Source organism: Sminthopsis crassicaudata, chromosome 2 (assembly GCF_048593235.1).
Source record: "Sminthopsis crassicaudata isolate SCR6 chromosome 2, ASM4859323v1, whole genome shotgun sequence".
In the NCBI taxonomy this organism is placed as follows: Eukaryota; Metazoa; Chordata; class Mammalia; order Dasyuromorphia; family Dasyuridae; genus Sminthopsis; species Sminthopsis crassicaudata.
Window position 1 is genome coordinate 522,526,417 of NC_133618.1, and position 128,454 is coordinate 522,654,870.

The 128,454-nt window shown below is 33.9% G+C and overlaps 1 protein-coding gene across 5 annotated transcripts; it reads left to right on the plus strand.

Annotated features, from left to right (window-relative positions):
• The first annotated feature begins 2,413 nt into the window (after window positions 1-2,413).
• AP4E1 (adaptor related protein complex 4 subunit epsilon 1) lies at window positions 2,414-95,420 on the plus strand. 5 transcript variants are annotated; one of them, XM_074294502.1, is made up of 21 exons: window positions 2,414-2,649; window positions 12,532-12,603; window positions 16,942-17,065; window positions 25,871-25,944; window positions 27,951-28,072; window positions 32,043-32,202; window positions 33,472-33,638; window positions 37,264-37,337; window positions 40,693-40,815; window positions 40,916-41,025; window positions 43,767-43,906; window positions 44,683-44,795; window positions 44,901-45,019; window positions 49,001-49,303; window positions 50,767-50,881; window positions 75,166-75,301; window positions 79,728-79,986; window positions 86,716-87,279; window positions 88,462-88,652; window positions 90,018-90,175; window positions 92,284-95,420. In XM_074294502.1, the coding sequence occupies exons 3-21, from the start codon at window positions 16,948-16,950 to the stop codon at window positions 92,442-92,444; spliced, it is 3,207 nt and encodes a 1,068-aa protein (XP_074150603.1). In that variant the 5' UTR covers window positions 2,414-2,649; window positions 12,532-12,603; window positions 16,942-16,947; the 3' UTR covers window positions 92,445-95,420. The 5 variants fall into 5 exon arrangements, with proteins under 5 accessions (XP_074150603.1, XP_074150602.1, XP_074150605.1 ...); XM_074294501.1 differs by lacking the exon at window positions 2,414-2,649 and adding an exon at window positions 3,132-3,322; XM_074294504.1 differs by lacking the exons at window positions 2,414-2,649; window positions 27,951-28,072 and adding an exon at window positions 3,134-3,322.
• Window positions 95,421-128,454: the final 33,034 nt, after the last annotated feature.

The following is a 128,454-nucleotide window of genomic DNA, read 5'->3' on the forward strand; positions in this document are numbered from 1 at the left end:
ATTGAGTTAGGAAAATCGGAGTTGGAATACTATTTTAGATACTATATGACTATAGTCAAGTCATTTAAGTTATTCATCAGTTTCCTCATCTCTGAAATAGAGATAATAATAGTACCTACCTCACAGAGTTATTGTGAAGATCAAATACATATATATATGTATATATATATATATATATGAATATATATATATATATATATATATATATATATATATATATATATATATATATACAGTTTTGCAAACTTCAAGATGTAATAAATACTAGAGTATTGTTAGATGATGATGATTAACTGGGCTCAGAGAAATTTGTTCAAGGAGAGAGTGAGGTTTTATAATAAGATAGGGGCTTTTCAATGATTTTGATTGGGCAGTTCCATCCTTCCTAGATATCAAGTTGGCACCGTAATGTAGTGAAAAAGCAGAGGTAGGACTTAGAATTGCTGTTGTTTGTTTCAGTTGTAGTCAACTTTTTGAGACCCTCATTTGAAATTTTAAAGATACTGAAGTACTTTGCCATTTCTTTCTCTAGTTCATTGATACAGATGATGAACCTGAGGGAAACAGGGTGAAGGGACTTGTCCAGAGTCACATAGTAAGTGTTTGAGGCTGGTTTTGAACTCAGGTTTTTCTTACTCTAGATCTGGCGATCTATCCACTGCCATCTAGCTGACTATCTACTGAATGGTAGACAATAAAGAGTTTGATTCCTCCCCAATTATCCTTAAGTGACCCATTAAGATCCATAGAAGCCAGAAGGATATGCTACAACTTAAATAAGAGAATTTCAAACTTTTTAGACCTAGTGACATCTCCTTATTTTACAGATCAATAAATTTAGCTTAAAGATGATTATTTGCTTAAGATCACATGGCTAGTTAGTGGAAGAATTGAAATTAAAACCTAGATTTCTGGGCTCTCATTTAATATTTTTTCTCATTTGATTAGGGGAGAAATAGCTTCTGGATGTGTGCAAGAAAAGTGGGAAAACAAACTTTAGGACAGGTACTGGTTCAGAGAAAGTGGGATCTGAGAAGCAGAAACTGGTAGCGGAGGGTGTAGAACCACGGGATGATTCCAGGGTCAGATACCTAGATTCTAGAGAATGGGCTGCAGTGGAAAGCTTTGGCTTGGAGATGAATTTCCTGGGCTCTTGAAGGTCATTCTTTGTTCACCTTGGGAATGGGGGAGGGAATATTTGTCCTAGTCAGGTGCTTAGGGACAGGTAGGAGGCTGTTAGGAAATGCTGCTGCTATTATTGCTACTTCCCTTATTAATCTTGCAAGTTGAAAACAACTTAGAAGGTATTTCACTTACTTTTTACACTTTCTCCTTCACTGATCTCTAATCAGTGTTAACATGCTCCTTTCTCATTTACAGAATCATGGTTTTAGATCTGGAAAGGATCCTAGAGTTAGAAAGGATAGTAGAGGTCATACACTCCAAGCCCTCCATTTCACAGGTGAGGAAACAGACCTCCAAAGATTAAATGGCTTTCTTAAGGTCACACAGATAATGATAGATCTGGTTTTCATACACAGGTCACTGTACTTTCATACAGCCATTCATTTCCTCCCTTCCCCACAAGCCCATGGTTTTGGGCTCACTCACTGACCTATGGATTCATTCATCTATTCCTGTGTGTCTTACAATCTATGGATGTCCTATGTGTCCTCTTAAAAGTCCATAAAGGCATATGTCCTTTGAAAAATTCTGCTACTTTTCTTGGTTCAGGAGATCACTCATGACTGCTCAGAATAGATAAGAGTACAGAGTGAGTTTAGGGAAGGGTACTCAATATAGAGGAAAAGAAATATGCTCAGCAAAAGAATGATATATCTCATCCAATGTATGGTGTCCAGGTATGGAGTCAATCAATCAACAAGCATTTATTAGGCTCCTAGTAGAAGCATTTGAGGCATTGAGTCAATCAACAAGCATTTATTAAGCACCTAGTAGAAGCATTTGAGACATCCAGTCACTCAATCAACATGCATTTATTAAGCACCTAGTAGAAGCATTTGAGGCATTGAGTCACTCAATCAACAAGCATTTATTAGGCACCTAGTAGAAGCATTTGAGGCATTGAGTCACTCAATCAACATGCATTTATTAAGCACCTAGAGGAAAGAGTAAGAAGACCTGGGATTCTCACATCCAATCTATGACACATATAGGCTACATGACCCTGGGCAGGTAATAACTTCTTAGGACTTCTTATGCAACTCTGTGGGACTCTAAATGGAGGAGAATGTGCTAACCTGAACTGGTCCGAGGGAGCCTCCCTCCTCCCTCTAGGCGCTCCCCTCCCCTTTTCTTTCCCCTTTCCCTTCCCATAACTTGGGGGAAAGAGACATTTCTACATCGGCGAGGGCCGAATCTGACGAGAGGAAGGCCCCAACAGTGCTCGCCCTTATTTCCCGCCTGATAACCGGTCTTCGGCGTGAGGAGGTTCACCCTGTTTTGCCCTCCTCTTCCTCTTCTCCCGGTACACTTTTCCCACCGAGGGGGTTTCCTGTGCCTCTGGGAATTCCTTCGCCTGCGGAATCACCGGTCCGGGCCCTGTCTCACTGGGGCTCGAGGACACAAATACAAAAACGAGTCCGTCTCTATTAAGTTTACGTTCCCGTGGGATGAAAGGTCAGATGTGTAAGTAAGTATGGCACAGAAATGTTCGCTTCCGAATTCCCCGAGGGGCGACCCCGGGTGAGTTAGTGGATTGTGTGGCTTTCGGAATGCGGAATAAGGACATGCACAATATTGAGCTCGGACTCCGGATAAATCATTTAACCCTCTGACAATCTCAATTTTCTCATCTGCAAAATGGGAATATAGTGTAGGCAAAGCACCCTTTAAGCACAAGCCACTATTCCGGGGTGTAGGAGGATTTTGTGAGGGGCTGTGGGATGGTTTTTACCGAGGTTTAAGAAGCGGCTCCTAGGGCGCGCAATATGGAGGAAAGTTTAAGTTCACGCTTTTGCACACTCGAAAATGAAGACCGCAAGGGGAGTTTTCTCTAGGTTCTAGCGCCTCCGGTGGCCGCAGCGCGGCAATGTTCATGTTCATCGCGTAGGCCCGAATAAAGTTTTCTTCTCCAAAGAAACCGGAAGTGCGTGTGAGGCCCGGGGCACTCTGGGCCTTCCGGGATGAGGAAGGAAGCCTGGTGGCTGCGATGAGCGATATAGTGGAGAAGACCCTGACGGCGCTGCCGGGGCTCTTTCTGCAGCACCAGGCAGCCGGCGGTTCCGGGGTGCCCAGGGTGTCTGTCTCCTCTCGGCTGGGCAGCCTCGTCCGCAGCATTACCGCGCTCACGTCCAAGCACGTAGGTGGCCGCGGAAGGAAGGCGGGGCGCGGGGGCGGCTCCTCGGGATCCCTCGTCCGCCGATCCCTCTCCGCCGGGCAGCATCCCCGGGCAATCTGGACCCTGCCGGGATCCCTCCCTAGTCCAGGCCCCCCGAGTCCCTTGGTGCTCACCCGGGACTCCGGCTCCTGGGGGGATCGTGCCGCAGTCTGAGCCGGAGACTGCCGGGGAGCTAGGAGGGCGGCCTGTCTGACTGGTAGAGGCGTCCCGGGACGCTCTCCTCGGACTGGGCTCTGCCGTGGGGGGCCCTGGTCTCCCGGGAACGTCTTCATCCCGGAGCTCCCGGAGGGCGAGCGTTAGATTTTTTTTTCTTTTTTGCCTTTGTTTTCATCCCCGTCGCTTAGTACTTAGTAGATATTTAATACATGCTTATTGAATTGAATTAAATGAAACTGAGGCTGAGTAAGATCTTGTGAACTCCAAAGGGGAAGGGCTGCAGGTTTGAGCCGATTGGCCCATTTCCCTCTGGAAGGAGGAGTGTCGTCGTGCGAACTGCCGGGACAGTCCGGTTGGGTCAGTGTTTATTAAAGGCTCCCAAAGCAGAAAAAATGACCGAACTCCTGCCCTGAGAGGAAGAGTGTGAGGGCTTTTGGAGGAAGGAAGAGAGGGAAAAAGAGAGAAAGGAGGGAGGAGGAGAGACTGAGACAATATTATAGACTAGTGTTGTTACTGACAGTAGTCACGTGCGCCACCCTAAGGTTCGCGAGAAATTTTACGTGTCAGCTCACTGATCCCATAACTACCCTGTAAGGTAGACTATTGTCCCCATTTTTACAGATGGGGCAGCTGAGGCTCTTGAGGCAGGTCTTGACTCCCGATTGCCATCCTCTCAGCCTCACAGCTTCCTTCACTACGCTGACTAATGATCAGATCTTAAGCTCTGAGGGCAGGACTGCCTTCAGCCCCTCTTCTTCCCATTTCTGTCCGTTTTATGGCACGATAAATTTTTATTGAGTTGAACCGACGCCGAGAAGGATCAAGCTACTTGCAAATAGTAAGAACTTAAGATTTTGAATTCAGGTCTCTTTAATTCTTAAGTCCAGTTCCCTTTATTTCTTGTACCCCTAGATATAGGCTAACCTAGGTAAGGCTAGGAGAGAAGCAAAGGCATGTAGGAATATTTGAGGAGGAAGAGATTGCTTTCATTTGGGAGGAGGCTATAGATCGGGGAAGACTTTGTAGAGCAGGTGCCATCTTAGAACGGTGTCATTAAGAGAAAAGGTGAGGGTAGTTGGAAAAGATGAGATTACAGGCGTTGTGGCACGGTGGATGAAGCTAGCTCAAGTGCTGTCTCAAATATCTCTTGTCCCTGTGACCTGGATAAGTCACAACCTCCCAAGGCTCCATGAAGCTCCAAAATTAATTAGAGAATTGTCTTGTCTGCGTTGCTGCTTGGGAGTCCCTTACATCAATGAAATCACTGGTCCAAACCAAATAATACATGCATGCATACACACATGAACACATGTCTGTGTGCCTTTTATTATAGAACAGATAATCTGTTGTCATAGACCAGATAATACATACTCTTTTAAAAACCACCTCTGCAATGGGCTAAACCAGATTGAGGGTACCCAGCAGGCTTCCCAACTGGCTGAGTTAGAGGGTGAAGACTGCTCTCTGCATAATGGGCAGAGAAGAACTATTTGTCCTGATGCTAGGAAGGCAGCTGAAGCAGGGACTGTGGAGCACTTAGAACTTGGCCAGGCATTGGAGGAGCCATCCTTAACTGTGGCCAGTTGTCTTGATTTGGTCTTGCCACTGGACTTTGATGGCTATGTAACTCTGACTCACTTAAAATCCAAATCGTGGGCATGTCAAAAACAATACTTTCCTCACATCATTGGTCCTTTTTGAAAACAGCTGACAGCAGCAACATATAACAGCCTTTAGAGAACTCTTTCAGAGTTTGCAAAGTGCTGCTTGGGCACATTCTCTCATTGGAGACTCACAGTAATCCTGTGAGGTGGATGTAATCCCCATTTTACAGAGGGGGAAAATAATTCTGAGAGAGGTTAAATTATTTGTTGAGGGTCACAGCTTGTAAGTGTCTGGGCAGAATCTGAACTCGTCTTCCCATCTCTAAGTCAGCATACTTACCCACTGCAGTACCTGGCTGCCAAATGTTCACAGAGCATTCCTGATTCTTCCAATGTTGTGAGAACCAAATGAGATAATAGATGCAAAATGCTTTGTAATTGAAAAATGCTATAAATATCAGCTACTATTATTTATTAATAACTTAGTCTCATCTCAGTTCATTAGCATTCAGCTAGAAAGACTTCTTGGGATCCTATTATTCTTTTATGTGCATTGTTCTGTGTACCATTGTGCAGTTTGAATAAAACTTTTTACCAAAAGCTCATCCTCTTTGGGCTGACTGAAAGACTCTTTGGGACAAATACAGTTATAGACAAGATAGATATCCTGGTTGGACTTGGTTATTATTTCTTTGACTAGATCTCTATATTTTGAAGGCTTTTTATTTCAGATAACTTGGAGATTATTGATATTCAGCATGGCTACATCATTTAAAATGTTGCCTTTGCATTTTTCCATATTAATGTTATATCTGGGGGATTGTAGGCAACAGCTTTGTGGTGAAATGCCAGTTCTAATAGTTTATTTGAATTCTCACAGATATTTTTAGGTCTTTAATTGTATTAACATTTGTCATCTTTAGTTTATATATATGTATATTATATATAATATGTAATTCTGGCCAGCTGGTTCTATCTTGCTAGATATTTGGTAGGTAATAAAGTATAGGATTAAGATTATTTTAGGACAAAGTTGAAGAACAGTTGATGGTTTCATTGCCCTGGAACTATAGTATAAGTAGGAAGGTGGGGAGTATTGTCAAATATGTCTGGAAGAGTAAGTTGGAACTACATTAAGGAGGACCTTAAGTGCCAGAATTATTCTGTATAAAGTAGGGAGCCAATGATGATTTTTGAACAGGAGAATACCCACGGTCAGACCTTTGTATTAGATTGGTGGTTGTCCATTGTACTTGAAGAGAACCAAAATGACATCACTACATTAGAATTGAGTGTGTCCGATTGTGGCTGATCAGACCAACATGAGTTTGGAATGTTCTAATTTTGTGCCTCATATTTCTTTTGGGCTAATTCAATTCTGCTTTTTTCATAGAGCACAGCACTTTCTCTGATAAGGGCACATCATGCTGGGATGGTCCTGTGCTAGTATCTCCCATGTCATACAATCGATTCTAAAGTTCTTAGGATATAAGTTGAGAGTGTTCTTGTATCGCTTTTTTTGGCCACCTTGTGAGCATAATAATTTTTGTTGGTAAATGTACATTTAACATTTGTGACCAGCCCAATGGAATTGTGTTTTGTGCAGCAGAGTTGGAATGCTTGGCAGTTTAGTTTGAGAAAGGACCTCAGTGTCTTGTGTCTTATCCCGCCCTGTGATCTTCAGTATCTTCCTAAGACAATATAAATGGAAGTGATTCAGTTTCTTGGTGTGATGCTAGTAGACTTTCCAGGTTTCACAGGCGTGCATCAATGAGATCAGGACAGAAGCTCTGTAGACCTTCAGTTTGGTAGTTGGGCTAATACTTCTCTCCCACATTTTTCTTTGGAGCCTTCCAAACAGGGAGCTAGTTCTGGCAGTATGTGTTTCAATCATGTCAATCATGGTCAGACTTTGTATTAGGAATGTTATTTTGAAAGAGTAATTTACCTTTTAGATCTGGAGAAGGAAGAAATTTGTGGCCAAAGAAGAGCTTGAGTACATTATTGAATGCAAAATGGATAATTTTGATTATATTAAGATAAAAAGGTTTTGTACAAACAAAACCAATGCAGATGAAATTAGGAGGGAAGAAAGAAATAAATGGGAAATTTTTATATTCAAGGATTCTGATAGAGGCCTCATTTTTAAAATATATAGAGAATTGACTCAAATTTATAAGAATTCAAGCCATTTTCCAATTGATAAATGGTCAAAGGATATGAACAAACAATTTTCAAATGAAGAAATTAAAACCATTTCTAGTCATATGAAAAGATACTCTAAATCACTATTGATTACAGAGATGCGAATTAAGACAACTCTGAGATACCATTACACACCTGTCAGATTGGCCAAAATGACAGGAAAAGATAATGACAAATGTTGGAGGGGATGTGGGAAAACTGGAACACTGATATGTTGTTGGTGGAACTGTGAATAGATCCAGCTGTTTTGGAGAGCAGTTTGGAACTATGCCCAGAAAGTTATCAAATTGTGCATGCCCTTTACTCAGCAGTATTTCTACTGGGCTTTTATCCCAAAGGGATATTAGAGGGAAAGGGACCCACATGTGCAAGAATATTTGTGGCAATCCTATTTGTAGTGGCTAGAAACTAGAAACTGAGTGAATGCCTATCAGTTGGTGAATGGCTGAGTAAATTGTGGTATATGAATGTTATAGAATGTTATTGTTCTGTAAGAAATGACCAGCTGGATGATTTCAGAAAGGTCTAGAGAGACAAGAACTGATGCTAAGTGAAGTGAGTAGAACCAATAGAACATTATACACAGTAACAGCAAGATTATACGATGATCAATTCTGATAGACGTGGGTTTCTTCAACAATAAAATGATTCAGACCAGTTCCAATGGTCTTGTGATGGAGAGAGCCATCTGCACACAGAGGGAAGATAGTGGGAACTGAATGTGGACCAAAACATAGTATTTCCTTGTTTGCTTGCATTTTGTTTTAGTTTTCATTTTTTTTTTTTTTTCCTTTTGGCTCTGATTTTTCTTGTGCAGCATGATATTTGTGGAAATATGTACAGAGGAATTGCACATGTTTAACATATATTGGCTCATTTGTTGACTGGAGGAGGGGAAGGGAAGAAAAGGAAAAAAAATAAAATAGGGTTTTGTAGGGGTGAATGTCAGAAATTATCCATGTATATATTTTGAAAATAAAAAGCTATCATCAACAAAAAAGATGAAGAATCTGAGGAGGAAAAAAAGGAATGTTGTTTGGCATGAAAGATGGGTTGGTGAGCAGAAAGACAGGAACCAAGGATGTGAATTAGATTATTAAAATGCCTCAGGTGAGAGATGATGGAGATGTAAATTGTCACACATAATAATATGTGGAGCACTCATTTGAAGGATCTTTCAGGCCTTCCAATGCTTTGTTAGGGAAATAAAATGAAGGGATTTGGGGTACATTTATAATTTGCCAAGAAATAGCCAGCTTTGAAGTTCTTAGAAAGCAGACAAGTATAATATTTTTACTAAATGCAGAAAGACTAGTAAGTGCTAAATGCATCTTGTACAGGGATAAGCCAAGTCTTCAGGCATTTTATAAGCTAAAAAATTATTTTGCTATTTCATTATTATTTTTTATATTATATATTATAATTATTTCATTATTAAAGGATTCACTATCACTGGAGGAATATTTGTAGCAATTATACAAAAGGGAGACTTAGAAAAGATACCAGTTAGGAGTTTGTTTCATACCTGAAAATCATTATTTAAGAACTTGATGTGTTGGTAAATTACTTCTTTTTACTCAAATGTTTAATAAGATGTTATTCTGCCCTTATCCTTCTTAAAGCAGAGGAAATATTATATCCTGCATTTGTTGCTAACAAAAAAGAACAGACTGAAGAAGAAAACATCATCTTAAGAGTTTCCTTCCAGCAAAGAATTTATATATTCATACATTATCCTTTATGTATGTAACTGCTGGAAACTGCTGTCTTCAGTCCTCCTGATCTATATGTGGCCACTCGACCCAGATGGCTCTGGAGGGGAAAGTGAGGCAGGTGATCTTGCACAGTCCTTAAATCTTAACTTAAATCTAACTCACCTGTATATCATGGCCCTTTTCAAGAATGAAGGACAAGCAACAACTGACTGATTAGTGAAGGAAACAAAGCACAAAATACTGGAGATAGATTCTCAACAGAAATATTTGCCATTGTTGGGGAAGAAGTGCTATCTAGTGTTTAAGTGGGGTAAGGGTTCAGTGAAGATGATGTGGTCCTCAAGATGCAGCCCTTTATGAATCATATACCGAGTGCATTACGTGCCAGAATATTACATTAGGATGATTTATTTAATGAGATCCATGTTATATATAACATATAAATATATATGATCATATTAGTATCAAAGATCTGGAAACTAAGAAAGTTCAGAAAAACCAAAGAAGACTTATATGAATCTGTAGAAAGTGAATTGAGCAGCACCGGAACAATTTATAATATAAAATGTAAAAGATCTAAGAACTCTTTTTAACCTATTTTTGGGAGGAGAGGGAAGTTGTATATGAGAGGAAAATACATGTTTGTTAATAAAAAAAAAAGTTTTAATTAAAAAAGAAAAAAGGGGGGAGAATATTGGCAGGTAGACAATGAATTGGGCCCAAAATTGAGTAGGAGGGAGAGTGTGGGCTTGATTATTTTTATAGGAAATTGCATGATACTTTTATTTGTCCCACAGAACCTCAACTCTTTGTTTTTAAATACTAGTGTCCTTCTAATGCAAATCTTAGACTATTTCAGGTTCTAAAGAATCAAAAGTTACAGGTGATCCAAAGGACAAATGGTTAGGTTGTAAGTGTCTATTTTATGGTCCATAGACAAATGGCATAAGGGATATATGAGAAATATATGACTGGCAAAGGACCATGACAACCTAACTTTAGAGCTGGAAGGAACCTTGAGTGATCAGAGTTTAATCCTTTCTTATTGCAGATGAGAAAACTGAAACCAGAGAAATTAAATGCTTTTTCTCTGGGAAAGCTTGATCATTAAAATTACATGAACTTGAAAAAAAAATTCTTCCATTACATATACATTATGTCAAGATTTAAGAAAATATTTCTCTAATTTGCAGACATAATGGATTATAGATATGGATGTATACTCATAAATACTTTATTAATCTGCTTTTATCCTCATTTAGTCTTTAAAAATTTGTTTATAAGCAGTATCTCATTGGGTAGAGTAAAAGATGAGATGGGGATTTATTTTAACAAAAGGATTTAACAAAACTTAAGATTTTTTTTAAAGTTCATATTTTGTGAAAACATTTTGTGTTGTCTGTTTACCACAAAATCATTTATATATGGAAAACATTGTAGCGATAAATCCATACATACCTTTCTCCCCAAGATCATGTTACTGAACATGTATCCAAAGGTGGTCAAAGAGAGAAAGATCTTATACATACTAGAATACTCATTACTGCCCTTTTTGTAATAACAAAAAGCTGGAAACAAAATGGGTGCCCATCAATTGGGGAATGGCTGAACAAATTTTGGAAGAGTATATGAATATTATGGAATATTATTGTGCAGAAAGGAATGATATGATATTTAGTTATTATTTATGATCAAGAATAAGCTAATCACCACTGTTGTGTACCATTAGAATTTAAACAGAAAGTGATCCTATCATTTTAAAGACCACTAGGTGGTGCTGTGGACAGAGAATTGGGAAGACCTACCTCATCATGATAACCTAAGATCCTTCTAGACACATTCACTTAATCTCTCAAACTCAGTTTTCATATGTGTAAAATGAGGATAATAATAATACTCAACTCACAGACTTATTGTAGGAAACAAGTGATAAAACTCATAAAGTGCTTTGCCAGCTTTAAATGCTATGTAAATGCTAATTTGTAAATATGAAGGATTCAGAGAATTCTCATAAAATAAGTATGGAAAAGTTTTAATGAAATGATGTGGAGTAAAGTAAGCAATACTCGGAGAATAACATAATATATTTTCAATACTATTTTATTTTCCAAATATATGTAAAGGTAGTTTTCAACATTTGGTAAGACTTTGTGTTCCAGAATTTTCTCCCTTCCTTACTTAGATCCCTCCCTTCCCAAGACCACAAAACAATCTGATATAGGTTAAATGTGTGCAATTCTTTTGCAGAACAATATATACATATATACAATATATACATACATATATATATACACACATACAGATATGTATATATATGTATATATATATATATATATATATATATACACACATACATACACACACACACATAACTACAGTAATGAAAATGAAAAAGAAAACTCAAAGGAAACAGGGCTCTGAGTAACTGTTCTAGAGGATAATTAATGGGACATGCTTCCTCCCCTCTGAGCTGAGATAGTAAATAGACTTAGAACATGCTCCACATTCTATCAGATGTGGTCAGTATATTGGTTTTTGTTTATTTGTTATAAAGCAGAACTTCAGTGCAAGAGGAGCATTTATATCTAGAAATAACTTGTAAAAACAGATGTTTGTGAAATTTACTTAAAAAACAGAAAAATTTTTAATCTCAATTTTCATTGTTTTCTCTTCTTTTTTCTTAACTCCAGCAAGACATTTCAGTATTATATACTGAATATATATCTAGGGAGACAATTAAAAGCAGGGCATTCTACATCTTTCATTCTTTTCCACTAACTTCTTTTAAGCTTAGTAACAAGTCATGAGAAGGGAATAGAGATTTGAGAGACAATGGAATGGTTTAACGGTAATGAAGCTTTTAGGCTAGTCACTACTGAGTTTGGTGGTAATAATAATATAATTAATATAATATATATAATATTATATATATATAATATATTTGGTGTAATGTAATAAGAAAGGAGAAAGATAATGCATAATCAACCCATAGGCACCTTTGATTATAAAATTATATAATTCCTAAGGTATGGAAGTTGAACACTTTGTGCCTTTAGTCATATTTGAGTCAAATAATCTGGTCAATTTTAATTCAGTAAAGCTTTAGATTTATCAGAATAACTGATTTGTAAAATTGATTTTTAGTTATTATTTATGATCAAGAATAAGCTAATCACCACTGTTGTGTACCATTAGAATTTAAACAGAAAGTGATCCTATCATTTTAAAGACCACTAGGTGTGCTGTGGACAGAGAATTGGGAAGACCTACCTCATTATGATAACCTAAGATCCTTCTGGACACATTCACTTAATCTCTCAAACTCAGTTGTCATATGTGTAAAATGAGGATAATAATAATACTCAACTCACAGAATTATTGTAGGAAACAAGTGATAAAACTCATAAAGTGCTTTGCCAGCTTTAAATGCTATGTAAATGCTAATTAAAATTGTTATTAATATTTAATAATATGTTTATAATTTTTGCAGGAGGAAGAGAAATTAATTCAGCAGGAACTGGCTAGTCTGAAGGCAACCGTTGCTGCACCCAATACCACGCTGGTAAATTTGAAAAGTTAACGCACATAGGTTTTGTATTTGAGACCGTCAATTGGTGATGTTAGGAGATTAGACCTGTATATAGCATCTAGTTCATTGATTAGATGAATGCTATATGTTTTTCTCAATATGAGATATTACAAGGATAACACTGAAGCATTCTAGATATCCACCTATCATCCCTTGTTTTTTCTATGTAACCAGCCCTTGCTTTTCTTAAATAATTCTTTGATGACATCTTTTATTCCTATTTGTTAGAGTCTCTTGATGTATATTGTAGGCTGTTCATACCCACTATATACTTTTCCATTTGGTTCACTGCCATAGCAATATAGGTAGAATGTTAGTATTCAAAAGATGGGCCTTTCCTTTTCATGAGAAACTTGGTTAATAAAAGAACTCTTCATTTTCCTGAAAGCAGTCTAGCTAATTCTCATTTTGTTCAACTCTGGGCCCAAATTGTTATTCATTTATACTGTCTGCCCAGACATACATGCTGTTGGATAAATTCCATTATTTGTCCAAATAATGCAAATCCAAATGCATCATGTAATCTAGCAAGTAGATATTCTGAGCACATATTTTCCTGTTTTATGCTTCTGTTGCTCATTATTAGAAGAATATTCAACTTGAGAGTCTAGAAAATAATGCTTTCTAGACTGACTTGATAGTGTAGAAAAGAGCCTCTAGAAAAGGAATGCTTTTTAGACTGATAGCCTAGAAAAGTGCTTTCTGGACTTGAAGTCTAGAAAAGAGGGCTTCTAGCCTGACAGTCTAAGAAAGAGAATGTTTTAAAGAAAAAGAAGGCTTTCTAGATAGTCTTGAAAACAGTGTCTAGAAGAGACACTTTCTATAGAAAGAGTTTTTTTAAAAAAAGAGTTTTCTAGAAAGAATCTAGAAAAGAATGTCTAGAAAACAGACTGACATGTGGAGAAGAGTACTTTCTAGACTGATAGTCTAGAAAACAGTATAGAACAGATGCAGAGTAAAGTGAGGAGAATCAAGAGAACAGTATACACAGTAATAGCAAATCAACTGTGACCTAGTTAACTATTCTCAGCAATATAATGATCCAAGATAGTTCCAAAAGACTTATGATGAAAAATGCTATTCATCTTCAGAGAAAAAACTGTAGGAGTCTGAATGCAGATTGAAGCATGCTTTTTTAAACTTTTTTTTTTGTTGTTAATTTTTTTGAGGGGAATCTTTTTCTTTTACAGCATGACTAATATGGAAATGTTTTATATTACTGCAAAGGTATAATCTATGTCAAATTGCTTGCCTTCTCAATGAGAAAGAGAATGAGAAAATTTGGAATTAAAAAAATTTTTGATGTTAAAAATAGTTTTTACTTGTAACTGGAAAAATATTTTAAAAATAAAAATGAAAAAAGCATCATTAACTACTGACCTATATGCCTCCTATTCCACTTATAAAATATATTTATGAGCCACTTATATATAAACTCAGAGCACCCTTGATGAAGGTTTTAGTAGAAAATAACGAAGCTTTCCTAAGTTATATTTTAACTGAAACATCTTAGAAGAGTTTTGATTCCACTGGGCTTATTTTTTATAAAAAAGCAATTGATTTAATAAAATACATTGCCCTACAAGTTCTATCGCTCTTTCCAGGTTTTTCTGAAAGTATCTTGCTCTTTATTTCTTATGTCACATTAGTATTCCATCCCAGTTATATCTTACAGCTTGTTTAGATATTCCACAATTGATGGACATCTCTTCAATTTCCAATTCCTTGCCATCACTTAAAGAGTCGCTACAAATATTTTTGTATTTTTGTTTTTTTGTTTTTTTAATCTCTTTGGGATACAGACTTAATAGTGGTATTGTTGGATCAAAGAGTATGCACAATTTGATTGCCCTTTGGGCATAATTCCAAATTGCTCTCCAGAATGGTTGGATCAGTTTACAATTCCACCAAGCATGCCTAAATGTCCCAGTTTTCCCACATCTTCTTCAACATTTATCATTTTCCTTTCTTGTCATATTAACCAATTTGATAGATGTAAAGTGGTACCTCAAATTTTTAATTTGCATTTCTTTAATAATGATTTAGAGCAATTTTTCATGACTGTAGATAGTTTAATTTCTTCATCTGAAAACTGCCTGTCTTTATCCTTTGACCATTTATTAATTGGGGAATGACGTATATTCTTAAAATTTGACTCAGTTCTATTTTTTCAAAATGAGGCCTTTGTTAGAAATAACTTGGCATAAAAATTTTTCTTAGTTACAAGCTTTCCTTGTAATTTTACCTTTCATTGCTCTATAAGATGATACTGTTTATAGTCATCTATTATCCATCTTTGTAAGTGTTTGCAAATGAACATATAATCTTATCACATGTGTCTTTGGCCACCAGATATCTCTATGTGGCAGTAAAAACATGTCTTCTGACATCTTGGACTTCTTCTTGTGGTAGTTAATTTATGTTGCTTAAATTTCTGGTTAAAATTATTATAGTTTGTGTCAATTTTATTTCTGTTGTCTATTTTCAATTTTTTTTTTTTTTAATGAGATAATTGGGGTTAAGTGACTTGCCCAGGATCACACATCTAGAATGTGTTAAGTATCTGAGGCTGGATTTGAATTCAGGTCCTCCTGAGTCTACAGCTGGTGCTCTATCCACTGCATCATCTAGCTGCTCCTTGTTTTCCATTCTTGATCTTCAATTATTTGTTTAACTAATTCAGGATTAAGTTGTTTTAGTTGTCCACTGTTATATTTTCTCTCTCTCTCTCTCTCTCTTTTTAAACTAATTTCTGATTTTCAGAAGAGTTGGTTTGGCCACAAAGAAAACTGATTACAGATAACTTCTGCAGCAATAGCAAGGCTTTTCATCCTTGTTAAAATATCATTTCTTTTATTTTTATTGGTATTATTGAGTATTTGCCATGTCTAATAAGTATATTTCTTTTTTTTTTTTTTTGAAGAAGGTATTCATGGTATGGTGACATGAGGTTGTCCCAGATATTTCTCTATCCTTACTTTTTTCCCATCTTTGCATTGAAGTCATCACATGCCAGGGTGCATGTTGATTCGATTTTAGAGACTATTATTCTTAGAATTCCTCAACCCGTTCATTCTTAGCTACTGGTGTTCTTGCTTAAGCTGCAGTTATTTTCATGGTGGTTTGTTTTTTTTTTTTTGGCAAATATTTATCATCATTACTGTAATATGTGATGACAAAGTATCCCACGAAATAATGTTTCCTGTTGTCTCTGTGCAAACAATAAAACATCCTTCATCAACTTCTTGGCCTCTAAGGAGTGCGTGGGAGCTATCCTTCCACTTAGCTGCTATGCTCTTCTGCTTTAATTTATAGTAAGAATGTCAAGATTGTTTTAGTTCCTATAATAACATGTCTATTCTTTGGCCATTGGTCAAAGATTTTACATTTAAAGTAACAACTGTCAAAATTTTATTGATACTCACAAAAGTTCTGTGATGTTTCACATTTTCTTTCTCCTTTCCTGTCCCACATCCAGCAGAAAGGGGGCTGTTCAGGCCCAAGACATTTTTCATTTTTATTTGTATTTTGGGTGGTCATTCTTAGAATTCATTACCAGGAGCTTCTCCATCATTAGCTAGTTTGAAAGTTGGAAAACAGATTCATTCTATTACAGAGACCACTCTCTAATTTCTTTCAACATTGTAGATGCTTGTGTTCTGTTGGCAGAGCCTTTTGAGACCTCAGGATCACCATGCCATCCTGAAGCATTGGAGTAGGATTTGGTGAAGGGCAAGAAGACTACCATTTTATTAATTTATAGTGAGAAATGTAGCTGTTGAATTGATTAAATGCTTGCTAGCTCTTCAGATCATTCTCTTTTCAATAGTAAAATTAACTTAAAATATTCATTAAGGGAAAGGCTGTTTGGAAGGATCCTATCTTGTAGTAGGTAAGGTATCTGGGTATAATACATTGGGGGGGGTGTGTGTGTGTGTGAGAGAGAGAGGAGACACATGTGGACTCATAACTAAGTATATTTTAATCCTTTTTTTTTTCATAAATGCATGTATGTTGATGCCAGAATAAATGCTCAGGCATTTTAAAAGTATGGTTTTGTGTAATGATAATTTTTATTCAACATTCAGCCAGTCATAGTTATAGCTGATTCACTTTAAAATAATGCCATACTTCCTTTAAAAACATTGTATTCTACAATCAAATTCTTATACATATAATATACAGGGTTAATCTGTAACATAGGTTTTGGTCCTGCATCTGACACTATTATTCTAAATGACTTTACTATAGCTTGGTCATAAAGGAACATTATCAGATCCATCATATAAATACTTAATTTTTTTTTTACAGAGACTAATGAAGGAATGTATGGTGAGACTTATATATTGTGAAATGCTTGGATATGAATCTTCCTTTGGCTATATACATGCAATCAAGTTGGCACAACAAGGAAACCTCTTAGAGAAGAGAGTTGGTATGTTTGTATAATATCTATTTTAATATTATCTTTATAGCCATCATGTCCATTGAATCAAAGACATGGTTTATTGTTTTGGTAGAGCCACTGTAATTTATAAAATGCTTAAAACAGCTCACATTCATACAGTACTTTGGAGTTTGAAAGCATGAGGTAGATGCTATTATTATGTCCATTTTATAATGGAGGAAACTGATATTTACATTGTTTAACATTTGCTTTAGTTATTCCTGTATTGTTTAAGATTTTTATAAATGAAATGTTTAGACACAGCTATTGTTGCCATGGTTATCAAAATTTCATATCATGGATTATAAAGTCAGGATCCAAAAGGTTTTGATAGTGTAGAATATTGAGCCAGATCTCCTAAGATAAAATTTAATAGAATTGAATATCTTATACTTTGTTTAAAACAAAATCGAATTCAGTATAAGAAAACTGTGGAATGGAGCCACAAAAGTTAATGTCTTTTAGGCTTTAATAAAACTGGTATAAAATGCATAACCTGGAGGTAGTAATATTGCTATTCTGTCCTGGTCTAACACCTAGTATACCGTGTTCAGTTATGGATTTTATATTTGGGAAGGACACTGATCAATGGGAGAATATCTACAAAAGAGTAGCCAGAGTGGTGAAGGGCCTCAGAATCTGACATATAGACATAGGAACTAGGATGTTTTGCTTGGAGAAGAAAAGACTTGTGAGGAAACAGTCCCTGGCTTCAGACATTTGGAGACTTAAGGTCCTAGAAAGCAGAACTAGGCCATGGAAGGTTGCAGAGAGTCAGATTTAGGCTTGATAAGGAAAAACTTCCTAGCAATTAGAATTATCCAGGGATGGCTTGGCCACGATCTCTTGAGGCTTGGGCTATTTCAAGAGGTGATGGGTTCTCCTCATTGGTGCGCTCAAGCAGAGGATGGTTAATTGTTTGTAGGTGTATTATAGGGGGGATTCTGTTTAAAGCATGAGACAGACCAAGTGACTCCTCATGGGAAGGCAACAGAAAGAGCACTAGCTTCGGTGTCAGAGATCCTGAGGTCAAATACTGACTCTGCCATTATGTAGATACCTATGTATCTTTGGGTAAATCACCAAACTTCTCTGGGCTTCAGTTTCCTTATCTGTAAAATAAGAGGGTTAGACTAGATCTGGAGTTCTTCACTTTTTTGGGACACAGATGGCTTAGCATCTTACTGAAACTTATAAACTTCTGAATAATGGTTTTCAAGACATAAATAAGATTACAGAGGAAACTAGTTATTGTAGTACACTTATGAAAACAGAACTCAAAAGAACCCAAAAACAAAATTCATGTATCCCAGTTACAATCCCTTGGACTAGATGATTTTTTAAAAGATCTTGTCCAGCTATAAATGTATAGTCCTGTGGTTGCTGAAGGCTTTTTAAACTTGATAATTCTGTGATTCTGAAGAAGGGCATTTGAATTTTTTAAAAATTCATTTTTAAAGGATGAGTAGCACACTCAAGTGACACAGGGAATAAAGGACATTTCAAGTATGGTTTTTGCCACTTATTTCCTGTGTAACTTTAGACAAAGCATTTAACTTCTCTGGACTTTCATTTCTTTGACTCTGAAATGAAAGGGTTGGGAACAACAGGGAGCACTGAGCAAAAGTACAGACATGTGAAACTGTTGGGAGAAGAGAAAGATGCAAAATCTGAAGAATGTTGAACATTGGAGAGATATGGCCATATCTGGATATTAAGAAGATGAGTCTGGGAATACAGTAGCTAGAGAGAACTGTTAGGAGATTTTTTTCAATAATTTAATTGTGTGTTTGTGAAGTTTTTACACAGTAGTGGCACTGAGATCAAAGGACAGGATGTATCTTTTACAGAATTTGGCAACTTGTTAAATATGAGTGGTGAAGGAAATGTATATGGAAGCCTGAAGTGAATAAGGGTGGTGCTATTGTTAGAAATAATGGCATAGAAGAAGGGGCAGGTTTAAGATGAAAGATAATAACATTTTATTTTAATTTTAATTATTGATTTTTTAAAAAGCTTTTTATTTTCAAAACATATACACAGATAATTTTTCAACATTGACCCTTGCATAGCCTTGTGTTTCAAATATTCCTCTCCTTCTCCCCACCCCCTCCCCTAGATGGCAAGCAATCCAATATATGTTTATACATATTAAAATATATGTTAAATCCAATATGTGTAAACATATTTATACAATTCTCTTGTTGCACAAGAAAAATCAGATCAAAAAGGAAATAAAATGAGTAAGAAAACAGAATACAAACTCACAACAACAAAAAAGAGTGAGAATGCTATGTTGTGATTTATATTCAGTTCCCACAGTCCTCTTTCTGGGTATAGATAGCTTTCTTCATTACAAGATCATTGGAACTGGCATCCATCATCTCATTGTTGCTAAGGGTCATGTTCATCAAAATTGATCCTCCTATAATATTGATGTTGTCATGTACAATGATCTCCTGGTTCTGCTCACTTCACTCAGCATCAGTTCACATAAGTCTCTCCAGGCCTCTTTAAAATCATCCTCCTGATCATATCTTATAGAACAATAATATTCCATAACATTCATATACCATAACTTATTCAGCCATTCTCCAGTTGATGGGCATCCACTCAGTTTCCAGTTTTTAGCCACTACAAAAAGGGCTGCCACAAACATTTTTGCACATATGGCTCCTTTCCCTTCTTTAAGATCTCTTTGGGACATAAACCTATTAGAAACACTGCTGGGTCAAAGGGTATGTATGCACAGTTTGATAACTTTTTGAGCATAGTTCCAAATCATTCTCCAGAATGGCTGGATCTGCTCACAGTTCTACCAATAATGTATTAGTGTCTCAGTTTTCCCACATGCCCTCCAATATTTGTCATTATCTTTTCCTGTTTTCTTAGCCAATCTGAGAGGTGTGTAGTGGTATCTCAGAGTTGTCTTAACCTGCATTTCTCTGATCCATAGTGATTTAGAGCACCTTTTCATATGATTAGAAATAGTTTTAATTTCTTCATCTGAAAATTGTTCATATCCTTTGGTCATATATCAGTTGGAGAATGGCTTGAATTCTTATAAATTTGAGTCAATTCTCTATATATTTTAGAAATGAGGTCTTTATCAGAACGCTTATAAGTAACAGTGTTTTCCCAATTTATTGCTTCCTTTCTAATCTTGTCTGCATTAGTTTTCTTTGTATAAAAACTTTATAACTTAATATAATCAAAATTATCCATTTGGTGTTTAATTATGAGTTCCAGTTCTTCTTTGGACACAAATTCCCTCCTTTTCCACAGATTTGAGAGGTAAACTATCCTATGTTCTTCTAATTTGCTTATAATATCACTCTTTATGTCTAAATCATGAACCTGTTTCAATTTTATCTTGGTATATGGTGTTAGGTGTGAGTCAATATCTAATTTCTTCCATAGTCGTTTGCAATTTTCTCAGCAGTTTTTGTCAAATAGTTCTTATCTCAAAAGCTGGGGCCTTTGGGTTTGTCAAACACTAGATTACTGTAGTTATTGACTACTTTATCCTGTGATCCTAACCTATTCCACTGATTGACTAGTCTATTTCTTAGCCAGTACCAAATGATTTTGGTGACTGCTGCTTTATAATATAGTTTTAGGTTTGGCACAGCTAGGCCGCCTTAAATGGCATTTTTTTTTCCATGAATTTCCTTGAAATTTTTGACCTTTTGTTCTTCCAGATGAACTTTGTTATTTTTTTTTTCTAGTCTGTAAAATAATTTCTTGGGAGTTTGGTATGGCATAAAATAAGTAGATTAATTTAGGTAGTATTGTCATTTTTATTATATTTGCTCAGTCTCTCCATGAACCACTTGATATTTTTCCAGCTGACTAAATCTGACTTTATTTGTGTGGAAAGTGTTTTGTAGTTGTGTTCCTTACTCTGTCTTGGCAGATAGATTATCAAATATTTTATGCTATTCAGTTATTTTGAATGGAATTTTTTTTTGTATCTCTTGCTGCTGGACTTTGCTGGTAATATATAAAAAAGCTGATTATTTATATGGATTTATTTTGTATCCTGCAACTTTGCTAAAGTTGTGAATTTTTCTAGTAGGTTTTTTAGTTGATTCTCTAGGGTTCTCTAAGTATACCACCATATCATCTGCAAAGAGTAATAATTTGGTTTTCTCATTACCTACTCTAATTCCTTTAATCTCTTTTTCTTCTCTTATTGCCAAAGCTAGCATTTCTTCCTTCCTTCCTTCCTTCCTTCCTTCCTTCCTTCCTTCCTTCCTTCCTTCCTTCCTTCCTTCCTTCCTTCCTTCCTTCCTTCCTTCCTTCCTTCCTTCCTTCCTTCCTTCCTTCCTTCCTTCCTTCCTTCCTTCCTTCCTTCCTTCCTTCCTTCCTTCCTTCCTTCCTTCCTTCCTTCCTTCCTTCCTTCCTTCCTTCCTTCCTTCCTTCCTTCCTTCCTTCCTTCCTTCCTTCCTTCCTTCCTTCCTTCCTTCCTTCCTTCCTTCCTTCCTTCCTTCCTTCCTTCCTTCCTTCCTTCCTTCCTTCCTTCCTTCCTTCCTTCCTTCCTTCCTTCCTTCCTTCCTTCCTTCCTTCCTTCCTTCCTTCCTCCCTCCCTCCCTCCCTCCCTCCCTCCCTCCCTCCCTCCCTCCCTCCCTCCCTCCCTCCCTCTCACCATTGACAATTGCCAAACCTTTTGTTCTAATTTTTCCCCTCTTTCCTCCCCCCCCTCCCAGATGGCAGGTTGACCAATACATGTTAAATATGTTAGAGTATAAATTAAATACATTATATGTATACATGTCCAAACAGTTGTTTTGCTGTACAAAAAGAATCGGACAAAGCTAGCAATTCTAATACAATATTGAATGATAATAGTGATAGTGGGCAACCTTATTTCACTCCTCATGTTATTGGGAATAGTTCTTGTTTGTTCCCATGGCATATGATGTTTGATTATGGTTTATGCTACTGATCATTTTAAAGAAAACTCCATTTATTCCTATACTCTCTAGTGTTTTTAATAGGAACGGGTGTTGGATTTTATCAAGTGCTTTTTCTGCATCTATTGAGATAATCATATGATTTTTGTTAGTTTTGTTATTGATATAGTTAATTATGCTAATAGTTTTTATAATATTGAACCGGCCCTGTGTTCCTGGTATAAATCCTACTTGATCATAGTGTATTAATGTGGGGATGACTTTCTCTAATCTTGTTGCTAATATTTTATTAGATTTTTGCATCAATATTCATTAGGGAAATTATTTATAATTTTCTTTCTTGGTTTTTACCTTAGCTAGTTTAGGTATCAGCACCATATCTGTGTCATAAAAGGAATTTGGTAGGACTCCTTCTTTCCCTATTTTTTCAAATAGTTTATATAGTATTTGAATTAATTGTTCTTCAAATGTTTGGTAGAATTCACATGTAAATTCATCTGGCCCTGTATATTTTTTCTTGGGGAGTTTATTAATAGCTTGTTCTATTTCTTTTTTTCTAAAATGGGACTATTTAAATAATTTATTTCCTCTTCTGTTAACCTGGGCAATCTATATTTTTGTAGATGTTCTTCCATTTCACTTAGAGTACCAAATTTATTGGCATTAAGTTATAAATTTTATCTATTGTTTCTATATATATACATAGATATATAAAGTTTTTTATATATATATATATAGCATGTATATGTATATATAAATAACTCCTAATTATTGCTCTAATTTCCTCTTCATTGGTAGAAAGTTCTTACTTTTTATTTTTGAGACTAAGAATTTGATTTTCTTCTTTGTTTTTTCTAATCAAATTAACTAAAGGCTTATCTATTTTGTTTTTTTATTCATAAAACCAACTCTTAATTTTATTTATTAATTTCCTTATTTTCAGTTTTGCTAATCTCCCCTTTTATTTTCAGAATTTCAAATTTGATATTTAATTGAGGGTTTTTAATTTTTTTCTTTTTCTAGCTTTTTTAGTTAACCCCAGTTCATTGATCTTCTCTTTCTCCATTTTATGCAAGTAAGCATCTAGAGATATAAAATTTCCCCTTATTTCTGCTTTGGCTGCATCCCACAAATTTTGGCATGCTGTCTCATTGTTGTCATTCTCTTGGGTGAAATTGTTGATTGTATCTATGATTTGTTGTTTCACTCATTCGTTCTTTAGGATTAGATTATTTAATTTCCAATTAATTTTTGGTTTATTTTCTCCTGGCCTTATATTACATGTGATTTTTATTGCATTGTGATCTGAAAAAAGTACATTTACTATTTCTGCCTTCCTGCATTTGATTTTGAGATTTTTATGTCCTAATACATGGTCAGTTTTTATATAGGTTCCATGAATTGCTGAGAAATAAGTAAATTCCTTTCTGTTTCCATTCAATTTTCTCCAAAGATCTATCATACCTAAGTTTTCTAACATTCTATTTACCTCCTTAACTTCTTTCTTATTTATTTTGTGGTTCGATTTATATAGTTCTGAGAGAGCAAAGTTGAGATCTCCCACTATTATAATTTTGCTGTCTATTTCTTGCATCTCTCTTAACTTCTTTAGGAATTTGGATGCTCTACCATTTTGTGCATGTATGTTTAGTATTGATATTACTTCATTATCTGGTACCATTTAGTAAAATATAGTTTCCTTCCTTATCTCTTTTAATTAGATCTATCTTTGCTTTTACTTGATTTGAGATCAGGATTGCTATCTCTGATTTTTTTCCTCACATGAAGCATAATATATTCTGCTCCAGCCCTTTACCTTTACTCTGTATGTATCACTGTCCATTAAATATGTTTCTTGTAAACAACATATTGTAGGATTCTGGCTTTTAATCCAGTCTGCTGTTCACTTCCATTTTAGAGGAGAGTCCAGTTTATTCGCATTCACAGTTAAAATAACTAATTCTGTATTTCCTGCCATCTTATTTACCCTAAGTTATGCTTTTTTCTTTCCCCTTTTCTCCTCCCCAGTATTTTTCTTCTGATGGCCACTTCCCTCAAGCATTCTTCCCCCTTTTTTACATTCAAAGATTCTGATAAAGGCCTCATTTCTAAAATATATAGAGAATTGACTCACTTATAAGAATTCAATCCATTCTCCAATTGGTCAAAGGATATGAACAGACAATTTTCAGATGAAGAAAGTAAAGCCATTTCTAGTCATATGAAAAGATGCTCTAAATCACTATTGATCAGAAAAATGCAAAATAAGACAAATGCAAAGTGTGATATCACTACACACCTGTCAGATTGACTAAAATGACAGGAAAAGACAAGGATGAATGTTGGTGGGGATGTGGAAAAATTAGGACACTGATACATTGTTGGTGGAGTTGTGAATTGATCCAACCATTCTGGAGAGCAATTTGGAACTATCCTCAGAAAGTTATCAAACTGTGCATACCCTTTGACCCAGCAGTGTTTCTACCAGGCTTATGTCCCAGAGAGATCTTAGAGTAAAAGACCCACATGTGTAAACATGTTTGTGGCAAGAAACTGGAAACTGAATGGATAGTCATCAATAGGGGAATGGCTGAATAAATTGTGATATATGAATGTTATGGAATATTATCGTTCTGTAAGAAATGACCAGCAGGATTATTTCAGAAAGGCCTGGAGAGACGTGAACTGATGCTGAGTGAAGTGAGCAGAATCAGGAGATCATTGTAAATGGCAACATGAAGACTATATGATGATCAATTCTGATGGATGTGGCTCTTTTCAACAGTGAGATGATCCAAGACAGTTCCAATGATCTTGTGGTGAAGAGAGTTATCTACACCCAGAGAGAGGATCATGGTAACTGCAAGTGTGGACTACAACATAGCATTTTCTTTTCTTTTCTTTTCCCTTTTTTTTCTCCTGAAGCAATTGGGGTTAAGACTTGCCCAGGGTCACGAAGCCAAGAAGTGTTAAGTGTCTGAGGACAGATTTGAACCCAGTCCTTCTGAATTCAGGGCTGGTGCTCTATCCACTGCACCACCTAGCTGCATATACATACATACGTACATAGCATTTTCACTCTTTTTTTGTTGTTTGCTTGCATTTTATTTTCTTTCTCATTTTTTTCCCTTTTTGATTTGATGTTTCTTGTGCAGCAAGATAATTGTATAAATATGAATTATATTTGATTATTGGATTTAACATATTTTTACCATGTTTAACATATATTGGATTAGTTGCCATCTAGGAAAGGAAGTGGGGGGAAAGAGGGAAAAATTGGAACACAAGTTCTTGAAAGAGTTAATGTTGAAAAATTATCCATGCATATGTTTTGAAAATAAAAAGCTTTAATTAAAAAAAAAGGAAAGAAAAAAAAAGAAAAATCATTACATTTTAGGTCTCCTTTTCAGACACATGCTGTACTTGTTATTGTCAAAGATAGGCCAGTTAGAATGTTGTAGTGGAAAGAATACTAGGCTTGTAATCAGAGAATCTGAGTTTGACTCCTAGCCTCAGCACTTAACTACCTTTCTGACCTACGACATATTCTTGAATCTTACTGGCTTCAGTTTCCATATATGTAAGGGTAATAATACTGTCCTACCTTAAAAAGTTGTGAAAAAGTATTTTGTAAATTTTAAAGTGTTCTGTAAATGTAAGTTATAATTATAGGAAGAATTTGTGATCACTCATCTCACTTGGACACAATATTCTATGGATCTTAGAAAGATGTATATAATCTGTTTCATATTTGATCCCTAACTTGAATCACTAATGTTTGATGTCTGGCATACAATACATTGCTTTATATAACCATTTTGATTTGTTTTTGGAAAGCAGTGATGAAGGGATTTTTTTTTCTTATTGTCTTTTGTAGGTTATTTGGCAGTTTCTTTATTTCTACATGAAAACCATGAACTGTTGCTTCTCCTTGTGAATACGGTTGTAAAGGTACTATTTACTTAGCCATTTTGGGAAATATCATTATGATTTTTGTCTCCAGAAAATACATGAGATTTCTCCTTAGGCTTTTTGATTGAAGATAATTTTAGAACAAGTGGAGCAATAAAGGACATTTCATATTTCCCAATTACTGGATTCTACTCTAATTCCCATTTACTTTTGATTGAAAAGTGAAAACATGGGCACTTGGTAGAAGGAAATATGTATTAACAATACCACTATCAACATCCCTAGTACAGAATGGATACATACTTGTGTGTTCTAGAAATTGGAAAAGAACTACTCTATTTTTTTTTTTTTAAACTAGAAAGATTTTGGAGACAACTCTGCTGTGGTAATGACTGATAGAAATGACAGGAAAATTTTTAAAATTTCATTTAATGGAGAAAAGAGAATAATTGGGTAATTGAAATCCCTATATTTTAGCACATGACTACCACTTTTCCCTCTCTAAACCTTTTTATCCCCTCCAAAACTGCTGCTGATTCATTATGGATTGTTTTGAATATTCTTTCTACATTTTTCTTGTGCATACCTTTTGATAAGTATGTTAGTGAGTAGTAGGTAGGAGAAAAAATAGAAGGCCTTAGAAATTTTTAAGCTCTTTATTTGGTCAGCTTCTGAATACTTGAGAGCTATTTTGCCATATTTTAAAAGTTTTATTAAGGTAAGCTTGATGTCCTCCAGCATATTTCTGTAATTGTATATTTGAGTTGGTTAGTAAAACCACAGAAGTAGGTGGATAGTTCTGTTTCAATTCCTCTTGCATATAGTACTGATAATCAAATATAACTTTTTTTTGTTGAAAGCTCTTTTTTTGTCCAGTCTATGGATTATCTCTATCTTACTTTTACCTGCACTTTGTCTTTTGGCTATTTCAGATTTTATTAACACATCTATCAAAAGATAGGCAAGAAAAGTATATAGATACTATTTTAAAAATTAACAATACTTTCTCTTTTTAATCCATCTCCTCCATATCACTTAAGTATGTGTGTAATATTGTTTTATGGAAAAACATTGTCTCTATGATCTCTATAATGTAAAATTATCATACATTTTAGATTTAAGATTTAGGAAAGACCAAAAAATATCAGAAAAAATAGTATTGTATTTAGTCTGGAAACTATACTTGATCAAAATATTAAAGACAGATTTATAATAATCCTAGTCTACAGCTCTGGAATCTCCATGATGTTACATCTTAACATTAATTTTAGTTTTTTTTTTTTACCTTCTAGATAATATTATGGATGAAAGACTGACTAATTAAGTTATTGAGTGAAAAAGAAAGTAATGAAATAGTTTTTGCCTTTGGTTCAGTAAATTACTTAATATAATGTCTCCTTTCCTAAATCACTGAGGGAGTCAGAGATTTATTGCAAAGGGACCTTCAAATCCAAATGCTGATAAAGTATATTTTGTTCTTTATTTGACTCCTACAAATTATAAAACCTAAAAAAAAATTAGGTTTTGTGTAAAAAGTTGCATATTATTGGTTTTTGATTATTTTCCTAGTAGGAAGTAATTTTTTCCCCCAAGCCTTTTGAATAAAAAAAAATAAGTTTTTTTTTTTTTTAAACTAGTCCCCTTCTACTTAAATTCATAGACTGAATTGCTAATTCAGGTTTCAAAAGGCACCTTTTTTTTTTTTTTTTTTTTAATCAGTGGCATACAGATTTATCTTAAAATTATTGAATATATATTAACTTTTCTTTAGTATTTATTTTCTCATTTAGCAGATGCCAATTGTACAGCTACTACTGTATGAGGGTTTGACTTTGTTAAGGCAAATAAGATGGAAACATAAGGTAAAAACTGCTGATAAACTTATATGAAATGATTGAATTTTGAATTTAACAGAACAGAATTGAATAGAAAAACACAAAAATTACAAAATTCATAGGACTTTAAACTAAAATTAGAAAACTCAACCATGGAGTGTCCTAATTTGCAACAATTGTAATTTTTTTTGTGATTAATAATGCTAATAGGACTTGCAGAGCACAAACTTGGTGGAAGTATGCATGGCACTTACTATTGTCAGTCAGATCTTTCCTCGAGAAATGATTCCTGCTGTTCTTCCACTTATAGAAGACAAGCTACAACATTCTAAGTAAGTTACTCCATTGTTTAGATAAATCGGTTTAAATGAATTTCAAAAGATTGAACTTGAACTTAACATTGATAAAAAATGCAGTGTAGTAATAAGAGCTTCATAAATTCTGTGAGTTTTGGCAGTGGATGTGATTTATGCCAAAGTCTCCAAATATAATGTAGAAATTTTCCAAAGCATAGTCCTTTATCTTAAATAAATATTTTTCCTGTAATCTATTCATCTACAAAGAGGAGGGGATAAATCCTCCTTGCCTAAAAGAATTATATAGAAGCTAAATTGAGAAAGTAGAATAGATTTTGAAAAAGTATTTTAGTCCCATAAAAAGCAAGGTGATATTATTTTGAAGCTGCCTTATTTTATAATCAAAGTTACATCCTTCTGATCTATTCCAAATAACTATGTTATGTAGTCTTTCATTATTCTTTGTTTCTTTTACTTTAACTCAAACTTTCTACTTGAATCTTTTTCATTCTGGGGCCCAAGAATGTTTTTATTTTTATTTTTATTTTTGGTGCTGGGCTAGGGTCCCTTAGCTCATTAACTTTCCCTCAGTATGGAAACACTTCTTATTCATAGTATATTTTTCTTATTTTTAGTGTTACTTTCCTCAATAGGATCTAGTTCCTTGTTCTGAGTTACTGAAACTTACTTAAGAATTTTATCTTATCACCACTTAGAATAGCAATATCTATGAGAGTGTTAAAGGATTATATTAAACTTGCCAGAATTAAGTTTGTCATTATATTAGAACATAAGAGTGAAGAAGTTCAACTAACATAAGGAGCATCTTTTACTTTTGGGGGGTAATTATAGGATTTTTTTTTTTTTTTTTTGCTGAGGCAATTAGGGTTAAGTAACTTGCCCCGGGTCACACAGCTAGAAGTGTTAATTGTCTAAGGTCGGATTTGAACTCAGGTCCTCCTGACTTCAAGGCTGCTGCTCTATCCAGTACACCATCTAGCTGCCCCTAATTACAGATTATCTTGATCATAAGAACATGTGGTTGTTCCTTTAAAGAAATTAAAATGCAGGAGGATCTGAGCAATTTTTAACCCCCATTGCCTCAACCAGAAAAAAAAAAAAAGAAGAAAAAGAAAAAAATCAAAGTGGCCATGATGATTGACTTGTATATGGTGCACCTCAAAAGGTTGAGAACTGAATGGTATGTGCATTTTAAAATGTTATTTGTCACTTTTTCCGCTGTGACTCATTCTGTTTTACCCCTATTCCCTACCTATTACTTGTTAAAGTTTGGAAATTATCATTACAACAAAAGTCATTGCTTATTTCTCTGGAGTTAGAGAATTTGGGAAGAAGGCCAAGGAAGCCAGAAGGTTACCCAAGGAAGATTTAAGACAAGGTTGGGACTGGTTGTTCTATATCCATAGCAAAGTTTCAGCAACTCAGAACAAGGATTAGAATTGAAGTCTCCTAATTCTCCATCTGGTGTTGTCACTTAGGGTTGTGCTTTTAACCTGTGGCCAGAACTTTGTTCTTTCTTCCATTCCTTATGACTACTAATGACACTAAAAGACAGAGACTAAAAGACAATGCCATCACAGGAAAACTGTGGTTCCTGGGAGGTGATGACACTTCCTTCATCTTCTGTGCCATCTAGAGTTCTTTACCTTGGCCAACAGGCTCAAATAGCAAGGCCAGTTAAAGTCTGCCAACATTTTTGCATAGCAGGAATAGGGCAATGTGTATTCTACCAGAATTGCCAATTTCTGTATTATGGGCTAGGAAACCTCATATACTCTTGGCCTTATCCTCTGACAGTGATAAGGTACTGACCCCTCTTATCACTTGACAGTGAGTGGTGACTAAGGCTCTCAGCAGGGCTCCAAACTGCTGCTAAGGCTTATCCTGATTCTCATCTACCAGCTGTTTGACTTTTAAATTCCAGCTCTCATCTGAGTAATGGGCAGGGATAAGGAAGTCAAGAAAAGAAAGCTATATTAGGTCTTGTAGAGTAAAAGAAAATAAAAGTAGAGGCAGAACTGTGAAAGAGACTGAAAAAAGAAAGACTATTTCTAAACCAAAAATTGAAGCTCAAAGTGGAAGCTCCTATTTTGAAATCAAAACTTCCTTCTGGCATATCCATTGTGACAGCTGGGTAACTAAATATTCCATTTTATTTCAGAATTTATTAAGATTTGGAAAGGAAACCAAGGATAGCCAACAGAGCAAGATTTCTTTCTAGAACTTTCTTTTCCACCCCCTGATGCCTTAAGAAATTCAATTCATCAATGTGAGAATATATTAATGCAAAAGGCACTCAATGCTGGAAATATAAGGACAAAAATGAGACAGTTCTCACCCTCAAGGCATTTACAGTCTACTGGGAAACTAGAGGTGGTGTTCTAAGCCTGGTTACTTCTTAGAGTTGAAGCCTATATATTTTTTTCTTCATTAAATTTATGAATTGGATGAATTGATTTTGTGTCTTTATCCTTTGAAAACTTTTTCCCCCCCAAAATGTGTTGGTTCTAATATCAATTTGATATAACCTCAAGTTTAGGATTGAGATTCAGATCTGTTGTTTAAGACCTATCTCTTAGTTATTGGTATAAGAAAGTTCCTCTTCATTTTCCTCATGTATATTATAGGAGAGGAAGGATTTGTGCTGCTATGATATAGTACTGTACAATAGAGAAACAGCTTGTTATGAGACAACTAGACTAAACTGTGATTTCATTACTATAGGAGACTCCCAGGGAAAGAAACATTCTATAGTGTATGTCAGCCCTTTCTCTTTGGTATAAGGTCTTAGAGATGTACCTGGAGAGAGCATGAAGTGTTAACTGACTTGACTATGGTCTTATGATCAGTATATATTAGGTGGGATTCAGACTTGGGTCTTTCTGGCCTTAAAGCCAGCTCTTAATCCACTATGCCATGCTATTAAATAGAAACCTGTCCTCAGAATCAGGAAGACCTTGGTTCAATTTCTGCTTCTAAACAATTCCTTGCTATGACTCAGTATCTTAAGCAATTCTAAGACAGTGTGGTTGCAGAACTGCTTATCTACCTTGATGGAGAGAATTTCCTTTCTGATGAAATAACTAAAATTCTAAACCTACACAGATGAAATAACTAAATGTCTAAACCAAAACAAAAATCAAAAGACTGAGAAGAGATCTAGTTTGGTGTCACTGGCTAAATAAACAGACCTGTTGTTAATTGAGTTTCATTGGCTGGACTTCACTTTTGTTCACTTTCCTATTTTATTTTATCCTTAATATCATTTTAATGTTACAATTTTTTTTCACAGTTTATTTCAGTATAGCACATCAATTTTCTTTTCATAACCACCAATTTAGTTTTCTTCTCTTTAAGCCTAGGACTTTGAGATAGCTTTGATTAGAGAGTCTGCATTCCCACTTCCTCTCAGATACTTTCTCATAGTGCACCAGCTTCCATTCTCTGAACCTGATTTTTCTTAACAAGTAGGAATAATAACGCCTTGTTCCTTCATAGGCCTATTGCAAGGATCAGATGAATGTAAAGTGCTTTGCAAGCTTAAAGCTTTATACACATGTCAGTTTTTATTTTTTATTATTCTTTTCCATTAATTTAAATGGAACTGGGATCAAAGACTCATTGATGGCAAATGCTTATCGCTAGATTTGCTCCAGAGTGATGAAATTTTTGACTGTAGAACTCTTAAAGTCCACCTAATAGGTTGTAGAAGTGTCATAAGCTTCATTGTTGGAGGGTATATCTACATTGACAATTACTGCTCTTTCAGGTACTCATCTTGAGACAATGGAAAATTAAATAGTTTTTGCTATAGTCCTATATTTGTTTGAATTATAAGCTTCCAAATGCTTGTGTCTAGGTGTTTTTTGTTCTTTGTAATTTTTCTAATTTCTAGTATAAGTGCTATGAACATATTTTATACTTGAGAGTCTTTTAATGAAATAGTTGACATTTATTTAGATAAATTTTATTTTTTCATCTTTAGAGAGATAATACGAAGAAAAGCTGTTCAGGCATTGTACAAATTCCATCTCATTGCTCCTAATCAAGTTCAGCACATTCATGTTAAATTTAGGAAAGCACTTTGTGATCGGGATGTTGGGGTCATGGCTGCTTCTCTGCACATTTACCTTCGGATGATTAAGGTAAGTTGAAAATTAGTTGTCAGTATAAACTGATTAGATTTTTGTTGTTTAGTTTAGTAAGGAATTATATAGTAAAATATAACATCAAAACCATTTAGGCAACTGAATGGTACCGTAGGTATAGAGGAATTGGATTCAGGAATTCAGGAAGTTCTGAGTTCCAGTTTCGCTTCAGACACTTAATTTAGGTGTTTTAATTTAATCTTCCTTAGCTTCCACTTCCTAATCTAAACAATGGGGAAAGCAGTAGGACTGTGGATACTATCCAGGATTGGCAAGAAATATTGCCTACTAGAATGGAATATTCAGGATGGAATGTATTTCAAATACGTTGAGAGGCAAAAGTGTGGTAGAGAAATTGCTAGTTTGAGAATAAAGAATACTTATTTTCAAATCCCATTTGTACGAACTTTCTGACAATGACAATTCATTTAACCTTTTGGTACTTCTGGTAATTTTCTAAGATCATAAAAATTAGATAGGCAAATTGCATATCTGCATTGGAACTTTCCATATCTGTACTTCTTTACTTTAATGATATTATAAATATATATTCCTTTAATTGTTTTCTAGTGGTGATGGAAGTTTTTTTTTTTTTTTTTCCAAGCTATGTCTTCCTGACTTAATGATTATTCACTGACTACAGTTTTATGTAGTAGATGTTTTCTAAACATGGCTTGTGTAAAGTGACAACTTAGTCTCTTTTCAGTGAGAGCCTGCCTAGTCCCCATCACTTGAATATTTAAGCAGCTGTATGGGTTTTTCCTTAAGAGATTAGTAGCTATTTAAACTTTACATGAAAAAGCCATATTGAATTGCTTTTTTTCAAATAAAGTTCAGAGGAACTGAGCAGTTCTGACTTAACATTCCAGATGTCAAATTATTACTGTTAATTTAAATATGCCAGTTCTCTGTCAATATTATTTTTCTATAATGACTTGATAATTAAGACTTCCAATTGAGTTTCCCCAGAACTTTTGAACTGGTGATTGAAGAGGTAGAGGGCTAACTCTGAGGTTGATTTCGGCTTTCTCTGAGGTTGATTCTTGTGAGCGTGGGAAGTCCTGGAAGCTCTTTTTATTTCCTTCTGTTCTCGAAGAAATCAAATATACAAAATTGGAGTACTGTTTTATTATATGCAAAACAATAATCCAGGTTTATGAACTTGAATTGTAAAGTTGATCAGTTTGTTTAAGGCACATGGGTTATATTCATTTTGTGTTTAACAAGGTTCTTTGCTTAAAAGAGGTTTTCCCCCCCTTGGTATAGGAGAATCCATCTGCATATAAGGACTTGACAGGAAGCTTTGTGACAATCTTGAAGCAAGTAGTGGGAGGAAAACTCCCAGTAGATTTCAATTACCACAGTGTACCAGCACCTTGGCTACAAATTCAGCTCTTGAGGATATTAGGACTTCTAGGAAAAGATGATCCAAGGTAATTTTTTCTATATTATTTTATTTTTTAAAAATCAGGAATAAGTAAAGAATGGCTTGCTGAGTAGAGGAGGTGGGAAGGATATCTTTGGAGATGAAGGTAAATAACAAAAGATATTGATGATAATTAAAAATTTAAATATAAGTGACAAGCAGAGCCACAAAACTCAAAATATTTAGTAGTTTCATGATGGCCCGTATTTTCCTGATGCCTCCCTGACTTAAGAGTATCACAAGAATTACTTTAGGAAACATAGAAATTCTTTCAATTACTTTATTATCAATTATGCTTTCTTTTTTCCTTTTCTGCTTATCCAAATTTGGTCTGCCTTCAAAAATCTATCTCAAATCTCAGTTCCACCTAAAATGATCTCTTTCTTTCTTTGATTCTATGATAACTTATTCTGTATTCCACTATCTTTTAATGTTTGTATTATTTATTTGACATATATTATTTTGTTGTAAGTTGGGTGTTTTATCTGAATATTTCAGAGTTCTCTAAGTATATAGTATTCTAAGCTGTTTGAGGGCATGGATTCTTCTGTATGAAATTTCTTTATATTTTCTACAGTACTTGCCCATATGGGGTGTCTAGTAAATAATTCTTAATTAATTTAAAGTCTTTCTTCCAAAGGTAAAAACCATTTTACTTAAGGATGCATGAATTTAGGTTCTTAGTTTTTCTGTAGTCTATTGCTTTCAAGAAAGCCTCACTAAGTACCTTGTGGGAATTCCTCTTTCCTGCTTGTGGGCTTCCATCTTGAAAGAATGCCCAGAAAAAAACCTGTCTTTGTATTACTGTATTTTGTTCCCCATGTCTGTGATGTTCATACCTAATGTTTCTTTGAACTTGAAACTGAGTTGATATGGCATATACATACATTAAATATGTCTATCATAAACTTAAGTAGCTCTGTAAAAGTGTTTCATGGTATAAATATAATGTGAAAATAGTGGTTATTTCAGTAAAGCAATGTATTCTATTGGAATGCAAGTTAACTAAACTTCTATGTTATCGAAAGAATAAATTAGGTTATTTATTGTATCAAACTTAATAAGAATTATAATAGAACCCCTTGATTCCTGAAGCATTAGCAACCTTCCTTATGAACCATGTAATATTAGAACTTTTATTTGTGCAATTATTATTTGTAGTAGGAGTCAGCAAATTAGAGTGACCAAATTCTGGTCCCTTTTTTTTTTTTTTTTTTTTTTTTTTTTGTCCTGTGAACTAAAAATGGTTTTTATATTTTAGTTTTATTTAAAAAAAACAGTGGATTGCATTTTGCTAACCCTTACTTAGAATGTCATTTGACCTATGATAATGCCAGATTATTAGATAATAAAATCACTATCTAAGTTCTGTAGTAATTAGGGAAAAATAAAAGTGGCAATTGTAATATTCTTGAATTAGACAACATTATTTGGGATATTTATATGCATTTCAAACTTAGACTTATATACTTACCTCAAATGTCATTTTGTTTTTATTTAGAAATGTGTACTTCATTTATAAGATAGAATTGAGAAAAATCCAGTTAAATATGAACTTTTTCCCACTATATGTAAAAAAAGGTTTTTCTTAAGTAGATATGGTTCTCACCAAAATAACTTATTAGACTGAGTAAATTTTCTTCCTAAATCTGAGTTGTTTAAAATGAATGAGGCCTATGAATTTTTTTTTTTTTTCAGGCTATATCTATGGATTTTTTTTTCTTTTAAAGAGAATCTTAGTAATGAAACCCCTTCTCAGTACAGTGTGACTTAATTTATTCATCCTTTGTCCATGACTGAATTTATTTAGTTGAACCATTTTTCTGTGGAGTTCTTCTTTTTATGCAAAATTATATTCGTTTGTCAGAATGCTATATTTCTAGTAAATTTCTGCATTATTAAATTAGCACAACACTAATCTTTCTGGTCTCTTGGCTAGAACAGTTTCCATTTATAGAATCTTATAGTTGAAAGGTTTCTTAGAAGTCTGCCCTTACCTGAACAAGAATCCATTCTAAGTAGTGGTTGCCAGCCTTCACTGGAAGTTTTTATTGGGGAGACCCAACTGTTTTTTGAGGAAGCGCATTTTGTTTTGAGATAGCTCTAATTGTTAGGAAATGTATCTTATCTATAAAACCTGAATTTGTTTCTTTGTAATATCTACCTGTGGCCTTGAAGAATAAGTTTAACTCTTTTTTTCAGTGACAACTTTTCAGATACTTGAAAAGCTTCTTCTCTTCACACTCTGTTTTTAATTCCTTTGGTAAATCCTTGTTTGGCATCTTCTTCAATTATTTCATCTTTCTGACTACCCTTCTCTGGAGGACAATTTGATTTCTTAGTGTCCTTCCTAAAATGCTATGGCCAGGACTGATCACAATACTTTGGATATGGTATGATCAGGTTGGAGGATAGCAGGACTTTGACCTTCCTCATTCTGGATGCTATGTTTTTCTTATTGGAGCTGCCATATCATACCACTTTCTTATATGGAGCTGAAGGAAACTCAGACTTAAGATCTTTTTTATAGGACCTGTTATCTAGCTGTGACTGCCCTATCCTGTTCTGATGCAGTTGATTTTTGTGAATTCTAGTATAGAATTTTATATTTGCTCTTAATATATTTCATCTTATTCCAGTATTCATATTATTCTAGATTGTATATTGTCATTGTATATAGTACTGTTATTAGCCAGTCTCTGCAAAGTTCATGGTTATCAGATATTGTCCATAAAGTTACAGGAGAGGTATGGTTCTTTCGATTCAATAGAAGATAATTACAGAAATTTAATAGAAACACCTCTAGGATAACCATATTTAGCTATAATACCTAGCTGCTGGTAGGGAAAAGAAGAATGGCTCAGAACTTCTCTCTAGACCATCTAAATCAGTGGTCCTCAAACTTTTTAAGTAGGGGGCCATTTCACTGTCCCCCAGACTGTTGGAGGGCCAGACTATAATTAAAAGAAAAACTCACACTCTGTCTCCGCCCGTCGGTCCATTTGCCATAACCAGACGGGCTGCATAAATGTCCTCAGCAGGCCGTTTTGGCCCGCAGGCCGTAGTTTGAGAACCCCTGATCTAAATTATTATGCATTCATACCCTGTGCAGACTGATAAACTTATAGTAAAATTTGAATATGATTTTGAATGAATATCTAGAGTGATTTTATTTTACAAAGCTACAAAGTATTAATGCCAAATAAAAAACTTGACTTAGCAGTTAAATGGAATGTTAAAGATAATTTATGCAAGTCATTTTATCCATTAATAAAACAGTAACCCCTAATTTATATAAAAAAATGAATGAAAAATACATTAAAACAAACTTACAAACACTGAGTTTTTGCTAATTGAAATAAAGCTTGCTTTTATTTTAAAAAATTAAAAAGTAACTCAAGGATTTCATTGATATGTACAATGTTAGAGTTAAAAGGACCTTTGGGCTAAAAGGTATTAGCCTAAACCTCTCAAATCTGGTCATTGGCCCTTAGTTGCAGTTTAGTTAACCTTAAACATTTTTTTTTTTTTAAGTGAATATATTTGTCAAAGATTTTGAAATACAAGTTTTAAAACTTTGTTTTATTTTAGAGCTTTTACATTCTACTGAAAATAAATTATTTTTTAAACAGGACAAGTGAATTAACATATGATGTTCTTGATGAATCTTTAAGAAGAGCTGAGTTAAGTCACAATATCACATATGGTAGGTAAATATATGTGGTAACTTTTAGTAACATAATATCATAAAAGTCAAATATTTCTCATATTATAGTTGTGCATTACATGCCATAGATTTTACTTTTGATTCAACAAAGAAGTGCCTAGAGTGTACAAAGCAATTTTGTGCTAGGTGTTCTAGAAACAAAAATGAAGAATCACAGAATTGTTGCACTTAACTTTGAGAGAAATTGGTTATTAATAACCAATGATTTGGAAAGACCTAGATTCCCCCCCCCCCCTTTTTTTTTTTCTAAAGTCTCATTTCAAGGCCCAGCCTCTGATGAACAGGTAATAGGTAGGATTAACATTATCTTCAGTCTAGTACTGCTACCTCACCCCGTCTTCCAAGAAATTTAATCTAAGGTGAAACTTTGGCTCAATGTTTAGATTTCCCTCAAGCTAGGGATGACCTGGAAGTAAATGATGTAAACATTCAGATTCCCCCTGCCCCTCATTAGAATAGGTCTACTGTTCATTATAATATTCATGCTCTCATTAATTATTAATCATTAAGGATTGATTGCTGCCCTCAGGAACATACAATTTTCCAAGAACATCTAACGTGCGGGCCCACTGCTATGATTATCTTTGATCCAAGAGATGGCCAAATGATCATCCCTTTTATTAATAATATGCTAGCATTATTAATAAAATGAATAATTACTCAAAATCATACCCCTTGACTTTTTCAGAATGATTTAGCCAGAAGCTTTTTAGGAATTCAGAATGCTGTGACAGAAGGTGGAAGGATATCAGGAAGGATATCAGGAACAGCACACTTTAAAAGATTTATGGTTTTATTAGTGTGGATCCTTTCATTGATGTAGAGTACAGGCCCCTCTTTGACCATTTACTTTGACCAATAATATAACTTTTTTGAACAATTCCTTGGTAAATATGAACATATTTAATGGAATATATGGCAGGCAATTTAGTGCAGTAAAAAGAAGACTGAATTTGAAGTGACAGGATAAGAGTTTCAATCCCCCCTTCCATTTATTTCCTGAGTGACCTTAGTAAGCAGATTACTTTTCCTCTCTGGACCTCAGTGTCCTCATTTATAAAATGTAGGGGTTGGAGTTGATCATCTCAAATGCTACTTCCAATGTTATCCATAATCCTGTGAAATCTGTTACAGTATTTGTCATCCCTTCATTGAAACACTTATTAAGCACGTAATTGGTTGTGGTACCATGTTATACAAACCAGATCTTGGCTTTTAGGAGATTCTAGGCAGACAGTAGTACTTTAATAGGTACAAAAAAAAAAAAAATCATGCCGAATTATAAATAGATAGCAAGGTATTTAAATGGATTGCTTATAAATAAATGTACTTTTTTACTGATAGTCAGTAGACTGTGAGTTGTTCATCTACTTTTAAGACCTTTCAGTTGCAGGGGAAAAGCCCATTAAAATATGTAGGAAAAATAAGCCATATAATTTTAAAATGAAATGCTACCATTCTATGGAGAAATTTTCCAATTTTTTTACGTCATTGAAGATTTCTTTCTTATTGCTTACACATCCAAAAACTTATTGAAAGGGCCATAGATTTGATTTGTTCAAGTAGATGATTAACTACAACAATTGTGACTGAAGAATTAAATTTGATAGAGAGACATACTCATTTTTTGTCTCCTCTAATTGAATTCTGAAAGGACATGAATTATGTCTTACTATTCTTTTTATCCTCTAAGTACTTTGCACATATTGGTGACTTAGTAAGTATCTCTTGAATGAATTAATTATAAAATTTGGGCATAAATCGATGTTTCTGCAAAGATTATAGCCATATATTTTGAGTGATGAATATAAACAGCAAAGTCTTATTTTGATTTTTTAAGGAAAATGAACAAAAATAGTGCATTTTTGAGATAATTTTAATTGGTAATTAAACATGAGTTTTTAATTATAGCTTTTTATTTACAAGATATTTGCGTGGGTAATTTTTCAGCATTGACAGTTGCAAAACCTTTTGTTCCAATTTTCCCCCTCCTTCCCCCTACCCTCTCCCCCAGATGACAGGTAGACCAATACATAAACATGACTTTTCTAATTTGATCTGCAAAGGTTCAAGATCTATGACCAGAAAAAAAAGTTTTACATCAGAGAGTCAAAAGTGGAGATGGTGTTAATTTGTTCATGTAGATAAAATTAATATATTTGTAAGTACTTTGCAAGTTTAAAACTTGAGGGAAGTGTCTGTTGTTATAATTGTGATTATAAATACTAATATTATTATTTCACAAGATCAAGCCATGTTTGTTATGTAGCATTCCAAAGCATTTGAGAGATTTTGTATTATATAAAAGAGTAATTATGTTGTTGGTTTTTTTCCTTTATTATGACAATGCTCCAGCTCACAGTAAACTTTTTGTGAAACAATTTGTAACCCAAAGCCTAGAAAATATTCACTGGCATAACTGAATGGCTTTTGCTTGTTTCTAAAAATTAATCCAATCTTAGATAATAGAGATTTGGTACCATGGTAAATATAAACTTTAGTTAAAGGAATGTGTTAGAACCTGGAGGTAATATAAAAGAAGAGTTACAATATATTTTGAGTACTGTCAATGTAATTACGACAACACTTTTAAGGTGACTCTTTTGAAAGCAACAATATTTAGTTGATTAAGTTTGGCATTCAGTTTTAAAAAGTTCAATTTATAGCTTAATTTTTTGTAGTAAAAATTTTTTATAGTAATTTTTGTAAACCCTTCAGACCACTCAGCAAGCATAATGTTCACCTAGTTCTAGTGATTGTATATAACTGAATGTTGATGATGGACTCTATTTTTGTTAACTTTGTGCTATTTCTCATCATTATAAGGTGTTTGGCTAAAAGGTAATGGATTTCTTGATCATCAAAATTCTCAAAGAATAACTAATAAATTATAGAGGAGTTGGTTTCTTGTATCTATGCATAGAATAACCCTAGTATGAAATTATAGCTCCTTGGACAATGAAGTTTTTTGGGAGGGAATGGTCCCTATCTTGATTTTGTTGTAGGAATCTCTGTGAGAAACCTTTCTCTAATGCAGATAGTAAAATTGCTTTGCAACTTAACAGTCTAAGAGAAAGTTACATAGGTTCCTGAGAGGTCAAGTACCTTGCCCAAGGTCATAGAAACAGTATATATTAGTTATGGGATTGAGCCCAAGTCTTGATCCTGAACATGTAACTGAAAAGAGTAATGTTGCATTTCTTTGATAATATTTTGTCAGTCACATTTTTGTTAATAGGTTAGTAGCCTTTATATTTATATGTGGACTGCATAAATATGTTCTTACATTTATTATTATTATTTTTTAATTTGCCCTTTGATTATCTCCTTCTAGCTATTCTATTTGAATGTGTACATACCATTTATACCATCTATCCTAAACCTGAATTGCTTGAGAAGGCTGCTAGATGCATTGGAAAATTTGTTTTGTCTCCTAAAATAAATCTCAAATATTTAGGTAAGACAGTTAATTACTTCAGCAGTACATTTGAAAAAGTCTGTAAAATTTTGTATATATTTGTTTCAAATCACTTTGTAGATTGTAACTTTTTTTCTAGGACTAAAGGCTCTTACCTATGTTATCCAGCAGGATCCCAATCTGGCACTTCAACACCAGATGACAATAATTGAATGCTTAGACCATCCTGATCCCATTATTAAAAGAGAGGTAAATTGGTATTTTGAGTAGTGTTTGTGAGGTGTTACCATATCTTTAGCTTTTCTCACTGTTATTCAAATGCTGGGGAAAAATTCTGACCTTTGAACATTTAATAAAGGTATTGGGCACTAATGTTTTTCCTCTTCAATCAATAAAGGAACATTTCAGAAAAAATTAATGCAACAGTTGCAACTAGAGTTTATTTAAATTATTCTTTTGAATAATAAGATGCTATTATCTGTTGGGTTAATTTAGACATGCGCCCCAGCTCCCCTTTTTTGGTAAGAGCTTTGAATGAATAATTAGGATATCCTAACTATGCCATGGATTTGTAGTATAATCTAGGTTAAATAATTTCTTTTTCCTGTAGCCCAGTTTTTTTCATTTGTAAAAGAGGTTTAATTCTTGTCTGATTTTTTTAAACAAGGAAGTTGAGAGAACAAATTAAAATATCCATAAAGTGATTTGAACTCCTTGGAAGGAAGGTGCATATTTTTATTTCCCTTTATCTATGCCCTTTGTAAAAATGCTTTAAAATATGCATGTATATATGTGTGTACATATATATGTATATATTATTTGTGTGTCTTTATATATGTGTTGTGTTTAGACCTATGTGCAGAAACTATTCAACCTGCAAATGGGCAGTTTTCTGCAGGTTAGTAGGTAGGACTAGGCCACATATAGAGAAAAACGTATTAACTTTTAAAACTAAGTTTTGATGGGGAAGAAAAAAGAGCCCAAACTTTTCATTAAATAGTGAATTCATTTAAAATGTTTTTAAAAATAACTTATATGATTAACAAAAGGCATTAGACATTTTTGAATTAAAGACTTTATTTTTGAACAAATAGATTTCTTAAAAAACAAAGTTTCCTTTTTTTAAAAAATCTTTATATTCTTATCTGCTTGACTTTTTGGGTAGCTCTTACTAGTTTTCAGATAAGGTAGTCTGTTTGCAAAGTGGTTTGGTTTCTGCATGTTGGCCATGTTTTATAGAAAGACAGATTAATAGTAATAATAATAAATGGCACTATCTGTCCCATTTACTCAAGATAAGGCAAGACTGTCTCCAAAAGAGGTAGTTAAGTTTATTTTTTAGAGTTAACTAGTTAAAAAAAATTGTTCAGTGAATTTTTATCAAATTTTCCAATGACATTTAGTTATTTGACTTCCACTTTAATAGTCAGAGGGAAAATTAGAATGCCAAATTAAAAAGGTTGATAAAACAGGGAACAAATTTGGTATGCATTAAAAATGTCTTTATATAATTTGCAGATCTTTAGATAATGTATACTGAAGCTAAGTTAATATATCAAAATGGTGGCTTAATGTGGAGTTAGTGTTCTCATAGTGTACTCACAATATTCTCATTAGACTCACAAAAATTGCACACACTAAAACATCTCACCCAATTAGAATTTTAAGATTTGTGTTCTAATAGAGATAATAGTAATGAGTATTAAAAATATTTAACCTTATTTAAAAAAATACCTAAAAAGGTTAGTTTTGACAAGATAGGCATGCGGGGTTTTTGTACAATCTGAATATATAAACAAACTGGTTACCACAGAGATTTCTGGGACTAACAATGACCTGCTAAAATAAGAGAGATATTATCCTGGAAATAATCCAATGGTATTTTGGTCTTATGCTGCTTTCTGGGAACTTTGCTAGTTTAGAAAACCTTTCCCAGAACCTGGGAACATTGCCCAGTAGTTCCTGGACTAGTGGAGACTTTTGGATCATGGGTTCATCTCCCATTATTGAATTGGATCAGGAAGATTGAACATCAATGAAGAAGTACTGTGTAGTTAGGAAACCAGTTTCTTGATACTTTTTGGCTGTGGATATAGATCTTAGAATTTACTTAGTCTGATTTTTTTAGAACAAGAGACTGTATCTTTTTTTGGGGAGGAGAAAAAGATTTGACTTTTTAATTATCTTCTTTTTCAAGTATAATTAGTTTTTATTCTCTTGGGAAGTGTAATTTTTAAGTGTCATGAGAAGGTAAGAGATAATGGGGTTTCTAATAATGATTTTATTGTTCAGTTTTCCAAACACATGTTAAAATAAAATCCAGAGGGGCCACTGGTTGGTATAGTGGATAGAGTACCAGCTCTGAAATCAGAAGGACCTGAGTTCAAATCTGGTCTCAGACACTTAACACTTCTGGCTGTGTTACCCTAGGCATGTCACTTAATCCCAATTGCCTCAGCAAAAAAAAAAAAAAAAATAATAATAATAATAATTATAATAATAAAATTAATAAATAAAATAAAATTCAAGGTAAAGCTATCTTTAAATTTCTGGAAGAATCCTAAAATTTTGCAGTTTTTTTTTAAAGAATTTGTAATGACCTCCAGCTTAGACACTTTTGCTTTTAATTATGTGTACCAATGGAGAAGTAATATGGTATAGATTATTAAAATTCAATACAATTTATGTAAACCATACGTACATTTAAATGTTTTGACAACATTATTAGCTTTCTAATTATATTTTGCTTAGACTGTTACAAGTCAGTATGCATTCATTGAATATATTATTTCAGAGTTCAGAACTTAATGGAGAATTTGCGGATGATCCAAAAAAGTAAATTATCCACACAAGGATAAAATTGATTTAAGTGTATTACAAACCAGTGTAATCTAATTAATTCTGATAGTCTAGCATGCTAAATATCTACTTGTAAATGACACAATTATGAATAGTTAGTAATAATATTTTTATTTCCGTTCTCTAAATAGACATTGGAACTTCTTTATAGAATTACTAATGCACAGAATGTAAGTGTTATTGTCCAGAAAATGCTTGAATATTTGCAGCAGAGCAAAGAAGAGTACATCATCATCAGTTTAGTTGGCAAAATAGCTGAACTTGCTGAGAAATATCCTTTTCTGGGGGTGTGAACTGCACATTACTTTAGATTAAAGTTGACTAGACATATTTCCTCTTAGAACTGAAGTACAAATACATAAAAGTGTTTGGGGACATATTTAAAGTTCTGGATGCCAATAGTAAAAGTTCTGGATGCCAATAGTAACCTTTATTTTTTGGTTTTTAAAGGTTTTTTTGCTGGCAAAGATAGCAAAGGAAGGCTTTTTTTGAATGATATACCCTCTCCTAAATCCTCTTCTGTCAGTGGAATAATTTTAGACTCAAAGATTTTCAATATGTATTTAAGCTGATCTTATTCTCTTTCTTTTTGCTTATTTTAAACTCACTGGACAAATTTCCCATCTACCAATTTGGAATATGATTTCCCCTTTACCTCCTTATATTTTCCTTCTTAAATTTCAGCAATGGGACTATTTTAAGTCTCTAGGACATTGGAGATTCTGTTAATTTCAATCTAAAAGAAAAAAAAAAAGATGAGCAAAAAGATTCTGTGGGACTGAGTAGGTGTATACTTAAATCAGTTATATATTTGAGCTGACATAGGCTGAATATTTGGCCTTTGTGGTGCCTGCAGGATTTATTCTTTAAAAATCCAGTTAATCCATTTTATTCAATTTTTCATTCAACAAATATAATTGAGTATCTTTCATGTGCAAGTACAGTTTATGTTTGAGATTGTCCTCTGAATTTAAAAAGATCCCAGAAGAAATGATAATTTCATTAAGTAGTGGCGTGAAATATACATTTCCTTAATGTTGTGGTTACATATGCTCCTGATAATGAATGGTTTATCCAGACAATGAATGCAGTATTTTCAGTGGGAGGAGATGTGATGCATCCTGATATCCCTAACAATTTTTTGAGACTCCTGGCAGAAGGTTAGTAGTTTTGTATAAAGAAGGAAATTTAAAATTAAGTATATTTAATTGCAGCATCCACATATGGTTCAGTGACAATATAAATGGCATATTGTTTCTCTATAGGTTTTGATGATGAAAATGAAGACAAACAGCTAAGACTCTATGCAGTCCAATCATATCTCAGTTTACTAGAGATAGAAAATACACTTTATCCACAGAGATTTCTGCAGGTCATGAGCTGGGTGAGCAAAGTACATTATAAAATATTTATTTAGTCTTAAAATTTTATAGCATTGGTTATTATGGTAACTATGTAGTATTAGCCCTATATGCTTGTTTTATTGACTTTGATGTTCTACTACTTTCAGGCATCATTTCATATTTTTCCTACCCTCATTTCCTGCCACTTCATTTGCTTCTTTATCTCTACTGGCAATTCTTGAACTGTCTCTCTTTGAATATATATGTATTTGTGTGTGTGTGTGTGTGTGTGTGTGTGTGTATTTTATATATGTTTTCTTTTTTAATTGTTACATGAATAGTGTCGAACTTAAATAGAAACATCCCTTTGGGCTTCATATTGACTTAGAAAACCTCAGATTAAAATGAAATATATTGCTTTTATTGTTAAACATTTCCAATTACATTTTAATCTGGTCCCAGTCTAGCACTTGGGTTTTTGAAGGCAGGCAAGTTTGACACCTCCAGTCTATGGAATTATGTATGTGGTTATCAATAGATATTTGAATTTCTGTGAACTTCAATGTATGTATCCATACATTGTAATGGAGAGGTACCTGTTTTATGGACATATAAAGGTATGTGTTTTTATGGATCATTATTATTCTTAATTTTATATGTATTACCATGAGACATGGAATTTTTGGAGATTTTGAAGCCATAGAGATAATTATGAGGGGGGGCAAAGTGAAAAATGACCATTTAAAAAAATAGAAAATATTTGATATGCATGTCTTATTAGCATTACTTACACATCTCCTCAGATCACTTCATTAGTTTTTTCTTAAACTGTTTTGTATACTAAAACTTAAAAGTGTAGCTTGCTTAGATAATTACAAATCTGTTCATTGAAGTTACTTTTAGATTTTTTTCTTATAAATGGTAACTATATAAGTTGCTGAACTTATAGAATTCTAGCATATTTTAATTTTTTTCCTGTTTATAAGAGGCAAGCAACAAATTGAATTTAATCAATAAATGTTTAGTAAGTTCCAGGCACTTTGCTAAGCACTGAAGATATAAAGACAGTTCTTGCCCTCAAGGAACTTAAAAGTACTGCTGAAAAATGAGGGACAAGGAAATGATGTTCAGAATTGAAACCAAGTGGAGTTGAAACCAAGCACACCCTCTCTGGAAAATAAAAAATTACTTTGAAAATTCTGAGTTCAGATTAAAGAAAGGCTATTGACAGGGCTACTGTTTTGTCCTTTAGTACTCCAGAGGGAGAATCCGCTGAAGGAGCTAAGATGTTGAGTATCAAAAATGAGTCAATTTGCATGTTGAAATTTCAAGTGATAAGCTTATTTTGGACGAGTAATTGACATAACTAAAATAAAAACCAATCAGATGGAAAATGAGTGGAACTTAGAAGAAAATATCAATATTATAGTAAAATATAGTTATTTTTGTGGATATAGTAAACATCCATGATATATCAAGGAGATAAGATGGAGTTAAGGAGAAAAAAAATGAACTCATGGATTGTAACTTTTGTATCTGAGTCTCATCAACTGAGATTTTTTTTTTTTCCGATCATCACGTGTGATATCTTTACAAACTTTTAAAGACCGAAGATTTGTCCTTATTAAGACAAGTTTCTTAACCTTTTTTTGTCTATTTGTTTAATTTATGATTTAATGTATGACTATGTTAGGAAATGTGGTATAGTGGTTTGAGATCTAACCTCGATGCTGAGAAGAGGGAAGACCTGGGTTCACTTCTTGCTTATGAAATATCTTGGTTAAGTCACTTCCCCTCTCAGGGAGAAGCCCAGGCAACTTTCTAACTTCTCTGTAGAGAAGCTGTTGATTTGCTTTATTAAAGAAAGATTCCCAGTGGGAACTACCTGCACTGTGAAATTATAAGCCTGAGAAAACAACTAATCTTCACTATATAAGTATTATAACATTTTATTAGTACACTTAGTTTTTCTTTAAAAAAATTTGTTGCATGATATTTATTTATTTTTAAAATTAATTTATTTGTCAATCAATGAAAAAAAGCCTTATTTCCCTTCCTATCTTCCTGCTGATAAAATCCTTGTTGCCACCATTTATAGTTGAACGAAACAAATTCCTACTTAGCCATGTTAAAAAAAAAAAGTCTCAATCTGTACTCTTGGAACCATCCCATCCCCTCTCAGGAGTTGGGTAACATTTTATCATGAGTCTTTTGAAATTGTGATTGGTCTTTTTGTTAGTCAGAGTTCCTAAGTCTTTCAAAATTTGTCTTTTTAATGTTTTTGTTGTATAAATTATTCTCCTGGTTCTATTTATCTCTTTAAGTATCAGTATCAGTTCATGTAAATCTTTTTCAGTTTTTTTTTTGTTTGTTTGTTTTGTTTTTTCTGAAACTGTATAATTCCATCACATCCATATACTGTAACTTGTTTATCCATCTTCAATTCATGGTCTCTATCTTATATACCACAAAAAAGAAATGCTATAAATAGTTTTGTGCACTTTGATTTCTTTGAGGCATAGGCCTAATAATGGAATTGCTGGGTCAGAGGGTATGTACTGTTTAATAATTTTTAGGGCATAATTCTGAATCACTTTTCAGAATGACTAGACTACTTCACAGCTCCATTAATAGTACATTAATGTTCCTATTTTCTTACAATCCCTCCAGCACTTATTATTTTCCATTTTTGTTAACTTTGCCAGTTTGATAGTTGTGTATGTGTGTAGAGGAGAGAGGTTTGATGGTTTAAATGTGCATTTTTCTGAATTCTTTATTTGAAGCATTTTTTCATGTAACTATTGATTTATTTTGTTATCTGAAAACTACCTGTTGGTATCTTTTGATTATTTATCTTTTGAGGAATTACTCTTATTTTTACAAATTTTACTCAATTTCTTGCATATCTTTATATGTGAAATTTTTATCAGAGAAGTTTATTGCAATGATTTTTCCCATTTACCTGTTTCTTTTCTAATTTTAGCAACATTTATTTTGTTTGTGCAAAACCATTTTAATTTTATGTAATCAAAATTGTCCATTTAACCTTCTGTGATTCTCGTTATCCCTCATTTTTTCAAGGACTATTCCTGCTCCTTTAAATTGTTTATGACATCATCCTTTATGTCTAAGTCATGGACCCATTTATAACTTATTTTGGTATAATGTGTGAGAGGCTGGTCTGTACTTAGTTTTTGCCAGACTCCTTTCTAATTTTTCTAATATAGTTTAAAATCTGATATTACTAGATCTTTTCAGTTATTTCCAAACTGTGCTGAGGTTGGGTAGTCAGGAAGAAATTCTTGAAGGAAAAAAGGGCATTTTTTTCTTTCTTTTTGTATTTTTCTGTCTTACCATGCCCTTCTCCTCTCCTCAGCCCTAATGGTGCTAAATTAGAAATATGCAAGTGCCCTATAATCTCTAAACCAATGAAATATCAAGTCCAAGATTGTTTGGACTCCTACTCCAGGAGGAATTCTACCTGTTGTGAATGAACTAAATAATTTATATAAATAATGTGTAGAATAACCAGAAGCCTTTTTTTTTTTTTTTTTTTTTTTTTTTTTTGTCACAGTAATTCTTAAGGAGTTGCACTCTGCAATCCTGCTGTGCCTCAGATAAATCACTGATTATTGATATATGTGTGTGTGTGTATGTATACACATTTATGTTATAGAATAATAAGGAAATTAAAAAAAATAATAAGGAAATGTAAATATGCTGATAAAATCAGTAGCCAGAACTGATTAGTTTGGAAAGAACAATCTTGTAATGATGTGCTACTAGCACATTTAAATAGTACATGATGTCTGAAAATTCTCAATACTTAAATCCATTCTTTGGTACATTTCTACATTAAACTGTGCCAGTGGAACCAGTTTTAAAAGTGCCTTCACTATTAGAGAGTGTCTAATATAAATAAAATCAATTGTAAGGAAAGGTGTATTGTTTAGTTTTCACAGAATAACTTGCTGGATGACTTAGTATATGTTTGCAATTATTTCTTTGTTTACTACTCACAGGTGTTGGGGGAGTATTCCTATCTTTTAGATAAGGGAACCCCAGAGATCATTATAACAAAGCTCTACAGGTTGCTTATGAATAAATCCACCACTTCAGAAACAAAAGCCTGGATTATGGCTGCAGTGACTAAGTTGGCATCCCAGGCACACTCTTCTAAAACCGTTGAGAAACTAATTCAGGAATTCAGTGTATCCCTGGACACTTGTATGAGACAACATGCTTTTGAATTAAAACACTTGCAGGAGAATGTGGAACTTATGAAGAGCATACTTCCAGTTGATAAAAGTTGTGAAGACTTAGTGGTAAGACATCTATACTCTTTTAAAACTACACTATTTTAAAACAGGACAAGGTTATTTCTCAAGTTTTAGTCAAGTTGTCTTTAACAGCTAAAATAAAGTATTTGGGAAATTGGGGATATAACATTAATAGATCACAACTAATGGGATACAGAACATACTGGAAAACAAACTCAATTCATTATCAAGATAATTGTTGTAGGGAGATCAGAAAAGATCAAATGTTCAAGATTATATTTCTTGATTATCTACTAGTACATTCCATGTATTTATTTGCTCTGTTGAGATGTTCTCTAAACCAGGTATTCCCCTTTAAATTCTCTTTTCAAAGTGAGCCATATTTCCTTATTTTAGTGTGAATCTAAAAATTTTCAAAGAGAAGTCAGGTTTCTTTGAATTAAACTGATCAAAAGATTTGGAAGAAGAAAGTAAAGAACTAGAGATCCCATTTTGGGTTCATTTTTCATTTATTGTTTCAATGAACTCATACAGCATTGATAACTAATAATAAGAAGTACTTTGCAGGGTAGAAAGGAAGTAAGAAGACTCAGTTCTTCTACCCCATCAGCTTATCTTGTTGATGTCAGATGACCCATGGTATAATGGGAAAACCTCTAGATTTGGAATCAGAAACCTATAGTTCAGATCTGAACTCAGGTTCCTACACTACTTTGCTTTGGGGCAGTTCATTTAACTCCTCTGGACCTTAATTCTCTTATCTATAATATGAAAGGAAGGAATTAGCTAATCCCTGTGGTCACTTCCATCTCTGAATCTCATCACTTTAAATTAAAAAATTAAGTATAAAAAGGTCAAATATAAATGATTTGGGGATTATCCAATTTTAGATAATTTAATGCTATTGTATTCATTTACTAATTTGGATCTGAGGTAAGGCATGCTGGCTACTTAGATAATCCTCTGTTACATGGTTCTTTCTCCCCCATCCTGCTTTCTTCTTTTTCACTTTTTTTTTTTTCACTATTTCTAATTCATTTTCTTTTCTCTAGCTTTTTTTCTTTTTCTTTTCCCTTCTAATCTACTTTTTTTTTTTTAACAACTAGAATTAGAAGTGAGAACTTTTTGAATTCAAATAGCATAATTAAAGTGGCATCACTTTAAATGTTCCAGTGTAAACAGTTCTATTTTTTTCCCCATTGAATTTGCTGAGATTGTCACATTCAGGGCATTGTATTAATTACTATTTTCTTTAACTAGATTTCATAAGAGGTCAGTAATTTGGACGTTGTTTTGAAATTTAGATTTTTGCTCATTTCAGGTTAATTTTTAAAATGAGAATTTGAATGTTATTCATATGGATTTTGTGTGAATATAATTTTATTAATATAAAAAGACCTTACTTTTTGTTGCTGTATCAAATTAATTATTTTAAGTTTAAGGGTAGGATTCCTGCTTGCTTATGTTTTCAAAGAGAATTACCCAATTTTATTTTCCTATTAATATAGGTAGATGCTTCTTTGTCTTTCTTGGATGGTTTTGTTGCTGAAGGACTGGATCAAGGAGCAGCACCATATAAACCTCACCATCAGCGACAAGAAGAAAAACTTTCTCAGGGAAAAGGTTTGAATAGAACCAGACCTTTGGTTTACAACATCTTTCATTTGGACAGTATCTTTAATCATGTTATTAAGCAGTTGCAAAAATTTAATATTTTAAATCCCACTTTAAGCTTACTCTATGTATTGCATTTTCTAATCATATATCCAGAAATAAGTTATGTCTCAGAAGTGGGTGCATCATAGGGCCACATGTAGAGCAGAGTATAGATAATTATTAGTATAGCATCTCATGGAGTAAGGGAGAAAAATGTGATATGGTTATATTAGTCAAATATCATAGCATATATAATAGTTGATAAATAGCTCCTCTATCAAGGAGCTTGGTATATTTTTGATACAGAGATGGCCCTGATAACCCTTCAGATTAGGGAGTTGAATTACCATACTATTTAATTAAGTTCAATTTACCTGTTTGTCTTTCAATGTTGTGGTGACCATTCATGAAACACCTACTTACTGCCCTATGATAAGCACTTATAAAAGAGGCAAAAGATAGTTCCTGTCCTCAAGGAATAGTCTGTTGAAAATTCTAGTAAGTTCCTCATTTTGATCCAAGAAAGGGATATATAAGTCATTGCAGATTGGTCCTTGAAAATATCTGCTTTGTGAAAATTGTTCTTTGAAATATTGTAACCCTAAAAATCAAAGAAATTCTAGATGCCATCAAAAAGGTTTTGGAAGCAAGATATAAAATTACTTTTGGTTACTGCATTTAAGAAAGGAATAGTGGAATTGGTGAAAGATCCAGAGAAGAGCAACTAAATTGGTCAAAGGATAAAGGAACTGCTATATGTGGACTTAGTAATAAGTGGAAGGACTTTTCAGTCAGGGAAGAAAAAAAAAAACTGAGAGGGAATTTGTTTATAGAATTCTGAAGGCCACATATAGATTAAACAGTAACTTGTTAACCTAATCATGATATACTAGAACTAGGAATTACTTCCACAACATTGAAAGACAACCGTGTAAATTGAAGATTTGAAGATAATACAAGAATTACATCATATTTCATTACATCCCCCATTATACCTAGCACATCTAGGAAAGAAAGCAGTGCTGAGTAAATTTTGTTAGATGAAACATGTTGAATGAAACAGAATGAAAGTATTCTTCCACAGTGTCTATTATACATCCTTGAGATATTTATTTAGATGTTCTGTTCATATGAATTATTGAGAGAAGGATTCTGTTCTTGGTGGCTAACAAAATGAAAACTTCAGACCCAAATTTTTGGACTGAATGGAGGAAGGATTTATATATTTCTTGCAAGAAACAGGTGCTATATTCCTTTGAGAGGATACAAATGGAGTTTGCAGAAGCCAGAAACAGCAATTATATTCCACAATTTTGCCCTGTCCCCTCATCCTCTCCTCAGAGTTTCAATTGGAGGAGACCCTTCCAAAATTTGGTATTTCATTACATTACCATTATATACATTCCTTGATTTGCTTCCATGTTTTTCCCCTCTTCTTGCCACATCATCTTATGTTAAAAAATGGTGGATGTCTCTTCCTTAAGAGAGAAGTTAATATACATGGACTGGTTATTAAATTTTATAGACTGCTCAATTAAATTTTAGCTGGCCCGGGGCATAAACCCATGTCATTTGCATTCAAAGAACATTTGCAGCTACTTCTGTTCCCTTAAGACATTCTCTTCAGCCAGGATGCACTGACCTAGGATATAAATGTGACTTATATCACATTTTTTTCTACCATGACAATGCAGAGGGAGACTCTGAGACCCTGAAACTTGTCAATTGTGGAAACAAAACCTTACAGTTTTACTTCTTACATTGGTTAGTGCCATATTTCTTATGATTGCTTTCAAAGAGACCATTAAATTGGATGAACTCTGAGTCTGACCCAGTAAAGCAGCTTTTATTTCCTTTTAATTGAAGAAATTTAAGGCCAAAGAATTTATGACTTTTCCAAAGTCTGATTTTCTGAGACAAAATAGAGCTAGCTAATAAAGCCAGAATTAAAATTCAGGTCTTCTGACTTAATAGGCCAGTATTTTTCCTCTAGAGAACGAATGATTACTCAGATTGAGTTATGTGAGCAGCTATTTGAGTTAGATAAATTAAAGTATAAAAATAACTACTACCAAAACTACTCAGAGATGTTTCATTTGCTTAGTCACTGATTGTCAAAATCCCAAATTTGACTACTGAAATTTTCAGAATATATCTGACCTTTTCTAAAAATGCATTTGTACGATAGTAGCCAACTGTTCTCATACAAGTTAGATGGAAAGCTGTGGGTTAAAGGGCTGCTAATAATCCTAGCATTTGTACCTTTTTGTTTTGTGAGCATGTAGATTTCCTCTGGATTACAACATTAAAATATAAGATAGTTCTTGGAGTCCAAATCAAATTAATTTCTTGAACCCAATCTGGTCTTGACCAATCCTGAGGAAATTCATATTTTAGATATTTATTGTCATTGTAGATTACTTAATATACAGAAATGTTTAAAAGTTTTAAAAAGTTTAAAAAACTCTTTTGAAGTTTTATTTTTTAAAAATTGCATTTGTATTTTCAATTTTTGATGAAATATTAAGATTGATTGTAGTTTCCTTATATGTCATTCCATCTATTTTGTCTCCTCTGACATTGTTTGCTGTGTGGACTTTATGTAACCTTTGATATTATTGGTTCTTATTGATCTTATTGGCTCTGTCTTATTTACTTTTTTTTCCTTCCTATTGCTTCCATCCATTCTCTGATTATCCTGGTCAAGGGCCTTCAGTTAATTAATTATAACGTGAAAGGTTTGAAGTAGTTGACATCCAAAGTATCTTCATCACTAAAACTCTTTGATATTCATGATATCAGACACATCCTTTGTCTCTCCCTTCCACTTTTTTATTGCCCATCTACTGACTATGATATTAACCCATAATCATGTTTGTTAAGTTCTACTTCATGCTGGCATGCAGAAATATTGTTTTTTTTTTTAATTGTTTTTATTTACCAGATATATATGCATGGGTAATTTTACAACATTGACAATTGCCAAACTTTTGTTCTAATTTTCCCCCTCCCCCCAAGATGGCAGGTTAACCAATACATGTTAACATGTTAAATATGTTAAAGTATAAATTAAATACAATATATGTATACATGTCCAAACAGTTGTTTTGCTGTACAAAAAGAATCGGACTTTGAATAGTGTACGATTAATCTGTAAAAGAAATCAAAAATGCAGGCGGACAAAAATAGAGGGATTGGGAATTCTATGTAGTGGTTCATAGTCATCTCCCAGAGTTCTTTCGCTGGATGTAGCTGGTTCAGTTCATTACTGCTCTATTGGAATTGATTTGGTTCATTTCATTGTTGAAGATGGCCACATCCATCAGAATTGATCATCATATAGTATTGTTGTTGAAGTATATAATGATCTCTTGGTCCATGCAGAAATATTGTAACAATTTCCAAAAAAAAAGTTAAACATGCTGATGTCGCTTAGTATCAATTTATACTTCTGTCCTGTTTGTTCCTTGAGCTTCATTTACACATTTACCTACAATCTGCATGCATCCTGACATGTTAGCTAGTTCTTCATCTCCTCTTTATTTTACTCTTTTGCCATTTGTGAAGAGCTGTTCTGTTGTGCAGGTTAAATTCAATTCTCCAGGCTTGAGCAGGTCCTTTTTCTTGGCTCTCTTCTAGACTTCCTTCAGATGCCATTCCTTATCTCTTCCTATTATTCTCCAGCCTTCCTGATTTATTATCGTTCTCCATCTACATATGATAAGTTCTTTCAACTCATAAGATTATATGATTTTTCCTTTCTTATCCTATTCTTGCCTACTCTTGATCTTTTCTAATATCTGGTTTTTAGCCTCTTTTTCTCTTTTGTCTCATACCCCATTGCTTTTAATCATGGTTCAGATCATAAATAGTAACCTATAAGAATATGAAATAAGCATATATAGATAGATAGATAGCTTTATTGCCTGGTGTTTGTCAGGTACTATACTGTGTACCTTTTCTAAATATTATTTCATTTGATCCTTACAACAAACCTGTAAGGTAACTGCTATTTATTATTTCCAATTTTTTTTTGGTGGAAACTGAGACAGAGTTCAAGTGACTTGTTGAGGTTCACAAAGGTAGTAAATGATCCTGAATCTAAACTATGGGCTTCCTGATTTTAGGCTCAGTGCTGTAGCCGCTGAGCCACCTTAGCCCCCGAAGGAAGAAAGTATGCTTTTATCCTATGTTATAGGATAAAAGAATGAATTAGATACATTCTTTGATAGTTTCTACTTCAAGGATTCCACAATTCATTTGAGGCTCCTAAACAGCACAGGATCACTAAAAATATCTTGGTTAGTTAGTCAACTCTCACTAAAATTGATATTCTTTAATATGAATGGGAATTGTTTGATTGCCTGAGGAATTAAAGTCATGCATCCCTCCCTGCTTAGAAGAAAGACTTGATGAAAGATATTGGAGCATAGCTTTAAATACTATGGCAAATGATGTAAACACATGGACTGCTATTTTGGGAAGGGATAGTACTCAGAATGTGTTCCCAAGGAGGCTCTGGGTGGCATATTAAGAAATAAGGAAATTCAAAAATTAGAGATGAAGAGGGTGGATCCTACTGAAAAAAAAACTTTGAATTAAGGATTACCTCATTCTACAAAACACATACAGTATTAGTATGTGGAAAGTATTTTCATGCTGGTCATTTATTGATTGTTTTGACTATACTTGTACACTATAGACTGGTAACTCATTAATTTTATATAATAATATAATAATATAATAATAATAATAACTGGCACTTATATAGTGCCTTAAGTTTACAAAGTGTTTAGGAATATTATCTCATTTGATCTTTACAATTGTCCTATAAGGTAGGTGCTATTATTAGCCCTGATTTACAAATGAGGACTGCGGCAAATTAAGCTATTAAGTGCCTCTGTCTGAATTTAAATGTCAGTTCTTCCTGTCTCAAAGACTAGGATTCTGTCTATTGTACTACCTCTTTATTTAATAAGGAGCTATAGCAAAACAGTGCAGACTCAGTGGGAAGAGATCAGCATAAATTGTTATGTTCACAATTTCTAACATGAAACATTTAAGAAAATATGAAACAGAATATTTTTTGGTAGAAAATAAGTTAACAAGTTTTTTATGTTTTTGGGTTTTTTTTTAATGTATTTAAAACAAATGCAAAATAAGAAAGAACAAAATAAAAAAAAAGATAGAAAAACAAAAACAAAAAAAATTGTTGTGCTCAGAAGAGCATAAGAAAGGATTCAAAACATCTAACAATAAATTTCCATTTCAAGAAAGCATATATTAAAATAGAAGACATCCATAATTGTCTATCACTTCTTTGCTTGCTTGTAGATTTTCTTTTGTTCTCTAGAATTATTGGAGGATGTTGTATTCTTCTAGATGTGTCTGTACTGTTCCCTCTTTAACCCATTCCCAATGTGAATGGCATTTCAGAAGTACAGCCATCATCCCCATCTAATTCCTTTGTGTTGGTTATTATTCGAAACCTTATTCATATAGCATAATTATTGTTTTTATTTTTTCTACATGGTTTTGCTCTTTTGGAATCACATACTGAGCCCTCCTACCACAATATTTCTTTTGGACTACACAATTATAACATCAATCTGTGGAGTTTGGGAAGGGGGACCCCAAAGTTTGGGTCCCAAACTGGTGGTATGAGGTGTCTCAAAAGAATTTACAGGCTTGAACCCATCTTCTAGTCAAGGGGAAAAGCTTTATTGCAATAGTTGTGCCTATTAAAAGTGGACTTGAATTCTATGGGAAACCAGCAGAGAAAAAGAAGCAAGGAGATACTTTTATTCAGCTTTCAGTCATAGATATGTTAATTCTATGGTTCATAGATAGGAAGAAATGGTCTCTGGAAGTAGTGGTTCTTGGTTGACCAGATTATCACTGACCATATTGAGGAGTAGTCTTATTCACTATTGTCTCAGAAGTTTGATCTGTAGGAGTTTCCTGAGGCCAGAAGCTATCTGACTATGGAGTGATCAGAATCAGACAGATTGGGAGTTTCCTGAGGCAGACTCCAAAGCGAGAAGATTTAGGACTACTGATTTATTGTTAGAACAAAAGCCCTTCAAGGTCAGGGGACCACAAAATCATATTACATCAAGTACATATATAAAATATAAGCAGTTTGTCCTTATCAATTCCCTTGAAATTAGTTTTTGATACTGACTCTTACATGTTACATTTTCTATTGAGTTCGAGACAAAATCCTGAAAATCTGACAGCTCATTGAATTTTTTTTTTTTATTCAATAATTTACCTAATTTGGCTGAATATACTGTTTTCTTGGTTCTCTTGATTATTGATATATAGCATTTCAGAATCTGTGATCTTTTACTTTAGCTGTTATAGGTACTATGTAATTCTTAATTGTAGCTCCAAAAATATTTGAATTAAGGGTTTTTTTTTTTTTATTTCTTGTAAAATTTTCTCTTTGATCCGAGGATTCCTGTCTGTTTTCCTTGTGGAATCATTTTGGTGATCAGTGAATTTTTTCTATTTCTGTTTCCCTCTCTTGTTCTATCACTTCAAGCCAATTTCTTTTAATTATTTTTTGTATTATTGTGCCAAAGTTCTTTTTTTGGTCAGTTTTCAATTTTTCTTATGTTTTCTCTTTTAATCTGTCATCTAGAGTTATCATTAAGTTTTGTATTTGACCTGAATTCTGAATTCTGTAGTCTTTTAATGCTCTCACTTATATGATTATAATCATTGTGTAAATTGTCTTCTGGTTCTACTTTCCTCACTTTTTATCAATTCATCCTAATCTTACTGTGCTTTTTTGAATATTTCATTTTCATCCTTTCTTATTATATAGTAACTTTCTCTTATGATTATATGCAGTATTTTGGTCAGCCATTCACTATTCCTATAAATACATAATCTGCAAACAAATGTTTACTTCTGTCAATTGAACTTGGGTTCTTTATTTTTAACCCCTTTGAATTATGAACATAATAGTATAATTCAGCTGTCTGAGCTCTTGATCTCATTCATACCCTTTTCTTCTGGAATCTTACTACCTTCATACTTATCACTTTTCATATATCTTTAAAATCTTCCTTTCTCTTACTGGCTTACTTACTTGTTACAGACATACTTGAATCTCCCCTTTTCTTCAAAAAGCAAAACAGAAACCCTTTTCTTGACCCTGCTTATTCCTTAATCTGTTTTTCTATAGTCTTGCTCTTTTCAGCTGCACATATCTTTAAGATCTCATCTTCTTTTAGAACTTTTCCTACTTCCTACAGACATACTCGAATCTCTCTTGTCCTAAAAACAAAAAAAATTGACTCTACCTATCTCTAACTCTATTGTCCTATAATCTTTCTTTTTCTTGCTCACCTTCTAGAAAGATAAATCTGAACTGATTGCTTCTTTCTCACTGCCCATTTTCTCTTCAGCTCCCTGTAATCTGGATTCTATTCCTGCCACTTTGCTGACATTGCTTTATCCAAAATTACTAATGACATCTTAATTATCATGTCCAATGACCTTTTCTCAGTGCACATCATCCTTAACTTTTCTGCATTGTTTGACATTGTTGACACTTCCCCTTTCCTCTTATCCTTTAAAGATAGTTTCTCCTTGACTTTAATTCTTTCTCCGTATTCTCCTTCTATGCACCTCACTATCTTTTCATCCTTCTTTGTTAGGTCTTTTCCTTTCTCTTTCTTTTAAAGTGTGAATATTCCCCAGCGCTCTATGCATTAGGATCTTTCTCTTCTCTAAATATACTCTCTTTACATTTTTTGCAAATCTCATTATTCCCATTGCTTTGATTGTCACTTTTGTACAGATTTATGTATCCGGGTTCAATTTCTCTCTTTAGCCTCAGTATGAAACATTTTTAAGTGTTTGTGGGACAGTTCCATCTAAATGTCCTGGTGGAACCTCAAACTTAATATGTCCAATATTGAACTAATTAATTCCTTTCCAAAGCTGCTCCTCTTTCTACTTTTCCTATTTTTGTTAATAGGGCCACAAATCTTATGTTTACTCAAGTTTGAAACCATGGAATTGTTTTTGGCTTTTTCCTCTTTATCATTCCTCTCATAACATCATTTAAGCTCTGTTTTCATTACTCCAGTGTTTCTTGCACCAATCTTTTCCAATTTTCTTCTACTGTTACCTAGTTTGGGCCCTTATCAACTCTTGACTGACATTATTGTAATAGGCTCACAATTGGTTTCCTTATCCCCAGTCTTAACCTCCTCTTTCATATAATTGTCAAAATAATCTTACTAATGCAGAGGTCTAAAGAGATGGTCAGGGAAAAGAAAGAAGGAAGGGAAGGGAATAAGCATTATATATTGCTTACTGTATGTTGGGCACAAGCTAAGAACTTTATAATTATATTTAATTTGATCCTCACAACAGTCCTATGAGGTAGGTGCTATTATTGTCCTCATTTTACAATAGAAGAAACTGAGGCAGATAGAGGTTAAGTGACTTGCCCAAGAACACATAACTAAAAATTGAAAGTATTTGGACCCAGGTCTTCCTGACTCCAGATGGAGTATTTTATCTTCTGTGCCATCTGATGGCCTCTAGCTGTCATGTATGATTATGATAATTCTCTTGAAAACCTTTAATGGTCTCTAATTCCTCATGGAATTAAATTCATAGTCTTAATCTGTCATTTGAGGCCTTCCATAGTCTGGTGACAACTTACTTCTGTAGCCTCTTCTTATTTTTATCCTCTTCCTATACTTGGTTTCCAGCTGAACTGGACTATAAGCTGTTTCTTGCTTTTGTTCTTCATTTGTCTGCATTCCTACAGCCTTCCCTTCCTCCTCCCCAATATATCGACATTATACTCAGTCTGGTTTTTTTGTTGAAATTATTTTCTTCCTTTGTGGATCATCTTAGGTACTACTTCTTCCATGAAGTCTTTCCTGATCCTCCTAACTGAAAATGATTTTAGCTCTGTAAGTTTCTCATAGTACTTTGTCTAGACCTTTCCATTGTTCTTACATGTTCCATTTTGTATTATACTTATTTATATACATGGCTTATCACTCCTTTGAGATAAAAGGATCTTTGAGGACATAGATTGTATTTTTTTCATCGTGTAACCACAGACCTTAGCATCAATGCCTTAGAGATATTAAACATTTAATATTTCACTGTTTTTATGATTACATTAATATCGGATACTCCTTTCATAGCTCACAATCCATTCATCCTTTGCATCCCATGTTTCCCATAAACCTTTAATATAGGATCCATCTCTCCAGTGCATTAGAGATTGTCATTTCTGTAAAACTTTTAACTTTTTCATGGGAACTAATATATCCTTTTGACTATACATCTGTTATCACTTGCTCTTGATATATAAACAACCCACCTCCTTTCTAAGCTTATATTTCCTGAATTTTATCTTTTACTTTGCTTTTGAGGCAAAAATTATTTTTCTTCATATGCCATAACCTGTTTATATCCAACCATGTTATTTCTTTAGTCATTTATAATTTAATTCTTTGGTGATTGTGGTTTTCCAAAGTTCAAGCTCATACCGCATCACTATAAGAACATGCTGTTTTTTTTAAAAAGATGGATTTTTGTATCAGGGAGCTACTTGAAATTGTTGAAAATGATATATATTTCACCAAAGGCACTCAAGCTTATTCTCTTTCCTCTTCCTTAATTCTTATTGTACATTTGCAGTGACTGTTGAAGATATGTGCTGATGGCCTGATTCATTGAGCTGCCCATCCAACTGTATGTTAATAGGAATTCTTCATCTGTGTGGATGTTAGGCTAGTCTCTTGAGTACTTATGAATCTTATTCTGAAATATCCTGAGGCTTGTTGCAATCAGTATGGTATTATTTGAAAAAGGGCTATATAGAGAGGACCTCACTATTTTATAGGGAATTTCTCTTCAACTTAAGCTTTGTAGGTTATTTCTGTGAAGGTGGTAAGCCTTCAAATATGCCTACATGATTTATGTTTTACTTGATGTTGATAATTAGAGTATCTGTGGTTATAGCTAGACATCCTACATCCTACGCTGTTCAGCACTTTCTTAGTGATTTTGATGAAAGCACAGATACATGCTTATCAGAATTGCAGATGTCACAAAGCTGGGAGGAATAACTAATGTGTTGGATGAGGGAGTTGAGATCATAAAAAATTTCTTTTGGCAAAAAGATTGTACCATATCTAATAAGTTGGATTTTAATAGGGATAAATGTAAAGCTCTACACTTGGGGCTAAAAAAAAAAAATCAGCTTCATCATTTATTAAGATAATTTCAATGAACAAGATCTGGAGGTTTCAGTGCACAGGCAGCCCTGTCACTTTGTCCAACAGTGTATCATGGCAGTCAAAAAAGTTTATGTGGTTTTATGCTACATAAGGCAAGAAAAGCCTTTCTACTGTTTTCTGCCACAATCAGACTATTCTCTTGAGTTCTGGCATCTCCTTCTTCTCATATCTCCTTCAGAGTACTCTTGGGTATTGTTGAGAATAGCAAATTCATAATCACATACCACAATTTATTCAGCCGTCCCTTAATTGATGGGCATTCTTCGGTTTCAAATTCTTTGTTCTGGGAAAAGAGCTGCTATAAATCTTTTTGTACATATAGGTGCTTTTCCGTTTTAAAAATCTCTTTTGATGCCTTTATTAGAGAAGCTTGCTTCAAAATTCTTTTCCCAATTAACTATTGTTAACGTTATTTCCCTTCTGGTAACTTTATTTTCTCTCTCTCTTTTTACCCTGATCCTCCTCACAAGTGTTTTGCTTCGGACCATCTACTTCCCCAAAATGCCCTCTCTTCTATCACCCTCCACTCTTCTCATATCCTCTTCATCTCCAATACGGGTGTAGATGGCTCTCTTCATCACTGAACAATTGGAATTGGTTTGAATCATCTCATTGTTGAAGAGAACCTCATCCATCAGAATTGGTCATTGTATAGTCTTGTTGTTGCAATGTATAATGATCTCCGGTCTTGCTCATTTCACTTAGCATTAGTTCATGTAAGTCTTTTCAGACCTCTCTGATTACAGATGTAAAAGCTTTTTTTTGCCTCATTTGTGATAGATAAGTTACACCACTGTATTTCTCCCTTTTCCTTTCTCTCAGTACATTCCTCTCCTCTTAATTTTATTTTTTTTAGATATTATCCCTTCATATTCAATTCATACTTGTGCCCTCTTCTCTATTTGTTTTTCTAATTATTGTAATAATGAGAAAATTCTTATGAGTTAAAAGTATTATCCGCCCATGTAGGGAAATGTAAACAGATAAATTTTATTAAGTTCCTTATGAGTTACCTTTCCTCATTACCTCCTGAGTCATGTATTTGAAAATCACATTTTCTATTGAGGACTGTTTTTTTTCATCACTAATACTTTAAAATCCTCTATTTCATTGAATGTTTACCATTCATTCCAGAAAGATTATACTCAATTTTGCTGGGTAGCTGATTCTTGGTTGTAATCATACCTCCATTGCTTTCAAGAATATCATATTCCAAGCCCTTCAGTCCTTTAATGTAAAAGCTGTCAAACCTTGTGTTATTCTGACAGTGACTACACTATACTTGAATTATTTCTTTCTGGATAATTGCAAAATATTGCCCTTAACTTGGGAGTTCTGGAATTTTGGCTGGAATATTCCTGGAAATTTTCATTTTGGTATTTCTTCCAGGAGATGATCTAATGATAGATTCTTTCAATTTTGGTTTTACTCCCTGGTTCTAGAATGTCAGGTTTATCTTGATAATTTCTTGAAAGATGATGTCGATTCTCTTTTTTTTATCATGGTTTTCAGGTAGACCAATAATTTTTAAAAATTATCTCTTGTGGATCTATTTTCTACCTCACTTGCTTTTTTCCCAGTAAGATCTTTCACATTTTTCCTATTTTTTCATTCTTTTGGTTTTTTTTTTTTAATTGTTTCTTTGTTTCTTAGAAAGTCAGTTATTCCATTTGCTCAATTCTAATTTTTAAGGATTTATTTTCCTCAGTGAGTTTTTGTACCTCCTTTTCCATTTGGCCAATTTTGATTTTTAAGGCATTCTTTTTGTCTTATTAGCTTTTTGTATTTCCTTTTGCATCTCTCATTTCTCTTTCCAGAGAGAAATCTTATTTTTCTTAACTTTTAAAATCCCCTTTGAGCGCTTATATGACCTGAAATTAATTCTCATTTTTCTTGGAGGCTTTAGAGTTTTGACTTTGACTTTGTTAACTTATATTGCTCTTTCTTGTCCCTATAGTAACCTTCTATGGTTAGAATCTTTTTCTATTGTTTCTTCATTTTCCCAACCTCTTTTTCAGCTTTTAACTCTTTTAGAGGACTCTGTTTCCAGGGTAGAGGGTGCAGTGTCTCAAGTTTCAGGTGCTTTGTGCAGCTGTTTTCAGAGATCTTTCTAGGGACCTGTACATTTTCAGTTCTTCTGAGATGTTACATTCCAAAAAGTCTGACACAATTATTTTTTCTATTTTGGAACTATGAGGAGGGTCTCCACTTCACTGTAATTATTATGTTCTAATATAACTTTTCCTGCTGACTTTTTAAGTTGTCTTCAGGTGGAAAATTGCTCCATTTTTTTAATATGTTGTTTTCATTTATTTAGAGTAATAGAGTTTTTGTTGTTTTTTAAAATAGTATCTTATTTTTACAAACACATGCAAAGAAAGCTTTCAACATTCATCTTTGCAAAATTTTGTGTTCCAGATTTTTCTCTTTACTTCTTCTCCCTCCCTCTTCCCCAAGACAACAGGCAATCTGTTATAGGTTAAACTTGTTCACTTCTTCTAAGCATATTTCCATATTTGTCATGCTGTGCAAGAAAAAAATTAGATCAAAAGAGAAAAAACATTGAGAAAGGAAAAAAAAAAAGCAAACTAACAACAACAAAGGTGAAAATGCTATGCCTTGATCCCCATTCAGTCTCCACAGTTCTCTCTCTCTGGATGTGGATGTCACTTTCTATCCCAAGTCTATTGGAATTCCTTTAAATCACCTCATTTTTGAAAAGAGCCAAGGCCATTACAGTTGATCATCACATAATCTTCTTGTTGCTGTGTATAGTTTTCTCTTGGTTTCACTCCCTTCACTCAGGATAAGTTCATGTAAGTCTTTCCAGGCTTTTCTGAAATCAGCCTATTCACCATTTCTTAGAGAACAATAATATTCCATTACCTTCATATACCATAACTTATTCAGTCATTCCCCAACTTATGGGCATCCACTCAATTTCCAGTTCCTTGCCACTACAAAAAGGGCTGCTACAAACATTATTGCATATGTAGATTTCCCCTCCTCTTTTATGATCTCTTTGAGATACAGACTTTATAGAGGCACTGCTGATCAAAGGTTATGCACAGTTTTATAGTCCTTTTGGCATAGTTCCATATTATTCTCTAGAATGGTTGGATAAGTTCACAACTCTACCAACAGTGTATTAGTATCCCAGTTTTCCCACATCCCCTCTAACATTCACCATTTTTTCCTGTCAGCTAATTTGAGAAGTGTGAAGAAGTACCTCAGAATTATTTTAATTTGCTTTTCTCTAATCAATAATAATTTAGACCATTTTTTCATATGATTAGAAGTGGCTTTAATTTCTTCATCTGAAAATTGTCTGTATTATTCTGTAACCATTTATCAAATGGGGAATAGATTGTATTCTTACAAATTTGAGTCAGTTCTTTATATATTTTAGAAATAAGAAAATGTCTTTATAGTCAGTATTTCTGATAAAGGTCAGAAATCTGACTATAAAGATTTTTTTTTTTTTTTTTTTACCAACTTTGCATTTCCCTTTTAATCTTGTTTCTTTTGATTTTGATTTAAATTTGATGTAATCAAAACTATCCATTTTATATTTCATAATGTTCCCTAGGTTTTTTTTGGCCATAAAGTCTTCCCTTCTCCACAGATCTGAGAGGTAGACTATCCCTTGTTCTCCTAGATTGCTTATAGTCTCACCATTTATGTCTAACTCATGCACCCATTTTGATCTTAGTATATAGTGTAAGATGTTGCTCAGTGACTTTCTAGTTTTCTTAGCAAATTTCATCAAATGGTGAATTCTTACCCCAGAAGCTAAAATCTTTAGGTTTTTCAAACAGTTATTTTACTATATTTATTGATTATTGCGTCTTGTGAACTCAACTTGTTTTACTGATCCACCACTCTATTTCTTAGCCAGTACCAAATGGTTTTGATGACCATTGCTTTATACTATAATTTTAGGTTTGGTATGGCTGGGCTATCTTCCTTTGCATTTTTTCCCCATTAATTTGCTTGATATTCTTCACCTTTTCTTCTTCAGGTGAATTTTGTTATTTTTTTCTAGCTCTATAAAATAATTTTTGGTAATTTGATTGGCATGGCACTAAATATGTAGTTTAAGTAGAATTGTCATTTTTATTATATTAGCTTGGCCTATCCACAAGGATTTGACATTTTTCCAGTTGTTTAGATCTAACTTTATTTGTGTGAAAAGTGATTTGTAATTGAGTTCATATAGTTCCTGGCTTTATCTTAGCAGGTAGACTCTCAAATATTTTATAATACAGTTATTTTAAATGGGATTTTTCTTTCTAGCTCTTGCTGCTGGCCTTTGTTGTAACATATAGAAATGCTGATTATTTATGTGGGATTATTTTATATCCTGTAACTTTGCTAAAGTTGTTGATTGTTTCTAGTAGTTTTTAGTTTATTCTCTAGGAATTCTCTAACTATTCCATCATAATATCTGCAAAGAGTGATAATTTTGTTTCCTCATTACCTGTTCTAATTCCTTCAATTTCTTTTTCTTCTCTTATTACTAAAGCTAACATTTCCAGTACAATATTGAGTAATAGTAGTGATAATGGGAAACCTTCTTTCAGCCTGATCTTATTAGGGCTTTAAGCTTATCCTCATTACATATTATATTTGCTGATGGTTTTAGATTTGTTTATCATTTTAAGGAAAACTCCACTTATTCCTATGCTCTATGGTGTTTTTATTATGAATGGGTGTTGTATTTTATCAAGTGCTTTTTCTGCATTTACTGAGATAATCATGTGATTTTTCTTAGATTTGTTATTAATAGGGTCAAATGTGTTGATAGTTTTCCTGGTATCATACCAGCCCTGCGTTCCTGGTATACTTGCTTAGTGTATTATCCTGGTGATAAATTGTTGTAATCTTTTTGTTAATATTTTATTTAAGATTGTAGCACCAATATTCATTGGGGAAATTGATCTGTAATTTTCTTTTTCTGTTTTCCTGGTTTAAGCATTATGTGTGATGTATGTGTCTCATGTATGATAGTATTATTTGTCATGAAAGGAATTTGGCAGGACTTGTTTTTTTCCCTTATTTTTCCAAATAGTTTATATAGTATTGAAATTAATTATTCTATAAATGTTTGGTAGAGTTCACTTAAATCTATCTGGCCCTGGAGATTTTTTTCTTAATTCATTGATGGCTTATTCAATTTCTTTTTCTAAAATGAGACTATTTAAGCATTATATTTCCTTATTTGTTAAGCTGGGAAATCTTTTTTTTTTTTTTTTTTTTTTTTTTTTGTAACTATTTATCCATTTCATTTAGGTTGTCAGATTTATTGGTATACAATTAGGTAAAATAACTCTAATTAATTTAGAAGCTCTAATTTCCTTTTCATTGGTGGTAAGTTCACCCTTTTCATTTTTGATACAGGTAATTTGGTTTTCTTCTTTTCTTTTTCTAGTCAAATTAGCCAAAGATTTGTCTGTTTTGTTGTTCCTCCCCTCCCCCCATAAAACCAACTTCTAGTTTTATTTATGAGTACAATAGTTTTCTTTCTGTGGCATTAATCTCTCCTTTGATTTTCAGAATGTCTAATTTGGTATTTAATTGGATGGTTTTAAATTTGTCCTTTTTTTAGCTTTTTTAGTTTCATGCCCATTTCATTGATCTTTTCCTTTTCTATTTTATTCATGTAAGCATCTAGAGATATAAAATTTCCTGTAAGAATTGCTTTGGCTATATCTCATAAGTTTTGCTATGTTATCTTATTAATGTCTGTAATGTTCTTTTTGGTTTTCTGGAGGTCTTAGGGGCAACCTTCTTTTTAGTAGAGTAATTACCACGAGAATAGCCAGATGTTAAAGTCTAAAAGTCTTTATTGTGTCCTTCACTTGGTGCTCAGCTAGCTTTCTTGTGACCTTCAGAGGGGAGTTGGTTTCAGTGGAGAAAATGAAAGAAGACAGGCCAGCCACCACAATCTCTCCTTTGCTCTGAGAGCTTGAGCTTCTGCCTCCAGTCCGCTTGTTTTCTCTGTCTCTGTCTCTGAGTCTCTCAGTCCCCTAGGAGAGCTACCAAGAGCCTGACCGAAGATGGAATGAATCTGGTCCAGTTCTTGCTGGCTGTTATATATTCCATTATCATAGGTGTGAATCCTGTGGAACTGTATTAAGTACTAAGTACATGTACTTAACTAGAAAACTATTAGTCACCATGCTAAACTAGATAACCATTGTCTCATCAGTTCCACTGACTTAACACCTTATAAGAATCCTTCGTTTCAAGTTCAGAGTTCTGGCCCATAAAACATGTTATTCTGTTGGATGAAATTATTGATGATTTCTATGATTTATTTTTTTAATCCACTCATTTTTGAGGATTAGATTTAGTTTCCAATTAATTTTTGGTCTGTTTTTTCTTGCCCTTTTATGGTATCATGGTCTGAAAAAGATACAGTTACTGTTTTTGCCTTTCAGCATTTGACTGAGGTTTTTATGCTTTAATACAGAGTCAGTGTTTGTGTAGGTGCCTGAGAAAGAGGCATATATTCCTTTATGTCCCCATTCAGTTTTCTCCAAAGGTCTATTCTATTTAATTTTCTAAAATTCTATTCACCTCCTTAACTTCTTTCTTGCTTATTTTGTGGTTAGATTTATCTAGTTTTGTTAGACAGAGGTTGAGATACCTCATTAATACAGTTTTGCTATCTATTTCTTCTTACAACTCATTTAATTTCCCCTCTAGGAATTTTGATGCTGTACCACTTGGTGCATATATGTTTAGTACTGATTTTACTTCATTATCTGTGGTATCCTTTAGCAATATGTAATTTTCTTACTTACCTCTTTTTATTAGATCTATTTTTGCTTTTACTTAACCTGAGATCAGTAGTACTGTTCCTGCTTTTTAAAAAATTTTCTTTACTGAAGCATAATATATTCTGCTCCAGCTTTTTACTGTTACTTTGTATGTATCTCTCTCCTTTAAATGTATTTCTGGTAAGCAACACTTTGGTTTTACGGCAGAGTTCATTCCATTCACATTAACAGTTAAAATTACTAATTCTGTATTTCCTGCCATGCTATTTTCCCCCATGTTATACTTTTTTCTCTCCTTTCACCTCTCCCTCCTTACAAGTGTTTTGCTTCTGACCACCCCCTTCCTCAACCTGTCCTCCCTTTTGTCAGCCCTCTCCTTTTCTTCTCCCTCTCTTTTACTTCTGCTCTTCCTTCTATTAGTCTCTCTCTTTTTCCCTTTTATTTCCCTATAGGGTGAACCAAATTTCTTCAGCAAATTTAGTATATATGATATTCCCTCTTTGATTCAAATCTGATGAGATTGAGGTTCAAATAATGGTCATCTTCTTCCCTTCTTTCCCTCTACTGTAAGTCTTTTGTGATTCTTCATGTGACATAATTTACCCTATATTACCTCCCCTTTTCTCTTCTCCCAGTACAATCCTTTTCCCACCCCAATTTCTCTTTTTTTAAAATATCATTATAATAAATCAATTAAAATCAGCTTATACTTGTACCCTCTGTTTTACTGTACCCTTTCTGACTGACTTGACAAAGATACAGTTTTCAGGAGTTATAAGTATCATCTTCCCATGTAGATAGGTAAACATTTTAACCTTTTAAAAACAGTTTTTTTTTTCTCTGCTGTTTACCATTTTATACTTCTTTTGAGTCTTGTATTTGAAGATCAGATTTTCTGTTCAATTCTGTTTTTTTTTTCATCAAAAATTATTGAAAATCCCCAATTTCATTGAATGTCCATCTTTCCCCTGAAAGATATTGCTTGATTTTTGGTTGTAGTCCAGCTCCTTTACCTTCTGAAATATATTACAGGCCCTCCAGAGTCTTTAATGTGGAAGCTGGTAGGTCTTGGGTAATGCAGATTGTGTTTCCTCTATATTTGAATTGTTTCTTTCTGGCTGCTTACAGTATTTTCTCCTTGATCTGATAATTCTGGAATTTAGCTATAATATTATTTGGAGTTTTCACTTTGGGATCTTTTCAGGAGGTGATAGGTAGATTCTTTCAATAACTTTTACTCTCTGTTTCTAGGATATCAGAGCAGTTTTCCTTGATAATTTCTTTTCTTTTTATTTCCTTCTTTATGATTTCTTGAAAGATGTTCTCCAGGCTCTTATTTTCATCATGTCTTTTAGGTATTCCAATAATTTTTAAGTTGTCTTTCCTGGATTCATTATATAAGTCAGTTGTTTTCCCAATGAGATATTTTTACATTTTCTTCTTTTTTTTCATTTAAAATTTTTTATTTGACTGATTCTTGATATTTCATTGAGTTATTCACTTCCAGTTGTCCAATTCTAAATTTTAGTAAATTGTTTTCTTCATTTAGCTTTTTAAATCTCTTTTTGCCCAGTGCAAATGTGTGTTTGGTTCTTCCACTTCCACTAACTTAAATTTCTTATATTGCATTTGTGGTATGGTTTTTGAAACTGAGAACAGGGATTGAAATATGAAGAGGAATCTATGGAGCTGAAGCCTTAAGCTATTCAAACTGAGCTTTTGGTTACTCCCCTATCTCATAGCTTTCATTTTTTAAAGGATGATTTACAGATGTATCATATTGATATCTTTACCTAGTATGCCTTTAGAAAGAGCTTATTCTAAAAGGAAGAATTCTTTGGTAATAGTATATCTTTTTAAAAGCAAAATTTTACTGATGCTGAACAAATTATAATATAACTTGTAAGTACTGAATTGGATGGAATCTCACAGGTCTCCAGTCAGTCCAAACCATATTTGAATATTACATATTTTGTAATATACCAATCTAGCCTTTGCTGGAAGAACTTCACTGAAGGAAGAGTAGCTCACTATCTCTTGAGACAGATCATCTCACTTTTGCAGGGTCTTAATCATTCAGAAGTTTTTCCTTGTAATATCAATGTATTGCATCCAGTTCTGGCCTTTGGGACCACACTGATTGTCTAATACCTCTTTAAAGTAACAATCTTTCAGATCTTTAAAGATGGCTGTCCTTTCCAGGTCATGTCTTCTTCAATTATAACATCCTTAATTCCTTCAACTAATTATCATAAAGCATAATCTTGAGGCCTTATGTCCACTGGGAGCACATGTACCACTGCCACTTTTCAGATCTCAATGGAAATAAGGCTGGGACCTGCACACAGGGATGCCTCCTAGAATACTTATCCTACTTTCAGTCTACCCCTGCCCTATAATTATCATTGAGGGGAAAAAGATATAGAAAAGGGGTCTACCTTCCTTGCCACTTCAAATAACTACTGACTAATAGGTACCACTGATAGGTTAGTAAACTCAAGTTCTGAGGATTCCAGGGTCCCCCAGATCACTTGTCCTGTTTCCACCCTGGCTCCTGTAACCATCTCTTGGGAAGAAACCTCTGTGAAGATATAATCTGTCAATAACTCCCATAGGATCTAAAGCCTTTCCCTTCTCAGCAACCATAGGTACACTAAAAAATAAAAATAAATAAATTCTTGACATCAAAGCCTTTGATACTGTCACATGGTTCAAAATCATAAAAAAATGTGGTTTTATCCATGAAAATATAATTTAAAAAGATAAATTTCTATCTGCTTAGACCTTTCCATATGACTTGCAGTTGAAATCTCCTGTTTTGTTAGCTATCCCATTAGAATCTATATTGTATTACCTACCCCATTAGAATGTTAACATCTTAGCAGAAGAAATTATTTTGGATAGTAAACACCTAATACATTTTTTTTTTTTTTTTTTCATTTCAATCATTCATTCTCATTGCTTTCCTTTGGACTGGGGTTTATTTTTTTTCCTCAGTAGTATTTTATTTTTTTCAAAATACAAATATATAAATATATATAAAGATAGTTTTCAACATTCATTTTTGTAAGACTTTGTGTTACAGATTTTTTTCCTCTCTTTCTTACCTCCCCAAAACAGCAAGCGGTCTTATGTAAGTTAAATGTATGCAATCGTTTTAAACATATTTCCATATTTCTCATGTAGTGCAAGAAAAATCGAACCAAAAGGGAAAAGAAAGGTGAGAAAGAAAAAGCAAGCAAACAAAAAAGGTGAAACTACTGTGCTTTGATCCACATTCAGTCTCCATAATTATCTCTTCCAAGTCTATTGAAATTGCCTTGAATCACTGCACTGTTGAAAAGAACCAAGTCCATCACAGTTGACCATCACATGATCTTCTTGTTACTGTGTGCAATGTTCTCTTGATTCTGCTCCCTTCTCTCAGCATCAATTCATGTAACTCTTGAAGGCTTTTCTGAAATCATCCTGTTTATCATTTCTTATAAGATAATAATATTCCATTAACTTCATACACCATAACTTATTCAACCATTCCCCAACTGATGGACATCCACTTAGTTTTCAGTTTCTTGCCTCTGTAAAAAAACAAATAAATATTTTTGCATATGTAGGTTCTTTCCCCTCTTTTATGATCTCTTTGGGATACAGACCCAGTAGAGACAGTGCTGGATCAAAGGGTAGTCACAGTTTGATAGTCCTTTTGGGTATAGTTCCAAATTGCTCTCCGGATGGTTGGATCATTTCACAATTCTACCAACAATGCATCAGATGTTTGGAGTTTCTTAACTATTTTTTCTTATCATAGAACTCTTTGGTAATCTGGTAAAGCAGATGGACCCTTTTTCAGAATATTTTTTAAATGTATAAGATAAAATGCATAAGATTATATCAAAATATTAAAATAAAACAATCCTATGCATTTTATATATGTCACAAAACTCCAGGCCTATGATCAGGAAGATTCATCTTCAGAGTTAAAAATCTCGTCTCAAATACTTACTGGTTGTGTGACTAAGATGCTTAACCCTGTTTACCTCAGTTTCCTTATCTATAAAAGGAAGTAGAGAAGGAAACGGCAAATCATTTCAGTATCTTTGCCAAGAAAACTTCAGCTCAGGTAACAGAGTAGACAAGATTGAAAAATGACTAAACAACAACAATTTGCAATGATCTAGGTAGACCCAAGGATATGTACAACTGAGTAATTTTTGGGACATAGTTCCAAGTTGCTCTCTATACTAATTGATTCATAACTCCCCTAAAAGTACATTAATGTGCCAAATGGGAAATTTTCTCAAGAATGTCTTTGTATGTCTTTCTCCAGTCGCTTTCCAGTGACTACATTTTGTGCCTCTCTCTCTTATCTTAATTAACTCTTTCTCCTTTCACCACACTTTGTTAATTTTTCTCCTCTCAAGCTGCATGCTCAGTTTGAGTTAACAAAAGCTTAAAAAAGAAGGCTCTTACACTCCTAGGCAAAGTGGATACTTGTCCTGGTCAGTTCTGAATGCCACATTTTCAGAAAAAAAAAAATCATGATGTGAAGAATGTCCAAAAAAATGTCTAGGGTCTTCTTTGGTCTACCTGGATCACTGCAAATTGTTGATGTTCAGTCATTTTTCAATCTTGTTTAGACCTTTCCCCAAACAAAGCAAAGAAAAAGGAAAAAAACACATATGTATAAAACTTTTTTTTTTTTTTATCAAAGAACTAATGCAGAGTGAAATGAGCAGAATCAAAGAAAGCGATTTATATTTTAACAATGTTGTGAAGACAAGCAAGTTTGAAATAACAAAGATCTCTTATCAGTGCCACAATTCCAGAGTCCTAGTGATGAATAATGTTAACTACCTCCTGACAGAGAGGTGATAAACTCAATATCAAGACAAACATTTCTGGATATGACTCATGTTGGACTTTTTTTTTTTTTTTTTTTTTTTTTTGCTTGACATGCATATTTGTATCGAGAGTGAAATAGGGAAAAGTTGGAGGGAGAGAAAAAAAATTGAAAAAATTTAATTAAAACAAAAAGAAAGCTACCTGTTTCTGTCCTACAGTATATGCCCAATAAATGTTTGTTTTGTTATTAATGAATGCTAGATTAAGAAATCATCAGAAGATGAGTTTTGCCCCAAATTTCTTTCTCTGGTTTTCCTCAATTCACAAAATAAACTTGAGGCCAGGGTATAAGCAAAACAATAGCAGAGATGCAGGAGATTTATGATTTGGAAAATTAACTGTGACCATGATTTTCTTTGAACAAAGCACTAAATAAAGGATTACTGGGTCTTCAAGCACACACAGATGATTATATAATGAAGGCCAGAAGTAAAGGAAATGAATCTGGCCTTGGAAGATAAACCAGTAAAACATGAAAGGATTAAAATGTTTTTCAGATCCCCAAACAGATACTATCTAGGTTGAGTTTTACTGAATGGGTTGTTTAACCTTGACTGTACTTTACCAGTATGCCTAAAAGTCTATTTTTGGTGATTAAATTATAAGATAAAGAATGATGATTTTTTTTAAAAAGTTTTTTTTGTGAGGGAGGCTGTTAGGATTAAGTGACTTGCTTGGGATCACACAACTAGTAAGTGTCTTAGGCTGCATTTGAATTGAAGTCTTCCTGACTCTAGGGCTGATGATCTATCCACCATCTAGGTACCCGCTTATTTTCTTGTTTTCTTTTTTTGGTGGCAATCAAGATTAAGTGATTTGTCCCAGTCACATAACTAGCAAGTTGTCTTACTTACCATTCCAAATTCAAGAAGTCATTACTTTTTTTTTTTAATTATTGTATCATATATGAAAAAAAAAAAGTAAGGAATCCATTAGGCAAAGAAATAGTTGGAGGTTCTTTTAGGAAAAGATAAAATTTGTATTGAAAATAATTTAATCAGTTGAGGAAATATAATGTAGGAGAGAAAGAAATAGAGTCAGAGAGAGAGAGAGATAGAAAAAGAAAGAGATTGATTTAAAATATAACTCATTTTCATAGTCAAGAAGGAACATAAATTTACATAACAAAATAGGGAAAAAGAATAGCTTTAGTATTGGTTCACAGGAGATCTCTATTAGTTTGGAGATGATTATTTGAAGATGATTAAATCTTATATTGGAGACTTAACTCATTCACATGGAGTTGGCCATATATGTTGGCCATTTGCATTGTATAAGTGATAATTTAAAAAGAAAAGTTTTAGTTTTTTCATTGTGAACTTAAACATCAAATAATATGAGTATTTCCATTTCCATTGTAGGATGAGAGAGGATTGTACATGAAGCTAAATCTTTGTTATATAGAAAATAGGTTCAACATGTAACCTTTTTAAAAATAATAGCTTATTTTCAAAAATCAAATACAGTTTTCAACATTCACCCTTGCAAAACCTTGTGTTTCAAATTTTTCTCCCTCCCGTAGATATCAAATCATCCAATATATAGATTAAACATGTGCAATTCTTCTAAACATATTTCCACTATTATCATGCTGCACAAAAAAAATCAGATCAAAAAAGGGAAAAAAATGAGTGGAAAACAAAAAGCAAGCAAAGAACGACAGAAAAAGATGAAAATACTATATTGTAATCTATAGTCAGTTCCCATAGTGCCCTTTCTGGATGCAGATGGCTCTCTCCATCACAGGTCTATTGGAATTGGTCTAAAATTACCATGAACATGTAATTTTTCAAAATTGTTCTTGTCTATGATTCCTTCTGGATGCAAGTGATATTTTGAGTGTGTTATGGGTGGGGGAAGAGCTGTTTGTACCATATATACATACATATGTCATGTATCCTGTCATCCATTGGTTTTCAAATTGTACTCTGGAGACCCTTGAAATCCCCAAGACCCAGGGTATGTGAGATCAAAACTCTTTTCATTAATAATGCTAAAATTAAGAATACTAATTTTAATTTCTAATATGGTTAGATTGCTAGTTATAACTTTCATAAGCAAAACTCTTTGGGGGGATCCTCAATAATTTTTAAGAATATACAGGGGTCCTAAGACCAAAAAAGTTAAGAATAATTATTATAATCTTTCTTCTGATTCTGAAATACTCCTCTAGAAGGAATCATCCTGTGCCAAAAATTTAATTCTTTAACCAATTAAAGATAACCCCCCCCCTTTTTTGCTTTGTTTAAAATTTGATCTTTGTCTTTTTTAATTCTAGTTCTCAATTTTGAACCATATGGACTGTCCTTTTCTTCAACTATATCTTCATCTGGTTGCACTGGACGGCAGTCTCCAGCTGGCATCTCTCTTAGTTCTGATGTATCCGGGAATAGTGCAGAAACAGGACAGAAGGAGTAAGTTCCTTTCTTGTTGAAATTAGATGCTAGGTGAGAACATGTAAATGTTTAAATATCTGTCTTCCAGTGTGCCATTTGTTTTCCATTTGTTTATTTTCTTGTTTTATTTTAACAAGGCTGGAATGAATTCTAGGATTCTTATTATTTTGCTCACCTTTGGATAATTTCCAAAGGGATGATAACCCATCTGATGTAGCGCATTTCATTTTAATGGATTAATATTATTCTTGGAATATAAATTATTAGAAAGTTGATTTTAAAAATATATAATATCCTGTTAACTGCAGTACACTAAATGTATAAAATTAAATCATTAGTATGACTTTTAAAAAAAATAACTTACATCAAGTAAGAGTGATGGCTCTTCAAAATAGCTATACACTTATTCAAGTCTTCATGATTGTCTTGAGCCTTTGGCATGTTCTTTTTTAAATAATGATGCTGGTAGATCACATTTTTTATAGTATTTCAAGACTTACAAAATGCTTTCCTTACAGTAACCTGGGAAATAATCAGTGCAAATAGTATTATACCAAAGGATGGGGATTATTAAGGATGAGCAAAATAAGACAAAGATTGTGACTTGCTCAGAGTCACACAGGTAATCCAAGTTTTCTGATGTTCAGGTCCTACTGTATCATTCTGTATCTCTGTTGCAAATGTTTATGTGTGGGGCTGGATAGTGACAAGTATTTGAATTTTAATTTTGGAAATAACCTGACATTCAGATGCCAGCCTGATGAATAAGACGGGTGATTACTGGGAAGTACCATTTTAGTAACAAAGTGTAATTGTCAAGAAATGAAAATAATTTTCTTGTATAGTTTGTAAATTTGTTCTACAAGCAGTTCTCTTAAGTGTTGAAGCAGTGACTTCATCATTAAAGTAAGATTTTAACTTTCTACAGCAGAGGTTCTTAAACTGTTCTATATGGCTTAGACCCCTTTTGTCATCCAGTAAACCCCTAATCCCAACCTCTAAATCTCCTCAAAGTGATGTTTTTAAACATGTAAAATATGTAGGATTAAAAAGAAGCCAATAATATTGAAATAAATTCATCAAAGTATAAAAAATAATAGTAATAAGTTCATGGACCTCAAGTTATGAATTTGCTGCTCTGCAAGACAATGCTTTTTTTGGATGTATGAGCCATGTATATTTGTTTAAAAATTATTAAGATTGAAAAGTTGTTACTTTTATTTTTATTCTTTATTCCGTTTATTCTTTAAATGAGATAGTTATTTTAAAAAATGCTAGAAAAATCACCTATAAATAAAGACATGGAAGCATGATGTCCTGAGTACAATAGCATAAATTCCAATTATGGTTGACTATTCCCACTTTTCTGCTCTTATTACCACTTCCTTTACCATGCCTTGTCAGCCCAGCTAGGCCAAAGGGTAGTGGGATTTGTCCAGAAGAATGATTTAAGAATACTAGTGATAGTTAGTAAGAGGGCCTGAGTGCTAAAAAATAGGAGAGAGGGAGAAAAGAAATGGCAACTACATTACAAAGTAGGAATTAACATAGTTCCGCAGAACAGTTGTCAGATGATGCAGGGTTGGATATGAGGCTGAATACTTTGAAATACTGGTTCATATTTGCTCCTTATGGGAAAAGTTATTTTAAAATGTTCATATGCTGTATTTAGAGAGTGGGGTATACAAGATAATTGTGTAATTACAGGAAAGTTTCTTATTTTCTTCATTCTCAGTTTCCTTTTCCTTTTAAGGCTTTTACTGATATCTTTTAGGTTGATTTTTACATCATTATTTCCCAAAATTAACTGTGAATTCATCCTTGTAAAGAAAAAGAGTAAATAGAACTCATCAACAAAACAACAGTATTTGAAATATTTTGCACCAGCAGTTTCTTATCTCTATACTGACATGAAGGATGTATATTTTATTATTTGTCCTCAGTAGCCAAGATACTTCATAGGAATTTACCTGAGTTCTTTTTATTAGTACGTAGCCTTCAAAAGAGTCTCTCCAAATTTAAATTAGGCCCTCAGACAGCAGATATGTAGTCTGTCACAGAGCTTTATACCCATTTTACAAATAAAAAAACCAAGATATAAAGAAGTTAAGTGATTTATATAAGGGCATACATTAAATTAGTGGAAGAGACTTCAACCCTACTCTTCAGAGTGGTTTGATACTCTGCTATGCCACTTTGCTTCCCAAAATAATTTAACATGTACATATTTTTTTCCTGGGATTTCCACAAGATAAATAAGGGACATAAATAATAGTAAAAGTATGTGGATAGGTGAAATGTGTGTGGGGAAAACCTTTTTAAAATAGCCATTAGGCTGCTTTTTAGTTATTTGCCCAATTTGCCAGTCTTTTTTTTCTTCTGAAGCAACTGGGGTTAAGTGACTTGCCTAGGGTCACATAGCTAGGAAGTGTTAAGTGTCTCTGAGGCCAGATTTGAATTCAGGGACTCCTGATTTCAGGACTCTATTTCTAGCTGCCCCTCCAATTTGCCACTTTAAAAAAAAAAAAGTTATTAACTGCCTTGTTTGTTGTTTGAACTTTTCAGAATGTCCACAGAATAGCAAGTCTATGGGTGACATCATTCTAAATGGGACCAGTCAGTATTCCCAGCATGTAATTAAAAATGAATGTAGCCATGAACTACTATTTTCACTCATTATTAGAAATAGTGCAAATGTGATATAACAATAAGTAAACCCAACAATTTTCACCTTATTTCTTTTGAATAAAATGATAGGTTGCTAAGTCAGATTTTTAAAAGCCATTTGAAATTTCTTTTTATTAGTGTCTCGGTTAGCATAAAGCCTAATTCACGGGAGGCATGTATAAGAAATCAAGTTATATGGTATCTGTCCAAGAGACTTACAATCCAAATGTATCCTGCAGGTATCATTATGCATGCTGTGATCTCTGTTATAGTGAGCTTAAGAATTCTGAGATAGAATAGGAATAAAGCCAATTGAATGTCCTCACTTTCACCATTTGAAGAGAAGAGATAATACATTGTCATGTCTTTTGGATAAGTAGTTAAATCTAATTAAATTTGGACTTTGCATCAGTCTTGTATGTCACATCATAGGCCTTTGGGCTAATGTCTGCCTTTAGGATTCCTTGCTTCTGGTCTATTTGAACCCATGTGCATAGTTTGGTATCATGTGGAGTGTGTAGGATCAAAGACAAATTCCATATGCCTTCCTTATTTTATTAAATCCACAAGTGAGGAAGAAGCAGCATCTAGGTTTCAAAGCATTGTAATCAATCTATCAGTAGGCATTGTAACCAAAAGTTAGGCATTTGTCCTGTGCTTCCTAAATAAGGCCAATGCCATATCTTATTCCTGAATTTAGCTCTTTTATAGGCAAGTTGAGTGTGTAGAGTTAGAACTTAGTTTCTTTTGCTAGCCTGAGAGTAGGAAGGGTGAAGAGATTAATAACATTCTCTTGCTGCTTTATCACTGTTTTGATTTGAGAAAGAGATGTATCTTAGATTTTATTAAAAAATATATACGTATATTATACATATATATATAATATATATATTTTATTAAAAATATATATGTATACACACACATATACACACACACAGACACACACATATACACACATATTTGCTGTTATTCTTCCTTTCTGAGTACCTCTTTTTCTTAAGAGCTTATTTTAAAATTTTTTTATTTTAAAATTGTTTATTTTTAAAAAGATCCTCAGGCTTTCCTTCATTTAAAAATGCACATATATTAGTTGACAATATATTATTTAGTTTATATTAAAAAAAAAAAAACCTTCTGAACTAAAAATAAGTTGCATGTTTAGAAAAGATTCTTTGTTTCTCCAAAAGATTCCTTTAGTAATATGTAGTCGTTTTGGTTTTGCTCTGGCCCTGTGCTTTCATTGGTAGGGCATTCCTAATGTGGAAACTTTCTTCATTAGTAAAGAGAATCAGTAACTTCTCTGTAACTTAGAGCCTTAGAGAGTTCCCTGGAGCATTAGATTTGAGTGACTTGCCCATGTTCAGACAGGCATGTGTCAGAGACATCTCCAAATCCATGTATTTTTTGACTCTAATATCATCTCCTTTAGTTGCTGTGCATTATTCTTCAGGTGTTGGATTAGAGATCATTAATGATATGTTGAAGAAAATGAGATTGAAGCCATTGTATAAGGAAGTATCTCTGGAATGTCAGTAGTGAATTATCTCATTTTTGAAACTTTCAGGAATACATTTATATGTTAAAATGTGGGTACACACAGCGGATGATGTCTAAACTCTTGCATCTTATTCTGGCTATGTGGTATCAATTATGCTTTATGATGTTAATGCTAAACTACTTTAAGATAGCTGTAGAAACAGTGTTACTTTTGGAAGAATATCTTAGAAAAATAATTCTTTGGTCCTGGATTGACTTGATTAATTTCCAATTTCCTTAGGACAAATAGCCTGAAGCTGGAAGGTGTGAAAAAATTATGGGGAAAAGAAGGCTATCTTCCTAAAAAGGAAAACAAAGCAGGAAGCAACCCTGAGCTTCAGCCTATTGCTCAGGACAGTACATTAGTGGAGAATGTGGATCAGATGATGATGAAGAAGGATCAATCCCAGGTCCTTCATCATTCAGAGGAAGAGGCAGAAAAACAGCGTCTGGCTTCAACATTATTTGTTGGGCTGGGATCAGAAAGTGCAGTCAGTCTGGTAAGTAGTCTGTTATATTTCTCTATGTATCTCTGTTAATCCATTCTTTGGGCAGAAATACCAAACTCTGTTGTGGAACAATCATGGAGGGACATGAATACTGATATGCTGTTTGGGACATTAATGGAAGAAGTTGATGATGAAGAAACTAAGAAGGATATGTAAGGTTTGAATAAGATTGGACAGTAGGAAATGTGGTTAACAGTAGAAGAGGGTACTAGCTGCTATTTTGAGAGAATTCTTTGTTAGCTTAAAAAGTACCATGTATGTGTGAACTGACAATTTTGTTATTATGATTCCTTTTTAATTCAGTTCTTCTCATGTGACAGGTTTCCTAGAGAATTTTCATTCTCTAGGTTTATATTCAGTCTGAATAGAGAGTTTCTGCACAGTGCTTGACACATACTAGGTGCCTGTTGACTTGACTTAAATTGCTGCTTCCTACTGACTTGACTATGTAGTCCAATGCTTTGTTGCTTTATTTATTTATTTATTTTGGTGAGTTAAGTGACTTACTCAGGGTTACACAACTAAGAGGTGTTAAGTATTTCTGGTCAAATTTGAACTCAGGTCCTCCTGAGCCTGTGCTCTATTCACTGCACCATCTAGCTACCCTTCTATTACCACTTTTTTAAAAAATGTGTTGAAGTGGGATACAAAGGTTACTCAGTGCTCATAGGAGAATTCTGTTATAATCCCCAGGTAGAGATGCTGAGATGGTGGATAATAAAGTGGAAGACCTGCTTCAAGAAGAATTTTAAAGTGAACAAAATTTTTATTAGTTCTCCCACCACTTCCCTTTTTTGTAAGCTACCCTCTGAGGTGGTGGTGTCCTTATGATACTCTCTCCTGAGATCCATAGTATCCCACCATAGTGTCCTGTTAAGGACCAGGGAGACAGCTAGGTGGCACAGATAGAGTGCCATACTTAGAGTCAGGAAGACTCAACTTCAATCCAACATTAGCTGTGTGACCCTGGGCAAGTCCCTTCACTCTATTTCCCTTAGTTTCTCATCTGTAAAATGAGCTGGAGAAGGAAATGGCAAACCACTTTATCATCTTTGCTAAGACAACTCCAAATAGGATCAAGAAGTCCAACATGACTGAAAAACAATTGAACAACAACAGTAACCTTCAGTCCCAGCTTTTTTCTTCAATTACCTCTCTTAAAAATTTTTATATTTTGAATCCCAATTTCTTAGAACATTTCTCACTGCTAGGAATTTTACAACTGTTTCAAACTAAAGTATTAATAGATGATAATGGCTTAATGTTATTTCATAAAACTTCTGCATTATAATTACTTTCAATGCTTTAATACAAAAGAAGAGTGACTAATTGTGGACATTTCAATTACTAATTTAGGCCAGTGATGAATTAATCTTGGTGAGAAAGATTATTTTACCAGTGCTTTTCAAGTCACACATATCAAGATATAAGGTGGGCTGTAATGGGGAAGGAAAAGAGAACTAGTATTTATTAAGTTCCAGCTTTGTGCTAGTAACTTTGATAAGGGTTATATGAATATTATTTCATATAATCATGTAAATGTAAAACATGTTGCCTCAAGCTCTGGCCACTCAGTTCTTGGTCTAAGCACTCAGTTGTAGTCATCCCAAGGTAATCAGAGCCTAATAGAAAAAGTTATGTGGGCCAAATTTCCCAGGAGGCTAATGTGTGAATCACAGTCCAGTTTGTTGATTCACTATCTTGTTTGTTGCATAGCAGCCTGCTGAGATTTTCTTGGTGGATTCAAAATCAATGATGTAATTATTATGGACATGAAGAATATTTTTAAGTAAATTGTAGCTAAAATGATTAGTTCACCCATTTATATTGTTACGTTACTCCAACATCCCTAGTTAAAAGTTGAGGAATTGACCAAATATTTAAGTACAGAATATTGTATTAGATGCTAGGAGGGAGTAAAAGATAAATATAGTCCTGACCTTGGTATTTGTGATTTAGTAGGGACATATAACATACATACAAATAATTATAAAATAATTTTCTGAAATTTAAAATATAAACAAGCTTCATGATTGGATCATGTTCTGGGCCTGTAGATAGGAAGCCCAGGATTCAAATGCAGCCTAAGATACTTTCTAGCTGTGTGACTCTAGGCAAGTCACTTAATCTTTATTTATCTTAATGCAGGAGAAGGAAATTGCAAACCACTCCAATATCTTTGTCAGAAAAATCTCTATTGGGATCACAAACAACAACAAGATGCTGGAAAATACAAGAAAATGTTAATTATCTCCAAAACAATTGACCTGGAAAACAGTTTGAGAGAGATCATTTAAGATTCATTAGATTGCTATCTGAATGTCAGGACTGTAAAAAACTGGATATCAAATTTCAAGAAATTATAAAAGAAAACTGCCCAATTTGTTATAATGGGGGACGAAGTAGAAATTGAATCTATAATAAACTGCCTGAAAGAAACCCCGAAAATGAAAATATCAGTAATATTGTAATCAATATATACAGCTTCCAAGTAAACCAAAAAATACTTTAAGCAGTTAGGAAAAAAAAAAAAATTACATCCTGAGAAGCCACAGTCAGGATCATACAGAATTATCGGTCATCATTTTAAAGGAATGAAGAGCTTAGAATATGATATTCTAGATGTTAATGATCTTGGCTTACAACCAAGAATAACTTAAATACAAAACTGAGGCTATTCCTACAAAGAGAATAAAATTGATCTTTAATGAAATAGAAGACTTCTAAGCATTCTTGAGGAAAAAATCAGAACTGAATAGAATTCTTAAAAAATTAGATGTGATAGATCTAGAGAATATTTAATGGATACAGAAAGGAATATGTATATATATATATATTTCCCAATAATATGTGGTACTGTCGCAGAAACACAATATATATTGGTTGATCAGCAAAACAGATTACGTTTACAATATAGAAGCAAATGAACACACAAACCAAGTATTTAATAAAGTGAAAGATCTTAGCTACTGGGATGAAAACTCATTATTCAGCAAAAAACTGCTAGGAAAACCATCTAATGTCTAGATCAACATTTTATATATACACATATGTGTGTATGTATATTATATGTATACAGATTATATATAAATATATATGTTTATGTATAAATATATATTATTTATATAAGTCTATATATATATGTTGTCTTCATATAAGAAGACAAACTCCAAATGGGTACATAATTTAGTCATGAAGGGTGATTTCATAAACAAAACTAAAAGAGAATAGAAGAAATTGCTTTTCAGATCTATGGATATGGAAAGAGTTAAATTCATGGGAGTTAACATTAAGACAATTTTGATTATATAAAATTAAAAAGTTTTTTGCCCAAACAAAACCATTGCACCTAAAATTAGGAGGAAAACAGGTAAATGGGGAAAAAAATCATCACGTTTCTCTAACAAATAAAGATTCTGATAAAGGCCTCATTTCCAAAATATATAGAGAATTGACTCTAAAATTTATAAGAAATCAAGCCATTCACCAATTGATAAATAGTCAAAGGATATGAACAGACAATTTTCAGATGATGAAATTGAAACTATTTCCACTCATATGAAAGAGTGTTCCAAATCACTATTGATCAGAGAAATGCAAATTAAGACAATTCTGAGATACCACTACACCACTGTCAGATTGGCTAAGATGACAGGAAAAAATAATGATGAATATTGGAGGAGATGTGGGAAAACTGGGACACTGATGCATTGTTGGTAGAGTTGTGAAAGAATCCAACCATTCTGGAGAGCAATCTGGAATTATGCCCAAAAAGTTATCAAATTGTACATATCCTTTGATCCAGCAATGCTACTACTGGGCTTTCATCCCAAGGAAATACTAAAGAAGGGAAAGGGACCTGAATGTGCCAAAATGTTTGTGGCAGCCCTTTTTGTAGTGGCTAGAAACTGGAAAATGAATTGATGCCCATAATTTGGAGAATGGTTGGGCAAATTATAGCATATGAATGTTATGGAGTATTATTGTTCTGTAAGAAATGACCAGCAGGATGAATACAGAGAGGTTTGGAGAGACTTACATGAACTGATATTGAGTGAAATGAGCAGAACCAGGAGATCATTATACACTTCAACAACAAACAATACTGTATGAGGATGTATTCTGATGGAAATGGATATCTTTGACAAAGAGAAGATCAAATTCAGTTCCAATTGATCAATGATGGACAGAAACAGTTACACCCAGAGAAGGAACACTGGGAAATGAGTATAAACTGTTTGCATTCTTTTTTTTTTCCCCCCAGGTTATTTTTACCTTCTGAATCCAATTCTTCCTGTGCAACAAGAGAACTGTTCCATTCTGCACACATATATTGTATCTAGGATATACTATAACATACTTAACATGTATAAGATTGCTTGCCAGCTAGGGGAGGGGACAGAGGGAGGGAAGGGAAAAATCAGAAGAGAAGTGAGTGCAAAGGATAATGTAAAAAATTACCATATGCACTGTCAATAAAAAGTTACAATTATTTAAAAAAAACAACAGTTTCTCTAACAAAGACTTTATTTCTAAAATATAAGGAAAGCTGAGTCAAATTTATAAGAATAAAGACTTCCTCAAGTGATACATGGTCAAGGGTTATGAATAGACAGTTTTCAGAAAAACAATCCAAGTTATCAATGGCTGTGCTCAAAATCACTAAGTGGAGTTGTAGATTAAAATAACTGAGGTAGCATCTCATACCCTTCAGATTGAATAAGAGACAAAAAAAGAAAATGACAAATATGGAGAACTATGAAAGTGCATTGTTGATAGAGGTGTGAACTGCTCCATTTGATGTGGAAAGCAATTTAAAACTATACCCAAAAAGTTATTAAATTTCACATGCCCTTTGATCCAGTGAATATTCTTATTAGGCCTGTGTCCTGAAGCGATAAATGGGAAATGAACATATATATGTTTAAAAAGGAAATTATTTATAGTAGCTCCCTTTATGTGGCAAAAAATTAGAAACTAGGCATTGGGAGGCATCATGTAGGGAATTTAACAAATTATGTTAAATGAATTTGATAGAATATCATGATGCTATAAGAAATTATGAGGATGATTTTAGAGAAATTTGGGAAGATTTGTTTCAACTAGCAAAGTAAATTAAGAGGATAATCTATACAATAACAACAGCATTGTAAATATAAACATCTTTAAAAGACCTAAGAACTCTGCATAATATAATAAGCATTCAGAGGATTCATGATAAAACATGCTATCTACTTCCAGATAGAGGTGATGAACCCAGAGTGTAGATTGAAGCATTTTTTTGTTTTTTGATATGATTTAGGAGAGAATTATTTTTGCTTGACAATACTTATTTCTAGCAAATTTGTTTTTCTCACTCTCTCTTGAGTAGAAGAGGGATATAGGAAGGATAAAATTCAAAATTGAAAATAAAGTAAAATTGAATTTTAAAAAATTGGATAAGAGGAATGATTGGAGAAGAGTGGTCCTGAATGTAGTGAAAAAAATCTTCATTGATGTGCATTGAGAATGGGCCAGGTGTGTCGTGTGTTCTGTGTATGCTGTTCTATGTAGTTAGGTTATTTATATATAGTATTTTTAGGTTTTCAAAATGCTGACAGTAACTTTCTAACTTGGATAGTACAAGCATTAGTATTTCCAATTTATAGTTGAGACCACTGATGACTCCAGAGATCAAATGACCCCCACAGATCATATGACTTGTAAATGTCATAGCCAAGTCTTAGGCTCCTGTATGTTCTTACTCTCAAGTTCAATTCTTTTTTATTGTTTCATTATATTTCCTGATTTTATATATATCTGTGTATAAGTATCTACTTATATGTATACACGTAACACAATTCAGTCGTTTAAATGTTGCATTTTGCTTTAGTTTCAGCTTTAAGTTTGATTCTATCTGGGCACAATCTTAATGCTAATTTCTAATACATTTTGTGTTGCATTTTAAGATTTTTTTTCCTCCTGAGGCAATAAGGTTAAATGACTTAATCAGGGGCAGCTAGATGGCACAGTGGATAGAGCACCAGCCCTAGAGTCAAGAGGACCTGAGTTCAAATTGGCCTCAGACACTTAACACTTCCTAGCTGTGTGACCCTGGACAAGTCACTTAACCCCAGTTGCCTCAGGGGGGAAAAATTATCAGAAATACAATGTGTGTTTTAATCATAATTAGAATAATTTCTCTACATTTAACTCTATTGTTCCTTTGGACTTATATTTTGGCATAATTTAGATTATGGGAATTTTTTATAGCCTAATGATTTATATCATTAGCGTGGTTTCTGTTAATGTCCTTACTTGGGATTATAAATGTAAACAGTGTTGTATGTTATCTTATATAAAAACAAAGAAGGTATCCTTCACAAGGTTTATTTAGTAGAGACCTGAGTTGTCTGCTTTTATAGTCTAATACTACAGAATGCATGAGTTCTTCAAGCTTAGGTTAAAGTTGGCTTTCTGGCCTCACTTAAATTTTGATTAGTTGAAAATAACAAAATTTATTGAATTTTTCAAAGCTGTGCAGTCATAAGAATAAATTTCTGGACTTGTTAATTTTGTCTATATTGTCATTTTCATAGTTTGTGCTTTGCACTGCTGAACCTCATCAGGCTAATAAAATTATTCATTTGAACCTGCCTAGATTTAGGCCATTATTTTCTTACATTATAGCAAAACTCAAGATTGGTGGAATAGTTTCTTTCTTTCTCTTTTTTTCTGCAGCTGGGAAAAACAGATACTGTCTCTCACAAGTTCCGAAGGAAATCAAAAATTGACACCAAAAATAGAGAAGTAACTAGTAAACACAACATTAATTGCTCTTTCAATCCTTTGTCAAATGCACCTTATGAAGATAATGATCATTTAAACAGTTTTCAAGACAAAGAGGACACAGGATTAAAGAAATGTTCTCTTGGTTCAGAATTTTTGGAATCAGGTTTAAAATCTGAGTCATTGACTGAACTGCATTTGGTTGAGAATTTCTCAGCTTGCAGCCTGTCTCCACCTTCTTTGTTTGAAGATAATAGCATGGAGATTTTTCATCCTCCTCATCCTACTCTTTCCTCATTTGCCAATGAAATCTCTTTGACTTCTTCTTTACTGGAAGAGTTAAATGAACATATACATTCAGATTTAGTGGAACTGTGTAACAATGAAATGTTAAAAGTATCTTCTTGCAAAATTTGGAAAGATGACTGCTTATTGTTGGTATGGTTGATTGTCAATAAAAGCAGCTTGGAACTGAAGAATATGAATTTAGAAATTACATCTACAGAAAATTTCAAGGTAAGAAAATTGATGGTTCATCTTTTCTAGCTTTAAAGAGAGACACTTTTTGCTTATTAGTATATTTTTTATTAGTAATAGTACTATCTCACAAACTTACTTCAACTATCAACTTTTACCTCTCTACAAAAAAAATTTAAAAAGTAAAAGTACTATCATAATTTCCATACTCCAAAGAAGGCAAAAATGAGCGCGTTTTAAGAAATAAGAGTCATTTATTTTCTTTAGAAAAAAATTTTTAGAGAAATAAATGACTTAAGAGGTTAATAGGGAAAGTGTTAAGTATTAAAATGAGTTTTAAATTGATACAATCTCTTTGATAATTATTTTCTAATATTTTATCATTGTTTTTGAAAAACCCAGAAAATCATTTAACTACCTACTGAAACAATTAAACATGCATTAAAAATCTAAGAATTTGAGGGAAAATTTGGATAACTTAGCTAGTTGACACAGAGTGCATTGGGCCTGGAATCAGGAAGATGAGAGTTGACATTCAATCTCAGACATTTGCCAATTGTGTAACCCCTGGACAAATCATATAATCTGTGCCTCAGTTTCCTCAGCTGTCAAATGGAGATAACAATAGCTTCTATCTCCCATGGTTGTTGTGAGGATCAAATGAGATAATATTGGTAAAGCCTTTTACAAAATTCCTGGCACATAAATGCTTGTTTCCTTGACCGAGAGATCAATATGTGAATGATAACCAATTCTGTCTTATGTCTTCAGGGCACTTCTTTTAATTTCCTTATTGTTTTGCATTAAATAACTGGGTGTTATTTTTGTTTAGTCTTTGATTCTAGCAGACTACAAATATGATCTATAATAGCTGTTCTATTACAAGAAAATAATTTGAAATTTACTGTAATGGGATTTGGTAGAACGACTATCAATTATTGAAGTAGACTTTTTTGTTTTGAATATAGCTTGGAATAAGTGGACTTATTATTAATGCCTTAGTCTTGATAATCTTTTATAAAGATTGCATTGTATTGCAAAAGTTGCATTGACATTTTTTATTATAGAATTTTAAAACATTCTTTCTTGATTATTTTTGTTGTAGAGGGGAAAATTTCCAAAAAAACCCAACAAACCAACCCCCCCCCCAAAAAAAAGGCTATTCCATGGGAAGATACTCCCCCCCCCCAATTTTAAGTGTAATGTTTTATTGTTTTACAGATTCTTGGGCATCCTGGCTTCTGTTTTCCTGTAATAGAAGCAGAAAGCACCAAAAGCATCCAGCATCATGTACAGATGGAAAAACTTTTTACAGAGGAGGGTCTTTCTGGCTATGTTAAATATAAGGTGGAAGAGGATCCATATATTCAGCTAGAATTTTCAATAACCTTATCACTATTGGATTTCATTAGGTAATTGATTTCTTACCTTTTGTGATAACAGTTTAACTGGATTTGGTGAAACCTAAAATTTCTCATGTTTCTTTTTTCTTTTAAAGCAATTTTTTTTTTTGATGTATATAATTCATTTATCTCATTAAGTGTTGTTCAGTTTAGCTAATTCTTTTTTTCCCTGAGGCAGTCGGGGTTAAGTGACTTGCCCAGGGTCACGCAGCTAGGAAGTGTTAAATGTCTGAGATCAGATTTGAACACAGATCCTCCTGATTTTCAGATTGGTGCTCTTTCCACTTCCCTACCTAGCTGTCCCGATTCAGCTAATTCTTATGGCAAAATTTCTTCTTATAGAATACTTAACTTTTTATCATCAATAAGAAAAAAATAACATCTATTATGTTCAGAGTACTCTTCTGGTAGTGTGGGAGGCTACAAGGAAAGAAAAACCATGAATCTGTAGCAAATTCTTTTTATTTTTCAAATATGCCCTTCAGATTAGTGTTCTTTGTAAAAGATATCTGAAGGAAAAGAAGAATACACCAAAGATTCTATTTTTAAAAAATCGTTCTTGATTTTTATATTTTGCTTTCTGTCCTTAAAATACTCTTTAAAAACTGTATGTAATACTTACCAATTACTTACACAAATTGGACCTGTGGGGAAAAGAAAATTGTAAGATATAGTCGCTGGTATCAAAGAACTTTTAGTCTTTGTCTATGAGTGTATATGAGAAAGCAGTAAACATTTGCAGACTAAGCATAGTATTTTTCTAAGAGTCAATTCCTGTTGTGTTTAAGTATTAAAAATGAAAGTACATCTGGAAGAAAATAAAAATCACACTTTGACTCAAACCTGGGTTTGATGGAGTATAAACTCTTGACAAGTCTTTTTAAGCTTGGTGTGCCTGAAAAAAAGACTTGGCAGGGGATTATGTTTATCATCTAAGATACTACCTTGGTTCATTTTGGAGAGGTAAGTACCAGAAAGTTGGCCAACAGGTTCACCAATAGCTAGTGAATTGTTTTGGCCACAGCAGTTCAGGAAGACGGTCTACTAAGGAATAGATGGATTGTTGCATACATTGTTGAAGGAGATATCTGTACTGATGAAATCATATTGACATTATATTTATTTATAATTGCTGATATAATAAAATTAATTGGTAAAATTATTCACTGAGGACTAATCAACAGTGAGCGTAAACTGTGAATTTGGAGTTCAGTGAAACATTTTTGATGTCAGTGTTATTTACCTTGAATTGGAAGTTGAAGCTGTCTTATCATTAGTTGTTGCTTTGTTTTTATAATGATTGTTAAGATTTTTATTTTTATTTGTGTCTGTGACAAATTCTTTTGGATACATACTAACAAAAAATAATTTCAGACCAATGAAGATTTGTACTGAAGACTTTGGGAAACTTTGGCTTTCTTTTGCAAACGATGTGAAGCAAAACATTAAAATGTCAGATTGTCAAGCTAATTTGTCTTTTGCCTTGAAGACCCTGCAGCAGAAACTAAGATTACACATCGTTGATATTATAGGTTTGTAGAATTTTTTTAAAAATCCACAAAACCTTTTTCTTTTACCTTTTGTCTTCTCATGCCACATGCAAAAAAGTGCTTATTCTATAGTAAGCACTTAAATATTATCATTGTGCCTAGAAATTACCACCATTAATCTTAGACTTCTAATAACTGACTAGAGCTGCTGGGTTGTGTTTTTTTGGAATTTGCAGAATTGCTTAGAATTGGTATAGCTTTTTGTGAACAGAAACATGCTTTTATGACTTTTCAATTAATATTTTAGAAAAAATAAGTACATAATTTATTCAGTTTTGAAGTATCTTAAAAGCATTTTGATTTTTATTTACAATTTATTTATAATTTACAATTATTATATACTTGAAAAGTGGTGTTATATGATTGGTACTTAGAAATATAATTTGATACTCAAATATACCTATGGCCCCATTTACATTTCATATTATTTTTCTATTTTTAAAATTCTGAGCTTAACAAATAAGAACTGAAATAAACACATACAGACACACTCTCTCTCTCTCTCTCTCTCTCTCTCTCTCTCTCTCTCTCTCTCTCTCTCTCTCTCTAATAAAAAGAGAGTAAGAGTATTGACCATGAAAGTATAAATCTCTCTACTAAATAGCTTGCTTTTCTTTTAAAATATATGACAAATAGAAGTTATTTTCAAAGCTATCCTGCTTGTCTGTGATTTCTTCTGATTTTCCTTTATTCTCTTCTGTGCATTTAAATAATGTTTCAGTAACTTATTTGGGGGGAAGGAGAGGGGGAGTTAATTCTAGCCCTAGCTCTCCTCTCTGCATTTCCTTTTTCTCCAGTGAGAAAAAAGAAAACCAAATTTTTAAAACAAGCTCATAGAGAAGGAAAATTAATTTCCATATTGTCCTTGTCAGAAAATACATATCTCAATTTGCAACTTGAGCAGTTTTATCAGAGTATCTATGGAACATTTACAAATAGATTTGTCAAGTATTTTTTTTTAATTTTCTGACTTTGTAAAAAAATTTCATTATATTAAGAACAATTACATCAAACTTTCAATTTTGTGTAGAGTAATAACTGGAGCATTATTACTTTTTTAAAAATGTATTATATATTTTTTTATAATATTATCCCTTGTATTCATTTTTCCAAATTATCCTCCCCCTCCCTCCACTCCCTCCCCCCGATGACAGGCAGTCCCATACATTTTACATGTGTTACAATATAACCTAGATACAATGTGTGTAAATACCATTTTCTTGTTGCACAATAAGCATTAGATTCCGAAGGTACATGTAACCTGGGCAGACAGATATTAGTGCTAACAATTTACATTCACTTCCCATTGTTTCTTCTCTGGGTGTAGCTACCTCTGTCCATCATTGATCAACTGGAAGTGAGTTGCAGAGCATTATTACTTTAGGCAGTAAGCACTTTTTAAAAATTTTGGTTATAATTTTATTTGTGGAAAAATTAAATTTAGCATTTACATAATCTATTTTAAGCATGCCATGATTTTATATGTAATTCTAATTTTTCTAACCACAAAATAAAGAAATAGACATAAATTAATGTATGTTGTGGAAGTGGACATTATAATGAAAAATTTTTATTGTGGAAGAATACATATTGAGAAAATCATTACCACATTGACCAAAGGCTGTACTTTTTTTGACCACAGCCAATATCATAAATCATCTACCAAGTATTAGAAAAGTTGCTTTTTGATTAATGGAAGCAATATAATACCAGTAAATTCATAGTTTCTTACATAACAGTAAAATAACCAAAGACATTGGCATTACGTATATGTACAACATATACAAATTCTATTTTGGATCATTTTCCATTCAAGATAATGACATTTCTCACTGAAAATAACTTTTCCATCATGATTTTTCTTTTCAAAAATAAAATTTAGAATTTTAATGTTTGATGAATAAAGTATTATGCACCTAACCCAGTGTCCTGTGCTTAATAAGTAACTATTGTTTGGGAGAATAGAAAGATGCTTACATGAACTCAAATGAACCTTAAATGATAGACTTGAACTTTGTTTCATGATATATGTTTTATTATGCTTCTGAACTGATTGAGTTTGAGAATATGTCATTTATGTTTTGTTTTAGGAAATGAAGGAATATTGGCCTGTCACCTGCTTCCATCAGTGCCCTGCTTGTTGCACTTAAGGGCTCATGAAGGAATGGTAGCTCTGTGGTTCAGATCCTCTTGTTCTACTCTTCCAGATTATTTACTTTATCAGTGTCAAAAAGTGATGGAGGAATCCTGATCAAAACTCTGCTTGTTTTCTATTTTAAAGGTTTACATAGATAAAATGATTTACCAAAGTCAAATGAACTCATGGTACATCTAATGAAAAGGGAAATAATTTGGCTTTTAAATGTTTCCTAAAGGACTTCTTAGATAAGAAAATGCTCCAAGAAACTGTATCTTTATCACTTTGCTCAGGATTGTATAGTATTTGTGTCTCTTCAAAAGTGACCTAGCTGTGTTAATATTTAAAAATTGTTAATGATTTAACATGACTTAGAGTAGAGAGAGACTGAAAATATTTATTTTGTAATAAACAGTTTTCTAGTTAGCACAATTATGCTAGAAGTAGTGGATTTGTACATAAGGTTAAGTCTCAGTTATCTGCTCTAATAGAGAGAGAAGTAAATGGATAATCTCAAGTGTTATTAATATTTGGTTTTGAAATGCATTGTCTTTTCATAAAGTATTTATTTTCCTAATTATGTTTTGATTAGACTAGTATTAAAATTAGTTTACATTTTTTGAGTTCACACCAACTGAGATTGGTGATGGGGGCCCAAAAGCATGTTGGGCAAGAGAAAGCAATTTTGACCTTTAACTGTGTTATATTTTATCCATGCATGTATGACTGAGAATTGGTCATAAACTGTCTCTTTCTCATCTAGTTACTTTTTTTAAGTTGAAAATTAATCATTGTTCAGACTATATATTTTTAATAATACCCTATTAAACATTATTATATAGAAATAAAATCTCTAATTGAGTTTACAATAAAAACATACACCTCATTTATAATAAATATCTTGGCATCATTTGCTACTCATAATATTTAGCTTTAGAAGTAAAATGGCATTCATGCTTCTTGATATTCTTTAAACACTGAATAGCAACAGCACAGATAACCTATAAAAGAAGTGCAATTAAGATATGCCATTTTCTCGTTTGGGGATCTTTTTTTTTTCCTTCACCTGTTACATAGGTAGCTGGCAGCCTTTTAGAGTCACTATCAAAATTGCAACTTCTATTAGTAAGAGGAACTTATTGCTAAGTTGAGTTGTTTCCAAAATTTTAAGATTGTAGATTCATGTTAAAAACAGAGTATTTTACAATCTTTCAAAGTACAAAAAGAAAGTACAAAAGTACTTTATGAAATTTTTTAATTTTTCAAGTGGTTCACTGGAAAGTCTTCAGATAATACCATCTTAAATCATAGATGGCAGTTAGTTATTTAATTTATATAGTCACTCACTTTATTCAAAAGCACCTAATGAAAATGATGAAAATATTAAATGCTTTTCTAATTAGTTTCATATATTCTCTAGAGTATGTCTTCCCAGCAGCAAACAGTATTTTTTTTATAGCTAATTTTTAAGTTGCTCATTTCTTTAAGTAACACTTTATTATTATGACTTATTCATTTAAACATAGAGTAGGATCCTGCTTACAACCACAGTGTTAAGAAAAAGAATCAACCTACATTATGGATGTTCCATACTGTGTGAGGGAGGACCTCCTCTCCCATCCTTCCCATGCCTAAGCAAGGGAAAAGAGGGATTCTGGAGGTACAAGGCAGCAATGGCATGGCAGCCTTCCCTAAGGTTCTGTTCCATTCTGTTATTTCTGAAGCTGCTGCTACAGTCGTGATAGAGAAGAAACATCCCTCTGTCACACTGAAAAAAGCATATAGTGCCATATGGGAACTTTTTCCTCTTCTAGCTAAGGCAAGCTTGTGCTCTTGAGCCCATCTCTGAGCCATGAGCTTACAAGCAGGTAAGTGGCTCATTTTGAGGGAGTCCTGCAAACCTCTTCTCTCCTTGGTTATAAGGGAACACATCCCTTCCTTGTTCTAGCAATTGTTGCAGCAGTGGTAAAGCCAAGAGATCAATGCTGTGGGGCACAAAAACCAGTAAGTAGAGGGGGGTATACCAGGAATAGGTGAAGGCTTATCATACCATTGTTGTTTCTGCTGTTTGGAGTTCTTTCATAGGAGACATGCTTTCCCTCTTTTAACAGCTGAATCTAATAACTAGCACTGCTTTAAGACTACATTTTTTATATATGTGATTTCAAAACCAAATGTTACAAATACAGCTTATGAACAAAACTCATTACATTTAAAAGTATTCAATAACAGTACATATAATGCTTATTTTTATTGAATATTTAAATTCTAAATCAGGGATCATCCCCTTTACATTTTATTCATTTTGATTATAATGGGATGAAACTGATTTCAGGTGGAACTTGCAGAACCAGTCTCATTGTCAACTTTTTATGCTAGATTTAGGGACAACATTAAACATGTTGGGCCACCTAGAGGGCAGGGGAGCTCAGCATTATGAATACTCTTCACACTGGACCTCACTGGAATGTAAGTGGCAGCAAAGATGAGACTGGAGTGAATAAAATGAAAGGCAATTGAGACCTAAGGGCAGTGATTGTAGATAGAAGTTTGATGTGGAGGGACATATATAGGTTTTGATGTCCTAGCAGAAGCATCTAATAAGAGTAAAGCTTAGAGGAAGGGAAGGGAAGGGAAGGAAAAGAAGAAATCAGAATTGTGGAATGGAGGTGTTTTTATATATATATATATGTCAAATAGTGACTGAGATTTTAAGTAGCATGCTAACCTGTGGTTAGCATATCAAATGTTGCAAAGCTCTATCTCAAATACTTAATGTTGTCTAAGAAAATTTCTTTGTGGTGGAAAGACAGTGTTTTATTCCCCTCACTCTCCTTTTATTTAATATTAAGTTGAAAATGTCAAACTATCTTTTTTTCACGGATAGAAGCCATTTTTGTCTTGTCTACAGCCAGTGAGTTATTGGAAACACATTGAACTTATTGATATGTCTGTATGTTTTTTATTGTGTTAAACTTTTGGAAGAAGAAATGAAATGTATCTTAATAGGCAGTAATTTTCAGATTTTGGAGTTGGGTTCTATAATTTGGAAAAGTTCAATTAAATGTACAACTGGCATAAAATTGTCAATACTACTGTTTCATGCATTCATTATTTTGTAAGTAGTTAAATAACAATCGAACAATACCAGTGCAGCTAGTGGTGTTGACTAAAAGAGTAGAATCAACAGAGAAAAGGGCCCGTAAGAATAACTTGTGCTACTCCTGCAGTAGTTAGGTACTGAAGCTTCTTACATACAGTTCTTTCACTAGAGAAAAAAAGACATTTTAGATAACAAATTATCATATTCCCTCTTCAGATGATAAGAAAAAATTCACAGTGCCTCATTTAGTGCCATCATGTTAAAAGAAGCAAGAAAAAATAAAGCTGTATTTTAAGTGTAGTAGAGTACTTGTTTAGATGTCAGTATTAAGAGGATTTAAGTATAAAGGCATTTACTATCTGTGGTCTAAAGCAAAATAATTAACTTCTCTGTATCTCACTTCCCTTATTTGAAAATGAGAAAGTTGGACAAGGTTATTTCTTAGGTTCCTTCCAACTTTAAATTTGTGATTCTGTGAATATTGTTTAGGGTTCAGGTCCTATGGTTAATGCATCCTCTATAGATCTGTAATCTGGATTTGGAGATTCATTATTTTTTTATTAAAGCTTTTTTTTCAAAACATGCATGGATAATTTTTCAACATTAACTCTTGCAAAACCTTGTGTTCCAAATTTTTCTGCCTTTCCTCTTCCTCTCTTCCCCCTCCCCCCCATAGCAGGTAACCCAATATATGTTAAACATGTGCAATTCTTCTATACATATTTCCACAATTACCATGCTGCACAAGAAAAATCGGATCAGAGAGGGAGAAAAAATGAAAAAGAAAACAAAATGCAAGCAAACAACAATAGAAAGAGTGAAAATACTATGCTGTGACCACATTCAGTTCCCATACTCCTCTCTCTGGAGGAGAGAAATGGCTCTCTTCATTACAAGATCATTTGAACTAGTCTCAATCCTCTCATTGTTGAAAAGAGCCATTGATCTTCATATAATTTTGTTGCCATGTATGATGATCTCCTGATTCTGCTGATCAGTTCATATCATTGCTTTTTAGAGTTTGAATAAACCAAACTTTGGCTGACCCAAGTTATAGCTTTCTTCCTATAGTGCTAGATTGCTCTAATAGAACTTGGATTTTCTTCATTCATTCAGAAAACTGTTGGAAAACTGTGACCTGGAGAGGGCACAAGAAAATTTTTAGACTCATTTGTTTCAGGATTCCATGACTCCCCAACCTTTTATTTTACCGAACTCTTTGAAACAATGTGAAACTGAGATAAAACAGCAGTCTCCATTTAAGATAAAATCTAGTAAAAATAAGGACAGACAATACATCTGAACTAATAGACTCAAACATATCAAGCAACTACTCCATCATTTGCAGTTCTTTTTAGGTGAAATGGTTTTAAGTCAAGAATTCACATCACACTGGATAGAGCTGTTTTCAGTGTCATTTGCCAAAATTGAGCTCCTGGAGAATTGAACAATTGGACATAAAAAGGACATCAAAGTGTGTGTAGTCAAACTTTCAGGGATAGGAGTTACACACAGTATTTATAGAGAAGTTCAAGGGACTTTCATGATGGCAGGGGGAGGGGGGAGGAAGGGGACTATGTAGGGAGAGGCTGTAGAAAACTAATGTGACAGGACATAACATTTTATTATTTTAGTTACTTATACTATTTCTTGACCTGGAATTTGGGATTATGGAAAGTATATACACAGTATTCCAATTTTACTTATCCACCATTTGGAACACATCAAAGTGAGTGGATGAATCTTTCTTTCTTTCTTTCTATCTATCTATCTATCTATCTATCTATCTATCTATCTATCTATCTAGAAAGAGCACAACAGATCATATGAATGAAATGAGCTGGAATGGATAGAGGGAACTATGGGATTGGGAATTTTAGGTCAAGGGACATGAAATATCATTCAGATAGAATGTTAATTCATATTAATTAAATGGGGAAAACATTCAGTGGGTAAACTAGCTAGGGAAGGTGCTAGAAGAATGAGTATAAGGAGCAAGTTATTTGGAGATTAGACTAATTGAGAAGCAAAATGTAATGATGTTAATGTGATTTAATATGTCTTGGATGAGATAAGTCAGTCAAGAAGTGTTCAGTGAACTCTCCTTTGGAATGATTGACAGATAATATACATTGTTTCTCAGTACTTACATTCTGTCACTTACCACTAGCAAAACTTACTGATTTGTATAGTATCTTCATTTGACTGGCCATTCACAACAAAGGGCAATTGGATCATACAGCTCCAACTCCAACATTGGGGATCCTGCAAAGGAATTGATTCCTTTCATTCAATTTACTGGCTTTATCATTGTTTTCCTCCAATCCCTAACAAGGCAAACCATAGTCTTAAGGTGGGACAAAAACCCCAAGAGGTAAAGCTGAGACACTAGAATCACCCAAAGAAGCCATTGGATGTGAAGAGGGCCAACTGTGGTCCTTTTCCGGGATTGTCCCTTTATGACTAATGAACTCATCCCACCTCTTTCTCTCCTAATCCCTGAGTGTAAGAATAAACCGTGGTCCTCCCTTATCCTTAATTCCCATTCCTTTATCACCCATATCTACCTTACCTCTCCTGTGACCTACTCTGCCTGTTTCTTTAGGTACTGAATATACTTTCCTTCATACTTCCTGATTTTGCTTCTTGGAGAAGTTAGAATATTCCTTACTTCCCAGGATCACTTCTAGACTTCTTTTGTCAGCATCACTTAGCAGCCTCTCTCCTCTCCTGAGGTTCACTCCATTTAAGATTCTATGGACCCTTAGAACATTCCTCCTCATTTCCCAAATGTAGTGCCTGTCTTCCTCTCCTTCCATATTTTTGCTGTTATGTATATTAGGAACTTTCAGTACTGATGGTCCCACAAATATTCTAACCTTGAAGAGTAGGCATTAGAACACCTAAATCTCCATTCTCACTATACACTTAGATGATCATACTTTTGATTGTACTGTCATCCAGTAATGTTCTACTTCAACAATTAATAACTCCAAAATCATAACCTAATGTCTTGTTTTCTCTTCCTTTGTTTTGACATTCCTTAAATTTACTTTTTAGAGAACTTCAGTCCTTTAGTAGTATTCTAGGCTATCACTTGTGCTCCAACTTCATTTTGTTCCTTTTAATAGATCAATCCTATAGTTAAAGAGTTCAACGCCATATTGTTCAGTGCTCAAATTTCTATCTCTCCTTGCCTACTTGTTTCTCACATGGGAAATACTTATGATGGCTCCTATTATCTACTGCCTTTGCTTCTGATCACTTGTTCCTTGTTGAAAGGAGCCATAAGAACTCATTCAGCTAAGCTGACAAATGTTACCTAATCTCTCTCAACTGGCCCTTTGCTATACCAAGTCTATCATTTCATTCTGTAAATGATTCACTTTCCCACACTGTGATGATAGCTTCAAATCTTCTCTCTCCTCAAGCCTCCCAGGGCAGCCATTCCTCTCAGCAGAGAACTTCTCATACTTTATGAAAAAAATTGAGGCTATTTGCTGTGAGCTCTCTCTTTACTGCTCTTCCTTATCTCATCTCCCTCAGACATGTTCCCTCCCTCCTCCAATCTTCATTAAGGGTAATTCTTCTCACTAAGGCCAAACTCTCTGCAAGTGTCCTTGATATCAGTTAGTTCCTTCAGAAGATTGCTCCCATTGTCATTCCCACTCTTTTCATCTTCAGTTTCTTGGCTTTTGACTCTTTCCCTGCTACCTAAAATACATTTCTTTAAGAACAAACCAACCCTAAAACCATCACTTGGATTTGGATCACTAGCTGAAGGAGAGGCAAAGTACTCCCTCATACCTATTTCAGCAAAGTCCTGAAGTTCACATCAGATAGAATAAAGAAATCCAATGAAAAACTACAGTAATGTCTTTTACCCCTAAACTGAATAATCATTCTTAAATGCATGTCAGTAAGAGAAAAGGTCTCTAAAGCCATGCAAATGCTAATGTGACCAGAGTTAGTGTTAGACTCTTGGTCAAGAAGCATAAGTATAGGGGTATAGGGGTTCTCTTGAGAAACCATGGAATGGTGGAAGAAAACCCCAGGATGGGGCTCCCAGGAATGGCAATAAGGCGCCATGAAAATAAGATTACTAGCTCAGGCCCAGAGACTCTGAAGCCTTTCTGCCCTGAGATGCCAGAGAGTACCAGAAAATTAGTATTAAGCCTTAAAAATCAAGTGGGACTAATCTTAAGAGGTGGAAGTTAGTGTGAGAACCAGGGTAAAACTATGCAAGACCAACCACCTCACTCAGAAGTGTAAGAGGGAACAGAGCCTGGCCTTGGCATAAAACCCCAATCCTGGAACTAAAGATGGTGATATGAATAAATCAAATAACTATTTGGAATTATTCCCAGAAACTTGCTAAACTTAACATTCTTTAATCCATTATAGTACTTCTAGGGCTATACCCCAAAGAAATCAAGGAAAAAGAAAAAGTATCTCTTTGCACAAAAATATTTATAGCAACTCTTTGTGGTAGCCAAAAATTGGAAACTAAGGGAGTGTCCAATTGAGGAGTAGCAAAAAAAAAATTTTTTGGCATATGAATGCGGTGGAATATTAATGTGCCTTAAAAGTGACGGAATAGAGTATATTAGAAGAAACTGACCATTTGATGCAGAGTGAAATGAACAGAAATAGAAGGATTTATACAGTGATAACAGAAAAACAATTTTGAAAGACTTTAAAATTCTGATCTACACAATGATTGACCACAATTCCAAAAGAATGAATATAAAATGCACCACTTATTTTTGACACAAGGATGATGAACTTGAAATGTAAAAGAAATGTATTTTTGGATATGGCTACTGTGGGAATTTATTTTTCAAGCCTATTTAGAGGGCTTTGTTTTCTGATTTGATTTTTACATAGTTGGTGGGGAGGGCAATAGTGAGAACGAAGATTAACTTTTAAATTGCTTTTTAAAAATAAATCAAAGAAATGCCAAACAATATGCAAATATTTGCAAATTTAATTCCATAAAACCTGTAAGTAGGACTCAAAAGGAAAAAAAAAAATCTTATCTACAGATAAGACATGAGTTACTTAAAAGAAGTGAAGAAAGGGGAAAAATGAAACAAAAACTTTTAGGGAGGTATGGAAGGACAATGAGTAGCTTAGATGAGAAAATGGTAAATTTTACTAAAGAAATGGAAACTATGAAAATTAAAATGGACCAAGCACAAATCAAACTACTCAAAACTTAAAAGGGGCCACTAATCTATACATGAGGTAAAATGTAATGCTATTCATGTTTTAATATATTTAATTTTTCATTAAATATTTCCCCATTACATATTAATCTGGTTCAGGCTACACTAAGGAGTGTTGAGGTCAGTAAGTTTTGGGTCTGATATCTCTACTATTTGAGACAGTTTTTGAAGAAATATTAGGACAAAAAGACTGAACTCTGATCTCAGAAACAACTGAACTAGAAAACGAGTCGAGAAGAGATAATTTTAAGTCATTAGGCTACCTGAAAATGATGTGTATATGTGTGGGAGAATCTCTTCCTTCTCCCCTCCCAGTGCCTACACACAATATTTTCCAAGGTATCTTAAATGAAATAGGGTTAAATGAAATGAATTTATTAGAACCAGAGAATGGCCAAGTAAAGGTAGAAAGATACCATTAACCATCTCCAAGGAACCCCAAAAGGAAAAGCTCAAGAATGTTAGTCAAAATCTAGAGATCCCATGTTAAAGTTGAAGTTATCCATAAATAAGCAGTTAATTACCAAGGAGCTACAGTCAAGATCACACAGGATATAATAGCTTCTATTGAAAATGAGACATCTTGGAATACAATATTTCAAAAGACAAAATGTAATGTCCAGACTAGTTCTCTGGAGGATCTCTGGATGGGCCTTGGTCTTAGCAGAGGAGTGATGAAAACAGGAGAGCCCAGCAGCAGGATCTCTGTTTCTGTCTCCTCTGTGTCTGAGTCTGAGTCTGAGTCTGAGTCTGAGCTCGAGCTCTCATCTCCAGTCCTCTCAGGCCTTAAATACCTCAGTCTGATTACATCATTACATCATACTAACTGGAGTGATTCTTTCAGTATATCAAAGTGGAGTGATTCCTTCATTATATCACACTAAGTATATGTGAACTAGGGAACCATTATCTCATCAATCACACTGAGTACATACCCTGCTGTAAGTATCCTTGCTTCAAGTATACCTTTCCCTGAGTTCCCCACTATCTGAGGCTCTCTACAGCAAAAAATACAGGTTTACAGCCAAGAATAAACTGCAAAGTGAGATATGACCCAATCAAAAAAAAAACAAAAAACAAAAAACAAATCCAAAACATAATGGAATATACACATGATTTAGATGTTCTACGATAAAAATGGAGACAAGGGGGATGAGGAAAATAGGAATCAAATGAACCTCAATCTTATCTGAAATAGGCACAAGAAAAAAGAAGACTCATACAAGCAGTTTGGTGTAGAAATTCAACAATGCAACTGGGAAACTAATGAGATTCAGAAGGTGTCAGGAGTAGTTAAGAGGAAGGATGATACCAGGAAGGGTATCATCAGAAAACAAACTTTCTGAACCTCATGCAGATGGGGAGAAATAGAAAGGGGAGAAAAGAAAACAATTGTAGTCAAAGGGGGTGTTTTACTTTTTAAATTTTTTTTATAGTTTTAATTTACCAGATATATGCATGGGTAATTTTACAGCATTGACAATTGCCAAACCTTTTGTTCTAATTTTTCCTCTCCTTCCCCCCCGCCCCATGGCAGGTTGACCAATACATGTTAAATATGTTAAAGTATAAATTAAATACAATATATGTATACATGTCCAAACAATTGTTTTGCTGTACAGAAAGAATCAGACTTTGAAATAGTGTACAATTAGCCTGTGAAGGAAATCCAAAATGCACGTGGACAAAAATAGAGGGATTGGGAATTCTGTGTATGGTTCATAGTCATCTCCCAGAGTTCTTTTGCTGGGTGTAGCTGGTTCAGTTCATTACTGCTCTATTGGAATTGATTTGGTTCATCTCATTGTTGAAGATGGCCATGTCCATCAGAATTGATCATTATATAGTATTGTTGTTGAAGTATACAATGATCTTCTGGTCCTGCTCATTTCACTTAGCATCAGTTCATGTAAGTCTCTCCAGGCCTTTCTGAAATCATCCTGTTGATCATTACTTATAGAACAATGATATTCTATAATATTCATATACCACAATTTATTCAGTCATTCTCCAATTGATGGGCATTCACTTAGTTTCCAGTTTCTGGCCACTACAAAGAGGGCTGCCACAAACATTCTTGCACATACAGGTCCCTTTCTAAGAGGGTGTTTCAGATGGCCTGATAGACAATTGATCGTAGCTGAACAAATTGTATTTTACAAATATGATGGAATATAATTGAGCCATAAGGAATTATAAGATGATTTCATATAATCTAGGACTTGACTAGGACATAAGGACAATACCATGGTGAAGAAAAACATCTTATCAAAGCAATATCCACCATGTCTCTTTCTCAGTTGACTGCACTCTTTTGGACCTTTTTCTCATGTACTCAGGACAATACCTTCCTCCCCTTGTCTCCTTTTCAGCTTTTGTGTTGCCTTCTTCTATTAGATGTAAACCTTCTTAAGGGCAGGGAATTGTCTTTTTCATCATTTGTATCCCAGTGTTTAGCTCAGTGCTTGGCACATAGTAAGGACCTAATAAATGTTTATGGACTTTTTTGGACATGACCATTGTTTAGATTCATTTATGCTTGTTACAAAAAAAATCCCTCATCTCTAGATTAATTGTGGAGTTGGAGTTTTAGTAATTGTGATGCCATTGAAACTTTTTTTTTTAATGCACTGAGGAGAAAAGAAATACAAGACAGGCAGTTTTGAAAGAAAGGTGTGGAATTCATGATAGTTTGTTTTCCAAAATCGAATTTGTGTGAAATAAACATTCACAGTTTCATATAAGATCTTTTTGTGTTCTGCTTTGTGCATGGAAATTATATTTTTTGATGTTTAAGGTTGTAATACAAAATAAAATTTAAAAACTAATAAAAAAATGGAGACCCACTAGATGGTTTGTACTGGAAGTTGAAGGAGAGGTTTCCTCAGAATTGAAATCTAGTCTTAAGCATTTCAGGTTTGGAAACTTGGTTTTTATCAGCCTATATAATGGAGATCAGACTCTAGGGAATATTTCATGGTAACCAAACTCATAAAAGACTGATTAATAAACTGGAATTCCAATTTATTAGATTATGGATAGGAATAAAACTGCTAACATAATCAGAAGCTTAAGTTGGCTGCTCAGTCCATTCTCTTCCCATTAACAAAGTCTACTTGAAATATCAAATAATAGGTAATGATTTGCTAAACAGAGATACTAGGAAAAGGGAACTAAGTGATATTTTTTAAAAAAACTTTCAATGGTATTTTATTTTTCCAAATACATGTAAAGATAGTTATCAACAGTCATTTTTGTAAGACTTTGTGTTCTAAATTTTTTCTCTTCTTCTCTTACCTCCCTCTCCCTAAGAAATCTGATGTAAGTTAAATATGTGCTTTTCTTTTAAACATTTCCATATTTGTCATGTTATGCAAGAAAAATCAGATCAAAAGGGGGTGGGAAAACAAGGAGAAAGAAAAAACAAACAAATAAAAAGGTGAAAATACTATGTTTTGATCCATAGTCAGAATCCACAATTCTCCGTCTTGGATGTAGATGTCATTTTCATCTCATATTTAGTGGAATTGTCTTGAATCACCATATTGTTGAAGAGCCAAATCTATCCCGTTAATCATCACATAATCTTTTTGTTGTTACTATGTGCAATGTTCTCTTGGTTCTGCTCTCTTCATTCAGCATCAGTTCATGTAAGTCTTTCCAGCATTTTTTGAAGTCAGCCTACTCATCCTTTTTAACAGAATAATATCCCATTTCACTTGTATGCTATAACTTATTTAGCCATTTCTCAACTGATGGGCATCTATTCAATTTCCTGTTCCTTGCCCCTACAAAAAAAAATGCTGTTACAAGCATTTTTTACACAATGAGGTCCTTTTCTTTCTTTTATGATCTACTTGGGATACAGACCCAGTAGTTGCACTACTAAAAAGGATGTGCAATTTAATAGCCCTTTGGACATAACTCCAAATTGCTTTCCAAAATGGTTGGATCATTTTATAACTCCATCAATAATGCATTAGTGTTTCAATTTTCCCACATCTCCTCCAACATTTATCATTTCCTATTTTCTTATATCTTTTTGAATTTCAAAAAAAGCCTAACCTCCAAGAGGAAAAGGACAGTCAAAGGGGTCAACAGGAAGACTTCAAATTTGAGTCCGTGTGCTATTGGCTAATCATTATGAGGCTGCTATGGTAGCCTACGGAGGTTAGCAGTGCCTAATTTCAAGCCTCCTAGAGTTTAGATGATCAGATATCTTGTTAACTTCTATAGAGGTGATTATGGGGATAGGAATAAGAGCTGTGATTTAATTAATATTGGCAAAATGATGAGGAAACTCCCTCTACCAATGTAAGCAAGCACCTTCCCTGAAACTTAATTATCTTATGGAATTGCCAAGGGTACCAAGAGGACAAATGACTTGCCCAAAGTGGTAAGTAGTAGAGCTGGAAACAAACTTAGGTAATCTTATTTCAAATCTGTCTTATTTGATATAACTAATATCTTAGATGACAAGATAAAAAAGATCTCGACAGCCTAGAACAAAAAGATGAACACAGCTGAACTGTAAGGAGGTCAGGATGACCAGGACTTTCCATATATACCAAGTAAGCTATTCCCTAGCACTAGCTTTGATGTGTCCCAGGTCTTTATAACTCCAAGACCAGCTCTTTTCCTCTCTTTTCACATATGATGCCTTTTAACAGTCTTTTGAGATAATGAGTTTAAAATTATTTTTCTCTTAATACTGTATATTCTCTTGATAGTCTTTCTTGCATTCCTGGGATAAATTCTAATAGACAACTATCCATTATGTTATTGCATTCTGTTTGCTAAGATTTAATTTACCTTTATATTTTATGAGAAATTAGCCTATGGTTTCTTTGGTAACCTATGGTTTTTCTGTCCTTTTCAGGTTTGGAGTTTAAAACTATAATGGTTTAATTGTTAGTATTCCAAATGCAAAGTCTATATCAAGTAATCTAGGACTTGAAATACTACTGACTTTCCTCCTGTTGACTTTCCTCAATATAAACAAAACTGTATGAAATAAAAGATAATGTGAAGATGTCTTACAGTTCTTAAGTGAATAAAAGAGAAGAGTTGGTTTTATCATTTGCTAACAAAAACAAAACTGATGTACTTAGTAAATATAGAAAAGCAGAAATTCTGTGTTCTACATTTTTAGGGGAAAAAACACACTTAAGATGTTTTACTGTCTTAAATATCGCCTAGGTCAAGAAGGAAATCCAAACAGTAACAAAATACTTTGAAAATGACCAGAACAGAGACACCACTCATCAAAGTATATGGGAAGCTGCCAGCCTGTTACTTAGGGAGAAATGTATTGTTCTAAATGGTCAAATGAATAAGAACAAAACAAAGAGGGAGAGAAACAACATGAATTAAGTCTGTCTTCAAAATCTATGTTGGAAACAAAAGGAAGATCAAAGAAAGAATGAGACCATTGCTCGATGGGGCTGGGACAAGGCCAGTAAGTGATGAGGAGAAGCAGAACCACCGAAGGCTTGCTTTGTTTCTGAGTTATTGTTTTTAAGTGATGAAAAGAGTGATTTTTGGATTGAGCAGGAGAGAGCAAAAATAGTATGTAATTGGCCTCCAGGTAAGTGAGGAGATTGGTAACATTTATATAGGACTTTGAGGTTTTATTTCATTTGACACAACAGCTTTATATGGTAGATGCTATTTAGGGATCATAATTTTATGTTTAGAAAAGAACTCAGAGATAAAGAATCTAAGACCCAAAGAAACGATTTGTCTAAAGTCATAATATCAGAGCTATCACACCCAGTAACCCTCTTACTCCAGATCTGAATTATTTAACTAACTCATAGTAATATATTAGCTTATAGTGAAAAAAGTCTCAGTAGCCTAGAACAAAAAGATAATTCCAGTTGGGACTTTGCCCCAGGAAACCAAAATATAGAGGGAATATGGAAGTTTATATCACATAAGCATTTAGTCCCATTCTACTTGTCCCCAGCACCAACCTTATGACATTTTCATGGTCCCTCTCCAATAGGTATATTTATTGCCATTTGCTCTAAGCAAAATTATTTATGTGGCAGGATCTAGTATGATGAACTCAATGGGAAAGTTTAAAGTCCTACAGCTGTGTTCCAGAAATCAGGTTCACAAAGCATTTACTTCCATGCCTTCCTCCATAATCCTCTTACTTCTTCCCCACTTCCCTCTTCTTTTCCTTTCTTCTTTTTATCTCTTCTTTTTCCTTCTCCTGCTTCTTGACCCCTTTCTTCCTCTATTTCCTTTCTTCCCACTTTCCCACATTTCTTTCTTCTTTCAATGTTCCTTCTGTATGTCACACTGTTCCACATTCTTTATGATGTCTGAAGTCTCATTTCACAATAATTGATTGACATGTTACTGTCAGGAGATTAGGACATTGGGAGTCTGAAAAGGATTAGACAAATGATGAGATTGCCACAATTAAAAGAATACTTACCAAATCTCTTTCCAGTTTAGGGGTCTGGGATATGGAATGATTGCAATTCTGCCAAGGATAATAGGAAGTCAGAACATAAGCAGAGGATTAGGCAAGGGGCCTTTGAGAGCTGGCCTAGTTGTAGCAAATGCTAGAGCTTGAAAGGAGAAATAGTGATTGTGATCAGTCAGAGTAAATTCAGAGGTTGGAGCCTACATTATTATATTCCGTGTATGCATTTTGATGTCAGAAGATACATGTGGCAAATAAAGTCAGATGTAAATAACCGGAAAAATATCAATTGCTCATGGATAGGCTGAGCTATATAGTAAAAATGATAATTCTACTTAAATTAATTTACTTATTCTGTGCCATACTAAACAGTCAAAAATTATTTTATAGAGTTAAAAAAATCATAATAAAATTCATCCGGAAGAACAAAAAGTCATGAATATAAAGGGTGTGAAAAAAATGCAAAGAAAGGGGGTCTAGCCATACCAAATCTAAAACTGTATTGTAAAGTGACAATCAACAAAACTAATTTCTATTGGCTAAGAAAGAGTGGTGGATCAATGAAGGAAGTTACATACCAAAAACAATAGTCAATAATAATTTACTGTTTGAAAAACTCAAAGATTTTAGTTTCTGAGATAAGAACTCACTATTTGACAAAAATAATGCTGGGAAAACTGGAGAAACTAAGTTTTGACTAACATATTACAGTTCATACCAAGATAAGGTCAAAATGGATACATGATTTAGACATAAAAGATAAAACTGTAAATAAATTAGGAAAGCAAGAACTCATTTATCTGTCAGGTCTAGGGAGAAGGAAGGAAATTTATTTTTTTTTCTCTTTTTAAAATTAACTTTATAATTATAATTTTTTGACAGTATATATGCATGGGTAATTTTTTTTTTTTACAACATTATCCCTTGTATTCACTTTCCCAAATTTTCCTCTCCCTCCCTCCCTCCCTCTAATCCCTCCCCTAGATGATGGGCAATCCCATACATATTAAATGTGTTACAGTATATGCTAGATACAATATATGTGTGTAAAGCCAAATTTCTTGTTGCATGGTAAGAATTGGATTCCAAAGGTGTAAGTAACCTGGGTAGAAAGACAATAGTGCAAACATTTTACACTCATTTCCCAGTGTTCCTTCTCTGGGTGTAGCTGTTTCTGTCCATCATTGATCAACTAGAACTGAATTAGATCTTCTTTATGTTGAAGATATCCACTTCAATCAGAATATATCTTCATACAGTATCATTGTTGAAGGAGTTCACTACTTGGTTCTGCTCATTTCACTCAGCATCAGTTCATATAAGTCTCTCCAAGCCTCTCTGTATTCATCCTGCTGGTCATTTTCTTACACAATAATATTCCATAACCTTCATATACTATAATTTACCCAACCATTCTCCAATTGATGGACATCCATTCATTTTCCAGTTTCTAGCCACTACAGAAAGGGCTGCCACAAACATTTTGGCACATACAGGTCCCTTTCCCTTCTTTTGTATTTCTTTGGGATGTAAGCCCAGTAGTAACTGCTGGATCAAAAGGTATGTATGCACAGTTTGATAACTTTTTGTGCATAGCTCAAGGGGAGGAATTTATAACCAAGCAGGAGAGTATTATGAAATGTAAGATAAATATTTTTGGTTACATTAAAAAGTTTTTGCACAAATAAAGTCAATGCAACCAAGATTGTAAGGGAAGAAGAAAGCTGGGAAATAATTTTTTATAGCCAGCATTTCTGATAAAGGCCTCATTTCTAAAATGAATTTGCAAGAATATTAGTCATTACCATTTGATGACTAGTCAAAGGATATGAATAGGCACTTTTCAGATGAAGAAATTAAAAACATCTTTAATCATGTGAAAAAAAAAGTCCTAAATCACTATTGATTGGAGAAATGCAAATTAAAGCAACTCTGAAATATTACCTCACATCAATCAGATTGGCTAATATGACAGAAAAGGAAAATGATAAATGTTGGAGAAGATGTGGGGAAATTGGAATACTAATGCATTGTTTGTGCAGTTGTAAAGTGATGAACCATTCTGTAGAACAATTTGGAAGAACAAAGGTCTATAAAACTGATTTCTATTTGATCCAGCAATACCACTAGATGTATTTCCCAAGACATTAAAAAAAAAAAAAAAAAGGACCCAAAAGTACAAAAATACTTTGTACTTTTTGTGGTAGCAAAGAATTGGAAGTTGAGGGAATGCTCATCATTTAGGGAATGGCAGAACAAATTGTGGTATGTGAATGGAATGGAATACTATTATAAAACAAAACAAAATACTGCTATTATACAAAAAATGACGAGCAGACTATTACAGAAAAACCTGGAAAGACTTACATGAACTAAAGCAGAGTGCAGTGAGCAGAACTAGAAGAACATTGTACATGGTAGTAGCAGCATTGTGCAGATGATCAGTTTTGATGAACCTCTCAGTAATACTCTTGTTAATATTCAGTAATGCCCTTCTCTGCAATACAATGATCTAAGATAATTCCAAAAAACTTATGATGGAAAATACTATCCATATCCAGAGAATGAACGGTGCATGAATGCAGATTAAATATGTCACATTTTTGGATTGCTTTTTTCTTTTTCATGGTTTTTCCCTTTTGTTCTTATTCTTTATTCACAAGATGACTAATGTAGAAATATGTTTAATGTGATTATGTGTATACATACATATATATGTATGTATATATATGTATATGTATATATACATAATATACATATATATGTATATATATATATATATATATATATGTATATATACAATCTATGTCAGATTGATTGTTGTCTTGGTGGTGGGGAAGGAGGGAGAAAAAAATCAAAATCATATAAAAGTAAATGTTGAAAAATAACAAAAAAGATGCATGTGGGCAAATGTAAAACCTGGAAATTCATGGCAATATATGTATGACATGGAAGTGCATTCTTGTAGATACATGGTACATGGGAAGTATGCATGAAATTTGTGATGTAGTTGTTAGTATTCCCAACACCTTTATGGATCCAGCAATGATTAGAGCTTTATACCTTATATAAATTGTGGGTTAATTGTGTGCTCACCTCCAGGTTTCTGTTTTCCATAGTGTTTTTAGGCTGTGGGTGGGGAGGCAGAGCACTAGGCAACTGGCAACTTAAGAATTGTTTTATATTTACATTAAAAAATTAATTTTGCATCTAGAGGATGAAATTGAATAATGATTTAGTTATTGTATTTACCAAACTAATTGGAACACATACTGCATGATGAATCATCTTCAATTCAACAACTTAATTGTGGGTAGTTGGCTATTTATGGGTATTTTTTGCCATGCAGTATTCGGAGGAGGATAATCATCAGCATAAACAAACATTTAAATTGTTTGGTTTAATTAAAACAACCAGCTTATGCATTCTAGATATTTTAAGCAATAAAGCATGTTCAATTATTTTTAATAAAATAAATATTTTTAAAATAAGCATTTATTTTTAGAGGCAGCATGACATAGTAGATAAAGACCTATTTGCAGCCAGTAAGACCTGGCTATGGGTCCTTCTCTAACTGCATTACCATGAGCAAAACCTCTTAACCTTTCAATACTACATACAGTTTTCTAATACTACAAATTACAAAGAAGTTATTGATGTGCATTGGAGGAGGGAAGTTTTCTTTTTTTTTTTTATTTTATTTTATTTTATAATTATAACATTTTTTTTGACAGTACATATGCATGGGTAATTTTTTACAACATTATCCCTTGCACTTACTTCTATTCAGATTTTTTCCCTTCCTCCCCCAACCCCCTCCCCCAGATGGCAAGCAGTCTTATATATGTTAAATATATTACAGTATAATTTAGATACAATATATGTGTGTAGAACTGAATTTTTTGTTGCACAGGAAGAATTGGATTCAGAAGGTAAAAATAACAGTTTACATTCATTTCCCAGTGTTCCTTTTCTGGATGTAGCTGGTTCTGTCCATCATTAATCAATTGGAATTGGATTAGCTCTTCTCTATGTTGAAGAAATCCACTTCCATCAGCATACATGGAGGAGGGAAGTTTTCACATAAGCAGTTTTGTATTTTGATGAAATCAAAAGTTCGGATCCCCTTCTTCCCAAGAAAGACATTTTAAATAATTAACCATAAATATAAATTATTATTTTTTTACATATTTTGGGACAGTTAAATGGCACAGTTGGTCTTGGACTCAGAAAGACCTGAGTTCAAATATGGCCTCAGACATTATTAGCTTTGGTTTGGACTGTGGTCAAATCACTTAATCTTCTTTGCTTCCTCATATGTAAAATAAACTAAAAACTTCTTTGTTTCCTCATATGTAAAATAAACTAAAAAAAAGAAATAGCAACCTACTCCAGTATCCACCAATAAAACCCCAAATGGGGGTCATGAAGCATTGGACATGACTGAAATGGCTGAATAGTATCAAAGTGAATAATTTCAGCTATGACAAATTTCAGATATTGGATTATATAACTAACACCTTTTCCCCCTCTTCCCTTTTTTTCTGTTTGTCTTTTGTTGGGAAATGGACTATCTTTATGTTTTGAGGAGATCAAGATTGAGAATTGATTTTCTAATGATCATCCTAAATAACTTATAGTGGAACTCCAAAATCAAGTACAGCTCTGGGAAAAATTATGGAGTGGGTGAAAATTTTCTTTACATCTTCCTATCTCCTCTTTCTTTTCTCTGTTCTCCAGCACCCAGAATTTCCTCCTCTACTTAGGATGAGCTTCTTCATTACAGTGGTCCATCTGGGTAAAGCTGGACCTCCTTTCAGTGGGTGATAATTTGTCATATGCTCAGTTTTCTCTCCTGGCCTCACTACCAAAAGGAACATATCTGATGGTCACTTCTTTCACAGCCTGTTATCTGTCACTTAGGGTGACAGCCCCTTACCCTGATCAACCAGTCCCTTTGAGGAGTTAATGTCTGTCCATGATTCATATGTGGTTCCCTCTCTGAGATATTTTAACCTGGTTTATCAAGAATTTAACAAAAATCCTGCTGCCTTAACCCAGAATAAGCCCTCTTAAAAGTAGAATTTGAGAGATCGGCCATCTGGGAGGATGGGGGAAGGGGGAGAGAAATATTTTGTGTTTCTTGTCCTTCAAATCTTGCCATATAAGTGGCTTCCTACTCAGCCTGTATGAGACCCACCTTCCTCTAGGATTGGCTCCCTAATCTATTTGTAAAACTGCAAAAATGTTGCATGAATATATTGTTTCGGATGCTGTGTGATAAGAAGGTATAATCCTTATTCCATGATGATAGCTTGAAGCACAGGGATGAAGCAGAAAGGGCTGGAAGTCAGGACTTGCAGTTCTTTGAACTCGGTACTCCGTCTACCATCTTGGGCCTTTGCGCTGGCCATCTCCCTGTGTCTTGAACGCTCTGCCTCCTTTTCTCGGGCTCTGACTTCCTTGGGCTTTCTTAAAGACCCAGCTCAAACCTTGCCTTTTTCAGGAGGTCTTTCCTGGTTCCTTATCCCCCAATTGCTAATGCCTTTCCCTTTCCAATTCCTATCATATAATCTGGGTATATATTGTATGTACCTAGATGTTTACAAAATGCCTTCCTCATTAGAATTCAAGCTCATTGAGAACAAAGACTGTGTAAGTTTTATTTTGTTTGGTTTTTTTAGCTACCCTGGGCTAGTCACTTCATTTCTGTTCACTCAGTTTTGTCATCTGTAAAATGGGGATAACAATCGCACCTAAAACTGATCTCCCACAACTGATGTTTGGATTAAATGAGATAAAGTGCAGAACTTCGCACAGTGCCTAGTGCCTAGCACATAGTAAAAACGACATAAATGTTAGCTGCCATTATTATTATTATTATTTTTTTGTATCCCCAGAAGTAAGATCTGGCATAAAGCAAGTAATAAATACTTGTTAACTAACTGAGGAGACCTACATGTTTCACCTCCACCACTTTCTAGGTACATGGCAAAGTTACTTCACCAACACTGACTTAAGTTTCCTCATCTATAAAATTAGAAAACTGGATTAACTGTTCACTGGATCACTAGTTTAGATCTAGAAGGGGGTTGTAGAGATCACCCAGTCCACCTTCTTCCTCTCTCCTAAAATGGAGAACCTGAGATCCTGAAAGGTTGTGTCTTACCTTGAGTCACAAAGATAGTGACAGAAGCTAGATTCAAATGTACTTCTTTCCTACACTGTATCACCCTTTTGTCTAGCTTTAACACAGACCTTCACATGTTTTATTTTAACAAAAACAAATGAATATTTTATCATTTTGTTCACCCCATAAATTATTTTCAGGGACATTTCTATTCCTCTCTTACAGAGTCTAAATGCCTAAAGAAATAGTGCCTTTAAAGGGGGACTTAATTATAAAACAAAATGAAAACCAAACCAAAACAACTGCCCCCTCCCTTCCCGAGCTAATTTTTTTATTTTAGCCTTGGCCTTTCACTTTGGAGGTTCCTCTGGGTACCAACAGAATAAAGCTCTTAACTTTTCCTGAGGGTTCTTTTTTTCCCCTCGGTTTCCATCTCCTAGACTCTCTCTTCTGGCTTTTAAAATTCATTTTTGCATCCTTTATTCTCCTCACTTACTCTCAGTCTGTCTCGTTGTTACTTTTGGTTCATTCACTACAAGTTACTCTCCCTATCCCCCCTCAGGCCAGATTGTGGGCCTCCTCCCTTAGGTGAAGAGCTGTAACAATCGTCCTTGCGGCCCAGTCTGCCATGCATCAGGACATGGCAACCAGGACTAAGGAAAAAGGTAGAGGAGACAGCTTCCAGATCTGGGAATCAGAAGATAGCTTTAAAATAAGAAGCAGAAGGACAGGCATTCTGCAGTCAGAAGAGAGAAGTCTGGCTTTTGCATAGGATTACTGTTTGGGTACTCCAAGAGGGTGGGAGAGAAGAAATGCTAGCTCCATATCTAAAGAGACTGGGTTAAGCCCAGTAAGAGGGAAGATAAGAAGTGGTTGAGCATCAAACCCAGATGCTAAGGAAATCAACTGCTGATCAGTGCCTTTTTTTTTTTTTTTTTTTAAATTATGGAATAAAACAAGTATTTCCATAACAATGGATGATTATACATGAAACTGCAAATCTACTATGCACAACCTGCCATTCCTTTCAAATATACAACAAAATTGTGTAAATTTTTTTTTCTTCCTTTTTCTCCCCACATTGGCTACCATTAGACGCAAATAGATGTGTGTGTGTGTGTAGATATATATGTATATATCTCCACACACATACACACGCACATACATATACATACACCACACACCACATATATGTATAAAATTATCCTATACATACTACTTTGTGCAATTTTGCCTTATTTAAATCTAATTAAAGCCTGGAGGCTTCTCATATTGCCTATTGGCTTAGTTTTATTGCAGTCCAGAATTCCTGAGCTCAAACTATCTACCAGCCCCAGGCTCAAGGATACTCCATTATCCTAGGCATTTGTTAAAGCCATTAGAGAAATAGAAGATTGATACCTCAGCTCATTTGCAAATAAATAACTTTTGCTACCAAAAAATAGAAAGGAAAAGAAAAAGAGAAATCATACATACATTTGGATAATGAGGCATGATTAATAAAAGATTACTGAAAGGGAAAATTTGGGGAGTTAAGATGCATAAAAATTTAAGAAATGAAGTCAGTAGGAAGGGGACATAACCAAAGGAGAAGAACTGAAAATTCAGCAAGAGAGCTGAAAACCTGTTCTGTCATGAGCTGAAAGAGTTATTTTAAAGGGTGGATAATTATTCATAAAATAAAATGTTTAATTGTTTAAAAATAGCTTTGGGCTCCAAACCGCTACTCTTATTTTACAGATTAGAAATATAATATATTGTTCCTCTTTTGTTTTTATAAATTTGATACAGTTCTTTATATATTTTAGAAATGAGACTTTTATAAGAAATATCGTTGTAAAGATTTTTTCCCCAGCTTTATATTTCCCTTTTAATCTTGTTTCTGTTGGTTTTGTTTGTGCAAAACCTTTTTAATGTAATCCAAGTTGTTCATTTTATCTTTCTTAGTGTTCTTGATACTTCTTTGGTCATAAATTCCTCCTTTCTCCAAAGATCTGATAGGTAAATTATCCCTTGTTCTCCTAATTTGTTTATAGTATCATCCTTTTGCCCAAATCATGTGTCCATTTTGACTTTATTTTGGTATGGGGTGTGAGATGTAGGTCTGTGCTGAGTTTCTGACATATTATTTTTCAAATTTCCCAGCAATTTTTGTAAAATAGTGAGTTCTTATTCCAGAAGCTGGAGTTTACGGATTTATCAAATACTAGATTGCTCTATCCCTTGTTTATTGTCTTATCTTTTGTTTTTGAAGAGGACCACTGATATTACAAGGTGATATCTTGATTATGCTTGAATTGTTTTAAGAGAGGCAGAATTGCACAAAGCTTTCAACTTTTTTCAGGGTCATCAAAATCCAGTGGCAAGACAAAAGCCAGGAGACCAATATATGGGGTTAAAGAGATACCTATATTTTCAGTTTTCTGGTGTCCCATTCCCTGAGACGATGGCTACAAGATGAATCTAGGGATTGTAGAAAAAAGAGGAAACAACTCCTTGATTCTGTTGTCCATCTAGGGAGACCAGGGTCAGGATGGCTGAGTGGTATAAAGCAGAGATGTCAAACTCCCCCTCCTGAGTGCTGCTGAATCAGACTAAAATGTATTGGGGAAATGTATAATAAAATAAAAATAAAATACAACAGTTAATTTGTGATTTTCTAAGTCAATATGCAGCTTGCAGGGATTCCTTTCTATTTTAGCTTGACTCCACTGAGATAATGGACCATGTTAAGCTTGTGCTGTGTGTTCAAATCTTATTTCTGACATCAAATTTTCTCCTTTTCCTACCTCTCTACCAAACTTCTGCCCAATGTAAGAGTTGCTTGATTTTTGGTGTGTTGGGATTCAGAATTGTGTGAATGGCTAGAAACAAAAAATATTTTTTAATGATTTGTTGTTCCCTGAGAAGTAGAACCTCAGGGGTCTGTTAATGGCTCTGTGCTATTTAACATTTTAATAAACAACTTGGATAGAGAATGGGGCTGAACGGAGAATGTACCAAGATGACGTTTCTGTTTCTGGCAGACCTTGTACGTATGACTTGGCATAGGGGAGAATAGGTGCTTTGAGAATGACAAACAACCTGGATGCTTCCTGTCAGCCCCATGTGACTCAGCACTTTGGGACCTTCAGAGACAATGAAGCATTTCCCTTTTTGACTTTTGACTACTGAACAGGAAGAACCAATGACTCCATGAACCTTTTTTTAAGAGTGATTTGTGTTGTAGGGCTTGTGGGAAGAAAAACATGCGAGTGCATTGGTAGTGAAGCTATGAATCATTGCAACCATTTTGGAAACATTTGAAATAATTCACACAATATGCTAAAATAACCCTGTCTTTTTACCCAGTGATTCCATTATTAGACTTATAGCTTATAGACATTACTAGACTTATAGTCTCTTGATAAGAAGATAGAATTCAAATACAACAAAATATTTATTGCCATTTTTGTGTGTGTGATAGCAAAGAATCAGAAATTTTGCAGTTCCCTATTAGGGAATGGCTAAAATTATGGTACATTAATGTGATGTTACTGTTCTCTTGAGAAATAACAAGTGTGATAAATACAGAGAAGTATGGAAAGACTTACATGAAATGGTGCATGAATGAAGTAAGCAGAGTCAAGAAAGCAATATATGATTAAAATAATGCAAAAGGAAAGAACCACAACCACAAAACAACCAGAAATGAATGTTGCAAAATTGCAAAGAACAAACATAGCTCTAAAGAAGGATATGAGAAGACATTATCCCTCAATCTTTGTAGAGGTTGGAGGTCCACAGATGTGGAATATCACATGCATTTTTAGATGTGTTGATCAATTATGCTGATTTCCCCCATCCTTCCTTTTCCTTCTTTTTTGCCTTTTTAAAAAATACTCTTTATTAAGGAATGGCTCTCTGGGAAAAGGAGAAGGGATATGAGAGGAAATTATGGTGATATCAAAAGCCAAAAGATATTATTAAACTTTTTTAAAGGAATGATTCCATCCTTGGTCTTTCTTCCCAAAATGGATGTGTCTGAACATGGAGGCTATTTTGTGAATTTGAGAAGTTTAGGTACTCATTTGACTTCTTGTGTCTTATCCCCTTGGAAAATTAAGTCTCAATGGTGCTTTTAATGCCTTTTATGGAAAACTAGCCTACCTGCGTGGATAGGGTCTTGGGATAACATTCCTACCATAAACGGGCTGTCCCAGGCATTTGATGTTATAGAATTTGGAGTAAAATTTATGTTCATGTACTAGTTGGATTACATGGGCTTAGAGGCCTTATTCAATTTAGAAATTCTATGATCAAAAGTACAAACTCAAAACATGAATTTGTTTAAAAATTTTATAAAACAAAATTTCTTCCCTTCTCACCCCAAACTTCCTGAATCTTGGTTGGCATTGTTGCCTATTAATAATCCAAAACATATTTTGTGCTGTTGTCCCTCAAATAATAGCCTCTCTTTTTCTCTGTTCCTCTCTTACTTCATATTTATTACTTTGGGCGATTGATAGAAGGCAAGTATGGAATTTATTTTAACATAGCTTGAGGAGTTAAAAATTCTAGTCTATCATCTCTTATCTGTAGGAAAGGCTGCATTCCACCAATTCTACCAAAAGACAGATAGATAAAAGGAAATTCATTCCTTTTCGGAAAAGAAGGCTCTTTAACCACACTTTAGTATATTCAATTGATTCGCAATTCTGTTTTTTTTTTTTTTTTTTTTTTTTTTATAAGAGCTGGTCATCTTATCTCATACAATGGCCAGTTTTATGGGCCCAACTTCTGTTGAATGTGGATGTTTTGATCTACCCTTTTTTGAATCTGGGCTGGTTCAGGTGAGCCTAGTGGCTCTCCATACCCAGAGGCTCACTATATTGGTACCAAATAAGGTTAACACCAATTGGCATTAGACCTAATTGGTTCAGAATTCCTGAACTCAAGTGATCCATCACTCTCAGCCTTTCCAGTAGCAGGATTACAGGTGTTGCTAATGGACCTGGCAGTTTTTTTTTTTTCCTAAATCCTGCCAATGAGCCTGTTCTCTCTGTGTCCCAGTCTCAGTGGAAACTAAATGAACTACTTCTTTAGTATTTTAATAGACTCTGGAGATATCATCAAAGACAAATATGACTAGGAAAGGAGATGGAATAATCATTAGTGAGAGATATAACAAACTGTCTGAGGGGGATACTGGTAACCACGTATCAAAAACTCAGAGAAAGATTTATTGTGTGTTGGGTGGATTTTAACTTTGACACTACTATCAGTCACTTAAGATCCTTAATCTTCAATCTCTTCATTTATGAAGTAGAAGTCATAATAACTAATCTCAAGATTGTTGTGAAGAAAGAACATTTCTGGCTTTAAAGGGCTCTCATTTTTTAAGAACTTGTGGAAAGACATTGACAAAAATCATTTAAGACAATAACAATTGATGAGTATTGGGCTGCCGTGATGAGATCCATAGAAGTATGTGGGCTTGAGAAGGAAAGAGTCATAATGCCTTCCCTCAAAAAGCTGATCATACCAAAGGGGTAAAATGACAAATACAAATCTAAGTGTCTAAACTCTTTACCTATAAAATCCAACTGCAAACATATAGGTACCTGTATAAGTAGGAAGAAGAGTTGATTGAATAATGAGGATCCAAAACTATTCCCAAGGCCGGCACCCTTATTCACATGCCACAAACACACTGCTTTTCTAAACACATTGAACTGAGGTCCTGCAGTTATTGTGCTGAGGCAAGAGACTTGGAAACAGACCAAAGCTTTCTAGTGGAGGAGTCCAAAGTCTCCCATGATAGAAATAAAGTGAGAGAGTGAGAATCGACTTGTTTGTATTTCAGCTGGGACTGGGATGGGAAATCCTAGTCCTCAATTAGAATTTTTACTCTGGGCTTTGCAAGGTAGGGAGAGAAGGCTCAAGAGGAATACTTAATTAAGAACTATTTCCTTCTAACACTCTTAAAGCTAGAAATTCTTAGTAGCCTAATAATAGCAACAATAATATTAATATAGTGTTTTAAGTTGACAAAACATTTTATACGTATTATCTCACTTGATTCTCACAATAATCCCAAGACTTAGGTATTCACTACATTTTATAGATGAGGAAACAGATAGAGAGATGTTAAATGACTTGCTCAAGGTCACATAGCTACTAAGTGTCTGAGGTAGGGTTTAAACTAAGGTCTTTATGCCCCAAGTCCAGTGCTTATCTATGATACTCGACCATCAAATATCCAACTAACCTATCTTAGGCTGACATCATTAACACGTAAACAAGCCTTTGGAATTAAGGAAGGTATGAGAAACAACAAAATAACTTCTAAATTTAATATTTGAATCCAAGGATTTCTCTTGTCTTTATAATCCAAGAGATGAAAAAGTCCTAATGTCTAATGAATTGGGAATTCCGTTATCTCTGCCTTATGCAATCACTGTGTATAGGGAGATTCTGAGATCTACATTAGCTGACTCAGTTACCCAAAGTAATACTAATAGATTCTGATAGCTAACATTTATATAATGTTTACTATGTGCCAGGCTTTGTACTAAGAGCTTTATAATTATTCAATCCTGAGAGGCAGGATTATTTCCATTTTACAGATGAGGAAACTGCGGCAAATAGAGATTAAAGAACTTGTCCAATATCACACAATGGCTAAGTGTCTAACACTAGATTTGAATTGAGATCTTCCTCACTGTGACATCTAACTGTCCTATAGTAGGAATCTCTACTAAAAACCTATTCCAATGCTTTACTATCACATTGGGATTACAAAAATTATTCTTGGTGGATAGTATTGACATTTGCCAGTGAGTTTCCATGGGTAAGTCACTTAACATACTCACCAATAAAAGAGATGACACTAATGTTTGTAGTACCTATTTCCCAAGCTGGTTGGGTGGCCCAGATGAGATAATCAATGTCTTTGCAAACTTTAAAATGCCATGTAAACGTTAGCTATTATTATCGTTATGTGGGAGACATGTGCCAGGAGGATGCATGCCAAAAAAGACCTTAAAGGAATTGGGTCAACTCCTCCCTTCTTGGCTGTACTGGCCAGAACAGGGCTTGAGCCCTCAGTGCAGGATGGGAGTCAGTGGTGATGCTCATTGCTGGGAGGAGTGCCGATGGGGGACCTGGGACAACTTGGGAGCTGTTGAAACGAGGATGAGGGGGACCTTAGCTAAGACAAGGTGATGGCAACATGGAACCAAGGTTTTGGCAACTGATTTTGAGGCAAGGAAATGAGCAATGAATGAAACAGGGAGTGAGGAAGGAAAAGCATAATGGTTACTTGACCTATTCTAGGAACTGTGTACAAGGCAAGAACTTGACTAATTGGTGCCATGAATTTGGGGAACAGACCTTGAGAGAAGAAATAGGTACTTACTGAGAGATGGGCCAGTATTATTCCTTTTATTATTATTACTACTATTAATTATAATTACTACTAAAAGTAATAATAATAATAAATAATAGCTAATATTTATAGAGCACTTATTATATGAAAGATACTGTATTAAGTGCTTTACAATTATTATCTTATTTTCTTATATCAGTCTGGAGAAATAGGTACTATTATTATCTCCATTTTACAGAAAACTTACCAATAGAGGTTAAATAACTTGCCCAGGGTCACACAGCTAGTAAATATGTAATAATAAAGCCAAATTTTCATAATAATAAAACTTAATTCAAATGAAAGTTTTTAATAAACCTGTTGAAAATTTTGTATAGAGAGCTTTTAAGAGGCTGGCAGGGCTCTAAGACTATGATGATAATAGCTAACATTTATATAATTTGAAGAGCACTTTACAGAAATGATCTCTGGGTACTATTATTATCCTGTCTTTATAAATAAGGAAACTTAAGGCTGAAAGGATAAAGTACTAGCCAAGGGCCACACAGTTACTAAGTATGAAGCTAGATAGGAACTCAGATATTCATGATTCCAAGTCCAGCAGTTTATCACTATGGCAGCTCACTGCCTAATATTCCCACATTTTCCTTGGGTGAATCCAAGATAGGCCAAGCCAATGATATTCAAATACCTTCAGTATTAAGACCAGTACCTATGAGCCAAAACAAAAAATAATAACAAATAAAACTACATTTATATACCACTTTTAAGATTTTCAAAAAAACTTCCCTCACAACAAATTTGTGAGATAAATCATGCAAGTTTTTATTCCCATTTTATTGATGAGGAAACAGCCTCAGAATACTTAATTGACTTACCCATCATCTTGCTAGTAAGTAGTTGAGGCAGATTCAAATCCAGACTTCATATTCCACGATACAGTCATTATGCCACATAAATTCTGGCAGATTTTATCAAGCTGAAAAGGCTTTGAAAACTAGCCAGGCAATAGACTTTCATCTAAGGACCCATTAGCTAAGCTTAGTGCAGCTTATTACCACAGAGATGGACATCACATGATGACTATTGTTGGCCATAGTAACTCATTAAATTGTCTCCTGAGATATGGAAGGGTCAAAATTAGAGATATCTATGTCCTATATCTATTTATTCTCTCTCTGTCTGTCTCTGTCTCTGTCTCTGTCTCTGTCTCTCTGTCTCTCTCTGTCTCTCTGTCTCTCTCTGTCTCTCTCTCTGTCTCTGTCTCTCTCTCTCTCTCTCTTCCTTCTCCCTCCCTCCTTCCTTCATTTCTTCCCTCTTTCCTTCTCTTCCCCCCTCTTATTGAGCTAGTTCTTTGTGTCCATCATCTATCAATATTTCTATTTTCATCAGCATCATTATGCCCTCGCTCTGTACCTCCCAATCCTTTGTGTGTGTCTGTGTGTGTCTGTGTGGAGATTGCAGGAAACTTAATAGAGGTGGTAGAAAAATCAAACCTAAAGCTATAGAGTGTATAAATCCCTAAAAGTCAATCCTGAGAATGTATGCTTTTTTTTTTTCTGGGAGATGAATCACCTTATTTGAAAGCTGTTCTCTTCCACTGAAGAACTTCTTGATTTCTCTTTTGCTTCCTTTTATTCTACCTTATATTGGGTTTACTTATATAGTATTGTATCATTTCTCTTAGATTGTAAGCTTCTTGGGGGCAAGATTGTATCAGCTTTTATTTTTGTAACCTAGGCAAGTCAATGAACAGAGAACATTGGGCTGTCAGGAAGATCTGAGTTCAAATATTGTCTCAGACAATTAATAGGTGTGTCACCCTGGTCAAGTCACTTAAACTCTAAAGCCTCAGTTTTCTAATCTGTAAAATAGGAATTATTGTAGTGATCATCCTCACTCATAAAACCAATCCTAGTGGAGGAGAGAGTTCTTTTGGGAACTAGAGGCTACAAACATATATATTCTTCAGTCACTCTTGGTGCTTTCCCCTCCCACCTCCCTCTTCAGGATGGAGGGACTAATTTTACCAACTTTACATCATATTGATAGTCACTTAGTGTGCTCTCCATGTAATAGGTTAATAAATGGAGATTTGTGACTTTTGGAAGGAGAATCTGACCAACCCCAGGAAATGGAGGAATTTGTCAAATTGAGTTATCAACAAGCATTTATCAAGTACCAACCATGCCAGGCACTATGCTAAGCATTGGGGGTAAAAAGAAAGACAAAACTAAATCTTGACCTTCCAGCATTTATGTTTTAATAGGGGAGTCAACATGCAAACAACTATGCACAAATGAAATATGTATAGAATAAATTGGAGACTACCCCAGGGGAATGCACAGACATTACTTTGGATCAAGAAATGATTCTTGCTTAGAATTGAGACTTGAAAGATGCTAAGAGGCAGAAGAGAGGAAGTTTAAAAGCCCTTCTTTATCGATGTTAACTCTAAAATAATACAATGGGGATTTTATAGTGTTTTGATAACTATTTGAATATAATTAGTTTCCTTTGCATTTTTATCTTTTTTATTTTATGTATTTAAAAATATTATTCCGAGAAGTTCATAGACTGCCAGAGAGATCCATGATATCATAAAAAAATTGAGGCTAGATTTAGCCATATATAGTCAGAACGTGGATACGATTGAAAAGGTAGGTATATTCCTTAGGTTCAGCAGCTAATGCAGTAAAATACCTCTCTTTCTCTCAATTTCCTGAACATATCATTTGGCAATTTGGGGTGTGTGTGTGTGTGTGTGTGTGTGTGTGTGTGTGTGTGTGTTTAATAGGGAGACCATTGTTGATATCTGTTCACACAGATGAAAAAGGCTGCCTTTGTGTTCCAGGTAACTGTTTTGTTCAGTTTGGTAAAATTCCCAATGATTTCCAGGTCATTGTACAGCTGGTTAACTTGAGCTAGGGCCCAGTACTGATTTCATATAAGTGAAAGTGGAACATTTCTGAAGTATGTCACAAATCTCCCTGTCTAAGATGATAGAGCAACATTTCCTGACAACCAGGGGCAGCATCTGAGGTCCCAGCACCCTGTAGGCAATAATGTCATCTTTGCCAGAGAAACAGGTAGTGATTTCTGGGACCGGTCATTCCTTCCTCTGGCTCTGAAGAGGTCTGTAAAGGGCATTGAATATAGTTATTATCCCCAATGATTTTCTGTTTCCATGGCAGTGGGGGTCTAAGATGAGTTATAACTAGGAGCTCTATCCTTTGGGGAAAATTGTTTATTGAAAAATGGGGGATAAAGGGTGGGGGAAAAATCCATCCTCCAAAGATTAGGTTTTCTCTTTTAGACTAGGTGAAAATTCCCTTTCCCTGCTATCCCTTACCAAGTCTCCATCCTCATCCACTTTACTTTTGTATATCAAGACTTCTTTCTGGATTTTCTCTTCTAGACCCCCAATTCTACTTTTAAATTTCCCTTTGTCTTAAATATATTCATTGTATCATTTCTTGTGCTCAGAGAAAGGTGGCTCCTCTCAGGAATAGCTAAATTTCTGACTGTTCTATGTAGTACTAAGTGAGCCTTCTTTCATATTTCTGGCATAATAGAACAGGATGAGATCTATTTCTTGCTATTCATTACTACTTTTTGACCCTTTCTATAACACTATCACTTAACAACTTCTCCTTGAAAGTTCACTCTTCCTTCATCACTCTATCATATCCTGGATGCTGTTACCTATGTGTCCTCAAGCAATTTTTCAGTCTTGCACTTTGATCTATACCCTAATATATGGGAAATCCCTTTCTAATGTTCCTCCCAAATACCCTGTCCTTCCCCCCTCTTCATTAGGAACTGATCCTACACTACCTTTTCTCGGAACATCACATCTCTCCCTGCTAGTTATTCCTGGGATGATGGAAAGCTATACTGTCCCCTCTTTACTTGAGTAAATCTTTTGCCTGCTCCCCATTTCTGTCCCCCAAAGAAATATAGCCCCTATTCCCAGGAGACCTTTCAGCCCTGAAATACATCCCCATCTCCATCCTGTCCTTATCTTCTGATCTCCAGTATCCTAATTCCTAATTTCTCAGTGCTGCCTTCTTTATTCCACTGGCACAAGCCAATGGAAGACCTTAAGAAACTGAAACTGAGGTCTGTAATTTGCAGTGCAGCACCTTCCCCTCCCCCCAGATGCCAGTGCATAATGTAGCTGGCCAGCTTAACTATAGCAATGAGTATCAAATACCTTTATAAGGCCAAGTTCCATGTTGTCTTCTCCTGATGGAATGTAAGTTCCTTTAGAGTAAGAGCTGGGTGATTTGGAGAGGGAATGGGAGAAAGGAGGGTGTCTTTTCTCCAGTATCAAGCAGAGTGCCTAACATTTAAAACTTGGAGTAATGTTCTAGGGGCTAGGGTATAGGGTATAAAAAATGCTTAGAAGAGCTAAAATTTTATTTACTCTGTAGCTGGTTGTGACTTTCTTTATTATAGGTTCTAGGAAATCCAGCAGAATATATTTGTCATGTTTAACCAAAGCAATTCATTAATCTTAGTGGATAATATCTAAATAGTTAATTTAGTAATCCTTAAAGTATTTGAAAGCTGAAAATGGAAAAAAAAAAACAGCAACTGAAAAACTGTATATTGTGTCCCAGGCAACTGTTTTGTTTAGTTTGGGGGAATGCCAAAGCATTTCCAGGTCACCAAACAGCTGACTAACCTGAGCCAGGGGCCCAGGGAGCTCCAAGGATGTTTAAAGCCAGTTCTCCTGTGTAAGCAAGTCTGGGATATCAATTGGTGCCTTGACCTGCAGTTATTGAATTTAGTTGGTTGAACCTATTGCAATAAAAGCATCTATATTTAAGTGATCCATTAGACTGGTCACAGAAGACCTTAGTGTGATTCCCCCAAAAGATGAATGAATATAGAAGTGTAACCTTCATCTCCTACAGAGGCCTCAGGATAGGAGAGCTACAAGTGAGCAGGGGAACTGGCACATGAGGAGAGAAGGACACAAAGATGGAGTCAGTTTCCAAGTAGGAAAAAGCAAAAGCTCATTCTTTACATCATAGTAGGACATAATTTACTATGTGCTTTCTAACTTAGGGATACCATGAACTTATATTCAGAATATGAAACTCAAATCCAGAATGTGATGGTGACTTCCTTAACAATGGAAAAGGTCATGAATGTACAATAAGATACTATGTCACCTTGGAATGCTGTTTGGAAGAATACAATCAGAGACTGGCACTTTGATATTTGGGGTTAATTGGGATTCTCTTGCACTATATAAAGCTAGTCTTATTGAGAGACCATCTTGTTTTCTGTTATTGGTTTATGTAATTAGACCTATGAATTCTTATAGTGTTGAAGGGTCAGAAGTCACAAAATGGCTTATTCCTTAGGATAAGGAAACATTTTCCCAAAGTCATTCTCTTATGTACAATTCTCTTTTACATAATTTTTGACTCAACTCAGTGATGAATGGATGTGCCTAAAATAATAAAAAATAAAAATATCTGCTTTTTTTTTTCCAGAATAAAGATGAGGTGGAGGTGGAAGTTGTTGTCTATCATTGGATTTCATTTAAAAGTGGAATAATCAGTTGATTAGGGATAGGATGTATGGTAAATTACTTTGTAACCATAAAAAATACATGTAATCATGTTGTTTTTATTATGTTAATATTTGCCCCAAATTCATCTATTAAATGCCATAAAATCAATGGAAATTTTCTTTTAAACCAGACAATTTTGGGTTTATTAAAAGAGCTGATCTAGTGTTTGCCTAGGTTCTGGTGCTCAGTGAATTGATGGACTCATAGATATTCCTTAATATAGACAGTTGTGGGCTCTTTTAAAGAAACGTCTTGCTGTTCATATTATTTTTTAATTCCACCTTGCATTTTGAACTTCAAAGTTTCTCCCTTAAAATTCATGGTTTGGGGTTCCTGATTCAAGATCCTAAGTTATTAGGTCTTAACCTAGTGGGGGCCCATGAACTTTATTTATTTATTTTTTTTAGAATTTTAATGTCTTTTAATATAATTGGTATCCTATGTAGTTTATTTTATACATTTAAACACATTCCGAGGAGTCAAAAAAAGATTTAAGAACCATGTCTTAGATCATTGAATAACTGGTACTACTTCCTTAGGGCATCACTTGAACTCAAAGCTTCCTGAATATCAATTCTCTACTTAGTACAATAAATTATCTTAAAGTAGTGATGTCAAACAAATAGAAATGGATCCTTGGAAGTTGCATATTAACTTAAAAAACCACAAATTAATATTTTTATGTATTTTAAAAAATATTCCCAATTACATTTTAATTTGATTCTGGTTGAGTATTCCTGCTCCTGGTGCCCAAATTTGACATGTCTGCTTTAAAGCATCACAGAAATGTGAGATTTATCTTAATTAAAAGGAGCCAGATATTCCCTAGACAGAAGTAATGATATATCTATACATTCAAATCATTCCAAAATCTTAGTATAAGTAATGATTTTCAACACCCTTAATAAAAAGAAGAATCTTGTCAATTAACTTAGTTTTCTGATCTGAATGTAAGAGATTAGGTTGTCAAAAACCTCCAAAAAGAAACTCCATGTAGGTTTATTTAATTTAAATATTGGTTCTCTTGACTTTCTATTTAAAAAAAATAATTCTCCTGAGATACTGTGTGGAAATCTTGCAACCAGGTAGGCCTGGGTTTTTAAGCCATGCTTCTTTATACGTACAACTTGGTGATTATTTATCCTTTCCAGGTAATTCTTTGAGATTAGGCAGAATGGTACAGAGCAAAATGGTTCGTGTACTTCTAGAGTAAGAGGATATCGGTTCAAATTTGGCCTTTAAAATTTTCCACAGACAAATCACTTAAACTTTTTGGGCTTTTGTATTCTTATCTGTAAAATGAGTCATAGAGAGCTACATAGCCTTCTAGAGCCCTTCCATGATCTAGGTACCATAAAGACCTAAAAATTGCCCAAGTGCATAAATGGAGGGTGACAGCTAGGTTGTGGAATAGATATAGAACTAAGCTTGGAATCAAGAAGATTCATTTTCATGAATTCAAATTTAGCTTCAGACACAGCTGTATGATACTAGGCAAGCCATTGTTTGCCTCAATTCCTCTTTTGTAAAATGAGTTGGAGAAGGAAATGGTAATGCACTCCAGGATCCTTGTCAAGAAAACTCCCAAAAAGGGGTCATGAAGAATTGGCCATAGCTGAAATGTTTCAACAACAAATAAATGGAGTTCCTATACCAAAGAAATTATAGATCCAAACAAAACAAACAAACAAAAGCACATAAAAAAAAAACAAACAAAAAACAAAATCAATTCTTCATTTGTTAGTTCTTTTTGGTTTTGATTTTTGTCTTTATAAAAAAAAAGTAAGAAGTATATGAAGAACCAAGAAAATACTTCTGTGATTGTAGAGGGCTGAAACTCTGAATCAGACAAGAGAGCACTTAAGGCTACCTATTCCATGTGAGATAATAGTTCTAATAACATATATTTAGATGATGGCTCTCCTCCTCCTCATTTAGATGATGGCTCTCTTCATTGATGCTTGCTGAATGTGTAGTAGTGAGATAATTGTAGGCAAGGATTGGTCGGTGGAGGGAGAGAAGTCAGAGTCACTTGGTGGCAGGATGAGGAGAACAGAGGCTGGAGACTCCGGACTCCAGAATCGAGGATACATCTTTGGCAAGCCGTGTGGCCTCCTTGTCTGCCTCCTTCACTTCTCCCCCTAAAGACCAAGGACTTTGATTTATTCTGACTCTGGCTGCCCCCGAAGCCCTCCAGGGAGCTAGCCCATACTTTATATGTGACTTTAGATGGTCTGACCTCATTGCTAAGTGAAAACTGAAAGC

Excerpts from the sequence above, each read along its gene's own strand:
- AP4E1 (XM_074294501.1), top strand. The coding sequence starts at position 3,173 with ATGAGCGATATAGTGGAGAAGACCCTGACGGCGCTGCCGGGGCTCTTT. Across the intron at positions 44,796-44,900 it reads TTTGAGACTCCTGGCAGAAG|GTTTTGATGATGAAAATGAA; the intron begins GTTAGTAGTTTT and ends GTTTCTCTATAG. Across the intron at positions 75,302-79,727 it reads GCAGAAACAGGACAGAAGGA|GACAAATAGCCTGAAGCTGG; the intron begins GTAAGTTCCTTT and ends CAATTTCCTTAG.